The 144,179-nt window shown below is 41.6% G+C and overlaps 1 protein-coding gene across 1 annotated transcript; it reads left to right on the top strand.

Annotated features, from left to right (window-relative positions):
• Positions 1 to 26,108: 26,108 nt before the first annotated feature.
• On the top strand, positions 26,109 to 142,795 carry scube2 (signal peptide, CUB domain, EGF-like 2). Its single transcript, XM_067993514.1, has 23 exons — positions 26,109 to 26,281; positions 27,642 to 27,764; positions 32,335 to 32,460; positions 49,046 to 49,180; positions 81,188 to 81,313; positions 81,899 to 82,015; positions 85,012 to 85,101; positions 94,071 to 94,187; positions 96,124 to 96,246; positions 100,049 to 100,165; positions 101,954 to 102,076; positions 102,630 to 102,746; positions 105,947 to 106,036; positions 108,690 to 108,812; positions 109,924 to 110,091; positions 110,630 to 110,833; positions 122,204 to 122,374; positions 132,518 to 132,685; positions 134,602 to 134,763; positions 137,638 to 137,835; positions 139,076 to 139,228; positions 140,041 to 140,120; positions 142,564 to 142,795. The coding sequence occupies exons 1-23, from the start codon at positions 26,194 to 26,196 to the stop codon at positions 142,714 to 142,716; spliced, it is 3,072 nt and encodes a 1,023-aa protein (XP_067849615.1). The 5' UTR covers positions 26,109 to 26,193; the 3' UTR covers positions 142,717 to 142,795.
• Positions 142,796 to 144,179: the final 1,384 nt, after the last annotated feature.

Here is a 144,179-nt window from a genome sequence, read left to right as displayed (position 1 = left end):
GGGGATTAAGATAATGTACGTGGTCAAAGTGGGAATGCTTTTTAAAATGCATTCAAGATTGCTTCCTAGGTCTGTACTTTTCTAGTACAAGGAAAGAAACACTATTGGAAGTGATGTACTCCCGGAGCCAGTGCTGAGTCCAGTTTTGATCTGGATGTATGAAGATCATTTGGTCATGCATACAGGGAGCAAAATACCAATTTGCTTACAACACACAGGTAGGAGGTTTGCTGAGTGAGAATTGTAAAAGATTTCTGGAGGACATGGACAGATTAGCAGAATGCAAAGAAGTGAGGTGATGCATTTTGGGAGGAAAAGCAAGGAATGGGAGCACACACTCAATGGAAAGATGATGAAGGGTGTGGAGGGAGAGTGACCTTTGGATGCAAATACATAATTCCTTAAGTGTGAATGCAGCTGGATAAAACAGGCCAATATTTTGATTTTTCTAAATAGTGGCTTATAAGTATGAGCAAATGGATTATGGTAAATTTGTATAAGGAAATTCCTAGCCTACAGTTTGTGTGCAGTTTAGGGTGCTCTGTTACAGAAAAGACATAGCCAGAGACAGTATACAGCAAAGATTCACTAGGATAATGCCAGGGATGGGAACATATAGTTATGAGGAGATTTGAGATACTAGAATTTTTTTCATGGAAGCAGATAAGGTGGAGATGTCTCAGATTTTGGAGGGTCTTGATATGGTGAATAGGGAAAGATTATTTTCTCTGGTTGGGGAGTCGCTAACTAAGGTCATCAATTTATAATTGTCACCAAGACTGAAAGAGGTTTGAAAAACATCTTTATGCAAAGAGTTATTGGAGCATGGAATGCTTTGTCACAGGCAGTCGTTGAGGCAGAGATCACCATCTTTTAAGGGAAGAGTAGATTAAATATTTGAAGCAGAAAAAGGTACAGGATTATGGGAAGAGACCAGGCCACTGGGATTAGTTTTGAATTGCTTTAGTAAAGAGCTGACACACAATGGCCTCCTTCTGTGCCTTTCTTGGCATTTTCAGAAGGGCCTATCAAGGCACCCGTCGCCTCCTTAAGAGCAGCAACTCCAACTGCCTCTTCTCCCTCTCTTGTCTAGTGCCCCAGCTAGGGGCTAACCTCACCAATCTTTTTCCAATCCTGGTTACCCCACCCACCACTACCCCTTTGGACTCTGCCATTGGATCAGTCATCACTGCTCTCTGCAAGGAAGTACTTGATTAAGCAATTGCACAGTTGGATTGAGCACTTCATTGACCAGTCCATAGTAGGATTGAGTACTTTATTACTCAACCCTGCCATCGAATTAATGTCATGGGATTGGATAATTTCACTGGATTGAATACTTCGTTGAGTGATTCCATTGCAGGACTGAATATTTCGATGAGCAGTTTAATGGTATGATTAAATAATTCTACTGTAGAATCAATTTTTTTTCTTGTGTAATTTCATGGTAGAATTCAGTAACTCCCATGATTGGACTAATGTTATGGTAGGATGAAATAATTCCAATGTAGGATTGAGTACTTCATTGAATTCTCAATCCTATTATGGAATTATTCAATGAGCAATTTTGCAGTATGATTGAATAATTCCACTGTGGGATTACTAGCTGTAGAAACCACGACGATAATGGTTTCCCAGATACAACTAGAAAACAGGAAAATCATAAGCAAATTTTGCCTTTTAACTTGAAATTTATGAATTCATCCGAGAGACACCGGCCACTCAGATTCACATGCCTTATTTGGATAAGCTACGTCAACTCAAGTCTTTTTTTCGTTCATGGGATGTGGGCGTTGTTGGCAAGGCCAGCATTTATTGCCCATCCCTAATTGCCCTTGAGAGGGTGGTGGTGAGCCACCGCCTTGAACTGCTGCAGTCCGTGTGGTGAAGGTTCTCCCACAGCGCAGTTAGGTAGGGAGTTTCAGGATTTTGACCCAGCAACGATGAAGGAATAGCAATACATTTCCAATGGTGGTGTGTGACTTGGAGGGGAACGTGCAGGTGGTGTTGTTCCCATGTGCCTGATGCCCTTGTCCTTCTAGGTGGTAGAGGTCGTGGGTTTGGGAGGTGCTGTCGAAGAATCCTTGGCGAATTACTGCAGTACATCCTGTAGATGGTACACACTGCAGCCACTGTGCGTTGGTAGTGAAGGGAGTGAATGTTTAGGGTGATGGATGGGGTGCCAATCAAGGGGGCTGCTTTGTCCTGGATGGTGTCGAGCTTCTTGAGTGTTGTTGGAGCTGCACTCATCCAGGCAAGTGGAGAGTATTCCATCACACTCCTGACTTGTGCCTTGTAGATGGTGGAAAGGCTTTGGGGAGTCAGGAGGTGAGTCACTCGCCACAGAATACCCAGCCTCTGACCTGCTCTTGTAGACACAGTATTTATATGGCTGGTCCAGTTAAGTTTCTGGTCAGTGGTGACCCCAGGATGTTGATGGTGGGGGATTCGGCGATGGTACTCATATGAAGTACAGAGCAAAAGAAGAATGACACTGCCCATCGTACTACGCTTGAGACTTGGATCCTTGTAGCCAGTGCATTGACAATGAATGTGAAAATATCGTAACAGCAATAGTTGAAAGTCTTGCCCAGACTATCCTTGCCTTCTAACGGGAAGAGTAAAACAATGTTAAATAACATTTTGTGATATATTAAGTAATTTGACACATAGAAATATCATTTGACTACCGAAACGGTGGTAGGCGAACTAGATGGACCATGGCCTTTTTTCATCCAGCAATTCCTGTTTAAAAGTTTAGTATGGGGGAGGAATGAAATTATAGGTTTAACTCTTCACAAACCTGTCGTTGTTAAACCTGTTGTCAGATACATTTTTGCAGTGACATTAAAAAGATTCTGCTTCTTAATTTTCTGTCTTTTCATGCTGAGGTGCAGGTCCTCATGTTAGTGCCATTCTTTACATGTAAGCATAGACGGTGAGTGTTAGCAGGCCATTTGATAGGGAGGGCATCACAGGCCATCCTGATCTTGTCTTCACTTGAGCTCCTACATGCATTCTTTCAAGCAGGTGGCAGCACAATATCGCAGATGAGGAAGGCCTTTAGTGTAGAAGATTGTTGTCTTTTACATTTATTCTTTTAGGCAATGACAACTGGACATCAGTTCTATATTAAATATAGTGGGCTCCCTGGTGACTCAGTTGGTATTTGGAACCATGGAATAAAAGGACCCAGGTTTAGTTCCTGGTCTGTTGTAGGTCTTCTTTTCCAGTAGATGGTGCTCTTCACTTGCAGTAGACCTGAGGGTGACGAGAGCTTTCCCATGGCAGGGCTCACCAGAGTACTCTGGCTCAGTTTTAAATAAGCACATATATTCTTAATCCTGAGCTGTGATCTAGGGACAGAATAAAATTGCCTTTTTCTACTACAGGAATCTAATGTTTTGGAGCATTACCTTTGGGAACAGGCATGTATTTCTCATGGTCTTTATACTAACTGACCTTGCATCAAGAGCAGGATGTGGAAATGTTTGAACCGTGAAAAAACTTTGGGCCTGAAATTCCTGGAGCCCTACTCTGCTGTTGGAAGTGTGACAGGACTTTTAGCCGCCAGTCTGCTGGGCCCATCCCAAATGCCAGGGTCGCGGTAATTTGTGTTTGGAGGAGGCAGGAGACCATCTCCAGGTCCCACAAAGAAAGTGTTTACTGAGGTTTTTAGATGAATAGCTGAATGATAAAATCAGCTAATTTGCAAAATTCTATCTGGAGCTTATTTAAATTCTGATGCAAGGATAAAACTTCCTAACAAAGTAACATTGCATTTAGCTGCATCTGACCGTTGGAAGTGTTGTGTGATTCCTTGTCGCTGAAGGTTACTGCTGATAGACGGTGGTAGTAATACACATCAAGCTCACCCGACGAAGGAGCAAAGCTCCGAAAGCTTGTGATTTCAAATAAAGCTGTTGGACTATAACCTGGTGTTGTACGACTCCTTACATTTGTCCACCCCAGTCCATCACCGGCATCTCCACATCATATTTATCTAGATTGAGAAGATGGCCAATTGGCACACGTTGGGCTCAAATCTGTCTTCCTCATAATTAGAGTTGCCAACTACTGAATCCAGTTTCTGAGGGATCGGTACAGAATTTTTTAAGACAACTGTTTCCAAATAAGTCATTTTTTTTCTATTTACTTCTGTCTCATGGCGAGCAGGCGTTTATGATTGAGATAGTTAAGATTTATGATGAAATTTCACCATAGGTAAACTAAATCTCAGAGAACTCAAGCCATTATTCTCTATCCATTATTCTGCTTCCCCTGTCTAGTTTTGGATTTGTCAGGTAGCAGCTCTAATCATAATGGCAAACCTTTGTTGTATTTAAATACTCTGTGCTGACTTTCTTGACATGATTTTATAAAAGCCACTCAATTCAAAGTAGAAAAAAATTAGAAAGATATAGTCAAATTTACAGACAATACCAGAATAGTGGAATTGAAGGTGGCAGCCCAGGAATTACAGAATGAGTTAAATAAAACATGAGTAGGCTGAACAATGGCGGATGACATTTAATGCAGACAAATGTAAAGTACTGCACCTACGACGCAATATATACATACACCATGCGTGGTATTGAAATAGCTGAAGATGAAGTTAAAAGATACTTAGTAGATTCAATCTTATATATGTCCAACCATTGCAGAGCAGCAATCAATAAAGCCAACACGATGTTGAACTCCATAGCCAAAACAGTAGAACACCAGTCAGAAAGTTGTGATCAAACTGTACGATGCTCTGATCAGATTGTATCTGCGTCTGGCTCTAGTTACCAAGAAGCAAGGGAGACATTCAAACATTGGAGGCAGTGCAGAGAATAGCCATAAGGCTGATCCCTAATGTCAAAGGTCTTAAGCTATGAGGAAAGATTGGAGAGATGTAGACAAGAGGCATCTGAGAGGTGTATAAGATAGTAAGTGGTATGGACAAAGTTAATCTGGAATACCACTTTAAATTAAATTGTTTGAACAGGACAAGGGGACACAAGTTCACACTAGTAAACGGTGATTTTAGGATTGATATTGGGAAGTTTTTTCATTTTAGAGAGTAATCAATACTTGGAATGGACTTTGTGCAGAATGGTGGAGGTGAAAACACTGGAATCAGTTAGATGCAGTAATGGGGGGAGTGTAGAGTCGTTCTGGATAGATGAATTAAGATGGACCGAATGGCCTTCCTGATTCACAAGTATCTTGTGATGTATAATGCACACAAACACTTTAATGTATAATAGTTGCCAGGGATGGGAAATTATAGTTCTGAGGAGAGACTTGAGATACTGGGACTATTTCCACTGGAGCAGAGAATGTTGAGAAGATTTACTAGAGGTTTTCAAAACTATGAAGAATTCTGATAGAGTAAAGAGCCAACACAGATACAATGTGGGTTTTTGAGCTGTAAACGTCCATGGTTCCTATGTTCCTAGCAAATAAGGACTATTCCCTCTAGCTGGGGAGTCAGTGATGAGGGGTCACAAATTTAAAATTATGACTAAAAGGATGAGGAAAGTGGTTCGAAGAAATTTCTCTACACAGAGGGTTGTTGGAACATCTGATGCTTTGCCACGTGGAGTGGTTGAAGCAGAGAACTTTGTATTTTTAAGGAAAGCTTGGATAATATTTGATGCACAGAAAGATACAAGGATATGGGAAGAGAGCAGAGCAGTGGGATTAGTTTTGCATTGCTCCAGCAAAGAGCCAATACAGACATGATGTGTGGTTTGAGCTGTAAACCTCCATGATTCCAAAAAGCATATACCTACACCTATTGATTTTAAAGATTGGTTTCACCAAGGGGTAAGTTTTCTGAAGCTATGGCAGTGGCAGGCTCACAAAGTTTAGTGATCCCATAAGGAGACACTGGGTTGCCCCAATGTCATCAACCCAAATAAACTTAACAAAAGTGCCCCTTTTTAGAGGTCACAGAAGGCTTCAAGGTACCAGCGGACATCGCGACCTCCTTCTCTAGAGACACCTGAGTGCGGAGGAGAGGCAGGCAGCCAGATTGACCACCCGCGTGGGCGCGTCCAACAAGGACCTGTGGATGGCCACCTTGGCCAGGCCCAGGCGCAGACCCACGAGGAGGACCTCGACCTTCCCGCCTCCCTCCGCACTGGGTGACCAAAGATCAGAAGCATAGGAGTGAAGTGCAGCCAGAAGTTGAGGAGCAACCCCTTCAAATAATGGAACAGGGGCTGCAACCTTTCACACTCCATATACACATGATACACTGACTCATCCAGGCCATCAAAGTTTAGGCTAAAGTGTCAACTTTTTTAAACTTGTTACGCTGTACACCTTGTTGATTTAACTTTTATGACTTTATTCTCTGAATGTTGTAAAAAATAATACTGATGTATTCAGTATTGTATGAATCTGTAAAGAATAAAAAATATTGTGTGAAGATGCAGATTCCCTTTTTAAATAGTCTACTTATTTTGAGATCAGTTTATCGGAACATTATTTAAACCTCCGGTCACTTCTTTTGTGTTTCTAATGCAATGCTTGTTACAACAATAACAACTTACATTCATATATCTTTAATGTAGGAAAAATGTCCCAACGTGCTTCACGTAGGCGTAAACAGAAAATAATGGATGTATAATCAGAATAAATATGGACACTGAGCCAATGAACGAGATATTAGGCAGAGTGACCAAAAACATGGTCAAAGAGGTTGGTTTTAAGGAGGGTTTTAAAGGAGGAGAAGGAGGTGGAGGAGTTTCGGAAGGGGAATTTGAGCGTGGAGCCTATGCAGTTGAAGGCCAGTGGTGGGGCGTTTGGGGTGGGGGTTGTTGCACAGGATGCCACAGTTGGACGAATGGAGAGTCCGGGAAGGAGTTGTAGGGCTGGGAGAGGTTACAGAGATAGGGAGAAGTAAGGCCATGAAGGGAATCAAACACGAGGATGATAACTTTAGATTTAAGGTATTGGGAGACCAGGAACCAGTATTGGACAACAAAGATGGGTGATTGGTGAGCTTGCCTTGATGTGGATAGGATATGGGTGGCAGAGCTTTGGATGAGTGGAAATTTACAGAGGGTGGCTGGCCTGCCAGGTGAGCATTGGAATAGTTGAGTCTGGAGGTGACAAAGGCATGGATGAGGGTTTCAGCAGAGATGGGCTGAGGTAGGGGCAAAAGAGGATGATATTTTGGAAGCGGAAGTATCTTGCTACTTGTTGAACATTGTGAGTAAGTGGAGATTTTTCTCAATTTTAATTGAACCGATAATGCACATGTATCACACAAAAGCTGGATTATAAAACTTTTCGTCTTTTATATTTGGTAGGTGACAATTGAGCTGCTTCAGACTTGTTAAGTGAGAATTATTACAGGTTCATTGCGGCTGGCTGCTATTTGGTAATCCAATAAAATCCTGTTAACAAAATTGTTTGCATTAAATTGCACTCACGCCCCCAATTTCAATTGGAGTTATTAAAATGTACAAAAAAGATTGTTGATTTTTTTGAGAAAGAGGACAATATTGCTTTTTAATAACAGAAATTCCGCACGTAGAAAACTCAGGATAGTTTATCCTGATTCTGTAAATAAGCATGGTTATAGTGGCAAATAGGAGCCATTTTTCACCAATTTAATCTAGTTTAATACTATAAAAAAGGTATTGAATATCTTTACCTCCCAAAATATCTTCAGAAGGGCGTAGGTATGAACATACGAATTAAGAGCAGGAGTAGGCCATTCGGCCCTCAAGCCTGCTTTGCCATTTGATAAGATCATGATTAGGTAGAGGGGAAAGTAGGAATCAGTGTAGGCCAACAAGGATGGTTGATTGGTGAGCTGGACTTGGTACTCAACCCTACTTTCCCATCTACTTACTATAACCTTTGACTCCCTTGTTAATCAGGAATCTATCTAACTCAGCCTTAAAAATATTCAATGACCCTGCCTCCACCGCTCTCTGGGGAAGGGAGTTCCGCAGACTCACGCCCCTCAGAGAAAAAATTTCTCCTCATCTCCGTCTTAAATGGGAGACCCCTTATTTTTAAACTGCGTCCCCTAGTTCTCGTCTCTCCTACAAGGGGAAACATCCTCTCAGCATCTACCTCTTCTAGTCCCCTCAGGATCTTGTATGTTTCAATAAGATGTGTAGAATTGTCAGGCGTACTTTTATTATCATAGCTCTGAAATTAAACTGATGTATTGCAACAATACAAAGATAAATTGAAACAGAACTCAAATGAAGTAGAAAGGAATAAGAAAAGCAAGTGGATGAAATAAAGAAATGGCTAAAAGTAAAAAAAATGTTGCCAAACAGGTGTGAAGGGATTAGAGGATTAGTTTAGTGGTTAGGAGCTGTTCATATGCTAATACATTCATGGCCTAATGGTGGGGTCATTGCACCTAGACTGAGTATGAAAAGGATTAACTGACTTTGCATCTAAAATAGAGATTAGCTGTTCCTAGAAATATTTATAATGCTACGTGGCAACATTATTGCATAAAGCAGAATCTCCTGGTTTACAACAGATGCATATATATTTAATAGCATTTATAAGGTGTTTCTGTGTGAGAGTAGTAACTGTATAGCTTGCCCCTAGGCTAGATGACATTTACACATTTGTTCACGCTCTCATTGTTTTCAATGGCAGAAAGGGACACTGGTGTGAGCTGACCCTGCTCCCTATTTTTCTAGCTAATAAAAGAGTTCTTGTGCTGGCCAAAATTTTTTTAAAAAAACTATTAAAAATTATAAATCACTACAAAGAATATGCCATTTGAAAAGGTATTGAAGTTGGGTGTCTTGACATGAACAGGGCCTAATGTGGTAGTTTTTGTTGCAAAGAAGAAACACCATCAGGAAATCTTTATGCCTCAGTTATAGTCCAGAACTGATTCTTGAAGCAGTTCTTCAGTATCATGCTTGGTTCCAATTGCTGTGGAATTGCCTCACTTTTATTGGGGGGTAACTTGCATTCCATTGGCACTGACATGGAACTGATCATTTATACATATCGTGAGTCTGAGTAAGATAATAAATTAGATAAAATAAAGAAATAATCACCCATAGAGAGAAACAAGTGCACAATGCAATTCAGCTAAAAGCTATGAAATGACGGAGTAGAGTTCAAGTATAGGACAGTGTGCTTATCTGAATTTGATATATGCTGGGCACTTAATTACAGTCTATTTCTTTTGGGGAAAGGATCCTTGAGTCTTTCTTTCCTACTGCCAATCCATTTCCCCTGGAAGTGATTCTTTATATGTAGCTCTGTCTGTTTTTATGTTTAATGTATAGCTCTCCCATTCCCCAACTCACGATCCTGTGTATGGTTCATACTGCAAGAGTTTGCATACTTGTTTCTTGTGCTTTCCTGGATAGTTCAGAAGGGGCAAGTGCAGTTAATCAATCTGCTGTTTGAATACGGAATGGGGATATGTCAGCCTCAAACAATAGGGCACACCAACTGAAATTCATAGACAGACATTTATCCTGTTCTAGCAAACTTGGACATGAATTATTAGGGTAAAATTTAATTTACTAATTAAAATACTGCATAATGTAGATATATGAATTCACTTCCATATTTTCATATTGGGCAAGCTGTTTTTCAAGTGTGTAATATTTGTGGATTTCTTTTCAGACAATGGGAAGGTGATACCTTACAATGCTCTTGTATACATGCCTTTTAGTGAAGCAATATTTTGGGCATTTTTGCCAGCTACAGGAGAAGTACACAATCAGAAAGCCTTTCAGTTCCAGTTTAAAATGAGTCATTCCCTCTTTCCTGTAAAAAAAAATCTTGCTGCCTTTTGGCACCGCAAAGACTGAGCATTCCCCCAATAGCTCGTGATTTTAGCCAGTAAGTAGCTAAACTATACACACCAGGAAAGTCCCAGTTTCAATTCCCAGTCTTTGCTGAGTAAGCTAATCTCAGCGGGGGCAGAGGTAGGGGTGCGATCACTAGCTTAGTTAGAGAGGGGGAAATTAGGGCGGGTAACAGGTCCTGGTCACGTTTCAGTGATTGCTTAGAAGTGTACGTGTGGATGTCAGGTGATAACAGGATCTAGCTCCACTGTGATGCCCCTTGCTGTTGAATAGCTGCCAACCCTTGCTGTCAAGGTACACGTTTGAGTAACAGCTACATGGGTGATATAACAGAGGCTGACCGTACCTAAGAAGCCAAACCCTAGGAAGAACCTTCAGCTGAGAAGAACATTAAAAAAAAAACTAGTATCAGTAAGCACTTATTCCCATTCAACCAAATCTATTATTGTAAGAAAATTTAATCCTATTTCAAAACGAGCTCTTACTTGGATCCTGGAAATCAACAAGAAATTATTTCACACGCACATTTATTTTTGAAAGGGGTGTCTGGAAATATTCTAATCCTCTCAAACGGCAACTTCGCTATTAGCGCACGAGTTCTGTTTGCGGGAAGTGTGCGGTTGTTGTGCACTTGCCCTGGGGTGGGGCGCAGTTCGCAGGGCAGCAGTGGAGGAAGGAGCAGTTTGCTTGTCTATTAGGTGCTCTTCTTACAGCGCGGGTGGAGGAGTGGTGGGTGAGCTGTTTTGACGAAGGTGGGCCGATAGAAATTGAAAACGTTGTTAACAAATAGCTCTAAGCTTCTAACTGTTCAAACTGCGGGATGATGAAAAGATCAAACGCAAGTTTCAAAAAAATATATAGCACTTCAGAGTTGGGAATATTGGGGAATGAGGTTTATAATCAAAAAGAGTGACAGATTGAAAATCCATTTAGATATATGGAAGTGTGTTTTTTTTTGGAATTAGACATTGCGGCCCAGAATTTCTGCTAGATTGAAGTTATTAAAATATTTAAGTAGGGATACGGGAATAGGGCGGGAAAGTAGAGTTGAGGCCAAAGTTTAGCCATGATCTTTTTGAATGGCGGAGCAGGCTCGAGGGGCCATATGGCCTATTCCTGCTCCGATTTCTTATGTTAAACCCAAACCAGGGAGAATTGACAAGTTTAAATATTTCAGCTATATTTCTCTCGAGGATGCTGTTTTAAAAATGGCCATATTGAGTTAACAAAATTGGTTTACTTATAATTTTAAACATAAAGCTACTTACCTCTTAATTCATTGCATATGGCTTTATATGGATTTGTTGGTGGGCAGTGTTTCGTGCTTAGAAATTCTGTCATCTAATTGGTTGAAAGGAATCAACATTAAAGCATGCAATTCCACCCATAAAAGTGTGTAATGTTTAGAGACTGAACAGAGGAATTGTTTATAATTTAGTTTTAAAAAGGTAACTAGGATTGCCACTTTTCCCCAGAGCTCAGATCTGGACGTATGGGGGTAATTTTAACCCCCAAGAACGGGTGGGTTGGGGGCGGGCGGGCAATAAAAAATAGTTGACTTTTGGAGTGGGACCGCTTCCCGGTTCCAACACGCCCACTGCCGGGTTTAACATTTGGATGCACTCGTGTAACAGAAACCCGGAAGTCCCGTCCTCACTTAAAGCAGCGGGCTGATATTTAAAAGGGCAATGTACCTCAGTGCAATAATTGAGGCACTTACTTTTTTGTGTATTAGAAATGCCAAACAAATTTAACCTTACCTGTTCGGGTTTCCCATCGCTTCTGGTTCACATCAGGTGAAAGCAGGCAGGAAGGGCCGGATCCATGAGGTTGAGTGCCTTTATTGAACTGCTTGTGGGCCAGAAGGAGCAGGAGTGCTTCATCCAGGCCCATCAACCCACCTGGCACAATCGGGTCGACTCCCTCCACACCCCTCCCCCACACCCCCCCGGATGGTGGACCTCCCCCAATGGTGAACTCTCCGATCTTCTCCAAGACCCGCCTGATGTCGTTCATGTCCCCCCTATCTCTGTTTTCTTCCATAGCGCATCATCTCTCCCTCCCTCCCCTCTCCGATTCACTGCTCCTTTCCCGACAAGCAGCCAGCCTGTCAATCTGCTGCCTGGTGCGTGAGAAACCCGGAAGCACAAATACTTACTTTCAATTAAGGTGCATGCTCATTTGGCTTCCACGTTCCCCACGTGAATATCTACGGACGCAATGGTTCCTGACTCAGAGCTAAAATCACGCCCATGGAGCCTCTGGAGATAGTTACTTATTTCACCATTTTGCTTCTTGCCATTTCTCTGAGTTGGTTGAGACCTCCAGAGATGTGGTCCCTTGTGAAATAGTTCAGCAGCTGGGGTTGGTCCAACATTGCAGCCTGACTGAAGCAAAGCCTCTCCCCCCATCCATGGAACTGATTCACATACATTGGCAATGTCAGGAAAGTAGCAGCTGTGGGAAAAGCCTGGGTATTTGACATCCAAGCTCAGAGAGCAGCAGAATGTTGGATGCAGGATTTAAGTGCCTGGGTACCGTGCACAGAACAGGATTGATGGGAACCCAAGATTATATTCGTCTTGGCTCCGAAGAGTATTATCTTGAGCAATCACAAATATTGTTCTTTCAGTTGAAGCCTCTGTAAAAGTGAGTGGAAGCTGGGCATTTCTGTATGTGTATATGTATATTATATAATATGATAGATAGATATTCATATATTTTTTTTTATTCGTTCACGGGATGTGGGCGTCGCTGGCGAGGCCAGCATTTATTGCCCATCCCTAATTGCCCTTGAGAAGGTGGTGGTGAGCCGCCTTCTTGAACCGCTGCAGTCCGTGTGGTGACGGTTCTCCCACAGTGCTGTTAGGAAGGGAGTTCCAGGATTTTGACCCAGCGACGATGAAAGAACGGCGATATATTTCCAAGTCTGGATGGTGTGTGACTTGGAGGGGAACGTGCAGGTGGTGTTGTTCCCATGTGCCTGCTGCTCTTGTCCTTCTAGGTGGTAGAGGTCGCGGGTTTGGGAGGTGCTGTCGGAGAAGCCTTGGCGAGTTGCTGCAGTGCATCCTGTGGATAGTGCACACTGCAGCCACGGTGCGCCGGTGGTGAAGGGAGTGAATGTTCAGGGTGGTGGATGGGGTGCCAATCAAGCGGGCTGCTTTATCTTGGATGGTGTCGAGCTTCTTGAGTGTTGTTGGAGCTGCACTCATCCAGGCAAGTGGGGAGTATTCCATCACACTCCTGACTTGTGCCTTGCAGATGGTGGAAAGGCTTTGGGGAGTCAGGAGGTGAGTCACTCTCCACAGAATACCCAGCCTCTGACCTGCTCTTGTAGCCACAGTATTTATATGGCTGGTCCAGTTAAGTTTCTGGTCAGGATGTTGATGGTGGGGGATTCGGCGATGGTAATGCCGTTGAATGTCAAGGGGAGGTGGTTAGACTCTCTCTTGTTGGAGATGGTCATTGCCTGGCACTTATCTGGCGCGAATGTTACTTGCCACTTATGAGCCCAAGCCTGGATGTTGTCCAGGTCTTGCTGCATGCGGGCTCGGACTGCTTCATTATTTGTGGGGTTGCGAATGGAACTGAACACTGTGCAGTCATCAGCGAACATCCCCATTTCTGACCTTATGATGGAGGGAAGGTCATTGATGAAGCAGCTGAAGATAGTTGGGCCTAGGACACTGCCCTGAGGAACTCCTGCAGCAATGTCCTGGGGCTGAGATGATTGGCCTTCAACAACCACTACCATCTTCCTTTGTGCTAGGTATGACTCCAGCCACTGGAGAGTTTTTCCCCTGATTCCCATTGACTTCAATTTTACTAGGGCTCCTTGGTGCCACACTCGGTCAAATGCTGCCTTGATGTCAAGGGCAGTCACTCTCACCTCACCTCTGGAATTCAGCTCTTTTGTCCATGTTTGGACCAAGGCTGTAATGAGGTCTGGAGCCGAGTGGTCCTGGCGGAACCCAAACTGAGCATCGGTGAGCAGGTTATTGGTGAGTAAGTGTCGCTTGATAGCACTGTCGACGACACCTTCCATCACTTTGCTGATGATTGAGAGTAGACTGATGGGGCGGTAATTGGCCGGATTGGATTTGTCCTGCTTTTTGTGGACAGGACATACCTGGGCAATTTTCCACATTGTCGGGTAGATGCCAGTGTTGTAGCTGTACTGGAACAGCTTGGCTAGAGGCGCAGCTAGTTCTGGAGCACAAGACTTCAGCACTACAGCTGGGATGTTGTCGGGGCCCATAGCCTTTGCTGTATCCAGTGCACTCAGCCGTTTCTTGATATCACGTGGAGTGAATCGAATTGGCTGAAGACTGGCTTCTGTGATGGTGGGGATATCGGGAGGAGGCTGAGATGGATCATCCACTCGGCACTTCTGGCTGAAGATGGTTGCAAACGCTTCCGCTGTTTAGCATGCATGTAGTCCTGAGTTGGCACCTCATTTTTAGGTACGCCTGGTGCTGCTCCAGGCATGCTCTTCTACACTCCTCATTGAACCAGGGTTGATCCCCTGGCTTGTTGGTAATGGTAGAGTGAGGAATATGCCGGGCCATGAGGTTAGAGATTGTGCTGGAATACAATTCTGCTGCTGCTGATGGCCCACAGCGCCTCATGGATGCCCAGTTTTGAGCTGCTAGATCCGTTCTGAATCTATCCCATTTAGCACGGTTGTGGTGCCACACAACACGTTGGATGGTGTCCTCAGTGCGAAGACGGGACTTCATCTCCACGAGGACTGTGCGGTGGTCACTCCTACCAATACTGTCATGGACAGATGCATTTGCGACAGGTAGATTGGTGAGGACGAGGTCAAGTAAGTTTTTCCCTCGTGTTGGTTCGCTCACCACCTGCCGCAGGCCCAGTCTAGCAGCTATGTCCTTCAGGACTCGGCCAGCTCGGTCAGTAGTGGTGCTGCCGAGCCACTCTTGGTGATGGACATTGAAGTCCCCCACCCAGAGTACATTTTGTGCCCTTGCTGCCCTCAGTGCTTCCTCCAAGTGGTGTTCAACATGGAGGAGGACTGATTCATCAGCTGAGGGAGGACGGTAGGTGGTAATCAGCAGGAGGTTTCCTTGCCCATGTTTGACCTGATGCCATGAGATTTCATGGGGTCCAGAGTCAATGTTGAGGACTCCCAGGGCCACTCCCTCCTGACTGTATATCACTGTACCGCCACCTCTGGTGGGTCTGTCCTACCGGTGGGACAGGACATACCCAGGGATGGTGATGGAAGAGTCTGGGACGTTTGCTGAAAGGTATGATTCTGTAAGTATGGCTAGGTCAGGCTGTTGCTTGACGAGACTGTGGGACAGCTCTCCCAATTTTGGCACAAGTCCCCAGATGTTAGTAAGGAGGACCTTGCAGGGTCGACTGGGCTTGGTGTTTTGCCGTTGTCGTGTCCGGTGCCTAGTGGTCCGTCCGGTTTTATTCTTATTGTGACTTTTCGTAGCGAGATTTTACAACTGAGTGGCTTGCTAGGCCATTTCAGAGGGCAATTAAGAATCAACCACATTGCTGTGGGTCTGGAATCACATATAGGCCAGACCAGGTAAGGACGGCAGGTTTCCTTCCCTAAAGGACATTAGTGAACCAGATGGGTTTTTACGACAATCCGGTAGTTTCATGGCCATCATTACTGATACTAGTATTTTAATTCCAGATTTTTATTTAATTAATTGAATTTAAATTCGCCAGCTGCCGTGGCGGGATTTGAACTCATGACTCTGGATTTTAGTCCAGGCCTCTGGATTACTAGTCCAGTAACATAACCACTATGCTACCGTACCCGAGAGAGAGAGAGAGAGAGAGAGAGAGAGGAGAAATCAAATGGTCTGCTTCACCTGGCTGATGTTTGCACTCTTCTGGCTTAAGAGTGCCATTAGGAGAGGACAAGGAAGAGGTTTCGTGCTTCGTCTAATGGTTTTTGAATATGCACATCCTGAGGGAAATTAGAGGCTAATCGCTATATTTCTCATTTTTTTCAAGATACTACTTTTTTCAGTTGTGTTTTTTTGCTGTTTTAAAATTAAATTTGGTCCAATCAAGTGCCAGTGTGACACAGATTTTGCGTGTGTGACACAAGTGTGATGGAGATGGTAGGCCAGGTGTGTTCAATCTTTTTGTCCTCATGAGCTAAATAATGCTTGCAATAATTTGCAGATATCTCAAGTTGCTGATACTAATAGATCTTGATGTTCTAATTTAGGATATATCCACCAATGAAGTAACAGCTCTTTCCAAACCTCCAACCTTTTTATTGATTTTCAGGATGTGGGCAATGCTGGCAAGGCCAGCATTTAGTGCCAATCCCTACTTGCCCTGAGAAGGGGGTGGGGGTGGGGGCCGCTTAAGAGTCAACCACATTGACATGGGGGGGCATAATCTTAGAATAAGGGGCTGCTCCTTCAAAACTGAGATGAGGGGAAACTTTTTCACTCAGAGAGTAGTAGGTCTGTGGAATTTGCTGCCCCAGGAAGCTGTAGAAGCTACATCATTAAATAAATTTAAAACAGAAATAGACAGTTTCCTGGAAGTAAAGGGAATTAGGGGTTACGGGGAGCGGGCAGGAAATTGGACATGAATTTAGATTTGAGGTTAGGATCAGATCAGCCATGATCTTATTAAATGGCGGAGCAGGCTCGAAGGGCCGATTGGCCTACTCCTGCTCCTATTTCTTATGTACTTATTGATGTGGAACTGGAGTCACATATAGACCAGACCAGGTAAGGACGGTAGGTTTCCTTCCCTAAAGGGCATGAGTGAACCAGTTGGGATTTTATGACAGTCTAACAGTTTCATGGTCACTTTTACTGATACCAGTTTTTTTTAATTTCCAGATACTTTTTCAAAAAAACTTTTAAAATTTGAATTCACATTCTCAAACTGCCATGGAGGAGTTTCAACTCGTGACCAGGCTTCTGGATTATTAGTCCAATAATGTAGCCACTGCACTACCATTCCCTTCGACTACAAGATTCAAATAGGACAAACTGGCAAATAAAAAATATAAGTGCAAATAATACTGAGTTGCTGGGGCCTGGTGGACTACATTGTCTTGATTTGGCGGTGCATGTGGCCCATACCTTTTGCTAGACTTGACCATTGTATTAGTGATTAGTATATGAGGGAATTTAAAAGGAGGACAAGTAACATATAAATAGAATTGGAACTAAGTTTGAAATAGTTGGAAACAAAACAGATACAAAAATAGTGTTTGAACTAATCCTCCCTTTCACCCATTATCAACTTGTTTATTTAACCTAATCAAAAGTCATTAAGTTGCAGGAGAGTGGTAAAGAGTGCAGATTCAAGAAAATGCCTTGCACTCCATTTACGTTGCCACTTTTGTAGGACTCCAGTCTGGTGTGATGCAAAATGATCCCATGTCAGCACTGTTCAAGATGATCATCCTTTGAGGAACAGCTGCTGAGTGCAGTTTACACAACAGAAATGCAGCACAGAACCTCCTGGTTTTAGTGACTAATATTTGTATATTATTTTCTTATTTCCCCCACCCATTGAAAACTTCCTGCTGTGTTACTTTCTCTGGCTGAGAGAAGACCAGCATGTAGGACTGTACAAATGCTGCTGTATGATTCGGCACTAGGAGAGTCACCTGGGTGACTTTCTCTTTTTTTTTCCTCCTTTTACTGTGGGGTGCAATTGGCTTCTGTTTGGTACCCTTCCAGGTGGCATGATTGAGATTGCAAAGTCATGGGTGCGAACCTGTGAACTACCATTATATCGTGCAGTGCAATGGCATTCCACTAGCTGTGCTGTTTTTTCATCCCCACAGAGTCCAGTTTTCTTCCCTCCTCTCCTGTAGGTGAAGATTCATGCTAATATAATGGCATTAATTGTCCTTCAATACCTCATCCAAGTGGAAAATTCTTTGTGTAAGTTTAGACACTTCTGGACATTGCAAAATAAGAGAGCTGCAATGTTGTTAGTCTCTTAATTGACTTGTGTAGGAACTCAACCAGCGTAACATCTATTAAGCTTTGTAGCTTTAAAATGACACCCCCCCTCACAGTTTACCAGTAGAATAATACATTTTGTTTTCCATCCTCCTGTTTTATAAAATGATGTGTTCTCTCTCTTACAGTGAGCAACACCACAGAAGATTTGCTTATAATATTATAGCAACTTCATGTATGCGTGCACTTCCTGTCAATTACATTTCAGATGTCCGTCACTTCAGATGTCACATGCTGATGCAAATTTCTGTCTCATCCTTAAAAAAATAAACAAATGCAATCATTGGCAAGGCACATGAAATGCTCTCCAGGAACACAGAATACCAGAACCACAATGTCTGCAGGCCTTCAACCGAACTCCTACAAAGCCAGGGTGCTCATTTACAGCTTGAATAGCAATTACCCGTTGAATTCATAGTAAGGTACAGCACAGGGAGAGGCCATCCAGCTCTTTGAAAGAGCTATCCAATTAGTCCCATTCTCCTGCCCTTTCCCCATAGCACTCTAAATTTTTTCCCTTCAAGTATTTATCCAATTCTCTTTTGAAAGTTACTATTGAATATGCTTCCACCACCTTTACAGGCAGTGCATTCCAGATCATTACAACTCGCTGCGTAAAAAAATGTTTCTTCATGTTGCCTCTGGCTCTTTTGCCGATCACCTTAAATCTGTGTCCTCTGGTTACTGACCCTCCTACCACTGGAAACAATTTCTCCTTATTTACTCTGTCAAAACCGTACATGATTTTAAACCTATCAAATCTCCCCTTATCCTTCTCTGTTTTAAGAAGAACAACCCCAGCTTCTCCAGTCTCTCCACATAACTGAAGTCCCTTATCCCTGGTACCATTCTAGTAAATCTCTTCTGCACCCCCTCTAAGGCATTGACAGCCTTCCTAAAGTGTGGTGCCCAGAATTGAAAAAATACTCCAGCTGAGGCCTAACCAGTGTTTTATAAAGGTTTAGCATAACTTCCTTGCTTTTATACTCTATGCCTCTATTAATAAAACCCAGAATCCCATATGCTTTTTTAACAGCCTTCTCTTGTCCTGCCACCTTCAAAGATTTGTCTATGTGCACCCGCAGGTCTCTCTGCTCCTGCACCCCCTTTAGAATTGTACCATTTAGTTTATATTGCCTCTCCTCATTCTACCAAAATGTATCACGTTACATTTCTCAGCGTTAACTTTCTTCTGCCACGTGCCTGCCCATTTCACTCGTCTGTCTATGTCCTCTTGAAGTCTGTTACTATCCTCCACGTTGTTTACTACATTTCTGAGTTTTGTGTCATCTGCAGACTTTGAAATTATACCCTCTTTACCCAAGTCCATGTCATTAATATATATCAAAAAGATTAGTGGTCCTAATACTGACCCCTGGGGAACACCACTGTATACGTCCCTCCAGTCTGAAAAACAACTGTTCACCTCTGCTCTCTGTTTTCTGTCCCTTAGCCAATTTTGTATCCTCGCTGCCACTGTCCCTTTAATCCCATGGTTTTTAACTTTGCTAACAAGTCTATAATGTGGTATTTTATCATATGCCTTTTGAAAGTCCATATACACATCAGCTGCAATATCCTCATCAACTCTCTCCGATACTTCATCAAAGAACTAAAACAAGTTAGTCAAACACAGTTTTCCTTTAACAAATCCGTGCCAACTTTCATTCATTAGCCCATACTTTTCCAAGTGCCAATCAATTTTGTCTCAGATTATTGTGTCTAAAAGTTTCCCTACCACCGAAGCTAGGCTGACTTGCCTCTAATTGTTGGGTTTATCCCTCGCCCCTTTTTTGAACAGGGGTGTAACATTTGCAATCATCCAGTCCTCTAGCACCCTTCTCCATATCTAAGGACGATTGAATTTGTGACCAGAGCCTCCACAATTTCCATCCTTATTTTCCTCGGTAACCTACGATTCATCCATCAGGACCGGGTGACTTTTCTACTTTGAGTACTGCCAATCTTTTAAGTACCTCCTCTTTATCTGTTTTTATCCTATCCAATATTACTACTACCTCCTCCTTTACTGCTACAACGGCAGCATCCTCTTCTCTAATGAAGACGGATGCGAAGTATTCATTTAGCACCTCAATTATGCCCTCTGCCTCCACAAGAAGATCTCCTTTATTGTCCTAATCAGTCCTTTGTACCCGTTTATTATTTATATGTTTATAAATGACTTTTTGGTTCCCCTTTATGTTGGCTGCTAATCTAGTCTCATACTCTCTCTTTGCCCCTTTTATTCCCTTTTTTTAGATCTCCTATGTACTTTCTGTATTCAGCCTGGTTCTCTACTGTATTATGAACCTTACATTCGTCATAAGCCGCCTTTTTCTGTTTCGTTTTAATCTCGATATCTTTAGTCATCCAGCGAGTTCTAGCTTTATATTCCTTTCCTTTCCCCCTCATGGGAATGTGACCACTCTGTACCTGAACCATCTCCTCCTTGAAGGCCTCCCATTGTTCAATTTCTGTTTTGCCTACCGATTTTTGATTCCAATTCTCCTGGGCAAGATCCCTTCTTAACCCACTGAAATTAGCCCTATTCCTGTTGAGTATTTTCACATTTGATTGTTCCTTGTCCTTTTCTATTACTATTCTAAACCTAATTATATTATGATCACTGTTCCCCAAATGCTCCCCCACTGAAACTTGCTCCACCTCCCCCACTTCATTCCCCAGGACTCGACCCAGCACCGTTTCCTTCCTTGGGCTGGAAACACGCTGTTCAGGAAAGTTCCCATGTACACATTTCAGGAATTCCTCCCCCTCCTTGCCCTTTACACTATTACTGTCCCAGTCTATATTGGGCTAAATTGACATCTCCCATTATCACTACTCTATAGTTCTTGCATCTTTCTTTAATTTGCCTGCAAATGTTCTTCGCTATCTACTTCCCACTATTTGGTGGCCTACAGTATACACCCAGTAGTGTCATAGCTCCCATATTATTCCTTAATTCTAAACAAATAGATGCTGTCTTTAACCCCTCAATTACATCATCCTCTTCCAGAGCTATAATAGTTTCTTTGATCAATACTGCCACCCCCCTTTCTTTCCTGAATATCTTGTAGCCAGGAATATTAAGTACCAAAACCTCCCCTTCTTTGAGCCAGGTCTCTGTTATTGCCACTATATCATAGTCCCATGTGGTGACTTGAGCCTGCAGCTCACCAACCTTATTTACCACGCTACGTGCATTTACGCACATGCACTCCAATCTCATCTTAGATTGCCTCGTGTTTTCCCCGGTCTGATCCTTCCTATTTCTGAACTGTTCTTTACTCTATTGCTGTTTGACCCTCCCAGTCCTCTGTGCACCAGGTTTTTCCTCTCTAATGTTTCATCCTGGTGCCCATCTCTCTGCCAAATTAGTTAATTAACTGACCGAGTGTTTATTTAACACCAGTTAGACTTTGTACCACGCTGTTGCTCTAACGTGAGGGAACCTGAGGCGCTTAATGGGCCAAAGTTGAAAGTGTGACAAATGTTACTCTCCAACAGTGAACTGAAGGTGGGAGCGTGCAAAAGTTATGATCTTTATCTCTTTATGTTTCTGGGGCCTTTAGTAGTCCCACAACAGAAGAGGTGGGCTTCTGCTGGGCCTAAGGCATGCATGTTGGGCAGAAATCCCAGAGTAGTGCAGGAATGCCCCTAAAGCTGGCTGTGGACAATAGGGAGGGGCAGCCATGCACTCTATCCCCATCCCCCATATGATTGGAATTTTGGATGAAGTGCAAATGGTGGAAACCTGGCGGACCCAGGTTCTGCCCCACATTCCTCACCTCCCCCCACATTGCGCCTTTTCCGGGAATGGTGTAATATTACTGTCCTTTTTAAAACAATGTAGCCTTTAACTTACTGCGAGCATTGTTATGGGAATTCATTGGTATATATGATAGTGATAACTTGTACCTATGCAAAATGTAATTTGCAATCCCTACTGTCCACTACATTATCATTGTTAAATATTTTTGTTTGACAACCAAAACAATCCAAATCTTCTCGTACCTTTCTGACATCACTTTGTTATAAATGTTTCAGAAAGGTTTCTTGCTATCTCTTTTTGTACTTAAACCGATTTTTTTTTAAGATTCCCTTCAGTTTTCCCTCCAATGCCAGGGTACGCCCCCTGCTACCTCGCCCAAGTGACCACTCTTCATCAATGAGCCTAAACAATGAGTGTCGGCAGGCTATTCAACAGTGGGGGGAGGGGGTGGTGGAATCAGCCAAGCATAATCTTGCCCTCGCCGGGATGTCCACGCACTTTCCAGCAGTGGTGACTAGATAGTGAATAGGATTTTCCCCTCCAATTTAAGGGCCCTGAGGCCAGTTGTGGTGCCTCTACTGCTGTTCCAGCTGAGATCATTTAACTCAGCACAGACTTGGGATCGAACCTGGGATTTTCATGTTGTAACTGATAGGTGATGGTGAGAATGTTGTACTGATAGTAGTACATCACTGGATTTATTTAACTTGTGAGTTTAAAGTTCTTCACCTTCATAAAGTAAACCCAGTGATGCATGGTTCCCAGTTCAGTGTATAATCGATTTGGTTTGTGGGAGTGAACATTATTTTCATTGCCCAGACAAGTGATAATTCACTTGAGTGATAATTAAAAACAATCTACTGGAGTGAATACCAGACATTTAACAATCACCAGCTGTGCACAGTGTTCCCAAATGAATTTAAGTGCCACCTTAAGATTTGATGCTTTCACTACAACAGTTGAATCACACAGATAGTTATAGTATTCTTAGGAGTAAGGAATAATAATACATTCACGTCATTTTTAAAGAACTTTTGGAAGATATACGTCAAGTTTTTGCACTCATTTCTGTTCAAAGAGAAACCATATGTTTCTTAAGGGCAAACACATTTTTGTAGATGAAAATATTTTATTTGTGAATGAGTTGAATGCAGGGCTGTCACTATTAATAACCTTTTTAATTTAGGTTACTGTATGGCTGTCATTCTCAGGAATCCATAATTTTCTAAATAAAGAAATGTTTTTAATCTTCTCTGTGGTGGTGTGAGGAATTCTGTGATGGAACAAGGCCATACCCTGAGCAGCTTTGTCTCTCAGTGGAACACTTACTAAAATCATTGGCAAGAAGGTCTAGGAAAACATTTTGAAACATGCTATATATCTTTCAAATATAGTCTAGTTGATTTATATTATAATAATGTGATATATCCCTTTTTGAAAAACATTTTTTTTCAGCCCCTTTTTTGTGAGTTTGAATTTGGGTTTAATCCATTTCTTCGATTCTGCTTCATAACATCTGTCTTCAGAAATTTTATAAAACAAATTTATATTGTGGAAGAATAGATGTGTGTATGTTGAATGTTGACAGATTCTTTTGTTACTCAGAGTTCAGATGATTTTCCCCCAGTAAAGTTTTGTTCTCATCAGGTGAGTGGAATTAGTGCTGGAGAATGGAAGAATTTTGGCACCAAGTTTCAGCATCCCTGGTCAGGTATGGCATAAACCAGATGCAGATTATTCTTCAATGTCATTATCTCTTTCTCAGCAGTATAGCTGGTGTGACATCTGGAAATGTTACAAGTATGTAACACTGGCATGATGCATTCCTTCCTTTCGGCCAGATGCAGAGTAAAACTATTCTTTGTGACTTAGAGGGGATTAGAACCAATTTTGATTTCCCACAAAAAATGACACCAAACTTACACAGGGCACGAGTGAATTGAAGACAGCCATTTAGGGCTGCTCTTTCTACGAAGTAAGGAAGGGGACAAATCTCTTTAAAGGGAGCAGTGTTCTTGTGATTTTTTTTTTCCTCTGTGGATTTACCTGACACATACAGGGTTTGTGAATGTTAATTAACTTCTATCTCTAAACTGTGCCATAATCTGAATCTGAATTTGGTGGCCAGGGATAGTATCATAGTAGGTACAACACAGGAGGAGGCCATTCGGCCCATCGTGCCTGTGTCAGCTCTTTGAAAGAACTATCCAATTAGTCCCACTCTCCTGCTCTTTCCCCATATCCCTGTAAATTTTTTCTGTTCAAGTATTTATCTATTTCCCTTTTGAAAGTTACTATTGAATCTGCTTCCACCATCCTTTCAGGCAGTGCATTCCAGATCATTACAACTTGCTGTGTAAAAAATGTTTCCTCATGTCGCCTCTGGCTGTTTTGCCGATCACCTTAAATCTGTGCCCTCTGGTTACCTTACCCTTCTGCCACTGGAAACAGTTTCTCCTTATTTACTGTAACAAAACTGTTCATGATCTTGAGCACCTCTATCAAATCTCCCTTAACCTTCTCTGTTCTAAGGAGAACAACTGCAGCTTCTCCGGTGTCTCCACATAACTGAAGTCCGTCATTTCTGGTATCATTCTAGTAAATCTCTTCTGCACCCTTTCTAAGGCCTTGATATCCTTCCTAAAGTGTGGTGCCCAGTCTTGAATACAATACTCCAGCTGAGGTCTAATGAGTATTTTATTAAGGTTTAGCATAACTTAATTGCTTTATTTTATAAAGGTTGAACATAACTTCCTTGCTCAATTCCTCTATTAATAAAGCCCAGGATCCCATATGCTTTTTTTCAGCCTTCTCAACTTGCCTGCCACCTTCAAAGATTTGTGTATGTGTACCCCCAGGTCTCGCTGTTCCTGCACCCCCTTTTAGAATTGTACCATTTAGTTTACATTGCCTCTCCCCATTCTTCCTACCAAAATGCATCACTTCACATTTCTCTGCGTTAAATTTCATCTGCCATGTGTCTGTCCATTTCACCAGTCTGTCTATGTCCTCCTGAAGTCTGTTACTATCCTCCACATTGTTTACAGACCAATATGGACATTGGGCCAGAAATTGTTCCCGAATTAACGGAGGAGCTCAACAGCGCTCTCCATTTTTAGTGGCGAATTGAAGGAGCAAGTTCCCGCATTTGCACATGTGCACTAAAAGGTGGAAATCCGGAACTTGCTCCTATTGGTTTGCCAGCGATTTGACAACTTCGAATTTAAGGGCCATTGCATGCTGCAATCAGAGAAATCATTGAAAAATCGCAAACTTGCTCATCAGCCCAGCTGGAAAGTAACTAATTATGCCACCAAACAGGTACGCTTAAAAATACCAGGTCTAAACTAAGTTTTAAAAACACGGTTTGTCTTAATGACTGCCAAACAACTAAAATTAAATTTAAAAAATGTGGAGTCTCATATTACTCATTTTAATAGTTTTTGGTCATTCTTTTAAAAAAAAAGTAAAAATTAATTTTAAAAAAATTTTTCTTTTATTGTCTCTCTTTAATTTAATTCAATTATTTCTCTGGCTTTTTATAAAAAAAATATTTTTTTTTATTTACAGTGACATCGAGAATGCTAACTTTAAATGAATGAAGTCTGCTTGTCTGCTTGAGCAATGCAGCCTGAATCTGTGGGTGTGACTTCTCTTCCTGACAGATTTTGTGGGCGTGTCTTCTATTCTCACAGACTGTTCCATGCATGTCAACTCATGCTGCTCAGAGGCTGAATTGATAGTACACAATTTTTTTTAAAGTACAAAATGAAGCAATTCAATGCCACAGAGCCCGCAGTAAGTATTTTCGTTAATTTAATTTGCAGGAGTGTTGCCTCGCTGCTCTGCGCGATTTCTGGCCCATTGTGTCTTTGAAGCCATAGTTGTTAATTTCAAATTTCAAAATTCTTTGATCCACGCTTATGGGATGCTGTTTCCAAATTTCTAGACCTGCATAAGATGACAATGTTTGGACTTTACATTTGAAACACCTGCTGTGGTCAGTGGAGCAGGACTCCAAAACTTTAGCAGAGCTGGCTAATTTTATTACAGAGACACTATCGGACTGTTGCAGTAAGTAAAAAATGAAGATAAACATAAGGAAGACAGAAAAAAAGATGATACAGAGGAAAAAAATGAGTGAAAACGGAAGTACGGAAAATAGCAAGACTAAAAAATGGAAAAATGACAGTGAATGAAAATAATATGGACAAAGGGTTACATTTACAGATTGTGAGAGACCAGAAAGAAGACACAGATTAAAATGGAAAGTGCAAGTACTGTTATAAAGATTACTTCATAAAGAGACTGTGCAGCCTGCTTACTTTGAGAAGGCGTTACAGATGAACTGCAACAAGCGCAGGAATTAGATCTGCTATAGGGAGGGCAGTATCAGTACAGTGCTGACAGGTCCGCAGGGCAGGTAATTAAATTAGGCATTCTAATTAGTGGTGAAGTTAGTCAGACCAGTCCCATGGATCAATCCGTTACCCTAATGACGTCACAGGCTAAAGGGCAGGCATAGCAAACAATCCTGCTGAATCCATCAGCCAGTCAGGACAACCCTATTTCTCAGTTCAAACGTGTCTTTGCAAAGAGACACTAAGGATCGGCTCATATCATCATGGGGGCTATTTGTTTTGCATGGCACTTTTGTTTGTTTTTCCTCTTGTTAAACACTCGTGAAAGCTCTGCAAGTGCTGGAATTCTAGGTAAGTTTGCAGTCACTAGTGTGAGATTCCTGCTTCATTTCACTCCTCCTTAACACTGAAAGATCTGCATTTGGTTTAGTCTTTTATGTGGATGAAGACAATTTTTCCTCCAATATCACACGCAGTTAAAATATTATTTATTTTTATTTCTCATTTCATTTACGAACTTTATTTAAAAATGTAAATGTGTTCCTTAATAGGTTGCTTTACAAAGATGTGATAATTTTAAAAGTCTAGTTATCGAGATATTTTGTCAAGTTGCGTGTTTGTTTAAAAATACTTTTGCAATCGCTTTGTAACAGATTAAAGCCGACCAAGAAAATTGTTGTATTAAATGTGGCTGGAATAATATCCTGCAAAGGAAAAATAATGGCTCTTTGTCGTATGAAATGAAACAAAGTATTGCAATACTGCTGATAACAAAATGTCATCACATTCACTAGTTTGTTTCTGTTATTAAAACAGGTACAGTGTTTGAAATTATCAGGAGTACATTGCTTGTGTGTTACATTGAGTAAATGAGTTACATTGAGTAAATTGAGTAAAGTGGAATCTGAACTAGACAATTGAGAACTGTTGTGTTATATGTGAAGTTTTGTTTTTAGATGTGATGTAGATACATGTAATACAGAGGAGTTAATGATGTCCTTATTTAAATCTATAAGTGCAACATTTTAGTTGGATTTGTATCAAACAAGATGGTCATTTGGTAAATTCTAACAACAGATACGTTACGACACATTGCAGATTTGATAACAGGGGCATTAAATTGGTGAGTTTTATGTTTGTTTTTTTGTTGTCCCGACATCATTTTAATTGCAAATTTCACAAAATGCTGTGAGCTCTCCAGAATAATAGCTTGCAGTACTTTTACAGTGCTTCTGCAGTGATGGTGTCCTTTGTATTCAGTTTTTCACTTGTTATTGTAGGCTGCATTTTATTTAGTTCTGTACTTTTTGAATTGTATGTGGCCTTTTGGTGAATTTGATTGTATTTTCTCTAATTGGTTATCAGATTAAAAACTCAAGTCCCTCATTAATTGTTTTTGATGTCTAACATTTTCCAAATGCATTGCTTTTTTGTGGTAAAAATATGTGTATTGTTCGGAAGCAGCTACTTCAGGACATTTTGTCACCTTTTTAAAATTGTTTATCTTGACGGATTTCCAACTCTGTTAACCTTGTTTTATAGTTTTGAAGTTAATCACAAACAGCCAAAAGGGTCGTCTTTCACGTTCGAGTGCAAACCAAAGATATTGCAGTGTTGGATCAAAATGTGGAACTGACGTGTAATTACTGTTTTCCCTGGAGCTTCTCTCAGCTTCTTCTTTGTTATTCTGTACCTCCTGTTTGTTTTGCAGACATTGATGAGTGCACAGAAGGAACTGATGACTGTCACGTCGATGCAATCTGTCAGAATACACAGATGTCGTATAAGTGCATGTGCAAACCGGGCTATAAGGGCGATGGAAAGAAATGTGAAGGTGATCATAACCTGCTTTTACCAGCATTTCATTACTGAAGTAAAATTGGGAATTTTTTTTTCTTGCCTCAAGTCAGGCAAAGTATAATCTACAAAACAAGCTTCTTTAAAAGAGTGTCATTTTTTGTTTGTTTTACAGGATAATGATAATGTGAACTTTTCTAAGGGTCTATCAAGCTTAAAAATTATTTAGTTTGGTGTGTTTACTGTGTGTATGCTCAATAAAACCAATACCTACTTAGTGCATATCCTGTTTCAAACAGTATGTCATTTCACAGAATCTGTCATTCACTTTGAATATTAGAATAATAACACACTTAACTGTTTTCTGTGGGGAATTTCATACTATATTAGCTGCAATTAAAAAAGTAAACTCTTTGAGCACTGAATATGCCTGGTAACTTTTGAAATACACAGGCAGCTTTCACTGTATCTAATACATAACTGATCTGAGATTATGGACAGTTCATGCATTTATCCTGTAAAATGACAGAAAGAAAGTGGCTGACTCATGCTGCAGCACAGCCCCAGGGCACTCCCCCCTCTGCTTCTCACTTAAGTGGGCTCTCTTGATGTGTGAATCTAGATAGTGAGTGTTGGTAAGCTATTTGACTACGAGGGATTGGGGGGAACTGCGTGTGGCATCACAAACAAACCTGATCCTGCCCTTATTCTGTGTATGTGTGTCTCTTCCCAGCAAGGGTCACTGGATAGCAATCAAGAGCAGTAATTCTGATTTCCACCCCCCCCCCCCCAAAAAAAACCCAGAGACAATGAGGGCAGTAGTAGCATTATTGCTATTTTCACTGACATTGACCTTACTTAGCACAGACCAGAATTTGGACTTCGAACCTTTCTGGGGTGTTTAGCTTAGTACCACAGTGTGTAGTGTGTTTACCCCCTAAACCATCGAGGGAGTTCTAATCAATGATGGTTTATTAAGTGATTTTTGTGAAGTTAGTGGATTGCACATAGTTTTGCCTCAAAGATTAGGATTTAGCAGTTGCTTAGAACATATAATATATGTTTGCACAAGTCTTCATAATCATTTAAGCTGAAATATGGCAGATTATAGGTAATGTTGCATTAAAGGAGTTCCTCAAAATAATCTTAATGTTTTCTAATGTGGGTAAGGGATATTATACACCTAGGATGTTCCAAAAGAATTTGGAGAATGCCATAATCGCACCTGTTCTATATCTAAGTGCTTTGGGATATTGCAAAGCCAGACCCTAGCACGAATGTATGTGATTATACTTAATGTCAACTCAACTGGAGAGTCAGCAAAGCTGTTGTTTAAAGTTGATGCAACATTAGTGTTTTAAGAAATTTAGTAAATTTAGGATTCACAAGAGAGTACATTTTTGGTGTTATTTTGCACTTTTGTTATGTGTTAGAAAGCGCTCAGTTGGTAAGTGCACCACACAATGTATAATTGAACTTTCGAGACCAAGAAGATCAAAGGTTTGATTCTCAGTCTGAGTTAGCTGATCTCAGCTGGGATGGTAGTATTGACACTACATCTGACCTAGGGCCTTTGAGCTAGAGAAGGGAAATATCATTTAGGATTCTGACCCCTGATGGGAATCTGGTAACTTCTGCTGAAAGCTGTGCATATGAAAACTTCAGGTGAGTGCATGATTGGGCTCACTATGATTTCCCCCAACCTTCTCCTGTCAAATAGCCTCCTAGCAGTCATTGTCTTGCCTCATGCATGAAGAATCCCTCAGTTGGGTGGGGGACAGGTGGGCTACTCTAGTCCCAGCATGTTACCGTACCCCAGAATAGGTCAGCATGTTCAGGAGAACAGAGGTAAGAGGAGAAAGTTGTACTGAAAATCGAAGGAAAAAAACGCTCATAGAATGCAACCTTCCTGTCCAATGAATTAAGCTGATATTGGCTAAGATATTAGTTACACACAACCTGAAGATCAAAATCCTAAGGATTTGTTTATTAATGCCATTTGAATCTTGAGATGTGGTGCTGGTTTGAAATACATACCAGTATGTGTTTATAAAAAATATATATATTTTACTCTAGTTCCCCGATGGAGAATGTACAAGCACCTTTCAGTCTGCAAACTTGCCTTACCAAGCAACAATTATTCTCTGACCTCAGGCTGTGTTTACTTGTAACAATTACACTCTATGGCTTTAAATGGACAGGGCAGCTTAAACTCAGCTCTACCTCAGCAACAGAATAATACATTGGGTATTACATTGTATAATGCACCAATCAATATAAAGCAACTTACATGGGACAGTTTATGGCAATAGTTCACAGCACAATTCCTTTGGGTTCATTTGGTTTTGAGCCTATTGTTTTTATACTGAGGTAGGATGGACAGCAGGCTCCTAAGATTGTGCCTTGCGACTTGAAGTGATACTTGGTTTTACTTCCCTGAATGTTGTGGGGCTTTATAGACCCTGCATGTTTATATATCTGTCAATACAGACTATATGCATCTGTAGGGCATCACACTTCAAAAGTGATTACCATACCTTAAGCCGTCACACCTTAAAAGTATCTGTCGAGCACAAAGATCATGTTGATAGATCAAGCAATGACGGGCCATAATCTGTTAATTTGGCATCCATGTTGCTTTCTGATCCACTGTTATATACAGCTAACAATTACATTTATATAATATATAAATATTACCAAAATATACTGATTGTAGACTAGAAAACCTTGCACCTACTGTCTTCTACACAGGCAAGCCTGTCTCTGTGAACTTGAGCTTTAGTTCCGTTTTGTCCAGAGCTGGTAGACTTCCGTCCAATTTCCTTGACAATATTTCCCAGGGTCCATACATGTCCAAACTCAGTGCCCCAAAATACTACTTTTGGGGGTCTCTCCAAATGCACGTACCATCAGTGCCACTTTATGCACGCATAACTTGGGCCCTGACCTTTCCCGCCATTGTCAGCCTGACATAACTCAGGCTCCCACCACTACCTCCCTCTTGAGTTTGACCCTGGCTGCTGCCTCCTCAGCGGGCAATGCCAAAGGAGATTCACTAGCACCATATAACAATTTTGACTCCCATACAAAATTGGTGCGCACAAGTACAAGGTCCAAAGCTTCCTCCTGAAACATAAACTAACTTGTTAGAGAAAATCAGAATGCAGTGTTCATTATTGACAATTAAATACCACAAAGGGACAAAAAGTGAATGGAAGATTTAGTGAAAGAAAAGTCATAATTTTAGATATGTAAAAATATGTTTGCATTTATAATTTTATTGAAAAGTTGGGGAGGAGGGATTTTCAACTCCTGGACTGAAAAACTGTTTTGTGCCTGAGAAACGGGCAACCGGCAGCGAGAAATCTGGTGGGGATCTTGGACGTTCATTTGTCCACCTATTTCAATTTTCAGGTGCCCAGCACTCCCACCCAAAACAGGTAAGAGGGTGATTAAATATGCGAATTGAGGTCCTATGCCGGTTGTTCATGGACAAATGGGTACTTTGGTCCCAATTTTTCTGCCCATTGAGAGGACAGTTGCACTCAGAAAAGGTAAGTTTTTTTAAAAAAAAGATTTTTGTGAGGCCAGGACGAGCAATGGTCCCCCTGGCCCCACAAAAATCTCCACCCTGCTGCCACCCCCCACTCCAACAGCAGCCATCTGATTTTCCGCCACACCAAACTGGCGAGCTATTGTGGAGCGTCCATTTGGCATCTGCAGCTCGCTGGTAAAACTTAAATAAGGCACAAACATAATTACAAACCTCAGTTAAAGTGACAATGATAGAATCAATCTTCATCTTCAGGTAATGTGACATACTCTTGGTCACTTCTGGGGCATTTGCTTGCAAAAATACTCAATAGTCGTGCATTATACTATTGAAGGTATAGAACGTGCCAGTATTTCATAGCATGAGGTCTGTTGAGAATACGTGTTTTGGATATAGTTCTCATTAGCCTAGTTACTGAATGTCATCAGTGTTGTAATAATGTTTTGATATAAAAATTAGGCTTCTACTATTTTTGTGTAACAATTTTTATGCAACATCCAATAGTGTCAATTCATTTTGCCATAAAATGTTATGATAACTATTTTCACCAAATGATTTGTGACCAAAATATGAATTGCTTCATGTTGTACTGTTAATGTTTTTCTTTTATGCTCTTACTAGATTGGATGCTTATTTAATGAATAAAGATAAAGAAAATGTTAGCCCTTCAGTTTTAAAAAGGAAATGGTAATTTCCTGGCATTGGAAAGATTCATGGTTATTACATTAGATTATATATATATAATCTTACAGGATAGAAAGGAGCAATTGGATGAGCAGACTAAATGGTCTTCTCTTGCCTGAAATATGTTCCTGTTATGACAGTGTTTAACAGTGTCACATTCCCAGTTTATAGCTACCTCTTATCGTGTTCAGTGCCTGGTTCAATATTAAGTGACTATTTTTTTAAAAATGAGAATAGGTGGGACTGTGGGGTTCTAAGTGAGATTAATATGGCTTTAAATGGCTTTGTAACAATTTGCCATTTTTGGCTGTGTCATTGTCTCTTTTTAACAGAAAACATCCATCATTCTGTTTTGTGTCGTATCTCTTAGACATTGATGAATGTGATAATGAATACAATGGAGGCTGCGTACATGAATGCATTAACATTCCAGGAAACTATCGTTGCACTTGCTATGATGGATTCATGTTGGCACATGATGGACACAATTGTTTGGGTAGGAAGAATTTATTGCTGTACATTTGCACATATAAAGAAAATAAATACTCCAGCATGGCAAATTGATCTGAAAATTGTATAGTCAAAGGTCTTAATGTTCAATATAAATCATATAAACAAATAGCAATATTTGAAATTAGATTTTGCCACTTGCATAATATTTAGATCTAATATGTATGAGTAATTAAAAATAAAATGAACAATTCTCTTAAGCAAAATGTTGGGTTAAATATACTTGCATCACTTTTTAAATTTGTTTATATGAATGAGAATCAAATAATGGTTTTGTTTATTTTTCTAAGTGACTTTTTAAAAATTAAGGTCCCTTTAAATTGTTTGAGAGTGTTGAATTCAATGAAAGGACTACGGGATCAAATAAACACTGATACACTTATTGTGACACCACGTTTAGATCATCCCTTTGGAATTTAGCTGTCAAAAGATAGTTCTAAGACCACAACTGCATTTTGCTTTCAATTGGAATGTGAAATTCTAGAGAGGGTACTGAACTGCCTGGCAACCTGCAAAACACAATGGTCTCTTTTGCTCCATCATCTCTTGTTGTGAAGAATACTTTCAAAAGAGTTTGTTTTGTTCTCCATTTCTGTGAAGTTAGACAGAGCTTCAAAGCTGAAGTCTTGGCTTTTGTTTCAGGGGAAAAAAAGCAAAGATTTTTTTCATTATCATTTCTTAAGATGCACTTTATAAATAGTCTTTCAATGTCCGTGCTTCTACCCGACTGAATGACTATTCAGACTTTAATCTACTGAAAGAAATGGAAATAATTCATCAAAGACCATGCTGTTGTATTTTTAGCAACTTATACTCTTTAAACATGAAACATGAAAAATGAATTCTGTTAAGATAATGTTGCATTGGTCGTGCTTTCTCTTAAGCAGAATTATTGCCAAGTGGCCTGAAAATGTTGCATATGATATCTTTAATAAAATATCATCTGTTTTTCATTACATTAAATGTGGCATGAAGATTGGTATAAAGCAGAAAGGTCTCCCTGGTTCATTTGAGGAGGTTCTGTGTCTTATTTAAGATTAACTCCTGACCCAACAGATATAATGTTAGGAATGAAGTGACAGTTTACTGATGACTGGCTTTGAGCCTATTCCACAGTTACCACATAGCACTGAACTGGGTCAAGTCAGTGTATATAAATGTGCCTGCATCATTTCAAGGGAATAAAAGGAAAATTGGGTTCAGGAAAATGTGTTTCCTATTTGATTCAGAAAGCAAACGCCTAATACATGCCTGACTAAACAGGGGGTTAGACAACCAGACCATTAATTATATGAAGTTAAATTTATTGGTAGGTAAATATTTTTTCAATTCTCTTCCCTTTTACATTGCCATTTCTATCTCCTCCCTATCTCTGTGCTGTTCTTCAGCCAAAAAGGCAGGATGGTCTAGACAGTTGACGTCTCTTTGACCGCATTCAATTAATTCAGGAAGACAGGACTGTCTAGTTTGCAGATTTCTTCCATAGTCACAGACACTCTGTATTGTCTGATGGGAGGTGTACTGGGCATATCCAGATAAATCTGTGCTGACTTGTTTTATAAAATAAAAGCTCACTCCCTATCCTTAAAAGTGCTGTTCAGGAGGCCTTCTTTTGGCAGCCCATTTCAGAACTAGCAAAACTGATCTATTTGCCAAGATAAAATATTAATGTTTTTATGATAAGTTCAAACCTAGATCCATAGCCACTTAATCTTGTGCCCTATGCAAGACAGATGGAGTAGCTGGAAGCTAACTATACGTTTAGTCAATGGCACAGACATCCTAAATTGTATTTGGCAGGCTATTTCTGCATCCTGCTAAGGCAGTTAGGTGCTAGGCTGCATGAACTACAGGCAGAGTTACCTACAACTACAAACCTGCAGGGCCTATGATATAAGGATCCGAGCCTAACATGAGGTAATTGCGCTCCAGAGTCATGCTTGATTGAAAATATTGGTATCTGATATCAGAAATTTGTTGCCAATTTTCCCCTTGATAGCAAGAACCAATTTGGGAGGTGGGAGAGGAAGCACTTGCTAGGAGCCAGTAGAATAAGAAAGCCATAAAGAATATATTTGATCTGTGTTAAGAGTTGAGGTTGCAGGTTCCTGCTTCCCTTAGTGAATTCCTGAACTGTGAGGCTGAGTAGATGATGGAGAGGAAATACAGGAGGCAGGTCAATGTTGGCAGGTTTTCTACCTGCTGTCATGGTTTGGGAATGGTTAGTAGCAACTTTAAAATAACAACCTTCTGGGTGGTACCGGGTGTGATGCAACTGGTGCTTACATGCAAGACTCAAATCAGTAGCCTATAAGGGGTAACTTTACAAATTTACAAATTATTAATTTTAAAGGGTGGCATGTCTTTGGAGGTATGAATGCCTGAATTTCTGATTTGTATTCTTGGCAGATGGAGCTTTGTGCCAAAAGTGAAAATTCGTAAAATTACACCTAGAGTGCTAATAATGTTTAACACTTCACTCGTTCGTACCTGTGTTAAAGATATGCAAATATTGGGTCTGATATTCAGAAAAAAGTTACCAACATGATTTTACTCCTGTAAAAAAGAGTAGGAGTATAAAAATATCTTAACAAAAGTCAAAAAATTGTTGTTACTTTTTGTGTAGCCTCGTCTATTTCTTTAGCTATTGGAGCAATTAAAAAGTGTGATGTTGTTGCAACGTTTAAACCCCTAAACACTTCTCAATACTTTAAAGGTTTACTTACATAGCAGGTTTATTTTTGATATTTCTGCATCTATATAAAAAAAATGGTGTGGTCATTCTTCCACCTTTCATTCATTTTAGCAAAAATGTTGACCTGGTCTGAGGTGGGAACTTTGCACTTGAGTCTTTCTTGTAACTAAAATTAGCAAATGGAGGAAATGATGAGTTGTCTGGAGCATATGGAATCTCAGATTTAGAAGAACCAAGCGGTGTCTGATTTGAGCATTTTCATACATTTCTGGTAATGTTTAAATGTGGGATTTAGTTTTGTTCACAAGCTCTGCTTTGTATGGGAAAAATTCTCGTTTTATCAGGAACTTGAACATATGTAAGTGGGAAGGAAGCACTCACTGGGGGCAGTGTTCCTGCCTGCTGTGGCTAATACTGTTTCACTCAGAATCTAGACATCAGGTCTATTAAATGAAACTCTCCCTGACCTTCCCCTCAAATCTGGCTCTGCCCAAATATGCAAGCTCCCACCACCAAAAAAAAAATCCATCAATTGAAGTCTTTCCTTGTATATATCTATACTAGCACAGCATTAGTAAGTCAGAGGATCTGCTAAATTGTGTTGGCTAAAGTGTGATAGGAAGGACATGTGTGTGCTTACAGGAGGTGTGTGCTGTACACAAGTCTTTTTATATAGTATAGATATATATGTATTTAAATTTTAATATAAATTTTATTATATTTTTGAGTTTAAATTTGCTTAATTTTAATTCTTCAGTACTCATAGCTGTATAAAGTTGTTCAGTTGGCACCTGACTGTGGGCCAGTTTGAATCTGTGATAGGATTTCCATCGGTCCCTGAGTTTCGATTTGGGTCCGCGCTGGGCCCAGACTCATTTCTAAGCCAGTGTCTCTAGTGTGGCAGCACGAGCAACCAACAGACATCTCCTGCATTAATATATTTCCATGACTCATTTAAGCTCCAGAAAGTGAGAAAACAAGTATACTGTGGCCTCCCTCCACTCCTCCTATTTACTGGCTATTTCTTCCTCCTATTTCTCCCTCTACTCCTGAATTTGTTGATTTGTGCAGGGGTGGAGTTTATGGGATGTGTAAAATTATATTATGCTGTGGTACACATCATGCTCTTGACCAGCTCAGTACCTAAGCCTGTGACTTGGACTTTTTAAAATTGAGGACTTTTTTAAAATCATGAATCATCTGTATTTTCCTTTGCCTCTGCTCTCCTGTGGGCTCATTAGAGCTGATTTGAAAAACAACGGCTATCCTTTCATACATGTGCAGAAGATCAGGTTTTCATTTTCAAATTAGCCTCCAACGTGCCTATAGAAAATCAGAGGCAAAGGATAATATAAATGCAGGACAGCGGCACATAGTGGTTGGTTTTGTGTCTTTTGCAACTAAAATTCCAATTGAAAAAGGGCTTTCAAGTAGGGTTCGCTCTGTAGCAGTCAGGAGCAGGAACTTTGGCTTTAGACCTCTGTAGCCCAGGCTCACAAAGCCCAGTTGTGGGGTCTGTCCTGTTGCATCAGCAACTGTCTAACTCAACATAGAATACGAAACAGAACCAGGGATATTCCTGGTCTATACGGCTCTGTGCCATACAACACACTGCAATTACCTATGAAGTCACCCAGGCAGTGTAACCCCAGATAGTCTTGGAGCTGACCAGTGGAACTGATTATAATAGGGCACAGTGCTAAATGAATTAAGGAGGCATTTAAACCTCTTTATTTCCACAAGGGAGAACAGGCCACGGTTCGATGGTAAATATGCAAGTGGTCAACTTTTGACAACTAAGCAAGGGAAGGAAAAGGAGGGTTGTCCTGTGCGGTATCCTCCCCAAAAACGACTAGTCCAACAGACTTGAGAGCGGATTGCTGAGAGAGTAACTGCTGAATCCAGGATCCAGTGGACGTCGTCAATACAGTTCAAGAAGAGGATGGCTGACCTGGATAGCTGTTAAGGTAAGACTAAAATAGAGCTTTCAATGCCGAGTGCTTGCTCAAGTAGGTATTCCACAAGATGTCATCTTATAACCTGTGAAGCATTTTGTCCTGAGCTATCCTCAGCATTGATGGTTTATTCTGTGCAGTCCTCGCATGAGAGAAACGGTCAGTTGAATGATGTAGTATGGTAGAAAATTCAAGCTGCAATACATAACTCAAACTGTAGTCCCACAGAAATATTAAAGGGGTTTGACACAGGAAATTCTTGTAAGGCATCCGAGCTGCATGATGCATGTTCATTTAGTATTGGGCAAGATGGACTGGAGAATCGGCAGCTCAGTGTTATGTCTGTGCTACCTAAGCTGGCAAAGTCTTGAGATTATTTATCTGCATATACGAAGGCACATAATAAAAGGGAGTAGAGTGAATGTGGTGGAGGAGGCAGGCATCAGAAGCCTTTGACACCATTTGAGGATGCTTTTCTAGATGTCATTGGATGTGATACTATTGAAGGAGTAGGGGAGGGTAAAACCAGAGGCCGTCCCCAAGCTCAGGGCTAGTATCATCTAGTCTTGTGTCATGTTCTTTACTCAGTCACTTATGCACAGGCATGCACTGAACCTCAGAAACATCACGCACACAGTATATTGCAGTGCAAAGGCTCTTGAAAGTGCTTCTTTGAGGTAGTATTTTGAAATTTTTCCTTCTGTTTTTGTAGGCCTAGAAGAAGAGACTGCCAGCAAATCCAGAGTCCCCAGGCCAACCAGCACCTCACAGCACCCTGAGTCACTCTCACCAACTTTACCAAGCACGGCACAGCTACAGCACCCCAGAGGATACAAATAGTGAGCTTGTTGACCTAGCAACAGGTGAGTCACAGTTTATTGCTGAGGCGGAGCAAGTGGTCATGGCAGATGAGCAGATGCCTGCTGCTTGGAGAGTTAGCAGAATTTCTGCCTCTGCTGCTGTTCCTAGAGGATCTGACCTCACAACACCTTATATAAAAAAAAAACGATTGCTATCTGGGCAGGATCGTATACAGGAGTCACTCCAAGGTGTGGCTGAGAATGGAGGAGTCCACAAGCTGGATCTGTACAGTAATGGATGAATGGTTGCCCGTATTGCAGTCTACCAAGGAACATGTGACATTTGCAGCAGATCCCTCAGTGGAACAGATTTTGAACACAGTAGAGGTATGAATGATCAAGCTGCTGATTTAGAGGCCTTGGGTTGCAACCTACAAGAGATTTTTTTGTCTTGCTTTAACATGCTGGGTAATCAGATTGAGAGAATTCACAGAATTTGTTGCTGCCCAGAGGTCTGCTCCCACACAAATATGTGGACATGCCCAGCAGCAGTGGCATGGCTGGAGTAGGTATAGATGAAGCTGCAGGAGTCACTTCAGTAAAATACCCTTCAAGGTGTGGCTCAGTGTAAAGGCACATTGGACCCATTCAACATTCCTGTGCAAGTGATAGTAGATGTGCCTGGAGGTGGGCAGAACCAGATAGCCACAACAACAATAAGCATGGCCAAATCAGTTACAGGGCCATCTCACGTATCAGCCCAAGGAGATACTGGGCCACCTGAATCCCAACTGGCTGTCGTTAGAAGCCTGCAACCAACCAGCGCACTTACTTCTTCCACAGGGAAAGCACTTAGAAAGGAAAATCTTCCATTTATATTGCACTTTTCGCATCCTCAGGATGTCTCAAAGTGCTTCGCAGCCAATAAAGTACTTTTGAAGTATAGCGGCTATTGTAATGTAGGGAAATGCAGCAACCAAGTTGCATACAACAAGGTCCCACAAACAGCAATGAAATAAATGACCAGTTAATCTATTTTCTTGATGTTGGTTGAGGGATAAATGCTGGCCAGGGCACCAAGAGAACTCCCTCAGTGCTGCACTGGAGTGTCAGCCTAGATTATGTGCTCAAGTCTCTGGAGTGTGCTTGAACCCATGACCCACTGATTTGGTGGTATGACTGAGCCCAGACTGCCTATAACTTGAGGTTGATGGATGATATGGAGCCCTATCACCACTATCTCTTGCACCATCTTGCCTGCTTGGATTTAATGAAGGGTAGAATAAGTGTTTCAGCCTTCTCCGAGCAGCATTCAGGCAGCACAATAGATCAGAACAAGGTGAATGTGGTAGTGTATTAGAATGTAAACTCCAGGTACTGCCATCTCTGTTTGAATAACTCAGTGACCGGCTCGACAAAACCTCTGTGAATGATGGTGAGTTTAATCAGCAACCATATGGTCTGAATGGAGTTCCCCCTCCATTCTGACTCTTACCCCCTGAAACATTATTAATCTCGCTATTCCCTCTTCTCCAAATATAAAAACTTTGAAAAAAGCAGCGCAGAGTGTTTATTAACAGGCTGATCTCTGTGGCGGTGATACCAATATAATAAAGAAAAAATCTAAAATAAAGCCTCGCAAGCTGTTTTTCATTTTCACGGTTGTGGGGGGGAACAGGGACGAGCAGACCACAGACAATGTAGGGGGAAAAGGAGGGGAATCTCAGTTTGTACATAAATGCAGACAGCTCCAGGGAGAATGAACCAGCAGTAAAAATGGTCTGACATAGCTCTCTGCTCTTTGACAGTTGGGATAAACACACATATTCACCCTCTTTCTCCCTCTCCAATTGGAAACTGTCATTGCATCCCCAGAATGGTAAACTGAGATCAAGAATTGATTGACGTGGACTAGAAACATCATGCAATTGGGCTGGGTCCAGATCTATGGCCATTTGCTTCCTAGGGGATGTAACTATTTTCTCCCGTTTGTGTCAGGCTTATTAAAGGTGAAGGAGCACTGGAATGATGGCTCCTCAGAGACCAAAGCTACCCTCCTCAGCAGTAGCTATGGCATTCTTCCAGCAGCCATGGACAAAAGCAGAGCACAACTACAACATGGCCCTTACAACCACCAGGATCATTATTGAGCACACCACCAACATCTTGAGGCAGCACTTCAGGTGTCCAGACAAATCGATCTCCCAGGGTCTCCAAGATCATAGTCGTCTGCTGCAAATCCATAACTTTGTTATACAATGGGGCCTATCCATGAAGAAGGAAGAAGCCAATCCAGAAACATAGTCAGGAACCAGACAGTGACCATAGGGTGTAGCTCCTGAAACACCGGTGCACCCTGGAAGACTGGTATGGCGAGCAAAAGATACATTTAGCCAAGTGTCTGTGCTGCCCCTTTAAGACAGCAACTCATTATAATTTGCTATGGAACAGAAGATATCTAGGAGAATTTAACCTGGATGATGCACCTAATATCCAAGATTGAACAACTAAGGATACATACAAAAGTAGGGCTAAAGGTAATACCCTGAAATTTCAATTAAAATTCCATATTCAGATTGCATTGGACTTGGAGGCTTTGATCAGGATGTCCACCTTGGTTTATAGTGAGTAATGAAGGTTGCATTTAATGCCTGTAATGGATGCTGCATCAGCACCACCAGTATCTAAGGCACAGTCTACCCTTGAAGAAATGGTGATTGACGTGAGTGAAATGATGATCCAGGGCTTTTGTTAGGAGTACAGGTATCCAGCCTTCGAGTTCGAAGGTAATCAGATAATCAACCCCAAAGACTTGGTTGGAGGGAAGACAATAAAGGTACCCACAAGGAAATCCGGAATGGTGCTACTGTTAATCATTATACCAGGATCTCTTTGCATCTAGGCTGGCATGTGGAGGAATGGATTACTTGTACACATGCCTGACATAACCCAATGGGCTGAATGATCTTTTCTTCTGTGTGTGCTATTAATTGTGGACTATATAAACAATTCCAGGTAGATTCCCTGGAAAATTAGAAGCAGCTGCAGTGAAGACTTAAATACTAGCTTGTGGATCATCCATTCAGATTTTGAATGGAGACATGAATATACCAACTTGTATGTCAGACATTTGGAGGCCGAAAAGCTGCGGCGATTCCAGTGCACTCCAGCTGTAACTATGGTGGAAGGGCCACAAATGAGGTAGGATCTGGATATGCTAGGTCCTGAACTTGTCCTAGTGTTCTCAATTGGCCTGTTGTGGGTGAAGTTGGAGGTGGGGACTCCCAATGCTGGGAATATCTGGCTTCCCAGCCTTAGAGGTCTGGCAATGCAGCGGTGATCAGGTTGCCAAATAGTGGTTGCGGCCCCCACTTAGGGATCCAGTCGAGGATTGTGGCCTGGACCCCTCAAAGATGTGGCAAACCTTTGGGCCATATTTCAGATTTCCTCATGCATGGGCATCCACGAGGGCCGTGCAAATGGAGTGCTCTCTCACTGATCCCGCAAACTTTGCTAGGATCGGTGCTGGAGCATGCAACTCTTACACCGGAATGTTGGCCTCATGGATTTTCAGCTCTCTTATTCATTGTGCATTCTGCATATAAGTTATAGGTTTTGACTTCAGTATTACGTTTTCAAATAAGTGAACACTTTCAGTTTAGAGCTTGTAATGAAATGCCATTCCCGTATTATATCAATGACTTGGATGAAGAACAGAATGTATTGTGGCCAAATTTGCTGATGATGCAAAGACAGGTGGAAAAGCAAGTTGCGAGGAGGACACAAAGTGTCTGCAAAGGGATATTGACAGGTTAAGCGAATGGGCAAAAATTTGGCAGATGGAATATAATGTGGGAAAATGTGAAGTCATCCACTTTGGGAGGAAAAATAAAAAAGCAAATATTATTTGAATGGACAAATGTAAGGAGTCTTACAACACCAGGTTATAGTCCCACAGCTTTATTTGAAATCACAAGCTTTCGGAGCTTTCCTCCTTCGTCACCTGAAACCTGTACATGAAACACAAAAAGTCAACATACAGGTGCAGCAGGTAATCCGGAAAGCAAACGGAATATTGGCCTTTATTTCTAGGGGGATAGAGTATAAAAGCAGGGAAGTCATGCTACAACTGTACAGTGTGCTGGTGAGACCACACCTGGAGTACTGTGTACAGTTCTGGTGCCCTTATTTAAGGAAGGACATACTTGCATTGGAGGCAGTTCAGAGAAGGTTCACTAAGTTGATTCTGGGTATGGAAGGGTTGTCTTATGAGGAAAGATTGAACAGATTGGGTCTATACTCATTGGAGTTTAGAAGAATGTGAGGAGATCTTATTGAAACATACAAGATTCTGAGGGGACTCGATAGGGTAGATGCTGAGAGGATGTTACCCCTCATGGGGAATCTAAAACGAGGGGGCATAGTCTCAGAATAAGGGGTCGCCCGTTTAAGACGGAAATGAGGAGGAATTTCTTGTCCCAAAGGGTCGTAAATCTTTGGAATTCTTTACCCCAAAAAGCTGTGGAGGCTGAGTCATTGAATGCATTCAAGGCTGAATTAGACAAATTTTTGATCAGCAAGGGAGTCAAAGGATATGGGGAAAAGGCGGGAAAGTGGAGTTGAGATAAAAATCAGATCAGCCATGATCTCATTAAATGGCGGAGCAGGCTCGAAGGGCCAAACGGCCTACTCCTGCTCCTATCTCTTACGGTCTTATGGACCAGATCATGTTCTTCTTGATTTTGGAGAGTGCAAAATAATTTGGTAGTAATAGTGATGTGGAAATTGCTTTGGATCCTAATTTTGGTTTTATCTTTTTGGCAACTCAGGGGGTTGATCAATCATATCCAGTCGTTCAATGATGGTTTCTCTAGATCTGTGACTTGCACCATACAGTTAGCTTTAGAAATTGTACTCGCAGCGTGGACATGATGGGCTGAATGGCCGCCTCCTGTGCCGTAAATTTTCTAGTATTCTATGTACTCTAATAAGACTTGGCTGTAAGCAGGTTAAAGGTTTCATGGCAGACAGGGATGTTTTAGGAGACTGATGTGGAACTCAAAGCAACGAATCCTGGAACTTGAAGGCAGGTTAGATGAGACCATGTTCTCCTGTTAGTTGCGCAGCTTCACAATTATTTAGGTGAAATTAAAAGTACATCTATATTCAATTTTGTGCTTGTGGATCCTCTGACTGGTTTCTGGACAACAGGCTTTGAAGTGTGTAATGTTCCTTTTTGACAGAAGAATAATATTTTCTCATAGTGCATAGCTACTCTGAGCAGTTTGCAGTTAAGGATGCTACTAGAGCACATTACAAGACGAAACCTCATTGAATGTTTTAAGTTTATATGAAAGACATTCTGTGAGGGGATTTGATTAGTAGGGTTGATCTCATGATTATACAGTTGCATCCTTATCAGTCCTCCTGTGTGGTCTGCTGCTCACTGAGTTCTGATGGCATTTTGGGCTGAGGAGAAGCATTCTGTTGATCCCATGTTGGCTAATCAGGCGATAGAACCTTTAATTACATTTCTCTCTATTCATTCTCGGGATATGGGTGTTGCTGGCAAGACCAACATTTTATTGCCCATCCATAGTTGCCCGTGAGAAGGCGGTGGTGGGCCGCCTTCTTGAACCACTGCAGTCCATGTGGTGAAGATACTCCTACAATGCTGTTAGGTAGGGTGTTCCAGTATTTTGACCCAAAGACTTGGGTTTCCAAATTAATTATGGTTTAGGAGGAGGATGGGTCCTTGAGTTAAATAATGTTTCTTTGTCCAAAATGACTTATGTCAGTGAACAGGATCTTTGAAATAAATGTTACACAAGAGATCTGGCACATTCCAGAAATTCCAAAAATTAATGGTATTGGTTTAGGTCACATGTTTGATCTGTTTAGATAACTAACGGGCCTGAAATTACTCTTTTATTGGAAAATGGGTAGCTGCCTGATTATTTCATAATTAAATACCCGCTAATGAAACTGTAGGAATGTGAAGCTTTGGGATCAGTATTTCTGAGAATGCAATTTCATTACCAGGTCATTAATTGAGAAAGATAGGCATTATCTTGTTTTCGATTTGGAGGAATTACACCCACATTATGTTTAGTATTTCATCTGCTAGTCGCTTGACATGGATGCTCCAGGTATCTAGAGAACTTAAACTAAAGTGCAACCCCCACCCATCACTTTCCCCCTACATTATTACCTGCATTCGCCTTTTTTTGGTTCATATTATCTTTCCTAGTTTCCAGGGGATCAGTTCCAAATTCTGGGCGAGTTGGACAATCCGGGAGAGTTGGCTACAGTCGGTCATGCTGTGTGCAGGGGTGGTGGTGGGGTGGGGGGGGGAGGGGAGGGGAGGAGGGGGGGTGTCGTTGACAGCCCACTGTTCATGTGTTTCCCAGAACAGAACAGAAAATTAACCCCATATCATCCAGGAACTGATATCATTTTATTACCTTTTGTAGAACTGTTTGATAAAATATTTGTTACTTTTCTGTAGAGATAGAAGTCCAGCACTACACATGTGACATAAGTGCTTCATTTGCTCATTCTTCCTACCGTCAGGTTATCAAATGACTTCTAAACATGCTGACATACTGTTTAGATATTCATTCAATGCTTCTTGCGTACAAATAGAAAATCAGTTTTGAATTATTTGAATATATTCAACTAAGGCATACATTATCAGATCTAGCTTGATCTACTACTGTACCTTTTCCTCCACTGGCAATCCACCTTGTGTTTGTAAATGTTAGAAAAATTTAAAAGTGTCAAAAATCATGGTTTCAAACATTTATCCATCATTACAGACTGTTAGTGCTAATACCCTGTTATTATTGAGAGGAACCTGGGAAACGGTTCTAAATAATAACCTTAACAATGATAAGCAACAGTGTATTTGGTGGAAGGCCAGCATGGATGGAGAAGTTAGAACTAAAAGTGTTCAATTTGATCTTGTGCCACAGATGAAGGGAATTCCCATCAGATTACATTAGACAAGGTTATTTTCTATTTCTATGTGTTGATAGTACGGAATGAAACGGACATGTTGGAATATGCTTAATTTGATTCCTGCAGATTGAATCACCTTTAAATTCGTATTATGTTGGCTTTTGAGTTAGAAGTCTTAAACTTGGCTTCTGCATTACACAGAATTTTGGATTCCCTTGCTGACTCTGATGGATAAACAGATTATTCTTGGGGACTGGAAGTCTCACAATGCACTTGGGGTAAAGAAATTCGTGACATTTTTCTGGTTCTATGTTGGAAGTATAAAGGGTTTCTCCATTTTCTATTTTTATTAAATAATATTTTATCTTAAAAAAAAATCTTGGATCCTCTCATGGTTCAATAGATAAGTGCAATATGCAGCACAAAGCTGAACAACCAGCAAAGTTCCAAATCTGATCTTAGTCAGGGTGGTGGTTGGGTGCTACACTTGGCCTCAGTGTACCTGGCTTTCAGAAGAGTAAAATTGCCCTGGGTTCCTGCTCCTGATAGTTACCCAGTGACCCTGGCTGAAAGTTTATTTATACGGATGTTGGGTGAGCATTGGATTGGGTTCAACTGTGATGATCCTTTCACTCAAATTGCCTGTTGGCGTTATTGAAGCTCACACATGAAGACTGACCACTTCGGCGAGGCACCAAGAGGGCTACCAGTACCCATCGGACTGTCCCAACCTAATCTCTGTCCGGCAGAAGAATCAGGATGTGAATTTGCCTCATATCATTCCATGACACAAATGGTGCAATACTTGACTCATTGTGCCTCCTCCCTCCCACCCCAAAAAAAAGATAATGCAATTTTTAATACAGTTAAAAGGTTCTTCATTTGTTATCCTGTATATACAATAGGATTCGTTTTTGATATCTAAGGAAGAAATCAGAGGGATACGATTATGTTGGAATCATTATCCTTGAGGTATCAGCAGTAAAAAGCAAGACGTTTTGTATGAACTGCAAAGACTTCCATTCCCTAAATCTGCAACCCTTTTATGATGATAGGGACAGCATCTTGCACGTGAATTCACAATATGCTGGGACCTGTCATTATGTTTTTGTACTTTGTCAGTCCAGTGTCTCAGCTCTATTTCAGCAGCAGAGGCAAGGTTCACAATGGCTGCTGGGAAACAAGGACTACCAACTAATCCCATGGCTCATGATGCCTCTTCAGAGGACCATCAAAGCTGCAAAGGAGCAGCTGCAATGAAGCACACATGAAGACAAGGATGAGAATTGAGCAAATCAATTCATTCAAAACTGAGATGAGGAGAAACTTCTTCACTCAGAGGGTAATAGGTCTGTGGAATTTGCTGCCCCAGGAAGCTGTGGAAGCTACATCATTGAATAAATTTAAAACAGAAATAGACAGTTTCCTAGAAGTAAAGGGAATTAGGGGTTACGGGGAGCGGGCAGGAAGTTGGACATGAATTTAGATTTGAGGTTAGGATCAGATCAGCCATGATCTTATTGAATGGCGGAGCAGGCTCGAGGGGCCGATTGGCCTACTCCTGCTCCTATTTCTTATGTTCTTATGTTCATCGGGATGCTCAAAGGAAGGTTCTGGTGTCTGAATAGAATTCTGTTTACCAGCGATCAGGAGGACAGAATCAGAAAGTTCCTTAAATCCCTGGGAAAGATTCAACCAAGTATCACTTAGTCCTTCTAAGGTGCTTTGCAATCTGATTGAAGTTGACCTCCAGATAATCCCCCAAGACCGGCAGTGTTTCATTCAGTGCCTCCATATTGAGTTGAGTGACTTGCCTGGATCTCTCATGAAGCAGGGGAAAGTTTGCAGATGTTCCTGCATCTTCCCTGTAATGAGTTGAATTCCTCTCTGATGTTGGCGCACAGCAGGGCAGTGGACTTCACTATTATCCCAGCCATTTGCCACACACCTTGGGATGTGTACCTAATACACAACTGGCTTAGGCATCCATCACCAGATCTGGTTTAACCCCGTCAAACTCTGCTGGGCCTTGCTCTCCTCTGCCAAAACCACTCAATACTCAGGGCTCATACTGGGGTGGGGGGGGGGGGGGGGCAAAGTTATCACCAGGGTTCCTATCTTGACCACCAACCGTCTCTCCACCCTCACCTCTAACAACAAGTGTGGGGAGCTTATTGATTTCTTCATCACCAGGATAGAGATCGTCCATTCAACTGCCTCAGGTACTTCCATCCTTTCTTCTTGCCCACTAAGCCAAGCCTCTGCCCCCCCACGTTGATGCCTCACGCTCTAATCTTCATGTAGTCACCTCACGTATTCATGATTATCTCTCTCGCAACTCCCAGTTTGAATCCAACCAAAGAGGTTTCCACCCCTCTCACAGCATTGAAACTACCCAAGTCAAAGTCACGATCAGCAGTCTCTGTGACTGTGACCATGTTGCATTATCACTGTCGATCCTCCTAAGCCCCTTTGCAGCATTTGACATGGCCGACTACACTATCCTCCTTCAATGCCGCTCCTTTGTTGCCCAGCCCAGCTCCATGGGACTGTCCTTGCTTACCTTACCTATCCGATTATAGCCAGAACATCTCTAGCAATTGAGTGCTCCTTCAGCTCCACAGTCAAACCACATGAGCCACTGACGCCCACTGCTCCCCCACCCTCGACATCGCAATCACCTCTGCTCCCCTCCTTGATCACCGCCGACCCCTATCCACCTGGCTAGCTGCTTGAGGTCGCCAATTAGGTGTCTTCAGCTTGCCGGTTTGATGATAATGAGGCCCAATATTAGATGGGCCTTGTGCCTATCCATTCAGGTGCAGCAGTCATTCCATGCGAGTCTGGAAACGGACGTAAATGAATTTCTAGGCCATGTTCTCTAGCTTGGTAACAAAGAAATCTATAAGGTCCTTATGTTGTTAGAGTTGAGGGTGGTGGGGGCAAGGGAAAGGGATTTAAGGAAGCAGTTGGTAATGGGAAAAAAAGAAGTCTGGGGTTATCTTTGCCCCTCAGAATGATCCTGGAGTAGTGGGCAGTTTTGGCAAAGAGATGCCTGATAGATGCAGTCGAGCCAGATCTGACGATGGATGGACAAGCCAGTTGTGTACCAAGTATGCTCAAATTTGTGCCCCTTGGACATGAAAGAGCGAAGATGGGGCTGAACCGGAGATATGACCAGGAGGGGAGACAGTGAAGATTTTGTTGGAGCCATGGGCTTTGAAGATGGAGGCAAGGGAGGGAAGTTGATTTTCCAGTGCAATTGACCAGCATTTATAGCATTGGGAAATCTGACTTTAGGAAAACAAAAACATATGTTGGGCCTCAGACTTTTCTAAGTCTACTATATATACAGCAGCAAATGGGAACTGAGTGAGCCAAAGTTTTTCATGACTTAGATCATTTTCTGTTTAATAAATGCCAGCCTTCTTCCCTGAATTAGCAATTCTAAGTGTAACTTAGTTATTTAATTTGAGAATTCTTCATCGCTGTCCTGCTTTATTAAAATCAAATCTCACAGGATCATTCCTGTTAATAGTAAGCACATAATAAAGATTATTTCTACTAATTATTTCTGGAAAAAAAGGTATCATGAAATATTAAATTTTATGTTCTGGTATTATCAACGTTGCATTAAGTACATCAAGAGTTTCTGGTAGTATGAATGATGTTGTCTAGTTTCATACAGTTTCATTTTAAATTTAATTAATTGAGCTATGGTTGTAGATTTTCCTTCAGTTTTGAAGATGACTGGAAATACAGGCATTGGCCTTAGTTTCCTGATTGAGCTGTTCCAAAACAAAGAATACTTACCGATTTACAGTTTTCAATCTAGCTGTTCATGAAATAGATTACATAATTATTGGTTCTCTTATTACTGTATGTAACGTTTACAAATTCAAGCTCTGCAGAAGACATTAATTATGAATCACTTGTATATGTTATATGGACTTGTATGCAACTTATTGTAAAATGAGTAATGTATGTGTGTATTTGAAGTGTGAGAATATGGTTCAAAATTAAATGTTGTCATTTTTTGCTTGCTAACAAATTAAGGTAGAGATAATTTTTCACTTATGTCTATTTACAACCTCTGGATGAATAATAAATCACAAACTGGTACTAAAATAACATAATATATATTTTTTTCCTCCCTTTTAGATGTGGATGAGTGTATATTTAACAATGGTGGTTGCCAACACACGTGTGTAAACACGATGGGCAGTTATGAGTGTCAGTGTAAAGAAGGATTCTTTTTGAGTGACAACCAGCACACCTGTATTCATCGTTCAGAAGGTACGTTCACTACAGAACTAGAATTCTCCTTGTGCATCGAGTTACTACTCCTGCATTTGGTGTTTTTCCTTTTGACATCTAAATGGTGACTTACATTGTCTCATGGTTTCATTTTCTTTGCAGGAAAATAAAAGGTGTTTTTCATAAATTGTTTTTGTAGTAATACTCGTTCTTTGTCAGTGTAATTGAATACTGTACATAGAATGTACTGCACAGAAACAGGCCATTCAGCTCAACAGGTTCATGCCAGTGTTTATGCTCCACATGAGCCTCTTCCCACCCTTCTTCATCTAACCCCATCAACATATCCTTCTATTCCTTTCTCCCTTGTGTGTTTATCTAGCTTCCCCTTAAATGCATCTATGCTAGTCGCCTCAACTACTCCTTATGGTAGCGAGTTCCACATTCTAACCACACTTTGGTAAAAGAAGTTTCTCCTGAATTCCCTATTGGATTTATTAGCGACTATCTTATATAGATGGCCCCTAGTTCTGGTCTCCCCCGCAATTGGAAACATCTTCTCTACATCTACCCTATCAAACCCTTTCATTACCTTAAAGACCTCTATCAGGTCACCCCTCAGTTTTCTCTTTTCTAGAGAAAAGAGCCCCAGCATATTCAATCTTTCCTGATAGGTATAACCTCTCAGTTCTGGTATCATCCTAGTAAATCTTTTTTTGCACCTTCTCCAGGGCCTCTGTATCCTTTTTATAGTGTGGAGACCAGAAATGTTCACAGTACTCCAAGTGTGGTCTCACCAAGGTTCTGTACAAGCTTAACATAATCTCCCTCTAGAAATAGGACCTTTTTTTAATGGCCTTATTAACCTGCGTCGCTATTTTTAGTGATTTGTGTATCTGTACCCTCGGGTCCCTCTGCTCCTCTATCCCATTTAGACTTTTATTTTCCAGGGAGTATGTGGCCTCCTTATTCTTCCTACCAAAATGTACCACATCACACTTATCTATATTGAAATTCATTTGCCAATTACACGCCCATTCTGCAAGTTTATTAATGTCTTCCTGTATTTTGTCACTGTTCTCCTCAGTATTAACTATATCCCCCCAATTTGGTGTCATCCGCAAATTTTGAAATTGAACTTCGATTCCCGAGTCCAAATCGTTTATGTAAATGGTGAACAACAGTGGTCCCAGCACCGATCCTTGTGGAACACCACTTCCCACCTTTTGCCAGTCTGAGTAACTACCTTTAACTCCTACTCTCTGGTTTCTGTTTTCTGTTTTGTAGCCAGCTTGCTATCCATTCTGCTACTTGTCCCCTGATTCCATATGCTCTGACCTTAGTCATGAGTCTACTATGCGGTACCTTATCGAAGGCATTTTGATGCCAAATCCAAATATATACTGCATTACCCTTGTCTACCCTTTCTGTTACTTCAAAGAATTCAATAAGGTTGGCCAAGCCTGACCTTCCCTTTCGAAATCCATGCTGATTTCTTTATTATATTTTTGGTTTCTAGGTTTTTTTTCTATTACATCTTTGGGTAATAATTCCATTAACTTTCCTACCAGCGACGTTAAGCTAATTGATCTATAGTTCCCTGGACTGGTTCTATCTCCCTTTTTAAATATAGGAATCACATTAGCTGTCCACCAGTCCTTTAGCACTATTCCCTTTTCTAATTAATTTTTATATGTATGTAATAGTGCCTCTGCTATCTCTTCCCTAACTTCTTTTAATATGCATGGATGCAATCCATCCAGACCAGGGGTTATATCCTTTCTAAGTTTGATTAGTTTATCAATTATCTTTCCCCTTTCTATCTTAAATGTCTTTATATTTTTTTTGATCTCTTTGTCTAATGTCATGCCCATCATGTTAGTCTCCCTGGTAAATACTGAGGCAAAGTAATTATTTCTGCCATTTCGCTGTCACTACCTGTGAGTTTATCGTATGTTTCCCTTAGTGACCCTATCCCAATCCTGATTTTTCTTTTGTTATTTGTGTATTTAGAATACTATTTCTTTTTATATTCCTTGATGATTTAATTTTGTAGTTTCTCTTTGCCTTCCTAATCATTTTTTTGATTTCTTTCATAACCTTTTTGTATTCCCTTTTATCATGTACTCATGTAACTTCATTTTACTGCATTTACTTCATAAAATGTATTATTATTTATTATAAAATGAATATTATTTAAGGGAGGATAACAGTGGGAGCTCCTTTGCTTAGTTGTTTTATGGTTGAGTTCAGTAAAAATCGTGTATAATTACTATAGTATTGTAAATCGATTACTTTCAATTAAATACATGTATGCACAAACTTTATATGAAACTTATGAACTTCTGTATGCCTCTTCCAAACTTTTCTTTCATACCCTAAATTGATCTGTGTTTCATTTGAAAAGTTTTCAGCAACTTTGAAAGAAATGATTATTTTCTTTCTCTGTAGTTATACATTTCAAACTCAAAGATATTTTTATGGGTGTAAAAGCACAGCTTGCAGTTTTAAACATGAGAGCTCAAAATATAGAAAGGGATCGTGTTTAGTGGAGCACTAAACTGGGGTACTCGTTCGCACTAGATCAAGTGGTGAGAAAACTTAAAGCAAAGTTAGGTGAACAATTTTGTTCTTGCTAATTATCACTTTGTTTTGGTGCAAATGTTTACACTGCTATGATATTTGATTATGTTACGCTTTCACCTTATAATTATATAGTCTGGAATGCCTTTTGGTACTTACTGCTCTGAAAAAAGGCCAAGGCATATCAACAATTCAGGAAAACGGATAAGGGTCAGGTAAAAACAAGTACCTTATGGGAGCTTAAGCTGAATGAGGGGAAGAGCTGTCGGAACAGTATTGGCTCTGTTTGTTTGCTACCTGCTGGTTCAAGAAATCACCCTGCAGTTTAAATAGGATGGTTTCATCGCCAGCATGAAAACGGATGTTAAATCCGTCCGGATTTGTACAAGAATCCAATGCTCTTTCTTGTATATTGAATAAGCTATGAGAATGGAGTGCAGAACCTGAATCTTTTGCTTGTCTGTGGTACAAAGTATTTTTCGAAGTGTCAGCTTACTGATTCACTCCTACTGATTCACTGCACTCAGTCCCAGCTGAATGGTGTGCATGGCAGACGTGAGGTGAAGTGAATTGATAAACTAAACATAATTTACCATGCCCCTATATCAGTGTTTGCTTAATCAATGTGACAGGTCTGTCATGGTGTAAAATATCCTTCAAGCTGATTAGTACTTGTAAAAATTTGCTTCGAGAGTCTTTGAAGTGACAGGTTTGATTGGTGGGGTCAGTAGAACATCTGGGTAGGAAGCAGCATTTTGTGGTTTGGGATCCTGGTGGTGATCAATGGAAACAGGCAGAAGTGTTAACTTGCTGACATGAGGGAAATGTGTTGAAAGAAAAGAAATGAAGCCCATTCAAGTGCTGGTTCTGTGTCCATGAAGCTACATCAGAATAACTGAATGTTATTCTGTTTATCAGTCCTGCTGGTTCAGATATTTTATACACCCAACAGAGAAATAACCTTTTCTTATTTGTAAGCAATCTCATTCCTAATTCACTAGGCTTTAGTGCTGCTGGTTTAGTACTGAATATTAAAGCAGAAACTGGGATGATTCAAAGTGTTTCTCTCTGTTAAAGTTGCCTCTGCTAAAAATATTGTGTGATGGAAGATGATGTGCAGACTTTTGATCATTGATCAAAGCAGCAGAATTTTTTTTGCTTATGAATTCTACTCACAAGAATGCTTTAGTTTTATGCTTTCTTCCAACTGTCTTAACAAATTCCTAAGAGCAACAACCTATGATTCAAACAGTTACAAAGCTCTACCTTATACTTTTTTCATTAAGCTTGAGATTTGCATTTTATACTTTAAACAGTATGTTTTCCCCAAAAGAGCTGTTCTCCCATGTTCAACATGCAGCAAGGTAGTTAGGAATAACTAATTCATTAGTGTGGATAAATTATACATTTTTATATGTTTGACTAAATATCTAATCACTAGGGTATTACAAACAAGAAACGGAACTGCTAACCCTAGTTGAATCCGACTGTGGTGGGGGTACCTTCAGATGCAAATAGCACTTATGAAATGTAATCGATGGAGATGAAAGCAAAACATTTCATATAGGCACACTCCATCTGTATCAACCCTTCCACCAACCTTCTGCTGCATTAGAAGCTAGGCTTTTATCCATTTATGATTACCTGAACTTAGCATCATAAAAAAAATATTAAAAGCAGAACAGACATTTCAGAGGCTGTGTTTGCAGAATGGACTGAGTTTTAAAATCTTCGAAGGTGATTGTTTTAAAAATCCAGCAGTCTACTATTATCAGGTAAATGAACTTCCCTTCTGTAAACTCGTAAGCTGCTGATATTGTTTTCCCCCCTTTTCAACTCGGGGGAAGGCCGATTGTAACATCCATCACTGGCCCATTAGAGCAAAGCTAACAGTATAGTGCAGGGATTGATAGTGGCACTTTTGGTCTGTACCATACTGTGCAGTGCATTTAAAAATATCTGTTTGGAGAGCTCATTAGAAATCATTAGGGTTGTGTTTTCTTTAGAAAGTGTTCGTTAATATTTTATAATCAAAACCTTGCCATTACCAACTTGTGGGGACCAATAAAGTGGCTGTTCATTTGAAAGGTTCATATTGAGGTTCTGCTGATTACACTGGAACTTTAGCTGATACAGTATTAGCAAAACGCTGGTTACAATGGGTAGTTTATAGAAATAGTGTGTTATAATAAGGTTCAGCATTAAATTATATGGTCATGTTTGACTACACATTTGCTTTAGAATTTATTTTGCGTAAGTACAGACCTTTTTCAGGCAGCAATAACAAAATTAGTACATTGTAAAACGTGTCTGCATAATAAACATAAATGCAGTGGATTTTGGCAGCTTATTGGATGATATCGTCAGACAGTAGTAGAAAAACGTTGTTAAAATGTCTTACTACTTACTAACCAAGATTCTTTTTGAACTTGGAAAATTAACTTTTCACTAGAACTTTACACCAAAGGAAATGAGTTATTGAGATGTACAAATGAGGGGTAGGGAGGAACTCCAGAGGGTCTCGATGGATGGGAGAGACCCAGTCTGATATGGGGAAACAAATCCATGAAATATGGAGGGATAAAGCCAATGATACTTGCAAGTTGATAACTAGCATTTCTCAACTCTTGAAACCTGGAAGTTAACTGACTTCTGATGAGGTGGTAGAGTGGAATTTTCTGGTCATGTAACCTGCAGTCCTAGAAGCAAAATGACTGATAAGCGATATAACACAATAATGGGTCTAATAAACTACAGTTGTACATGAAGTGGAGGGTTAATCCAGAAGAGACAATACTGTGAGAGAAATATAAACATAAACAGTGACAGAAAGAGGACAAACGATGTAGCACATCATAAGATTTTTTTAAAAGTTTTTAAAAAAAGCCCACTAGGTAAATGTACCGTCTGATGTGGCATGAAGTCAGATAGATGAGGAAGGTCCCAGGTGCGATCCCTGATCTATGCCGAGCTAGCTGACCTCAGCTGCGGTAGCAGAGTAAATGTGCTGCAGCTGGTCTCAATGTCCTTAGGCTAGGGAGGAGAAAAATCAGACAGCGTTTCCACTTCTGATTGTGATCCACTGATCCGTGCTGGAAGGAGTACATGGGAAGTCCGTTGAGGATAGAGGGCTGTGCTGCCCCTACAATGTTGATAGTGAGTACCAGCAGCAGTTGTTTTTTTTTCTCTGAAACAGGTAAGAAAGCCTTTACAGGAGTTAACTGCCTAACTTGAGAGTTCATATGACATGCTTGATATGAGAGTTTATTAGATGATATAAATCATAAGTATAGACGGGTCAGTTTTGTGTACCAACAGGAAACTGGGGATTGGATTCATAAGCAAATTAGAATGAATTTGACATCTATTTTCTATGCTAAGAGTGGTACACAGAATATAAATGAGTGGGGGAAGAGAAAGATTGTAAAAGCAGTCTAGATTTCATTGATTTACAAGATTCTGAAGTTTTCTTCAGCAACATGTTCTAAATTCCTGAATTCTACTAAAAGGAGTCTTGGTATACAAAAGGAGCACACACTTAGTCACTTATTGTAATCTGCTGCCTTCTTGGCTCCTTTTCTCATAACACAAACTGCACACTGGTCTAAACACACAATGATGCTTTAAATCCTAGAGAAAAAAGAAGCCGACTTGAAAGCTATAATCTGCTATTATGCCATATGTTACTTAACTGCCCATCATACAATCCCTCAAATTAGGCTATTAGCACCCATGTTCTTTCAACAGCACGGGTTCAAATCTATTTAACAAGTGCAGTCAACTCTTTCAATTACCTAAGAGGTGTTAGCACTGCATTATCGGCATTAAATCATTCACTCCTGTTGAACCAAGTGCAAAACTTACTTTGTAACACAGGCAACTCTGTACAACAACCAAAATTGAATACTGAATCCTTCCAAATGATTGTGATTTCAGGTATAACCAGAGGCACTAACTTCACAGTTTTTAAGTACTTAGAATGCTCACTCCTCCTTGGCCCTCTGATTTCACTGGACAACCTCCACCAGTGCCTCAGCTGCTTCTCTGACCCTGGAACGACTCCTAGATTCACCCCCTCTCAACAGTTGACTCTGGGTCCCTCTCCTCTGTCCCCTTCACTCTTACCTCTAATGAGTGTGAGGAGCTCATGGACTTCTTTGTCACCAAGACAGAAACTATCCATTCAGCTGCCTCTGCTGCTTCCCCCCTTCCCCCTGTGGACCAAGCAAACCATCCCCCCTCCCAGCCCCTTCCACTCTAGCCCTGAATTCCCATCACTTTTTTTTTCTCCTACCTCCTCCCATGCCCTCTTAGAACTCGCCTCGTCTATGAAACCCACCTCCTACTCCTGCGATGCCATTTCCACTAAACTGCTGACTACTGAACTTCTCTTCCTGGACCCCATGTTAACTGACATTGTAAATGGCTCCTTCCCCTCAGGTACTGTCCAAAACTGCCAACATTACCCCACTCCTCAAAAAACCCACTCTCGACTCCACTGTAATTGCAAACTACCATCCTGTCTCTAAACTTCTTTTCCACTGCCTTTCAGCCATTAGGCTCCATGCTCTGGAATTCCTTTGCTAAAACTCTCCACCTCCCTCTACTTCTTTAAGACCCTCCTCTTTGACCATGTTTTTTGATTACCTCTCCTAAAATCTCCTCCTTCAGCTCAGCTGTCAATTTTTTTTCCTTCTGCATCATCCCAGATGGCAGTGAATCATCTTGGGAAGCATCAAAACAAAGAGAAAGGGGATGATACATGTCTGTATGGGGTAGGTGGCAAATGGATGTGTATCAGTACCAAGGTCAGTCTGGTGCCTGTTTGAGACTCAAAAGTGAGTTTGAAGGCTCAGTTGTTGAAGAGCACACTTGTCCTGTTTTAATTGTGTGATTTACATCAATTAGTGTTAACTGTATTCAGGTGGTGGGTATCAATTGGGGACTCTCTTGTATCCTTTTGATAGGAGAGCTTATCTAGAGTGTGGTGTGTGTGTAAGGGAGAATCTCTGTGAATGAAGGCTTGGAAGTAACTAAAGACCCGGCTGTGTAGTATTCTATCCTTCACTACCTGGCTATCCAATTTTAACATGTTGGGCTGCCAAGAAGCCACCAAATTCTCTCTCACCAATAACTTGGATGACAGCGCAGGTTGGCTGGACTGCCGCCAGTGTGGGTTCTCTCCCGGTGATTATAGGCCAAACAGACACTTCAAGTATTTGCATGTAACATATTGCCTTGGAAGGAGTGCAGTGCAGATTCACCAGAATTTATCAGGTCTCCAAGGGTTGGATTATGAGGAGAGATTACATAAACTAGGCTTGTATTCCCTGGAATATAGAAAGTTAAGGGGTGATTTGATTAAGGTTTTATGGATTTTGAAAGGAATTGATAGGATGGATAGAGAGAAAATTTTTCCACTGATGAGGGAGTCTAGGACAAGGGGACATAGCTTTAAATACAGAGCCAGGCCATTCAGGAGAGAAGTTAGGAAACACTTCTTCACACAAAGGGTGGTCGAAGTGTGGAACTCTCTCCCAAAAAAAGCAGTAGATGTTAGCTCAATTAATAATTTTAATTCTAAGATTGATAGATTTTTGCTAACCAAGGGTATTAAGGGATGTGGAGCCAAGGCGGGAAAATGGAGTTAGGATACAGATCAGCCATGATCTCATTGAATGGCAGAACAGGCTTGAGGGGCTGAATGGCCTACTCCTATTCCTGTGTTCTAATGCATACCTTATTCCCCAGCCATCCGGTGAATATAGAGCTCCTTGTTCACAAGGACAATATGCAGGGAGTGTGATTAAATTAAGTGACCCCACTGCATGAGGTGTGATTGGCAGGCCACTTCATCAGTGTGAGATTTACCCAAATGCTGTAATTATGGCTGCTTTTCCCCCTACAATCGGAGAAATTGCCCTAATATCTTAATGCAGAAGATAATTAGAATTTGGAATTCGTTGCCACAAACTGTTGTTGAAGCAGGGTCCGGAAACTCTTAAAACAGAGAATTAGTAATTGCTTGAAAAAGAGGAAAATTGACTGGTATGGTGAGCGAGCAGGAGTGTAGCATTGAGAATGTGGAGAAAAAGCCAGCACAGACTTGATGGGCCAAATAGCCGGTTTCTTTTTTGTTTATTAATTCATGGGATGTGGATGTCGCTGGCGAGGCCGGCATTTATTGCCCGTCCCTAATTGCCCTTGAGAAGGTGGCGGTGAGCCACCTTCTTGAACCGCTGCAGTCCGTGTGGTGATGGTACTCTCACAGTGCTGTTAGGAAGGGAGTTCTGTGATGTGATATTCTGTGCATCGAAGATGCTGATCCACTTAAAGGGGACATTGCCAGCATTTGTAAATCACTGAAAAAACAGATTGTTTTAATATTTGTTTGATTCAGAAACTTGCTTTTAGAACTAAAGACAACGCACTCAGCTTCATTGACTGAGTTTTTAGAGATTTATTTGAATGGGAGATGGAACTGAGGCAGCTAATAGCATTAAGAAAGTCATTACTCAATGTTCATTAGCTTTACGACTAGCTCAACATCTGCCTTGGTAAACTGCTCATAAGCTAGGAGATCAGAGGTTGCCTCCAGATATGAACTGCAAAGATGATTTTTGGAGACAGAAGCTGTCCTCACCAGTCCAGGAGCAATGACTGTGTAGAAAATAAAATCTTCACACAGATCTTATCCTGTTACAAAGTATAAGTGAAGCTGTATATCTTTGACGTGTGAAAATGAAACATATTGACGTATCTTTGAAGTCCAAAATGGAATGATTTTAGAAATTGAATACCAGTACAACTGGTATGATAGTATTATTCACGAAATTATCCAGTCCTCAATATGGTACTTGTTCCTTTCACTTGCAACACTATAGTATATAAACTAATTTATTTTCACAAAAGGTCTTGTTTGTTTATTATTACTAAGATGACTTTTTCCCTCCACTGTTGCCCTTTTAATTTAAGGGAGACAATCTATAGCAAAATAAACCTGGTGAGAGCAGAGTTGTTCTGGTGTATGCACTTACGTGCTTGAACTATACGTTCATCAAATAATGGAACGTGTATTGTGAAATGCTCATTGTGGCAGAAGGAGCAGTGGTGGAGTAGAGCATGCAAATATGAGACAAAATCAGTCCAAAGTGTGATGAATTCCCACAGGCCAAAGTGCCGTTTCTCACTATCACTGAAAAATGTTGTGTGCAAATGCTTGCTCAGATAGCTGAGGGATCATATGCTTTTGGTTAAAGTGCTGGGGAAGGTCACCAGAAATGAACCTATGACTCAGGTTCAGTGGTTATTGGATCCTCGGTGCTACTGTATGGGGCTGAAACAAATCATGATGACTATAAATATTAGACTGTGCAGCTCGAAGAGAGCTTTCCTGCTTGGTTAAAAAGTGCAGTTAAATTGATTCTGTAGAAAGACTTCTATATTTTTTATCTACCCACTTTTCATCTATCCATTACTATTAACAATGGAGCCAATTTGAACTTGCTGAAATTGGCGTTAACGGAGCTATAACGGCCTCACAATGAGGTCAGTAGACTTACCGCCCCATTAATGCCGAGGCACTGCCCATTGGCATTTTTACAGGAGCCTACTGCTGGGCAGTAGAAGCACCGGCCTGTTTCAGGAGATAAGCCCCTTTTAATATGCAAAGTCACCATAAGAATAAAACCGGACGGACCACTAGGCACCAGACCACGAGGCACCGGACACGACAAAGGCAAACCAAGCCCAGTCGACCCTGCAAAGTCCTCCTCACTAACATCTGGGGACTTGTGCCAAAATTGGGAGAGATGCCCAACAGACTACTCAAGCAACAGCCTGACATGGCCATACTCACAGAATCATACCTTTCAGCCAACGTCCCAGACGCTTCCATCACCATTCCTGGGTATGTCCTGTCCCACCAGCAAGACAGACCCACCAGAGGTGGCGGTACAGTGGTATACAGTCAGGAGGGAGTGGCCCTGGGAGTCCTCAACTTTGACTCCGGACCCCATGAAATCTCATGGCATCAGGTCAAACGTGGGCAAGGAAACCTCCTGCTGATTACCACCTACCGTCCTCCCTCAGCTGATGAATCCGTCCTCCTCCATGTTGAGCACAACTTGGATGAAGCACTGAGGGTAGCGAGGACACAGAATGTACTCTGGGTGGGGGACTTCAATGTCCATCACCAAGAGTGGCTCGGTAGCACCACCACTGACCGAGCTGGCCGAGTCCTGAAGGACATAGCTGCCAGAATGGGCCTGCGGCAGGTGGCGAGCGAACCAACATGAGGGAAAAACCTACTTGACCTCGTCCTCACCAATCTACCTGTTGCAGATGCATCTGTCCATGACAGTATTGGTAGGAGTGACCACCGCACAGTCCTCGTGGAGATGAAGTCCCGTCTTCACACTGAGGACACCATCTAACGTGTTGTGTGGCACTACCACCATACTAAATGGAATAGGTTCAGAACAGATCTAGCAGCTCAAAACTGGGCATCCATGAGGCGCTGTGGGCCATCATCAGCAGCAGAATTGTATTCCAGCACAATCTGTAACCTCATGGCCTGGCATATTCCTCACTCTACCATTACCAACAAGCCAGGGGATCAACCCTGGTTCAATGAGGAGTGTAGAAGAGCATGCCAGGAGCAGCACCAGGCGTACCGAAAAATGAGGTGCCAACCTGGTGAAGCTACAACACAGGACTACATGCATGCTAAACAGCAGAAGCAACATGCTATAGACAGAGCTAAGCGATTCCACAACCAACGCATCAGATCCTCAATTAGGGATGGGCAATAAATGCTGGCCTCGCCAGCGATGCCCACATCCCATGAACAAATAAAAAAAATCAAAGCTCTGCAGTCCTGCCACATCCAGTCGTGAATGATGGTGGACAATTAAACAACTAACGGGAGGGGGAGGCTCCTTGAATATCCCCATCCTCAATGATGGCAGAGTCCAGTGTGCGAGTGCAAAAGACAAGGCTGAAGCATCTGCAACCATCTTCAGCCAGAAGTGCCAAGTGGATGATCCAACTCGGCCTCCTCCCGATATCCCCACCATCACAGAAGCCAGTCTTCAGCCAATTCGATTCACTCCACGTGATATCAAGAAAGGGCTGAGTGCACTGGATACAGAAAAGTCTATGGGCCCCGACAGCATCCTGGCTGTGGTGCTGAAGACTTGTACTCCAGAACTATCCGTACTTTAAGCCAAGCTGTTCCAGTACAGCTACATCACTGGCATCCACCCAACAATGTGGAAAATTGCCCAGGTACGTCCTGTCCACAAAAAGCAGGACAAATCCAATCCGGCCAATTTCCGCCCCATCAGTCTACTCTCCATCATCAGCAAAGTGATGGAAGGTGTCGTCGACAGTGCTATCAAGCGGCACTTACTCACCAATAACCTGCTTACCGATGCTCAGTTTGGGTTCCGCCAGGACCACTCGGCTCCAGACCTCATTACAGCCTTGGTCCAAACATGGACAAAAGAGCTGAATTCCAGAGTGAGGTGAGAGTGACTGCCCTTGACATCAAGGCAGCATTTGACCGAGTGTGGCACCAAGGAGCTCTTGTATAATTGAAGTCAATGGGAGTTGGGGGAAAACTCTCCAGTGGCTGGAGTCATACCTAGCACAAAGGAAGATGGTAGTGTTTGTTGGAGCCAATCATCTCAGCCCCAGGACATTGCTGCAGGAGTTCCTCAGGGCAGTGTCCTAGGCCCAACCATCTTCAGCTGCTTCACCAATGACCTTCCCTCCATCATAAGGTCAGAAATGGGAATGTTCGCTGATGATTGCACAGTGTTCAGTTCCATTTGCAACCCCTCAGATAATGAAGCAGTCCGTGCCCGCATGTAGCAAGACCTGGACAACAACCAGGCTTGGGCTCATAAGTGGCAAGTAACATTCGCGCCAGCTAAGTGCCAGGCAATGACCATCTTCAACAAGAGAGAGTCTAACCACCTCCCCTTGACATTCAACGGCATTACCATTGCCGAATCCCCCACCATCAACATCCTGGGGGTCACCATTGACCAGAAACTTAACTGGACCAGCCACATAAATACTGTGGCTACAAGAGCAGGTCAGAGGCTGGGTATTCTGCGGCGAGTGACTCACCTCCTGACTCCCCAGAACCTTTCCACCATCTACAAGGCACAAGTCAGGAGTGTGATGGAATACTCTCCACTTGCCTGGATGAGTGCAGCTCCAACAACACTCAAGAAGCTCAACACCATCCAGGACAAAGCAGCCCGCTTGATTGGCACCCCATCCACCACCCTAAACATTCACTCCCTTCACCACAGGCGCACTGTGGCTGCAGAGTGTACCATCCATAGGATGCACTGCAGCAACTCGCCACGGCTTCTTCGACAGCACCTCCCAAACCCACGACTTCTACCACCTAGAAGGACAAGGACAGCAGACACATGGGAACACCACCACCTGCACGTTCCCCTCCAAGTCACACACCATCCCGACTTGGAAATATATCGTCATTCATCGTCGCTGGGTCAAAATCTTGGAACTCCCTTCCTAACAGCACTGTTGGAGAACCTTCACCACACAGACTGCAGCGGTTCAAGAAGGCGGCTCACCACCACCTTCTCAAGGGCAATTAGGGATGGGCAATAAATGCTGGCCTTGCCAGCGACGCCCACATCTCATGAACGAATAAAAAAAAATTGGGTCCTATGATGTACGTAGGACCCCAATTGACATTTTAGGACAGAACTGGTCAGAGCGTTCACTGTGCACACTCCAAGCAGTTTCAATGGCGATGCTGGAAAAGAGGCCCCAGAATTTTTAAATTTAATAAAAAATATTGTACAAGAAGGGTAATTATGGTATAGATTTGGATCTGCTACCTGACCAAAGAATGAACGTTACACATTCTGAATTAAAAATTGTTGCAGGAAATAGGGCATTGTGTGTACAAGCAGATTCTTGAAGTATAAGTTCATGAACGTAATATTGATGCTCCATAATAAACCACTTAGTGTGACAAGACCTAGTTTTGATTACTGTATGTACAAAAGGACAAAAACTGTTTCTACACTGATGCTTATTTAGCTTGGATTCTGGAAGAAAAATTTTGTCTACAATTCTGGCACCAGTATAAAAGAGCTGGAATTAGTAATGTAAACACAGGAAGGGTAATTTTAACACCCAAGAACAGGTGGGCAGTAAAAGTGTTTTGTTTTTGGAGCGGGATGGCATTCCAGCTCCAACGAGCCCACTTCCGAGTTTAACCCGTGCGTGTTTGGGTACACGGGCAACAGAAACCCGGAAGTCCTGTCCCCACTTAAAGCTGGTGGGCTGATATTCAAAGGGGCAAAGTAACTTATTGCAATAGTTGGGGCACTTAACTTTTTGTGTATTAGAAATGTCAAACAAATTTAACCTTACCTGTTCGGGTTTCCCATTGCTCTGATTCACGTCAGGTGAAAGCAGGCGAGAAGGACCGGATCCTTGAGGTGAGTGCCTTTATTGAACTGTTTATGGGCCAGGAGGAGCAGGAGTGCTTCATCCAGGCCCAACAAGCAAACCTGGCATGATTGGACCCCCGCGATCAGGCGACCCCCACCCCCCCGGCCCACGATCTCTCTCTCTCTCTCTCTCACCCTCCCCCCCCCCCCACCCCTATTCACGGCTCCTTTTCCTTCCGACAGGCAGGCAGGCAGCCTGTCAATCTGGCTGCCTGTTGCGTGCGAAACCCGGAAGCACGAATACTTACCTTCAATTGAGTTGCGATCGCAGATTGCGATGCACTCACTTAACTTCTGGGTTCCCACGCGAATATTTAGGGATGGGTTGCCAGCTCCGAGCAAAAATCATGCCCAAGTCAACTCGTGGATGTTAATCTTCATAAATCTGAACTAAATCAGTACCAGTGTAAAACTGGTATAATGGCAATGAATTTGAAAGGAGGAAAAACAAGGTTGGATTTTGTGTCATTGAGCCACGAAGTAAGCTAGAGGAGGTAAATCTGCTATTTTTGAGCGTGAGCAGAAGGAAGAGATGAAAAATAATCCAATTTTTGAATTATTGAAGGTAATTAATGGAGTGGACATAAAGAAGTTATTTATGTGGAAAGGACACGGGGAGATAATGAGCTAAAGAAATTAGAAACTAAATTACAGCGGTCAGCATCAGGGAGATATTCAGAATGCGAATTACGTTGAAAAACATTGAGAAAGGACAATCACATATTTATGATCCAACAGGGTGTACAAAGAAAAGGCTTGTTTTCAAGGTGGGTGAGAAATTAAAATTGTTTGCACGTATCCTAAGTATGAGGACACAAATAAACTCCCAGAAATGTTAGGGAATTAAGGGTCTAGTGAGAGGGAGGAACTGAAGGAAACCAATATTAGTAAAAAAATAGTGCTAGGGAAATTAATGGGGCTAAAGGCTGACAAATCCCCAGGGGTTGATAATCTATATCCCAGAGTACTAAAGGAAGTGGCCCTGGAAATAGTGGATGCATTGGTGATCATCTTCCAAAATTCTATAGACTCTGGAACAGTTACTACAGATTGGAGGGTGGCAAATGTAACCCCACTATTTAAAAAAGGAGGGAGAGAAAAAACAGGGAATTACAGACCAGTTAGCCTAACATGGGGAAAATGCTAGAGTCTATTATAAAAGATGTGATAACAGAATGCTTGGAAGGCATTAACAGGATTGGACAAAGTCAGCATGGGTTTATGAAAGGGAAATCACGCTTAACAAATCTACTGGAGTTTTTTGAGGATGTAACTAGTAGGATAGATAGGGGAGAACCAGTGGATGTGGTGTATTTAGATTTTCAGAAGGCTTTTGATAAGGCCCCACACAAGGGGTTAGTGAGCAAAATTAAAGCACGTGGGGTTGGGGGGAATATGCTGGCATGGATTGAGAATTGGTTGACAAGACAGGAAACACAGAGTAGGAATAAACTGATCTTTTTCCGGGTGGCAGGCAGTGACTAGTGGGGTACCGCAGGGATCAGTGCTTGGGCCCCAGCTATTCACAATATATATCAATGATTTGGATGAGGGAACTAGATGTAACATTTCCAAGTTTGCAGACGACACAAAGCTGGGGTGGAATGTGAGCTGTGAGGAGGATGCAAAGAGACTCCAATGTGATTTAGACAAGTTGGGTGAGTGGACAAGAACATGGCAGATGCAGTATAACGTGGATAAATGTGAGGTTATCCACTTTGGTTGTAAAAACAGAAAGGCAGGTTATTATCTGAATGGTGATAGTTTGGGAAAAGGGGAGGTGCAACGAGACCTGGGTGTCCTTGTACAGCAGTCGCTGAAAGCGAGCATTCAGGTGCAGCAAGCAGTTAGGAGTTGGCCTTCATTGCGAGAGGATTTGAGTACAGGAGCAGGGATGTCTTACTGCAGTTATACAGGGCCTTGGTGAGACCACATCTGGAGTATTGTGTGCAGTTTTGGTCTCCTTGTCTGAGGAAGGATGTCCTTGCCATGAAGGGAGTGCAACGAAGGTTTACCAGGCTGATTCCTGGGATGGCAGGACTGACGTATGAGGAGAGATTGGGTCAACTAGGCCTATATTCACTAGAGTTTAGAAGAATGAGAGGTGATCTCATCGAAACATATAAAATTCTAAGAGGACTAGACAGACAAGATGCAGGGTGAATGTTCCTGATGGCTGGGGAGTCCAGAACCAGGGGTCACAGTTTCAGGATACGAGGTATGCCATTTAGAACCTAGATGAGGAGAAATTTCTTCACTCAGAGGGTGGTGAACCTGTGGAATTCTATACCACAGAAGGCAGTGGAGGCCAAGTCATTAGATGTATTCAAGAAGGAGATAGATATATTTCTTAATGCTAAAGGGATCAAGGGATATGGGGAAAAAGCGGGAACAGGGTACTGAGTTAAACGATCAGCCATGATTATTTTGAATGGCGGAGCAGGCCCGAAGGGCTGAATGGCCTACTCTTGCTCCTATTTTCTATGTTTCTATGAACTCACTGGTGTGATGAATGGATTTCTTTCATTCCTGATTTCTTATATTTTTATGTTAATATTTGATCTGACATTGCGAGGCTCTGCTGCCGATGTGAAGCCTTGCTAGATGTGAGTGCAGGTTGGAGACAGGACTGCAACACTGTAGCCTCGACTCTGCACTTAAAATCCAGCAAAGCTGTATGGAGCCAGCGTTGGAGACTCACTTTCTGTTGTTAAATATTTTGTTATATTTGTGCTCAGATATTGTTTCTGGTTGATAGGGTTGCCAACTCTGGTTGGACGTATTCCTGAAGGTTGGATCAAGTGACATTTGATCATGTGATATTTGATCACATGACATTTGCCCACAGTTTGCAGATGTTTTTGCATTTACCTTAAAAACATGGGGTTCCCGTTGTTGAGTGTCTTTGCTTGCGCTTAATAGCATTTTTCAAAAAAATATAACAATAGTTAAAGGACACCCATTTTGTGTAAAAGTAAACTGCGAACATTGTCATGTACTCTAATTTTTTTGGTAATCATCTTATCTTATTGCAAAATCAAGATATGTAAGGTGCGCCCACATTTTTAGGCTTGTTCTTCTGTAAAACTTAGTAATTGCATCAGTCCATGTCATTTTCCTAAATTTAGAAGATATGAATTATGTACTAGATTTTATAGCAATTTATTCATCAATTTATTTAGCAAAAAAAATAATTTGGGGGTAAAATGGGTGATATCGATTCAGACATCCGTTTTACATCTTTCCCGATTAACAGGAGGTTGAATTGATCGCGTCCATTTTACAATATCACCCAAAGCCAAAATTGCCCTCAATCTGTTCAGTTTTATCTCCCATGTAATTTGATTCATTTTTGTACATGTTGATATTTATGCTGTTATGACACACAAAGGTGTTATGTGGACTGACTTTTATTTCAAATGAATCTTGTTTAAGCTAAACAAATACTTGAAGCTAAACAAATACTTCTTGAAGATTCCTCGTTTTATTAAGTGCTTTAAATAGAAAATAGAAACAAAATAGTGTAGTGCAGTCCAGTGGTTGTGCATGTGTTTTTTGTATTCTATTTGTACAACACATCTTTGTTAAGAAATGTAGTTTGAAGTTAATTGAGTTTCTTAAAATTTTGTTTAAACCAGTTCTTTATTTGTGGCTTAACATATTTTGTGAATCCATCTGACCTCTTGTCTGGTTTTGGACTTGATCCAAACATGGCGACCCCACTCGTGCCACCTATTCTGTTTCCGCATCGCTGACTGCAGCCTTTCCTGAGTTCTCCTTCAGGGTTCTGAAGGCAGGAAGGGATTAGCACCAGAACTTGAAGCTGTTGCACGAGAAGTCCCGCATGTGCAAACTGCGAACTCTACTTCTGCATTTTCTCCCAGGTTGCCAGCTGGTGTTGCCAACTCTGGTTCAAGGCATTCCTGGAGGTTTGATCACTTGATGTTCTGATCATATGACCACGTGACATGACGCCTGATCGAGCTCCCATTCCCCAGTCCACCCCATACTCCCCGAGCCCTTATTCCCTAGTCTCCATCTCTCTTCCCTGAGCCCCCATTCCCCAATCTCCATCTTTCTCTCCCCAAGCCCCCATTCCCCAGTCTCCATCTCTCTTCTTGCGTCCCTATTCCCCAGTCTCCATCTCTCTCCCCGAGCCCCCATTTCGCAGTCTCCCTCCAGCCCCCATTCCCTAACCTCTATCTCACACTCGAGCCCCCATTCCCCAGACTCCATCTCTTTCCCCGTGCCCCCATTCCCCAGTCGCCATTCTTTCTCCCCGTGTCTCCATTCTGCAGTCTCCATCCCTCCCTCCGAGCTCCCATTCCCTTGTCTCTATCCCTCCCTCCGAGCCCCCAGTCTCCATTTCTCCCCCGAACCCTCATTTTCCAGTCTCCCCCCAGCCCCATTCCCCATTGTTCATGTCTGCTTCCAGCCCCCATTTCCCATTCTCCCCCTAGCTCCAGTCTCCATGTCTCCCTCTAGCCCCATTCCCCAGTCTCCATCTTTTCCCTGGAGAGGGGGTGGGATGGGTGGGTGGAGGTGGGGAGGGGGGGATTTGGGGGAGACTGCAGCCCAATCTATTCTGTGCTTGGCCAAATACCACAGAGACAGATATACTTCCAGCAGGGATGGGAGCCCCTGGTTGATTTTGGGGGAACGGCTTCATGTGCACTGCCAGTCCAAGTATCTGCCTTCATGTTATTAGCCCGGACAGAGTGATGGTAGGCTGTTTGACTATAGGGACACTGCAACCTAAGGCAATCCTGCTCTCACCTGGGAGCTTTCTGCTATTGTGGCTTCACATAATGCGTTTATCTGCTGACTTGTTAGGGGAGCATCTTTAAAGCTGCATTAAAGTGTTATTATTTTCCCAGTTTGAAGCCGTTCGTCACTAGCAGCAGTAATCCTCCTAAAATGGCTTCAGTTATGGTGCAGAAAGGCTTCTGTTGGACTTTTATCTTCAATTTTCTCCCTCCTTTCTCCACTAATTTTCTCCCCTCCCCTTTTCCTTTCATGGAGCTGTTGACTGCTTTTAATTATGGTTATCGAGGGGGAGGGAGGAAATCACAGCCAAATCCACCCTGTCCTCAGCCAGTGCCCAAGCACACGTATTTCCAGCAGGGGTCACCAGCTAGCAATCATCATGAGCAGGGACCATGGCTGATTTCTCTTTCACTTACCCCCCCCCCCCCCACCACTCCACGCAAGGAAGCTGAAGTGAATTGTAACACACCAACTGTTAACCCGGCTGGGATCAGCTACTCTGCACAAATCAGGGATCAAGCCAGAGACCTTCCTATCTTATAAAGGCAGGGATAGAAAGGGATAGGTGGTGGTTTCAGGGAGAAAGTTCCAGGGAAGAGGCTGAGGGAATTGTCGTCTTTATTTTCCTGTGAAAATGGGAAAACCGGTGGCCCTGTCTATAACATACTGAGGGAATACTATTCTCTGTGATCAGGACCACTGGCTCATTATGGTAACTGAGGAACAAAAACAACAGTAACTTACAATTATATAGTACTTTTAATGTCGAAAACTGTTCCTTTCCTAGGAAGAGGCGCTGAGCCGTTGTAGGGAAGCTCAGAGAGGTGCCTGGCGGCTCAGTTGAAGAAGCTTTTAAAGGCAGGGAGAGAAGGAGATCGAAGGAGGTTTCAGTGAGGAAGTTCCAGTCAAAAGGCTGAGAAAACTGAAGGCTCTACCACTGATGGTGGTGGGGGTGGGGGGGTTGCAGTGACAGAAAGTTAGAGGGAATGGGAGGGGCATAAACTTGGAGCAGGTTGGAGAGGTAGGCCACGGCGGGATTTATAGATTAGTCCGAGGATTTCAAATTCAATGCACTGAGGGACAAGGAGCCAGTGTAAGTCAATAAGGATAGGCAAGCAGGACTTAGTGAGGGTCAGAATGCAGGCAAAAGCGTTATGGACAAATTGGTGTTTATGGAGGATGGAAGCCGCCTAGGAGAGCATTGAAGAAGTCAAGTCTAGAGGTAAAGAAAGCATAAGTAGGGGTTTTGGTAGTGGTGGAGTGAGGTACATGTGAAAGCAGGCAATAATACAAAGGTGGGAGTGAGGTTTGAGGCTCAGCTCTGAGTTGAATAGGTCACAGAGGTTCTACATAGTCTGGTTCAACCAGCTTGAGAAACCAGAATTAGTGGCAAAAGAACTCAGTTTCTGGGTGGGGGCCAAAAAAAATGGCTTCAATTCTCCCCATGTTCAATTGAAAGAAATTCTGGTTCATCCACGACTTAATAAGCTAATTCCTGTTTTTATTACATGGGATTATGGTATTTTTATTTGTGTTTTGGACATTCATTATGTTGTTCTGTCTATTTTTCCATGAAAACCAGTGGCTTTGCTCATTGTATGTATAAACAAGAATCTTTTGCCAACAGGGCAAAGCTGTGAATGTACAGAAAATATTTTTGAACAGCAGTTATAAATGTAGGATCATTTGCCACTTTAATTGCACATTTTGAAAATATATCTAGCCTTTACTCTATGCCACACAAATTGTTCCATTTGAACTGCCACAATAAATGCAAAAACCATAGATTATATTGTAATATTTGTTGTGATAGTAGCAGTACTGGCATTTATTTATGTGTCTGTGTTTATATTTGTGTGTGTGTAAAATTTGGGGGAAAAGAGATTTTGTGTTGCTCAATAAATGTTATTTATTGAAGCAGTAGAATTTCTGACTAAAAAGAGGTTCCTCCCCTCCCTCACTATTCATCTTGGCATTGCTGTCGAACTCATATACTGTCAACTGAGACAGAACAAAAGACCCTTGCTGGAGCACCCTGGAGCACTTATCACTTTGAATGATGGACCTGGCTCTTGGAGCTTAACATGGCTTTTTTATTATCTCTAGGTTGTGCATTTGAAATTCTGTAGACCCACTAATGAAGCATGTTGCTATGGCGATTTGAACTTTTTTTCAGGCTGTGTCAGGTATGAATAATGTGTGAACCTGTAGGAAACTGGTGGTAATATTGCCACTATGCTGATGTGCATTGTGCTATTCAAACAGAACTCAGAAGTAAACTGAAACCTGGCAAACAGTAGAGATAGTTAACATTTTCTTCTGCCTTAACCATTAAAATGACTGATGTTGTTAAAAAGTAATTAACAGAGCTAAATATTCACAAAGTCTTTCCTGATTTTTTTTTATGAACAATTATATTTCATGTTGCTATATTGCAAACTTATTATATTGGCATCAGCTTATGTCATTGAGATCAGCTGTAGTACAACAAAAATTATTCCCTTCCACCCCATGTTTGCACTTCAGGAAGATTTATAGGACCAGTAAAGTACACATTTACCTTGAGTGCTGATAACAATGTTCTGTTAATTGTTTGGTGCTATATGGACCATGGCCCAGCCATACTCGGGAATAGCACCATAACGGCATAGTGTAAGCACTCATTTGTTAAAACTAGCTCCTTTACCTTCTGGCAGGCTGTGTGCTCAGTCAACCCCTTTTCCCCATTACAAAAATGACAGCAGCACTGCTCTCATTATATTTTAAATACTTAATGGAGTTACAACTATGTTGCATCACCAAACAGAACATATTACCAAACAGAACACATTGTTTGTCAGTGTTCACTGCCAATCACCATTTTGTTGGTACTTCTGATTAATAGTAGAATTCTATCTTGCATGTATTTGTAAAATTGCCTCAAATTTAACATTTATTATGATATGCAAAGAAAGCAATGCCTTTTGCTAATCCACAGTGTTGCACTTATTGTAAGTGAGCACAGTTAGTGCAATGCTTAACTCTAATGTTAACTAAAAGACTGAGAAACAATACATTTCAGATTCTGAATTTGGAAAAAATGGTTCTTTTACATTTAAAAACATTCATTTTATGTTTGATTACCATGATATATTATTATTTTCTTTGCACTGTTAAACTTGTTGGAATTTTATTGCAGGTGGGTATGATAGTGTTAGTAAATGTTCCATTCTTCACCACTTCAAATCTTCATTTTAGATTGCAAAGAATGCACATATTTAACAGCCCATGAATGTGCACTGTGTAAAAAGGGGATTCTGTTTGTTTTGTTAGTTAATCGTCTCCATTAGCTCTCTTTCTCACAGTCTATCCTGCTGTGCCATTCAATAAAGTTTTATGGTGTCACAGTTTCGTTTTGATGCCATTCGTGCTGTTATTTTTCTTAAGAAAGGAAAGTGCTAAGCATAGTACTCTACTTCTGTGTTTTAAAAATAAGACAATAACTAAGAAAGCGGTTACGTCTTCGTCATCACTTGGTGTAAAATCATTTGCTAATTGAGGTTGGACTGTATTTGCTTAGACCAGCCCAATATTTCTGCATCTTACTCACAGTACCTCCAGGCTCTGCTGGCAAAAAAAAGGGGTAAAATTGGTTTTTGGTGGTAGCACAAAATGGGCAATAATGCAATGGCAGCCGTTTTATACCCCACTGCATTGGAAATTAAAATCGGGTGCGGTGTAATATCGGCTGCCGGCTCGCTATCAACTTTTTAACACAATCTCCCAAGACCAATTTCACTCTCACTGCCTTGTAAGGAGAAAGCCCACACTCCACTGAAGGGCTAGGCTGTAAAATTGCTCAACCCTTCACTAAGATTGGTACCAAAGATTTTTTTTATAAAAAGATGAGGTCATATGATAGAAATTAAATGAACTGTTATAAATAGATTCAGTGTCATTTATTTTCGTCACCTGGTGTCAATGGGAACTTTAATTAGTGAAGATTGATCTTGATTTTTTTTCTGGTATTAGAGTCATCAGATGATAGATCCTGTTTTGAAGAAGCAGTAAAACAAAATGTATGGAGTTAATGGCTTTAGTTATACGTCTATCCCCTAACAGCTGCCCTACTGCAGCTTTAATGCAAACTATGCCAGTGAAATTTAAGTTCAACTAGAATTTTGGTGAAGTCACTTTGCTGCCAAATCTCATTATATTAATACAATATTTTAGAATTCCTAGAGACGATTATTGTGTCTAATGACTCCTGAAGGGCACTGATGCATATTAATGATAAAAATGTGAGTGGTTTAGAAATATATATGATGTGGAGATGCCGGTGATGGACTATAACTTGGTGTTGTAAAATTGTTTAGAAATATATATAATACCTGGGACAATAGTCTCTGGATTTTTTTTTGTAAATTTCACATTGACCTTTCTATTTTTTCACTACACTGGAAGATTGCAATGACACATAAGCTTGGGTTCCCAAGGGCTCTGTTCTCTCTCACATTCTCCTTCTTCTCCATATCGATGAGCTCCACTGTTATTGCTATTAATTTTGGAGTGGGTGGGGCGGTAGGGGATGGCAACGTCATTGTTCTTGATTATGATGCCGTTTTAAGTAACAAAAACCACAGTACATTTTGTTTTTATGTGATGTATGAGATAACAAAGGATTTCCCATTCATATGACACTTTCTCTTATTTAATAGATTATTCTAAAGTGGCAGTCCTACATTTGATCCTCAATTTTGTGATATCAGGGCTATGTTTGCCCAAGGTGTGAGCACTCACACTGGCAGCAGGGGGGGGGGGGGGGGCTGACCTCACCAAATTTGTGAAGCAAAACCCTCCTTTTCATAGAATGATATGGCACAGAAGGAGGCCATTCGGACCATTGTGCCTGACAATATGCCCCCTGTACATGGAAAATGTGCACAAGAGCCAGACCTACACTGAGACATGCAAAATTCAGGAAGCCAGCAGCTGTTAAAGGATGGCTGCTCACCCTTAGAAGGTAGTTATTTTTCTGCATTATCCTGATGGAATGTACTTGCTGGAAGGAGGAGGTATACCATTATGTGTGCAATGAGAACATTGGGAAAACTTACGATTTCTTGATGTTGCAAATGATGCAGCAAAGGAGGGTGGCCCTGTTTGGAGCTGAAGGACATCCTTCTGTTAAAGCAGAGGTCCAAGCTGCACGGATGGAGGGAGGTTGCCAAGCCAGTAAATGCAGTCTTCCAGGTCCACTGCATCTGGTAGAAATTGCATAAGAAGTTCAGTGGCATCAAGATAAGTGCAAATGTAAGTGTACTTTTTTTATATGAGCTGATTTTTTTTCTTGAACATAAGAAATAGGAGCAGGAGTAGACCATACGGTCCCTCGAGCCTGCTCCGCCATTCATTAAGGTCACGGTTGATCTTCGACCTCAACTCCACTTTCCCGCCCAATCCCCATAACCCTTGATTGCCCTGGAGCCCAAAAATCTATCTATCTCTGCCTTGAATATACTCAACGACTGAGCATCCACAGCCCTCTGGGGTAGAGAATTCCAAAGAGTCACAGCCCTCTGAGTGAAGAAATTCCTCCTCATCTCAGTCCTTAAATGGCCGACCCCTTATCCTGAGACTATGGGCTCGATTTTAGCGTCGGGTTTCCAGCGGGGGGGCCCCGAAAATCACGATATCCAGTCACGTGACCGGATCGCGCCGAGATCCCGGCCACTTCCGGGTGCCGCGCTGACGTGCGGGGCTGCGTGCGCAGGTCCCGCTGGTGGGAATCCCGCAGGCAATTAAAGCCAGCGGGGTTCCACTTGAGTGTTGAGGTCATTAAATGAGCTGAAGCAGCTGTCAAAACAGGAAGTGTGGGATTTTAGCTTCAAGGCAGTGAGTTTCACATACTGGGGGAAACAGTCTCCCTTCAACCGGTCGTGTTCCAGCCAGCAGCCTGTGGCAGCTGCCAAGGTGCACTCCACAGCGGGTGGGAGAGCCCTCACCCACGCAGGAGGCCACCACATCACGTAGGGCAACCCCTGCCCTCCACCACCCCCCGCCAAGCCAGAGGACAGACCGACATGAAACCGCAGCCCTAGTGCAAGGAACCACCTACCTACCCTGCACAACCCCTCAGACCAACACCTGCCAGATGGGTGGTGCGTGGACACCCTTGGAGGACGAACAGCATGACCAGCCCCAGCAGCCTCGCAGTCCACGCCGTCCACCGCAGAGACGTGGATCCCCCCAACACGGTGTTGTTGCACGCCCACCTGCACAGCAGGAGGGAGGGCAACCGCAGAGAGAGATGCGTCGCAGAGGGCACTACCCTCGCCACAGGGTCCACCGACCGAGGCGCAGCTCTCCAGACCTCTCCGAGCAGCAGTGCACACGGAGGCGCAGATTCACTCGACATGTAGTCGTGGAGATCTGCAGGCTCTTTAATGCCGAGCTGCTCCTGGCTGGCCCCAGCACCATCTGCTTACCTGTCGCTGCCAAAGTCACCACTGCCCCCCACAACTTCTCCTCCGCATCCTTCCAGGGTGCAGCCGGGTACACCGCCGATGTCTCTCAGTCGTCTGCGCGGAAGAGACCTGCACCTACTCTGCAGTGACACAATGGGTGGCATCAGTGGTGGGTCCTCATAGTAATACCCAGGAGCGGGCATTATTGGACACAACAGACAGGATTCGCGGAGACATGGCAGTGGTGGTGCCAATATAATGTGTGATGTTTGTTGCTCTGAGATTCAATATAGGTAACACCCATGGCAAACCCTCAGACACCCTTGTGCATCCCCTTCATGCTCACGACACGTTTGCCTTACGCTGCCTACTGCACATATGTGATGCATGCCCTGTGGCTGCAGCACAGGTGGTGGCAGGTTGAGTGAGGCTGGCCGTGAGGGAGATGCACGAGAGGGTGAGTATGGGATAGAGCCATGAGATTGTATGAGGATTGGGTTGCGTGTTAGTGGCGGGGTGAGTACTGGCGAGGTGAGTAGGTGCAGGTAAGATGAGGATGGGGTTTGAGTGGGTATGAGGGGTGATGTGACAGAGTAGTGTTGGCGGTGCCGAAGGAGATGTGGGGTGGGGGCAGTGTTGTGGCAGACGGAGTGTAGGGGAAAGACTACGTGTTCTCACTGTGGCTGACCTACTGCGGTCATTGGAGCGCCTCCTGCACTGTATGCAGGTGGGCGATATGTTGGTGGCGCAGGTGACCCCCTCTGCCACCTCGAGCCAGGCCTTCTTGGTGGCAGAGGCAGGCCGCTTCCTCCCGCCCGCCGGGTGGAAGATCTCTGTCCTCCCCCTCCTCCTCACCCCATCTGATGATACCTGGGGTGAGGCATCATTAAACTGGGAGCAGCCTTCCCCCTGGGCTGCTCCATGCTGTAATGTGTTCTATTGGTTGCAGCATCTGTCAGTGGAGGACTGCCCCTTTAACTAGAGAGCCTCCAGCTGACAGATCGTACTGCGCATGCGCAGCCTGCCTGATGCGCAGATCAGCAGTGGGGAACCCGGAGGAGCAGGTAAGTGGCTCCAATTAGTGGGTTGCCTGCTACGATCGCGCGGGCAACCCACTAATTTCACCGGGCGCGGAGGCCACGCACCCGAAACCCAACCCGCCGGAAACCCGCAGGCCTGGTAAAATCAGGCCCTATGTCCCTAGTTGTAGACTCTCCAGCCAGGGGGAAAAAACCTCTCAGCAACTAACCTGTCAAGTCCCCTCAGAATCTCATACGTTTCAATGAGATCACCTCTCATTCTTCTAAACTCCAGAGAATACAGGCCTAATTTACTCAATCTCTCCTCATAGGACAGCCCTCTCACCTCAGGAATCAATCTAGAAGGCAAGGACAAAATCTAAATGTTCATTTACTGCACCGTCAGGATGATAGCATGCAAGGAATACTCTTTCACACAGTACAAGCTGCAGGGTACAGCTGTAGTGGGGACAATAAGACCTTGTGCAGGTGTTTCAAAGTTCAACATGAGAGCACTTGTACCAAAAATAACATGCAAGCTACTTTGCAACGGCTTGACACAGGGAAGGAGATGGACTCGGCACAGGGATGGTGTTTGTGATGCTGAGGCAGTTGCTAACATCGTCATAAACGTGTTCTGTCCACAGGTGAAGGCAGCACACAATCACAGAGTGAGGACAAGACAGGTGGTAGACCAGCTTGCTGAAGCAACTGTCCCAATATGAGGGGATGGCCATGCTCTTTTGTGGCCATGAATCTGTGGAGGAGTTTGTCGGCATGGTGCCACTACTTAGCAAGTATCCTCCATTTATTTTTGTCCATCCACTGACTCACTTTCTTAATCCCAACATCAGAGGCTAACTTTGCTCAGCAGGTGCCTGACACACAAAATGCCTTATGATCGTACCTCTCTTTGAAGGCGTTGTATTGGGGATGCATTGTAATTCATCTTCCTTTTCTCTTCCTGTAGGTCATCTCAAGATGACGAGAGCAGAGCGACTGGCACCACTGACCCTGGCACATCACAGAAATTTATATCAAACACCATCTGCCCCAAGCACTAGCACAAATCCTGGCACCCCAGATAATGTAGGTAGTGAGTCTGAGGAAGGTGCACCAGGTGATTCACTCCTCACATGTGGAGAGGAGCGAGTGGAGGTGGCAGGAAGGAACAGCAAGGAGTAGGCAACGTTGAGATCCTATGTCATATATCTGCTTTATGAGCAAGGAATTGGTGTCCTGCTAGACCCACCATCAGATAGGAGTTAATGTACGAACCATAGACTTTTAGTTGATGCTTCAAGTCTCCCACAAGCCTTGTGACTAACAGCATTGTGTATCCACTTCCACAAGTCTGTCACTTTCTGGATTTGACCGACTGAGAGATTGTAAAGAGCAGTACTGGTGGGCTTAATACACATGTGGGACTGGTCTTAGCTGGGGTGTCCAGCATCTGAGACGTGGCAGAAGAAATATTTAAATGACTTTGCTTCCTCATAAGGTCTCCACACATCCTCCCACTGCAGCCATGCTCCTCAGAGACTTAATGAAGTTTCAGAGAGGGTAGGCATTGGCAGCCACTGCATTGTTGGATATGGCTTCAGCTGTTGGTAAGGCTCTGCATCTTGGAGGTTCAAGACTGTTACCATCCTTACAGATCTGCAATACCCAACTGCAACCTGCCATCACTTCCTCCCACCCAGGAAGCACTCAGGAATTAGCCTTAGTTTATTTGGTGAGACAAGCACACCATAGGGTACCAGAGGAAGCATGTTTGTCGGGATTCGAGGACATAATTGATGCAAATCTAGGTGTATAAATATTGATCTTTTCATCCCTCCTTCGTATGGACAGTGTTTGTGTGTATGGTTGTGGAAATGTACTAAGTGCTGGAAAAGGGGCTGAACATGGAAATTCAACTTCAGTGGAGACAAATGTGTGGCATATTCTAGGGGGGAATCGATGTGTGGATTTTTGTAAATAAACAGTATTGGTCGAAAGCGTAATACGTCTATTATGAGAATAAGTTCTCGATCACAGAATACCTCGCCAATCTTCTTGTCTGTAATTCAGCCCCTTCCATGTCGATCTCCTTCTGTTCGCCATCCTCTTCCTGTGGGCCTTAGCCCCTTGGACTTCCTTATTGTCCTACACATGCTCACTTCTCGTTGAATGGCAAAATTATGTAGTGTACAGCAGACGGTGATGATTTTGGCTTGGCCTCATTGTATTTGTGCTTTTCTGTTGTGTTGGATGTCTAATTAGGATCATAAGCCATGGCTGCAAAGGGTCTCCCAGCATGCGTCCATTAATACTCTTGGTAACCTTCGAATAAGACAGGCACCGTGGACTGCTGCATAACAAATGCATCGTGGGTGCTCCTTAGATAATGTGCATTAATGTGCAGGATCACACTTCTCTGGTCAGAAACCATCTGAACATTTATGAGTTGGTAACCCTTCCTGTTCATTTCTGCATTATGGTTGATGTGGATCCTACCTGAGGTATCATTGATCCTGTAGATTTTCTCCTTTCATGAAATCATCATCATTATCAAATTCATGTAGCGCAATTGGAACACACAAAGGGGTTCCCATCGTTCCAACTTTGTTTGCTGTAACTTGTAATGCAGCAGTAATTGCTAAGACTCCAGGAAAGTCTTACCTAACAACTAAAGGCTTAAGCAGAAATGCACAGGGCAAAAAAGTTATGCAAAATGTTAAACACAGTAGTTGATAAATGCTTATTGGCAAAAAACTACAGTTCAACAAGAGCTCATAGAAACAGCAGCTTTGCATTAAGAATTAGGCTAATGGAAGCCAGGCCTGTTGAGTTCTCAGATGTCCATTTTATTTGGGTGGAATTTCACCCAAAATCACGAAATTCACCATGGGACCTTATTTCAACAATTTTACTTTTAAAATTTCAGTTCCATTTGCCTGCAATGCTGCCTACATAGTTAACAAAAATGAGCGTGCATGGAATTGGAGGCAAACTATTGGCTAGGTTAGGGAATAAGTTAGTGAGTAGGAGACAGAGCGTAGGGATAATGGGTATGTACTCAAATTGGCAGGGTGTGACTAATGGTGTCCCCCAAGGATCTATACTGGGGCCACAGCTTTTCACTATATTTATAAATGATTTGGATGAAGGAATAGAGAGCCTTATATCTAAGTTTGCTGATGGCACTGTTAGGTGGCAGAGTAAAAAGTGTAGATGGGAGCAAAAAGTTGCAAAGGGACATTGGTAGATTAAGTGAATGGGCAAAACTGTAGCAGATGGCTTTCAATGTGGGGAAGTGTGAGGTCATTCACTTTGGACCTAAGAAAGATAAAGCAGAGTATTTTCTAAATGACGAAAAGCTAGGAACTGTGGAGGAGCAGAGAGATTTAGGGGTCCAAGTACAGAAATCACTAAAAGCTAGTGGACAGATACAGAAAATAATTTAAAAGGCTAATGGAATGTTAGCCTTTATCTCGAGGGCTGGAATACAAAGGGGTGGAAGTTATTTTATACATGTACAGAGTTCTGGTTAGACCCCACCTGGGCACCACACCTCAGGAAGGATATATTGGCCTTGGAGAGGGTGCAGCACAGATTCACCAGAATGATACCGGGGCTAAAAGGGTTAAATTATGAGGACAGGTTGCATAGACTAGGTTTGTATTCCCTTGAATATAAAAGATTAAGGGGTGATCTAATTGAAGTGTTTAAGATGATTAAAAGATTCGATTGAATAGAGAGAAACTATTTCCTCTGGTGGGAGAGTCCAGAACAAGGGGTGCATAACCTTAAAATTAAAGATAGGCTGTTCAGGGGTTTTGTCAGAAAGCGCTTCTTCACACAAAGGGTAGTGGAAATCTGGAACTCTGTCCCCCAAAAAGCTGTTGAGGTTAGATCAATTGAAAATTTAACTGAGATGGATAGATTTTTATTAGGCACAGTTATTAAGGCGGTAGATGGTGTTAAGATACAGATCAGCCATGATCTAATTGTATGGCAAAGCGGGCTGAATGGCCTACTCCTGTTCCTATGTTCCTTCCTATGTACTTTGGTTCCTCGAAAATCGTGCTCTGAAAAATTTGGCGCATGACGTGAGGTGACCAATTTTGTGACCTGTGCCCACCAGCAGAAAGGCTCTGTGCCATCAGTACAGCTTTGTACAATTGGGGCTTCAACGCCAAATTCTGTGTAATATAGTTGTCTGACAATTAAGAATTACGTGTTACATGGTTGAGAGAATGTTAAAGCTAGGGTTTAGTGAATACTTGTGGCATATTCATTTATAGCTTAATTGGTCACAGCCTTTAGTCAAAACCTGCTGAGTCAGGTTTTCTGTATCCTTTTAATCCCAGCAGCGTGCAGATTAATAGCTCTGGTGTGAACAGCTTGCAACTGTCAGAGAGACAAATTACATCGAGAATAATGGATATGTGAGAGTGATCTACTCCACTAAGAAGTTCAGATGACATCATAAATCTTGAGACTGAAGTATAGAATGCTTGTCCTCTGATCTCCAAGATTATGTTACAGCCTTAAACTCAGTTCTTGGGTCATTTTTATAATATACAGATCTTTCGAGTGTCACGCATTAGTAGTAATCATCACTTACGATGATTTAAAGATGTCATGTAAGCTCCCTAGATGACTCAGCTGCTTGACAGTGAGTAGCTGAGCTATACAGACCAGGAAGGTCCAGGCTTAACCCGCTGCTCTGTGCTGTTAGCTGTTCTTAACAGGAGCAGTGGAATGGATGTTACAATGGCCTTAGCACCTCCAGGTTAGGGGAAAACTGGTCAGGGTTTCTGCTGATTGCTTGAAGAATGGCCACCTAAGCAAGGAACAGGAGGGTGACCGGTGCCTGTGGAACTATTTCTCAGTACAAGGTCAGCGCCTCATAAAAAGGAGGGGAGAGAAATTGTAAAAAAAAGATGGAGAAGGTAAAAGCAAGAAAAACAAGCTTACGTATAGTAACTTATCATATCTCTCCGAAAGACCTCAAAGTGCTTAACATACAATGTATTAAGTTTCAGAATGCAGTGACTGTTGAAATTTAGGCAACCACAACAGCACACAAGATCTCTCAAAAAGCTGTTAGACAAATGACTGGTTAGTCAACAGCAACTTGTATTTATATAGCGCCTTTAACTTAGAAAAACATTCCAAGGCACTTCACAGAGGAATAATCAAACAAATGGATGCCAAGCCAAAGAAGATGTTAGCAGGGGTTGGTCAAAGAAGTCGGTTTCAAGGAGGATCTTAGTCCTTTGGTGTTTGAGGGAGAATGATTCACCAGAATAATTGTCTGCTCTTCTTTGAATAGTTCCATGGGCTCTTTAATGTCCACTTTGACAGGCAAATGAGTTCCTAATTTACTGTCTCATCCCAATTGATGGCATCCATGGACAATCAGCACTCCCTCAGTACTGCATGTCAGTCATGATTATGTGCTCAAGGCCTGAAGTGGGACTTTGGAACCCACAACCTTCTGACTCAGAGGTGAGAGTTCTACCACTGAACCAACGCTGACACTTACCCAAAGTAACTCACTTTTAAAAAGGGAAATATTTTAACTTTACAGAATACAGTGAGAGTTGACGCACCGTCTGGTTCTGTTCATTTGAGGTTTTTTTTAGATTGGCCCATTTTCCCTCTGTAAACAATTGCTTTGAACAAGGTTTCTTAATGAATTGTATTTTTGGTTGTTCTATTATCCTGCTTCAGAAGGAATGAGCTGCATGAACAAAGACCACGGATGTGCCCACATCTGTAGAGAAACACCAAAAGGAGGAGTAGCATGTGAATGTAGGCCTGGTTTTGAACTAGCCAGGAATCGGAGGGGATGCATATGTAAGTAAATTCCTTTCATTTTTCTGTTTCATTATATATTATTTGAAAACACTACAAAGAAATTCAGCCATCCCAGTTGTCCTTAAGTTGTCTTCTCCCCTTAAGTGTTCCGATTTGACCCCTGATTTAAGTAGACTGTGGTATAAAATGCATCACTTATACAAAATTTGATTTTTAAACCTGGGTTATCCCAGTATTGATGTAAAATGCTGGATTGCTGCTTACCAATGTACCTTGAGAATGTGCCTGAATAGAAGATTTTGGATAACAATAGGTGCACCAGTCACTCTGACTGCATATCCTTGAAATAAATATTTAAAAGTTGGACTGTCCGCACAAGAAGATGTGCATAACAGCCTCACCAATGCAAATCTAAGTTTGAGAGTCTCACAAAATATCTGCCATGCCAAGAACGTTGGCATTAATTTGTTTGGCTGGTGAATGAGCCTAACATTTCAATAAAAATCTGAATTTATTGCCTGTCCTTTTCTCTTTTATAAATTTAAAGGTATCTAAAATAGTTCAATATGATTGTGATATTTAATGATCAGCTGTTTCTTTTAGATGTGTTTAATTTTTTTTTAGTAACATGTAATCATGGTAATGGTGGGTGCCATCATACTTGTGATGATACAGATGATGGACCTGTTTGTGGCTGCCACCAAAAATATGCCTTGCTGTCTGATGGGAAAATCTGTATTGGTAAGTGAAAACATGGTGCTCTTCCTGGCATATTTCCTACATACTCTGAACTGTTTGCACAAGTCTTGAAGCAAGTCAAAAGCAAATTAAATTCTGAAGTAAGATCCTATAATACAGTCCTTGGCTGTTTGGTCTGACAGAAGATTTGGAACCCTCTTATTCCTGTCTGAACAGTAAATGTTTGTACTTTTATAAATTCATCCAACTTTTTAGTGTTAACTTCAGCCAAGCAAATTCAACTACATCAAAATCTTGAAAATGTAAAAGGAAATATAACTCTTCCTATTGTGGGACTAGATTAAAGTATTCTGTGTCTGGTTTTTTTTGATTGAGACGTTAATTTAGGTCACAAGTGGTTACTGTTCAGACATAGGTCATAGCAGCTTCTATTTTATGTAATTGTAGCTCCATCTGTGGTGACAACCTAAAGCCCATTATCTTAATACAGCAGTGTTATTTGAAATGAATAGAAATTAATCAGTTTTTCTTCAATCATAAATAAGCTGACTAAAAGAAGTAAAACGACCTATTGTGAGAAGCATTGTGTTTGTTGTCGCTTGCATGTAAAATAATACAATGTATTTACTTGCTCTGTATTCTGGTAAATATTATCTGGTATACTTGATGTCACATTAAGCAGCTGTACCCTCTAATAAACCTCAGTGCTGCTTTCAGCTGTCACATTAGTTCTTTTCACAGTGCTTGATATCAGCATCCATATCTTGGTAATGTGCTGCTGATTTTATTGGTTTTATGAAAAAATGATTTACTTGAAAATGTTAGTGATTGGAATTTATAAGACAAAACACCCCCCCCCCACCACCAAAAAAGCTTTTTCTTATAGAATAGAGCTGTAAGCCAGTCAAAAAAACAGTTCTCGAGTGAAAGCTAATCTAGTGCTGACGTGGCTACCAATTGATGCACTACAGCTTGTTCTGAGGAAAGTTCAATCGTTCTCCACCCTCCCTTCCCCCCCCCCCCCCCCCCACACACACACACACACACACACACACACACACACACACAATTTTACCTGACTGTCATGTTGGAGGACAGAAATCTGAGCATGCTGGAAAATTGCAAAGCTGGCAGGAGTGTAGTTTTATCCAATTTAACTTTATGCTCGTACAGCTTAGGATTTAATGTCTGCAAAAATATGTAGATTTATTTGGATTTGGCATGATCTTACTTTGCAGTAATGAATTTAAAAGTTTTCAATTGTTAATTCAAACAATTCTAATTGAAAAGGAAAAACTGAAAATGTTGGAAATCTGAAAAAAAACCCAGAAAATGCTAGAAATGCACAGCAGGTCAGTCAGCATTTGTAAAGAGAAAAGACTGATTATGATGTTTTGGATGTGTATCCATGATCAGAATTGGTGAGTTCTGAAATTTCACAACCTGTCTTTTCTCTTTAGCGATGCTGACTGGCTGGCTGTGTATTTCCAGCATTTTCTGCCTTTATTTCATAAGTCCTAATGACCTGTAAATTATTCAAAAAGATATAACAATATTTTAAACATTACATCATTATATTTCAAAGATTAAGATCATTTAGCATTTACTTACAAAGGTTGATGATACAAATGCAACAGAAAGTATGCGAGTTTATTTGCTTAACTCACATTGATATTGTTCAGTCCTGTTCAAGAAGCTTACTAATTCTTTTCCTCTGTGATTTCCTTTTCTCCTTTCTAAGCTGTTGTTCTCTGGTGATGACTCTGATTGCCTGTCTTATCTGCAACCAAACTGAACTTAAAAATAATCAAAACATTCACAACGTAATGATCTCTATTGCAGCCGTGCTCCATCATTTTATACACTCCTAATTTGTACATGTAGAGTACAAGAAGCTGAGACTTCTCTTAGCTGACTGGGGAATTGGAGAGAGGCACAAACTCCATCACACGGAACACAGAGGAGTTTGTCCGTTTTCATCTAATAATGTAATTTGTTCCTGCTTGGACTAATTAATCAAATGCATGATAAGGAAATATTTTTAAGAGATCTGTTAATTTTTTCAACTAACTCCTTAAAAGCTAACAGAAACATGCTTCTGTCAGAAAAAAGATACATTAACAGTTTATCCTTTCCCTATATATTGATGCTAACTTTCTTGACCTAGAAATCGGGAACTTGCATGATTTGTATTAGAAATTGGCTATTTTTTAACCACATCGAATGATTAAAGAATAGTGTTAAGAATTTTGAAAGCATGTTAAAAAGTTACCATTTCATTTTGTCTGTTGGTTAATGTTTTTTTCTGCAATGCTATTTAACAAAACACTGGCTTTTATATTTGTCTTGATCAATTCTGGACAAACAGGCAACCAGCACTGCAGTAAACACCACTGCAGTAAACAGTTACTTTATTGCATGCATTTTGTTTTGCTTTTTTCCTTCATTGAGATGTTTCCAGTTGGTTACCAGCTGCCCAACTTTATCCAGTACTGAATTGCTTCTCAGCTTGCAGAGACTGCTTCTTTAAAAATAAATCTCAATCGCACTTTCTGTTGCTTTTGAATGCTTTTTCTGTTTGTTTCTAAATTAAGATTTTTTTTTTGCATAGTTGTGTGTTTTTGACAACACTCATTTACAGCCTTTCTTATTCTGCCATGAAAAGGGAAGCCTAGCTTCTACATGTACTCGGGAAAACAGAATTAATAACATAAGAAAATGTACTGCTGTAAATCACAGATAAAACAGAAAAACCAGGAAAGCTGGAATAAAAATAGGAAATGCTGGAAATGCACAGTAGGTTGGTTAGTGTCTGAAAGAGAGTGGTCCCAACTGCAATATCTTTACTGTATATTTCCAGTATTTTCTGTTTTTAATGCTGTGGAAGACTAGGTGTTGATAAAGTGTGGAAGACAAAGCAATAAAGAGAAAAGCATTGTTTAGATGCCTTTCTGCAACATATAAAGAGGAAAAAAAAGCAATTTTTTCTGCTTTGGTCTGACCAATTGCAATATATTTTGTGCTTACTTGTATTATAGAAAAGGCTGAGGCTGCAATTGAGAACTCTGAATACAATGCCACGTCAGTAACTGATGTGGACAAGCGGGTGAAACGCCGACTGCTAATGGGTAAAAAAAAATAAAAAGCTTCTAGTGCACTGATTGTTTCTTTTTGCTTTCTTTATCTTTTCATTGCAAGCCTAGCTCTCTCTGCTGGATCTAAATGTCATCACACTGTCACTTGGGTTGGTGTGCATGGGTTTCTTTTCAATGTTTAACCATTATTGTATTAACTTCCTTGCACACTAAATACTCATGTGATTGTCTTTGCAGTGTTTGGCAATGGATACTAACAAGTAAATGTTGCTGTTTCCGTAAGATGTTACTTGCAATCTCAATCTCTTACTAAATATGCTGAAAACACATTGAAAGAATAGAAACACGTCAAGACGTACTTTGCTTTTCTGTGTGAAAGCACTCATTTTACTGACAGGTATTGTACTGAGCATTACAGACCAGGAAGGTCCCAGGTTTTATCCCCAGTCTCCTGAATTTAATTGTATCAGCTCATATAGCAATTGACATTGATGCCCTTGGGCTAGGGAGGGGAAAGAATAGCCAGTGTTCCTGTTGCTGAATGGTATCAGTTGGAAAGAGTGCGTGTGGATTTGGGTACGGACAAAATCTGGCTGAACTGGGGTGCCCTCTATGATTGAATAGTCTGTCAGCACGCAATGCCTAAACTAAGTCTTGAGGAATGGCCACTAGGATAAAGTACTGGAGGCCTGCAGGTACCTGTGGAACTGTACCCCAGCAAGAGTGAATGCCATCAGGAGAGATGGGGAGAAAATTGGGGGAAAATGCAATATTTTAAATGTAGAAGATGGATTGCACTGTGTTTGGTAAGAGGATAATACTTAATATATGTAAAGTTTATGAGCAAACTGCTGAAAGGTAAACAGCTTATATTTCTTTACATAAAATCTGTGTAACATCTATCAAATATAATATGTGGAGAATTTTGTACATATACCTAATCAAGCGAAAGTGTGATGGTGTTCCATTGTAACCCGTCTGCTATTGGTGAGCCTGCTGTGTAACTTAATATTTTATGCCCTGTATCTTGTCACTGGAATAACCTGCTTACAAAGATTATTGGAAATCTTTTCAACACTTTGTCCTTTTATGTTTTTTGAGGATATGAAATCCCACTATTTTTTCCTCTTTTCAATCCTGTGCAGGTCTCACTGGCCTATGCATGCCTGTGGTTAAGAAGTTATTATGCTCCCGTGCTTTAGCCAGTAATGCTCTTCAGCCAGTCACTTGGAGATGTAGCTTGGCTAACTCCCCACCCCCGCTCCCTCACCTTCCCACAACAGTGTGACTGAGATCAAGAACTTAGCAGAATGGGTGAATCAAACGTGTGCCTTTCCACTTTCATTTCTTTGTGTTTTGGTGCTCCACCAATGCCGTCCTATACTTTGTTGTGCTAAACTATGAAGTAGTGTATGTTCCTAGATGAAGCATATTGTTTCCTGGATTAATTATATTGCAGATATGAGTTTTTAGTAAACAGCAACACAGATCAGTGACCATTATTAATAAATTGTGTCTTTAAAATACAACGTTAACATAAACTAACTTACAATCTGCTTTATATTTTTACTTCACACAATACTGTCATCAATTGCTACTGAATTAAACAAAAGCTTAGTTCAGGTGACAAATTCTAGAGCCAGTGCTTCATAAAGTGAATCATAGAATCATAGAAAACAGGAGCAAGAGTTGGCCATTCGGCCCTTTGGGCCTGCACCGCCATTCAAAATGATCATCGCTGATTGTCTAACTCAGTACCCTGTTCCTGCTTTTTCCCCATATCCCTTTAGCATTAAGAAATATATCTATCTCCTTCTTGACATGGCCTCCACTGCCTTCTGTGGTAGAGAATTCCACAGGTTCACCACCCTCTGAGTGAAGAAATTTCTCCTCATCTCTGTCCTAAATGGCATACCTCCTTTCCTGAGACTGTGACCCCTGGTTCTGGACTCCCCAGCCATCGGGAACATCCTCCCTGCATCTAGTCTGTCTAGTCCTGTTAGAATTTTATATGTTTCGATGAGATCACCTCTCATTCTTCTAAACTCCAGTGAATATAGGCCTAGTCGACCCAATCTCTCCTCATACGTCAGTCCTGCCGTCCCAGGAATTAGTCTGGTAAAACTTCGTTGCAGTTCCTCCATGGCAAGGACATCCTTCCTCAGATAAGGAGACCAAAACTGTACGCAATACTCCAGATGTGGTCTCACCAAGGCCCTGTACAACTGCAATAAGACATCCCTGCTCCTGTACTCAAATCCTCTTACAATGAACGCCAACATACTGCTTGCTGCACCTGAATGCTCGCTTTCAGCGACTGCTGTACAAGGACACCCAGGTCTCGTTGCACCTCCCCTTTTCCAAACTATCACCATTCAGATAATCTGTCTTTCTGTTTTTACAACCAAAGTGGATAACCTCACATTTATCCACGTTATACTGCATCTGCCATGTTCTTGCCCACTCACCCAACTTGACTAAATCACATTGGAGCCTCTTTGCATCCTCCTCACAGCTCACATTCCACCCCAGCTTTGTGTCATCTGCAAACTTGGAAATGTTACATTCAGTTCCCTCATCCAAATCATTGATATATATTGTGAATAGCTGAGGCCCAAGCACTGGTCCCTGCGGTAGCCCACTAGTCACTGCCTGCCACCTGGAAAAAGACCCATTTATTCCTACTCTGTTTCCTTTCTGTCAACCACTTCTCAATCCATGCCAGTATATTCCCCCCAATCCCATGTGCTTTAATTTTGCACACTAACCTCTTGTGTGGGACCTTATCAAAAGCCTTCTGAACATCCAAGTACACCACATCCACTGGTTCTCCCCTATCTATTCTACTAGTTACATCCTCAAAAAACTCCAGTAGATTTGTTAAGCATGATTTCCCTTTCATAAACCCATGCTGACTTTGTCCAATCACGTTAATGCCTTCCAAGTGTTCTGTTATCACATCCTTTATAATAGACTCTAGCATTTTCCCCACTACTGATGTTAGGCTAACTGGTCTGTAATTACCTGTTTTTTCTCTCCCTCCTTTTTTAAAAAATGGGGTTACATTTGTCACCCTCCAATCTGTAGGAACTGTTCCAGAAACTATAGAATTTTGGAAGATGACCACCAATGCATCCACTATTTCCAGGGCCACTTCCTTTAGTACTCTGTAGATTATCAGGCCCTGGGGATTTGTCAGCCTTTAGCCCCATTAATTTCCCTAGCACTTTTTTTTTACTAATACTGGTTTCCTTCAGTTCCTCCCTCTCACTAGACCCTTGGTTCCCTAACATTTCCGGGAGGTTATTTGTGTCCTCCTTTGTGAAGACAGAACCAAAGTATGTGTTTAATTGTTCTGCCATTTCTTTGTTCCCCATTATAATTTCCCCCATTTCTGACTGTAAGGGACCTACATTTGTCTTCACTAATCTTTTTCTCATGACATATTCATAGAAGCTTTTACAGTCAGTTTTTATGTTCCCTGCTAGTTTACTCTCATACTCTATTTTCCCCCTTAATCAATCTCTTTGTCCTCCTTTGCTGAATTCTAAACTGCTCCCAATCCTCAGGCTTGCCGCTTTTTCTGGCAATTTTATATGTCTCCTCTTTGGATCTAATACTACCTGTAATTTCTTTTGTAATCCATGTTTGAGCCACCTTTCCTGTTTTCTTTTTGCGCCAGACAGGAATTAATAATTGTTGTAATTCCGGCACACGTTCTTTAAATGTTAGCCATTGTCTATCCATCGTCATCCCTTTTAGTAAAGTTCCCCAATCTATCCTAGCCAACTCACACCTCATACTTTTGTAATTTCCTTTATTTAGATTCAGGACCCTAGTTTTGGATTCAACTACTTCACTCTCCATCTTAATGAGGAATTCTATCATGTTATGGTCGCTCTTCCCTAAGGGACCCTGCACAACAAGATTGTTAATTAATCCTTTCTCATTGCACAATATCCAGTCTAAGATCGCCTATTCTCTAGTTGGTTCCTCAAAGTATTGGTCTAGAAATCCATCACATACACACTCCAGGAATTCCTCCCCCACAGTATTATTGCTAATATGGTTTGACCAACCTATATGTAAATTAAAGCCACCCATGATTATAGTTGTACCCTTCTTGCATGCGTCTCTAATTTCCTGTTTAATGCCCTCCCCTACATCACTACTGTTTGGGGGCCTATAGACAACGTTTTCTGCCCCATGGTGTTTCTTAGCTCCACCCATACAGACTCCACATCGTGATTTTCCGAGCCAATATCCTTCCTCACTATTGCATTGATTTCCTCCTTTACTAACAAACCTACCCCACCTCCTTTCCCTTTTTGCCTGTCCTTCCTAAATATTGAATACCCCTGGATGTTCAAGTCCCATCCTTGGTCACCCTACAGCCATGTCTCCGTAATCGCAACTAAATCATACCCGTTAATATCTATCTGCGCTGTTAATTCATCTACCTTATTGCGAAAGCTCTGTGCATTAAGACACAATGCCTTTAGACTTGTCTTTTTAAGATTGCTAGTCGTTTTAGTATTATTTTGCACTATGGCTCTATTTGTTTTTCGCCCTCGTTTTCTGTGCCTTCCACTATTGCTTCTTCCCTTTCTAACCTAGTTTCCCCCTCCTCTGTCTCCCTGTTCAGGTTCCCAGCCGATGGAGTAGACAATTATGATTAACAGAATGGTAAATTCAATATAGCCAGCAGGGAGCGTGGGTCGTAGAATCGCGAGCTACAGTGTTGCCCCATGTCCGACCTGCACTCCTTTAAAGCATGGCTTCCAGTTGGGAATCCTGTAATCTCTGCGTAATTCCTTTCTAGTGCTTTTGTTAGTAGTTAGTTTTAACTCTTAAAATAAATCAAGAAATACTACATTAGGTGTTTTATATTTTCCAGGCATCCAGTAATTATATAATCGCTATAGCAATATTACTTTTAAAAATATCTGTACAGTTAAATAAAACATGACAATTTAATTATTGCATTTTAATGTACTTAGTTTATTTAATTCAAGGAATTAAATTCTTGCTGCTTTATATTAATTATTAAACCATTCAAACATAAATGACTTAATTTCACTATTCTAACTTTTTTGATGGTGTAGACACATTTCTTTTGATTTTGGATTTATTAATTCTTATTTCATGCACTTAATTTACCATGGGTAAGGGAAGTTATGCAACTGATAAAATCATGGGGGCTGCTTGTTCCTTTAAGGCACTATTAAGCGAGAACTCATGTGAGCTCTTACCATGTTCTAGGAGTGCTTTCCAGGGGCATCGTTTATAGTTTTTTTTTCCCCACCATCAGGTGCAATCTTGGGTTGTGGTAGAATGGCAGCAAAACAAGCCCTGCAAAAGATAACATCGTTGTTTTATTATTTGTGTAAATACAAAATTCTCCTTCGGTTTTCGAGATTGTTCTGATCATTTTATATAACCTCCTCTGGCCACAAAATGTTCAAGACAAGTCAGAGTTTAGAGACTATTCATCCTCTCGTGAGAACAAATTCAACAGAGGAACAAGAACATGAAATACTCATTATTGGGTTCAGTACCAAAATTTAAATAAGAGCTTGGAGGTTAGCAGACCTTAAAAACCAGTGGTGCCATAGCAGCAGCAGCTCCCAAGGAAGTTTTGGAAGGTAAGAGCCAATTTACTAAATTCCTTTACTCAAAAGGTGAAGATGAGAAATGAGATGTGGAATTTGATGCAACGATTACTGCTAAATATGTAGTTCTGTTGGTCCAGACCCAGATGTTGGCTGATAAGTTTAAAGCCAACATAGGCCATTCCCTCAAGACTGACCTGCCAAACCCTCTAAGGATCAGGAAGGGCCAATGATGAGACTTCTCCGTAACACTCTGAGACATAAATTTGCAGAAGCAAATATCACTCATTTTGGGCAAACACAAATTGCCTGAGTGTCTCAGTCAGCCTTTAAGCTATATAGAGTTCCAAGTGACTTAATTGTCATCATTTTGCCAGCCAATCCAGAGTCCATGGCTTCATACCCATTTCGAATGCAGTTTGTAAAAACTCTATGAATGCTGCTGCAGGGTGAAAGGTGTAACTCCAGAGTACAGCAACAGATATGTGCATTTTAAATTTTCAGATAGTTTAGGGACATTTTAGCCATCTGTAGTACAGCTTTACGATATGATGGGGGCACTTCAGATGCAAGTGCTGCTGTCCGTCTCCTTGTGAATATGCTCCATGTGCTAAGGGAAGTTCACTTGAGTTTTGAAAGGTTTTTTTTCCCTTCATGTTATTACTCACATTGCCCATGGTATATGGCATATACCTTCATTCAAAAAAGATTGGCTGTTGCACCAAAAGTTGGGTAGTCTATTTGCTTTGTGTCCATAACAGACTGTTGCTCAGTATACCTAATTCTCTTTGATAGTTATGGTAGAAAATGTAATCACATCACTAACTTGATTGAGTTTTTGATGAGGGCAATGCGGTTGATATGTATATGAACTTTCAAAAGGCGTTTGATAAAGTGGCACATAATAGGCTTGTCAGCAAAATTGAAACCCATGGAATAAAAGGGGCAGTGGCAGCATGGATACGAAATTGATTGAGTGACAGGAAACAGTTGTGGCGAACGGTTGTTTTTCGGGCTGGAGGAAGGTATATAGTGGTGTTCTCCAGGGGTCGGTACTAGGACCACTTTTTTTTATATATATATTAATGACTTGGACTTGGGTGTACAGGGCATAATTTCAAAATTTGCAGATGACACAAAACTTTGGAGTGTAGTAAATGGTGAGGAGGATAGTGATAGACTTCAAGAGGACGTAGACAGGCTGGTGGAATGGGCGGACACATGGCAGATATAATTTAATGCAGAGAAGTATGAAGTGATACATTTTGGCAGGAAGAATGAGGAGAGGCAATATAAACTAAATGGTATAATTCTAAAGGGGGTGCAGGAACAGAGAGGTGGGGGTATATGTGCACAAATCTTTGAAGGTGGCAGGACAGGCTGAGAAAGCGGTTAAGAAAGCATTTGGGATCCTAGGCTTTATAAATAGAGGCATAGAGCACAAAAGCAAGGAAGTTATGATGAACTTTTATAAAACAATGCTTTGGCCACAACTGGAGTATTGTATCCAATTCTGGGCACCGCACTTTGGAAATGATTTGAAGGCCTTAGAGAGGGTGCAGAAAAGATTTACTGGAATGGTTCCCGGGATGAGGGACTTCAGTTACATGGATTGACTGGAAATGCTGGGGTTGTTCTCCTTAGAGCAGAGAAGGTTGACAGGAGATTTGATAGAGGTGTTCAAAATCATGAAGGGTTTCGATAAAGTAAATATAGAGAAACTGTTCCCATTGACGGAAAGGTCAAAAACCAGAGGACACAGATTTAAGGTGATTGGCAAAAGAACCGAAGGCGACGTGAGGAAAGACTTTTTTACGCGGCGAGTAGTTACGATCTGGAATGCACTGTCTGAAAGGGTGGTGGAAGCAGATTCAGTCATGGCTTTCAAAAGGGAATTGGATAAATATATGAACGGAAAAAATTTGCAGGGCTACAGGGAAAGAGCGGGGGAATGGGACTAACTGGATTGCTTTTACAAAGAGCTGGCATGGGCTGAATGGCCTCCTTCTGTGCTGTAACGATTCTATGATTCTACATGCAGAACATTTAAAGATGTTATAACAGCTACCTTACAGCAAAACAAACAAAACATGGTTTTTAAGGGGAGATTTTCCCAGGTCTGATTTGCCTGGGTGCAACGGATGTCAGAAATTGGGTGGGTTGGAGCGTACACTTGGAAAGGAACTCACCTGATTTTCCTTCCATTTAATTTAATGGAAGGAAAATTGGATGTGTTTCGTTAAAGAAGTGTGCTCCAAACCACCTGATTTTCTGATATTTCTTGTGCCCAGGCAATCCAAGCACCTGAACGCTGACCTAAATGCTGCTTTATGATTGGTTGTTCTAACAGTTTTGTTTCCCCTACCCCTAAAATAGGACCTTTTAAAATAATAAGGGCACATCACCTTGTGGCTTGGCCAAGAACTAGTGTAACTCCCTCCTAACATCAATACCAAGTGCTAAATACTATTTCATTTTGCAAATAAATTATTCACAGGGGACAGCTGATCTTGTACCTAACCATTGGATAAGGAAGCAAGCACTCTGAACTTTTGGCCTGTATATTAAACAATTCATTGTGTACAGATGGGATCACTTGGTGTGTTAGCGATCCTTTCATCTCTCTGACCCAAGTGTGAATCCAACCAAGACTAATGGGATAAAGGTCTCCACTTTCTGATGGCTATTAAGGTACTAAATGAAATGAGTTTGGACAGTCTAATTCCAGAGTAGCCATGAATCAACAGCTTAAAACTGTCCATGATCCGGTACAAATCACTATTAAATTGGTAAGCTTGCACAGAGAGTCCACACAGATAGATGCTGCTGTCTGTCAGTGTGGGAAATTGAAGAATTCACATTGATATAATAGGGATGCTCTTCTGGAATATGGTGTTGGGCACAGTAGGGGTAACTTTAATTCGCCTCTAACCCATTCTGCACTTGATCTGCGAATGCTGTATGTTGATAGTTGTTGGAAAAATATTCTGCTCTTCAGATACCACTCACTTTGGTGAGCAAAAACATTCACCAAAAAGAGAAAAGAATTGTTCTTAAAAGGATTTTGATGATGTTACAGATGTTGAAATAATGGACAGAAAAATGTATATAATGTCATATTAACTGATAATTGACCTTATTTAACTCCAGTGTGATAATATTTGAATGTCTTTGGATTGTTTTTTTCATTAAGGTGAGGAATATTTAAAAGTATCACACGGTGCTTCTTCCTTTCATAAATTAACAACTGTGGGCTATTTTGGGTCAAATTTACTATGATTGGCTGTAAAATCTAGCCCATTAAGCTCATTATGATTTTTTTTGAAGAATTCAAATAGTAAAAATACAGGAATAGAAATTGATAGCAAGTAATTTTCCCGCTATCTACAGAAACATGTGCAGTTAACAATGGGGGCTGTGATCGTACCTGCAAAGACACCTCTACTGGTGTCCGGTGCAGCTGTCCTGTAGGATTCACACTGCAACCAGATGGAAAGACTTGTAAAGGTCAGATATCAACTTTCAATCACTTCTATATGTACTAAATTATTTGACATATTTAAAATACTACAGTTTTTAATATTTTTACTTTATTTAATCTGTTAGATTCTTATTTTTTTAATTTAACTTTTTGTGGTGATATATGCCCTATTTATTCAGTTACGTTTTCATATTTCTGTTAAAATAAGTTTGTTTATTAAATAGAGTGCGTTAGTTTTGTGATACGTAATTATAGTCATCTGTGACAGTACTACATAAGAATGTGGAGCCCCTTAAATATTAAAGTGTGGTAGTTTGGGTAAAATACACATATCACAGTTTTGGTGATGCATGTATTTAGGCAGGCAAATTGTATCTACTTTGTGCATAGATTGTAACTCCTACTTCATAGAATCATAGAATGGGCCACTCAGCCCATTGTATCTGTGCTGGCTTTCTTAAAGAGCTGTGCACTTCGTCCCATTTTCCTGCCCTTTTGCCATACCCTATAAAAAAATTTTGGGAATATTTATCTACTTCCCTTTTAAAAGCTATTACGGATTCTGGGATGTTCCAAATCCTAATAACCCCCCGTGTGTGTATATATATACATTAAAAAAATCTTCTAACCTTGACCATTGTTTAATATAAGGAGAAAATAACGGGCCTTAAGATACACAAATATCCACCCCAGTATATTCCTAGGAATAGGTGAGGAAATTGCAGATGTGTTAGTCATAATTTTCCAAAGCGAGATGTAGAAATTGTGCCTTTGAACTGGAAAATTGCAATTGTCACTCCATTATTTAAGGAAGGAGGGAAAAACCAGGTAACCACAGACCTTTCAATTTAACATCAAGGGGGGGGAAGTTACTGGAATATATCATCACAGAGACCGAGCACTTGGACAGGTAACAGTTGATCAAAGCGAATCAGCATAGATTTATGAAGGGTAGGTCATATTTGACTAATCTAGTTGATTTTTTGAGGAGGTCACTAGCATGGTGGTTAGGAGTGCATATTGATGTTGTCCATATGGACTTCCAGAAGGCATTTGATAAGGTTCCACACAAGAGATTATTAGCAAAAATGAGAGCGCATGGAATTGAGAGATAACCCTGTGACATGGGTTAGTAATTGGTTGGGAGGTAGGAGACAGAGAGTAGGGATAAAAGGTTTGTTCTTTGATTGGCAGGATGTTACAAGTGGTGTTCCCCAGGGATCTGTACTTGGGCCTCAGCTTTTCACCATATATATTGATGACTTGGATGGAGGAAAAGATAGTTCTATATTCAAGTTTGTAGGTGGCACAGTAAGTTGTGTAGAGGGGAGTAGAAAGTTACAAGGGACATAGACAGTCTAAGTGAGTGGGTAAATCCATGGCAGATGGAGTTCAATGTGGGGAACTTGGCCTACTCCTGTTCCTATGCACTTTTGATAATCATATATTCAGGCCCTCTAGTTGTTGACTTACCGATTTACCTTAGGAAATCTCATAATTTTAAACATCTCTATCAGATCTCCTCTTAACCTTCTCTGTTCTAATATAAAGAGCCCTAATTTTTCCAGTCTGTTCTCATAACTAAAGCCTTATCGCTGGTACCATCTTACTTAAATCTCCTCTGTACCCTTTCCTTGTTCTAAAGTAAGGCAACCAAAACTGGACTCAATATTCTTACTGTTGTGTAGGTTTGGCATTACCCCATTGCTATTGTACTCTATACCCTTATAAAACCAATGATCCCAAATGCTTTTTAAAAAAAAACAGCTTTATCAACTTGTCCTCACAATTTTTAATATTTGCGTATCTGAATCTCTAAGTTTCTCTCTTCTTCTACTCCATTTCGTGTATTTCTTCACTCTTATTCATCTTCCAAAATGTATCACTTCAAATGGCTTTTCTCAAATGGCTTAACAAAGACATTAGATGTAAAAGTACTTATGGTCTTCAATTGTCTTGCAGACATTGATGAATGCCTGATTAATAATGGTGATTGTGATCACTTCTGTAAGAATACAATTGGCAGTTTTGACTGCAGCTGCAAGAAAGGCTACAAACTTTTAACAGATGAAAGAACCTGCCAAGGTTGGTTTAAAAAATGTTTAGGATTATTCAAATAATCTGCTTCCTAGGTTTTCCAGACCAACGGTATGTATCTCGAGATAACTATCAAAGGTTAAGGTCTTTATGCAGTTTATGTGCATACAATGATTATCCCTTAAGAATTGATATATATAATGCTTTAAAACCCAAGCTTGGCTTCAGTTGAGTTATCCTACATTTTTCAATCATGAAAAATAATTACAGAGCACTTCAGCTTTGCTTACTACCGACAAGCATAGGGGTTGTCTACGAAAAAATAAATTCAAAGCTATGTAAAGTCAGTTGAAGAAATACTAATTTTGTGAAACTAAAAATAATGGCAACATTAAATGCTGGCATCATACAGTCATCTATGAATAGGCTGAAAATATAATTTAAGCTGAACTGTATGTACAGTAAAATAGGTGGGTTGTATTTTGGGCTTATATATTGCTCAGGGTTTGGTCCAGAAGACTATAGATATCATAAGGTTTTGTTTATTTTTAAGAATACTGCGGAATGAATGGGGAGCTGCAATTTGTAAAATTAGGGTAAAAGTTTGTTTTTGAAGTCTTGCCAATGGCTTAGTCAGTCAGTGGACTCTTGGGGGGTGAAACTGGTCTTTGTTGGTAGTGCAAAATGGGCAATAGCGAATTGGCAGCTCCTTTTACATGATGCCCAATTTTCTTTTCCATTCAAATCAGTGGAAATGAAAATTAGGCGGGCTGTAAAACGGGCTGCCAATTCTCAATCATCCCTTCTGCGCTACCGCCCAAGACCAATTTCACCTCTTGGTGTTCTGCTGAGCTGTGCAGACCAGCAAGATCCTGGTTTGAATATGTCCAGGGTCACTAATGAAGACACTGAGACCTGTACCCCAGCATGAGTTATCGCATTCAGGAGAAATGGGGAGAAAAGAACCTGACCGAATCAGTGCAGGGTTTTTAAGCCCTTGGTGGTAACTTATGTGACCTCGTAATATGTCATCATATTGTTGTTCATGATGAAGTGGAATGCTGAGATCCAAGTTCTTGTTTGGCAAGAAACTTATGCTGTTTCCTAGGAAATCATCCTCATTTATTGACTTTGTGAAATTACATTTCAAGTAACAAAAATTATTGGATAGAAATGTTGGTAAAAACATTTTGTTGTTTATCATATTCAAACTTATTGATTAGGCTGATTTTGACAAATATTTGCTGATAGCTTTTTCTTTGTAATTTCCTCTAATATTTGATGGGTTATTCACCCATGTAGGTCTTCACAGCCAAGCTAAATCTCATCCTCATCCTCAGGTTTAATTTCCTCTCTGTTTTTAGTGTTAATGGGCTCGATTTTGGCGTCGGGTTTCCGGCGGGTTTCCAGCGGGGGGGCCCGGAAAATCCCGATATCCGGTCACGTGACCGGATCGCGACGAAATCCCGGCCATTTCCGGGTACCGCGCTGACGTGCGGGGCTGCGCGCGCAAGCCCCGCTGGTGGGAATCCCGCAGGCAATTAAAGCCAGCAGGGTTCCACTTGAGAGTACTTACCTTGCTTGTTGAGGTCAGTTAATGAGCTGAATCAGCTGTCAAAAGAGGAAGTGTGGGATTTTAGGTTCAAGGCAGTGAGTTTCCCACACTGGGGGAAACCGTCTCTCTCCAACCAGGCGTGTTGCAGCCAGCAGCCTGTGGCAGCTGCCAAGGTGCACTCCACGGGGGACAGCCCTCACCCACGCAGGAGGCCACCGCGTCACATAGGGCAACCCCTGCCCCCCACCACCCCCCGCCAAGCCAGAGGACAGACCGACACGAAACCGTAGCCCCAGTCCGAGGAACCACCCACCTACCCTGCACAACCCCTCAGACCAACACCTGCCAGATGGGTGGTGTGTGGACACCCTCGGAGGACGAAGAGCATGACCAGCCCCAGCAGCCTCGCAGTCCACGCCATCCGCCGCAGAGACGTGGATCCCCCCAACACGGTGTTGTTGCACGCCCACCTGCACAGCAGGAGGGAGGGCTACCGCAGAGAGAGACGCATCGCAGAGGGCACTACCCTCGCCACAGGGTCCACAGACCGAGGCGCAGCTCCCCGGACCTCTCCGAGCAGCAGTGCACAGGGAGGCGCAGATTCGCTCGACATGTAGTCGTGGAGATCTGCAGCCTCCTTCATGCTGAGCTGCTCCTGGCTGGCCCCAGCACCAACTGCTTACCTGTCGCTGTCAAAGTCACCACTGCCCTCCACACCTTCTCCTCCGCATCCTTCCAGGGTGCAGCCGGCTACACCGCCGATGTCTCTCAGTCGTCTGCGCGGACGAGCCCTGCAAATACACCTGCACCTACTCTGCAGTAACACGATGGGTGGCATCAGTGGTGGGTCCTCATAGTGATACCCAGGAGCGGGCATTATTGGACACAACGGACAGGATTCGCGGAGACATGGCAGTGGTGGTGTCAATATAATGTGTGCTGTTTGTTGCTCTGAAATTCAATATAGGTAACACCCATGACAAACCCTCAGACACCCTTGTGCACCCCCTTCATGCTCACGACACGTTTGCCTTACGCTGCCTACTGCACATATGTGATGCATGCCCTGTGGCTGCAGCACAGGCGGTGGCAGGTTGAGTGAGGTTGGCCGTGAGGGAGATGCACGAGAGGGTGAGTATGGGATGGAGCAATGAGATTGTATGAGGATTGGGTTGCGTGTTAGTGGCAGGATGAGTACTGGCGAGGTGAGTAGGTGGAGGTAAGATGAGGATGGGGTTTGAGTGGGTATGAAGGGTGATGTGACAGAATAGTGTTGGCGGTGCCGAAGGAGATGTGGGGTGGGGGTAGTGTTGTGGCAGACGGAGTGTAGGGGAAAGACTTCGTGTTCTCACTGCGGCTGACCTACTGCGGTCATTGCAGCGCCTCCTGCACTGTAAGCAGGTGGGCCATATGTTGGTGGCGCAGGTGACCCCCTCTGCCACCTCGAGCCAGGCCTTCTTGGTGGCAGAGGCAGGCCGCTTCCTCCCGCCCGCCGGGTGGAAGATCTGTGTCCTCCCCCTCCTCCTCACCCCATCTGATGATACCTGGGGTGAGGCATCATTAAACTGGGAGCAGCCTTCCCCCTGGGCTGCTCCATGCTGCAATTTGTTCCATTGGTTGCAGCATCTGTCAGTGGAGGATTGCCCCTTTAACTAGAGAGCCTCCAGCTGACAGATCGTACTGCGCATGCGCAGCCTGACCGACGCGCAGGCCAGCGCCGTGGAACCCGGAGGAGCAGGTAATTGATTCCTATTAGTGTGTTGCCTGCTACGATCACGCGGGCAACCCACTAATTTCGCCGAGCGTGTTGACCACGCTCCCGGAGGACCACCCGCTGGGAACCCGCAGGCCTGCTAAATTCGAGCCCAATGTGTTCACACAATTTCCTGCCACAACTGTTAACAAGGTGTTAACTTATTTAAACCAAATGGTTAACAACTATATTAAAATAGTAAACAGAGGAAATTTAACCCACCCATGTCCAAACACAGGCCCATTGCAGCAGGAGTCACTGTATAGTGATCTGAAATTTGATTTTTTTTTTCCTTTTCCTAGCCCAGAGGTGTTGGGACCAATTTTAGCAATCTCCTGCCAGCTTAGATTGTGATCAGCACATACTGGGGATCAGTACGGGGACCCCCTTGGTTGGCATTTGTACATACATGATACTGTACAAATGATGCATATAATGGGGAGCTGGAGTTTCTGTTCTAATATTCAGTAGTTTCTGTTTGGTAGTTTAGATTGTAACTGATTGCTCCTTTATCGTCAAAATGTGTATGTTTTCCCTTGTAGATATTGATGAATGCTTCTTCGAAAGAGCATGTGATCACATTTGTATCAACTACCCAGGATATTTTGAGTGTGTTTGTAAGAAAGGATATACCCTGTATGGGCTGACGCATTGTGGAGGTACGCCAGGATAAGTGTTTCACACAATATTCCTCAGAGTACATGTTTTCATTTCAATGTTTTACACCATGTTGTTAAGAGGAAAAATTAGGAAAAAAGGGTTACAGTAAAGACATGATATGGTTTGTGAGTGATTGTTTACATTTATTAAAGTTGTTATCTTGCCCCCTTTTCACCCCTGAAGTCTTCTGCGCCGTGTATTTTCCCTGGCTGAGAACTGACTGTAAAGTTGTTGCACCAATTCTGCTCTATAACGTGACATTAGGTGTACAAAAGTTACTAGGAGTAATTATCACTCAGATTTCCCCTTCATGTTGGGGGGGCTTCCAACATGAAGCCCCACAGCTTGTTACCTCCTCTCTCAGTTGAGATCAATTATTCTTTGTGAGGGGAGTTGCGGGTATGAACTGGTGACTTATCACTCCAAGACTCTGTTTGTTGGATCACCACCTTAGAGTCATAGAGAGTCATAGAGTTATACAGCACGGATAGAGGCCCTTCGGCCCATCGTGTCCGCGCCAGCCATCAAGCCCTGTCTAATCTAATCCCATATTCCAGCATTTGGTCCGTAGCCTTGTATGCTATGGCATTTCAAGTGCTCATCCAAATGCTTCTTGAATGTTGTGAGGGTTCCTGCCTCCACAACACTTTCAGGCAGTGAGTTCCAGACTCCAACCACCCTCTGGGTGAAAAAGTTCTTTCTCAAATCCCCTCTAAACCTCCCGCCTTTTACCTTGAATCTATGCCCCCTTGTTATAGAACCCTCAACGAAGGGAAAAAGCTCCTTAGTATCCATCCTATCTGTGCCCCTCATAATTTTGTACACCTCAATCATGTCCCCCCTCAGCCTCCTCTGCTCCAAGGAAAACAAACCCAATCTTCCCAGTCTCTCTTCATAGCTGAAGCGCTCCAGCCCTGGTAACATCCTGGTGAATCTCCTCTGCACCCTCTCCAAAGCGATCACATCCTTCCTGTAGTGTGGCGACCAGAACTGCACACAGTACTCCAGCTGTGGCCTAACCAGTGTTTTATACAGCTCCATCATAACCTCCTTGCTCTTATATTCTATGCCTCGGCTAATAAAGGCAAGTATCCCATATGCCTTCTTTACCACCTTATCTACCTGTTCCGCCGCCTTCAGGGATCTGTGAACTTGCACACCAAGATCCCTCTGACCCTCTGTCTTGCCGAGGGTCCTCCCATTCATTGTGTATTCCCTTGCCTTGTTAGTCCCTCCAAAGTGCATCACCTCGCACTTTTCCGGGTTAAATTCCATTTGCCACTGTTCCGCCCATCTGACCAACCCATCTATATTGTCCTGCAGACTGAGGCTATCCTCCTCGCTATTTACGTGGCCTTGCTGTGCCACTTTTAATATGAGTAACTGTACTTTTTCCTTCCCAGTTTCTCTTCTCGTCTTCTGATTTTGGTAGCTCATACTCAGCCATGGGCACAGGTGGACCTCTGGTCCCTCACCCAAGTGGTCCTCTTCATGTGCAGTAGTGGAGGACATTTCAACGTTACAACACACACAGCTCCTGTCATCATCTAATGTTCACACATCAGCACTTTGTAGCAAAAGATATTGGATAGAAATGAATTGCAGGACCATGGGCTGATCATTAGTCCCTCCCTATCCCGGCAAAACTGAGGCCAATTATAGCATCTCCACTCCAGCTGAGATCTCTCCAAGGATATAACCTGTTCTATATGCCTCACTATGGTGATTTTCACCCACAGCCACTAAGAGAACCAGAGTAAAGCTGAAAATACAATCTTGTTTTTTAGACATTGACGAGTGCAGCATTAACAATGGAGGTTGTGAACACAGATGTGTAAACACAGTGGGAAGTTACGAGTGCCATTGTCATCCAGGCTACAAGCTACATTGGAACAAGAAAGACTGTGTTGGTAAGAAACTGTATGGAGCTGATTAGTGCTGTGCTCTTTCGTTTGCCAAATCTTTAAATGTCATTGGAAGCCACTGATGGGGTCCTAACTGGGTGAACAGTCAGACCAGTTCCTCCAGTTCATGGATTCTCAGTTTTACCTATGTGAACATGTTTACTTTTAATGTAATTTTTATTAGCTATTTAGTATTTGTAGCAAGAGGAGAACAGGAGATACTTTTCACTCATTTCTTTGTGATTTTTCATTTCTCAGCAATCATCCTAATTGAATTTTCTCTTTCTTTAGCATTGATATTTTCCCTCTGAAATATGTGTTGGACCATTTGCTTGTGTTCATCATACTTTTATGATTCTTACAGTATATTTTTGCTTTTTGTTGACTTACCTTTACTGGGCAGCAGAAGATGATTGACGTGAGATGAATTTTGCCACCATACTGGCTTTCGTGATGATGGGATTTGAATGTAATTTGGCCAAAGTTGTCTTAAAAGCTAATCGTCTTAACCATGCAATTAATTTTTCCCATGAGTGTGTCATGTTTTTATCCTCTTTAGAAGCAGAGAAGCTCCTGCCAACTAAAGTGTCAGCCAAAGCCCTGCTTAACTGCAGTAAAAGAGGTGGAGCTGATATGTGTTCTTTGAGCTGCCAATCAAATGTGTACTTTGCTGCTGGTGAGTTTATTAGGTAGATGTTACAAAGGTTCCCATTACTATTCAGTGTAGTTTTAGTACAACATATTTAGTACAAAATATTTTTAAAATGAATAGTCTACTGGCTACTGAGGACAGATAGGTACTGACTGTCATATTGTAATACAGAAAGCAATTTCTAAGATTTCACACCTCTAGAATAATAGTCATGTAGGAAGGAGTTGTAAGGCAGTAACCAGAGTTAAAGATGAGAGATTCAGATGCCAGTGTAATCAACACATGTGAAACCTGAGTCATACAACCCTGCAATGATGTGGAGATGCCGGTGATGGACTGGGGTTGACAATTGTAAACAATTTTACAACACCAAGTTATAGTCCAGCAATTTTATTTTAAATTCACAAGCTTTCGGAGGCTTCCCCCTTCCCCCTTCCCCCTTTCACATCGTTCACCTGAGGAAGGGGGAAGCCTCCGAAAGCTTGTGAATTTAAAATAAAATTGCTGGACTATAACTTGGTGTTGTAAAATTGTTTACAATTGTCAACCCTGCAATAGTCATTCCTACTCAAATTTTGTGAGTCTGTGTGCTGTGGAAAATATGACGTAGTCAGTGTAGATTCTGAGCATTTTGACATCATCAAATGGAAGCTTATTTATCACATGCATGTTAAGTTAGTGAATGACATAGTGTCTGAGTGTATGAAAGATTAGAGACAGATAGAATAAACATCAATGATGGGTACTAGCCTGCAGCTGCACAATACCCTCCTGCATGGACTTGCCTGATTACCTCCACACATTCTGCCCCACTCTTTCCAGGGTCATTCCAGGTCTGAGAGCTTCAAGTTGAGTGGACCACCTCCAGTTGCTTGCACCGCTCACCTGTTATGGGCTTTTTTTCCTGCAATCAACAACAGTATGGTCAAGTGCTGTAAGGCTGAAGAACCCTGACCTAGCAATGCCTGTGGTCATGTTGCCTCTGAGACCATGAGTATGCAGTATGAACGTTGCTCCTGTTCTGATAAGTGAGCTACCACAATATAAGATTCCCTTGAAAGATTCAAGGCATGGCATACAATAACAGCAACTTGCATTTAAGTAGCACATTTAACATTAGGAAACATCCCAAGGTGCTTTACAAGTGGGCATTACAAAATGGATGCCAAGCCATGAAGGGAGAGATTGTGTGGGGTGACTAAAAGCTTGATCAAAGAGATGGTTTGGGCCATCAGCGGGAGCCCTGAGCCATTTTCACGGTTAGGTCTAATATGAGCGAGCTGACATTACTCGACGAGTGCTGACAGACAGCTCGCCAATCGGGGGAGGGAACGGGAAATCTGAAATCTGGTGGCTCTTCTGTGGAGCCGAGTGGAAGTGCTTTAGTAAAGGAGGCAAGGTAACCGCGGTGGGGCGAGGGAGGGAGGGGCGGGTACGGAAGAACTGGTAACTGGCCGGAGGATTGTTATGGGACCAGGTGGAGCATTCGTCAGTATTATAGGCTTTTCCCCCGCATTTTTGAAGCAGCCTGCAGCAATCCTTTTAACGATCGCAGGTTAGGCTGTGCTACGTCCAATACCTGAAAATAGTGTTGGGCCCTACAACCAACGTCAGAGCACGATTTACATATTCTGATCAGGCTCCTGCCTGTTTTGGGCGGGAGCGCTGGCTGCCCATTTTGAGACCCGCCCGATAATTGAGTTGGGCGTGCCTCGGGCAGCTAGTGAGCAGTAGGTTTTAAATGAAAATTTGTCTGCCAGCTGCCCAGTTTTTCAGCATGAACGTAGTGGTACGTAGATGCAAATTGCCCCATATAGAAAGAGTGGAAGATAGGGAAGGAGGGAAAAGGAATTGGAGAAAACAGAGAGACATTTATATTAAGAGAATCACAATTTTTATTTTGAATTTTTGATTGTGAACAATGTCACAGGACATCAGATGGTATGATATATTAATGCTCTCTGTGATAGAGTTGCAACACTCGTGAACTCCCCTGCATGTGATGTACTGAATAAATTTTCCATTTGGATGTCCCAGGATGCTTATAATCTGCACCCACCAGTGTCACATCGACTCGGGAAAATCTGGGTAGGAGGGAATATCTAAGCGTTGTATGATTCTGGACATATCTTTATACTGATCACTGTATTCTGCTGATGTCAGTATAAATATCCTGCTGCCCTAGCTCTAGCAATGTGCAATCAAACATATAACCTGGTATAGACTCGTGAAGGAGAACTCACAATATCCAATTTGTAGAAATATCTTGACTTCCCAAAGTTGGCGATTCAAATTTGTTTAGAGGCCTACAACGAAGACCCAAATTTGGTTTCTCTGCCGCCCCATTTTTCAGCAGGAACAAAGCAATATTGAGACCAATGATGAAAATAAACTTCCCGCCAACTTCCCGCTTGCTGCCATCTTTGAGCAGGGCTCCATTTAGATGGCCGGGAACAGGTGGGAGCTTCATTATTCAATGCAAATCATATTCAATGATGTCGTTCGGACACCAATGCCACTTTTGGGCAGTTAAGTGTGGTGCCTGCTGAGCTGGAACCACCCACTACAGCTTTGGGAAAAACAAAAAATAATTTATTTGCCATTTTTTGGGCAGCAGAATGAGCATAATTGATAATTGCTCCATGCACCTTACTGCTGACCCCCTCCCTTCAATAATGCTCTCCATAGCCCCACACCCCTTGATTGGCCCAGCGCTCCTCTTTAATTCCTTGCCGCAAGCCTGTGATCTGTGGATGGCCCGCTGAATTTCCCAGCCCCACCACAAGCTGCCACGCACTGCCACCTTGCCAGTTGAATGCAAATGAGGCCCGACCATCAAAATGGTTCGAGCCTCAAGCTGGCGAACATCAGGCAGGTGTTGAGATCGTTCCGCCCATTGCCAGCCTGACGTATGCCAAAGATGATAATCGAGTCCCATATTTCTTCAATGTGTCTGTAGTTCTTTTCAATTTGGGATTTTTACTGCCACTGAACAGATGTTGAAATTTCTCTATGATTAGAGACAGATTTTCATTGTATCCAAGTTAACATGGTCTGATTATTATTTTTAGATATTAAATAGCTAATAGTTAAGTGTTTTGAAATATGTGTGAATATAAATGTCAGTGATCTCCTACTGGTCTTACGTTATGAACTTAAAACTCTCTTCAAGCAAGAGTAACATCAGTTGAACTAATTTTTCTTTAATGTGCTGTATTTGCCAGATTCTGAAGATTCTTACACAATTAGATGTGGCGTGTCTTCTCAATGTCAACACTTTGGTCAGAACATAAAAAATGTTACACATTGTACAGGTAAGTAAAAGGAAGATTTTCATGTGGTTGCTGTTCATTCCTTTGAAGACATATTTTGGCATTGCTTTTTATAAGATTGACTGTGATAATTGCCGAGAATTCCCTTGGGAATTATCCTGATCAGCTGCCCTAACTTTGATGGAAGATCATCGGAATCCCCAGATACACCTTATGAACAGGGTTTCCTCAGCCGATCAGGAGATCTGCTCGTCTAATGATCTGTTCCTACTTTTTGACATTTTTGAAGCGACATACAATTAGTAAAATATTTATTAACATTCTAATATTCAATCACTCGACAGCCACAGCATAATGATTATGAATTCATCAAATGAAATTGACAGTTTTTTTCTTTAATATTGACAATACTATTGCCAATTATATTTTTATCTGAAAATTTTTTAGATGCTGGGTTTATAATGACGGACGACCTTTTAACAATGGATTTTTTTAATCGGAGAGGTAGATTTGTAGTAGAGCAGTGTTATCCAATAGAAATCGCTGACTAACCACAGGTGTGGCTACAGAGAGACCATTTTAGCCACATGCACTAGTTTTAGTACAAAATGCCTTACGCACAATAAGGTAAAAGTACTTTACGTGCATATTTATTTTTAAAATCTACTACAATTTAGCATGAAACTATTCAGTCTTTCTCTTTCACCAACATTTGTAATTCTGGCATGAGTTTATCAGATACACAAATCTTAGTGCAGCTTCTAGGTTTTGTGTCCAACAATTACGAGCGATACTTCGACTTCAGAGTGATTGCTGAGAATCGCACAATGAGACGCAGAAGACCCGCGCCACCTACTCTCCATCTGCAACTCGGTTGGATGCTTCTCACCCTTTGCCATGACATGCTCTGTTGGAGCTGCTGGTTATTGGTCGGGATTGCGTTCTTCTGCTGTCCTGGAGCGGTTATTCCAATTGGTCAAGTTGACCACAGTGACAGGTCCCCTCTCCATACAACGTTGCTGGTGTTTCCATAGTGCACAAGTCTGACGTTTTCACCCATGTTACACACCATTTTAGCAGATAGCCAACAAGCAGTAACCAAGGAAGTGAAGCACGCACGACGAACAAAAAACACTTGCACCATCTGCTTTTCATCTTAACATTTTACCAACAAACACACATAAAGGTTAAAGTACACAGACATATGCTGTGTGAATGAGTACTGAGATCACATGCCCAACGGCAGTGCCTACTACTTATTTTTTATTTACTAATCAAAAACGCAATTAGCCACATCTGGATTTCCAATTAGCCACATGTGGCTGGTTGCTAATGGTTAATGTATTGGACAACACCATTGCAGAGTATTTATGTCATGGAAAGTAAGCTAAAATATCCAGCATTTGCAGCAGAGCCATGCTATGATCAGCGGTTTAAATATCGGTAAGACCTGTAAAATTGCAGAATTTGGGAATTGTGACTTGTTAACCAGCTGTTTTGTAGAACAACCAACTGACAGTATTGGTATTGCAGCCCTAACCAAATATATGTCTCATTCTACAAACACTTGTCTGTATGAGCATTGCTCGATGTACAGCACAGGCACAATTCATGTCTTAAATCTTCATTTCTGACTTGCGATAGTTGCAGCTCAGATGTGAGACTGACTAATAAAAAGGCTGAACAGCTAACATCTTAAGTCACTTGCATTTTAATAATGTATCTAAAGTGTGTCCAACATGACCCCACCTGTCATGTGCTAATGATTAATTTGCCCTTGAGATTACCAAGAGAAAACTGACCTCTTTGCAATTCAGAAAAGTATACAAACCAGAGGAAATGTCTTCAGATAGCAAAGTTAAATAATGTCAAATTGTCTCAAAAAACAGACACTTTTAATTTGCACATTAGAGGCTGTCACTTAGCTATAATCCTATATGTATGTTCAGTATAAATTCAAAGCTTTATATACATAACATTGCTTAAGTCCTGACATTAGGTTTTTCATAACCAATGCAAATTGTTCCTAATTTTCAAACTTTAATTGCAAAATTTAATCTTCAATTTTTTTGCAACCCCAGAGAATGTTGCATTTAGAAATCTTTGTTTGTGCTTTGCTTGACTCTTCCATTTGTTTCCTTTCTCCTTTTATCTACAAACACAGATCTTTGATATAAAATACTGCCAAAGGATAATTTGCACAGAAGTGCTTCAGTCAATTGCTGGCTGCCCCTAGTACCTCACTCAAATACACATGTGAGCCTAGGCAATGAGTGTTGGCAGGTTATTTGACCAGGCGGTCATCACAGCAAAGTCTGATCCTGCCCTGTCCTTAACCAGCATCCAAATATGCACACTTTCCAGCAGGGGTCACTGATTTGTTTTCCCTCGTTCCTAGCCTAGGGTGACTGATGACAATTGTAGCACCCTGTGGAAGCCCTGTCTGAAATGAGATACAGGACACAACACATTAACTGTCTCAATGGGTTACTTCATTATTTGAATGTTCTCAAACAATGAAGTGGTGCAAATAAGCCTCACCTGCTGTCTTCCAATGCGAGCAGACACTTCATAAAATTACCTCTTTAAGCATGAAGCTTTTCATTCAGTGGGTCAGTAGTCTTTTGTATAGTAACACTTCTGTCAGTACTTGCCTGAACAGCTGTTGAAGGAACGTTGTTCTTTTTCTTTCCAGGGTTGAATGCTACAAATCTGCTAACAGTAAAGACAACAGCAACTTTTAAAATCAACGCGGGAAGATGTGAGTTAAGAGGAATCAAAGAGAAGCTTAAAAGTAGTCTAAAGCAGGTCTCTTCAGGTATGCAGCTGCATTTCTAAGGAATTTGAGTCATTTTAGGCACAGCCTTTTGTTAAGGATCAAACCAGAAAATAATTGCTCAGAGTATTACTGTTCCATCTGCACAATTTCTGCTTTTGTCCCAAGCACAAAGAACCAAAAGATGAAATCAAAATAAGTTTTTCTTGACAAAGTGAGCTAAGAAAGTAGTTAAAGCTGGAGTATTTGCGGTGTTCTTATTCTGCTCTGTGCAGCTGCTTACTTACAAAGTTAAATTAACTATGTCATGTCTTTCATCATTGCCCTCAGTAATCGTCCATCAAATTAAAACTCACTTTACTCAAAACCAAATACATTGATTTTTGACACATTTTGTTGTACAGATTACTCAGATAACAGCAGAACAGGAAGTTAATTAACATTTCACTTGAGTTCCTTAATGGCTCAGTTGGCAGTCGTAGTACAGGAGAGCAGGTTCCAGGTTAGTGCTTAGTTAGATGATCTCAGCTGGGGTAAACTGGGGTGCAACAATTGGCTTCAGCCTCGCACAATTAGGGAGGGAAAAAACTAGCTGGTTGTTTTGCTCTTGGTCATCGCCCAGTGATCTCTTCTGGATAGTACGTACGTAGACATTAAGCGAGGACAGGATTAGGCTTGGCTATTTTGCCCTGAAGGCAAATAGCTTGTCATCACTGACTGTCTAGGCTCATACATGAAGAAAGGCAGCTTTGGCAAGAGACTGGAAGGTGACTGGCACCTTTGAGGGGAACCAAACCCCAGCAGTTGTCAGCACCATTTTGCATTATAGTCCATAACCCAGTTAAATTAATTTATACAATTTCATAATCTCTCCGGCTCCACTGTCCATGACTAAATGTTCCATGCTAAAGCAAATAATATCAAAACTCACCTGTAAGCTGACATTGATTTATGAGACATCTATGTACCCAAAAAATATAATGTTTGCATTTCTAAATATCTACCTAAACGAACTGACAGCATAAATCAATCGCAGACAATTCTTTTACACTTCCTCCAAACCAATCCACCTTGCTTTAGAATGGATCAGATGATAAATTAAAATCCTTTTCTCTTACTAATCATGCACTTTTGCCTTTATGTCAATACACAGAAAAACCTAATTTTCCTAGTACAAAGAACTGTCAGCTGAACTTTGTAAATGTGAAGTGCAGCTCATCCAAGAAAAGTCATGACCATTGGAATCACAAGGCAATGAGAAAGGAGGAATCAATCATTTCTGCTGTATTTGAGGTTGAAATGAAACCAGAGGAGGTGACAGGTTGGTTTGAAGGGGTCAGAGGTGCATTTACATATTTCTTTTTGTGAGCGTTATGTATTTTCTCACTTATCTCTCTTCCCTTTTGTGTTTTCTTCTTAACAAAAGTATCTCCTGTTTTTAGAAATCAATGTTTTTTTGGTTGGGAGAGATGTGGCCTTCAACTTGCAACCCAGAAAACTAAAATTAATTTAACAATTGATCTTATATTCTACCAGGCTAAATAAAGATTTCATATGAGCAATATTTATTTAGATGCAATGTTTAAAAAAATTAATTAAATGAAGACCACTAATTTGCCTTTACACATCTGAAGGAAACATCTCCATTCCCGTGTTGTGTACAACTGATTTCTATGGTGCTGGTTGACCTGTACTTACGTCTTGTATTTTAAATGAATTGGTGATGTCAGTCAAGCATGTTTATACTGTCCCCTGTCAGTGGTATAGTGGTGAATTGGTGCTTTCCTTTTGAGGTTCTGGGAGATTTTGTGGAGTAGACTGTTCTTAATTGTATGATTGGCTCTGTTGTTTTCTTGTAGAAGCCTGTGATTTTGGGTGCATACGAAGGAAGACCGAGAAAAGGCTTCGAAAAACAACAAGAACACTGAGGAAATCAATCAACAGGGAACAGTTCTACCTGCGTGTAGCTGGAACTGACTATGAGGTGGCTAAGAAAACAGCAAAAACAGTGGATTTACAGGAACCATGTGGAACAGGCCAAGTTCTTCAGAACAACAGATGTGGTGGGTACAAGACTCTTAAGGCCCGGCTTTTCTGCTCCTGCCCTTGCCACTACAACTTTTGTTCACTTACTAAAAAGGCTGGAAAATCGTGGCCTGGTCAGCACAGAAGCGGAAAACCTTGGTCTAAGATTCTCAAAAGGACTGAAATGGCTTTTTGAAATACTGAAATATTATCACTATCACTACACCAAGCAATGCTCAGAATAATACTTTATGCATATTTACTGATTTAATCAACTTTAACTCATGTATGGAATAATTATGCAATCGTTTAATGCTGCTCATATGGACCTTTTACCCAACTCTGCTCATATTTATTAATTGCGTACACAAGTTCCTCTTTGTGTTACAGGCCAGATTTAATGTTTTTACAATTGGTGAAAAGTGAATTTGTTTTAATTTTTGCCGAGATGTTATTCTGGCTTAAAAGGAACAGATTTAAACAAAGGTCTCTGTAAGCACGAGCATCCTGTGCACAGGCAGAGGTTGCAATATGTTTTGAAAATGTAGATTGTAGTAATTTCAGAAAATAATTTTGAATGTTTGAATTAAATCCCACATTCTCTTTGTGTTAAAGGTTTCTTCTTAGATTGAGGATCTTACAGTATTCTTAAAGAACAGTTCTATCTCATTCATACGAATAAGTAGAAAATCTGTTTAGCATTAAGGCTAGCTGAGGAAATGACTAATGCGTCAGGTTTTCTGGACACTATGGTGATGCTATTTCACCATTCTTCTTTTGAGTTTTGTCCTGAGCTTTCTTGTGTGTCAAATGCATGAAAAGTAGATAATTTGGATGCAATTCCAATTTGGCTTTTATTTGTTTTAGTGATTGTCTGTGTTGAATTCTGCTGAGTGCTTCATACCTCTTTGATGGCAGATTTTCACTTGGAGTGGGTTTTGGACGGGTTGTTGGGGAGGGGGGGATGCGGGGTTGCAGGGTGAGTGCCAAACGTGCCCAACATCATCAATTTGAGGCCTGCGCTATTTTAACTCTTGGGCCTCATTTATACTTGATTGGTGAGCCGTCCACGCGATCATGTCAGGAAGAGGCAGGCCACCCACTTCCCAGGCGGGATTTCCGATGGGCCTCTAATGGCCTATTTAAAGTAAGTGCACCTCTTAAACGGCTGCCAGATTGATCTGTAATACTGCTAGTGAGCGAAGATTTGCACAATGAGCCACAAGGCTGCCGCCAGGTTCCCTGATGCCTCCCTGAAGGTCTTAGTGGAAGAGGTGAGGGTAAGGAGGGATGTCTGTTTCCCAGTATTGGGAAGAAGAGTCACAAGATCTACATACGCCAGGCCTGGAGAGAGGTGGCAGAGGTGGTCAGTTCCAGGACCATCACTTCAATGTAGGAAACACTTCAATGACCCAACAAGAGCAGCAAGGGTGAGTACAGCTCTCAGTTTCTCCATCTCTTGCAATAACACTTGGAAACAGTCCTACTCCCCCACCCCCACTGCTCTCACACCAACACTCTAAACAATTCCCTCCCCCTGCATCACATCCTTCACCACCAATCACAAGGACACATTATAGCACCTCCTAATGCTCATCCCAAACACTCACCTCTTGCTTGTTACCTTCACAACAGCCTCTAACAGCATTCTGTTCTCACGTGGTAGCAATTGGAGAACCAGTAACTTCTCTCATAACTCCTTTCTTACTTCAAACTCCAGCTGCTTGCTTTCCATTCAACATCTCCTCATCCTGCTTCCATCTTGCCTCTTCTCCCTCTCAGCATATGCAGAAGCCTCATACATGTGTACTTTCTTCTTCAATAGCCACTCACTAACTCTCGTGGTCTCTTTCTGCAGGACAGAACAATGCACAACACAAAGGTGAGGACTAAGACTGGGGGAAGGACCATCATGACCCTCACCCAGATGGAACAGAAAGCTGTGGAAATCAGTGGCCCTTTAAAAGCGGTGCACATTGGAGATGGCAAAGGATGTCTGCCTATTGTACGCTTTCATTTACCTCAAAAAATTGCTCATTTAGACACCGTGACAACTTCAAGCGGCATTATGCAACTGTCCATCCTATCAGTGCCATGCTAATGCCTGTCCCTTTTCTTTTTCCTCTAGGCCCTTCTCAGCAGCAAGACCCTAAAGAAAATACCTTGGAGGAGGAGAATCTTCCTGAGGATTTCATGTGCCCATTCCTCTCAAGCACCAGCCCAGAGATTGGCATTTTTCTTGAGTTAGATGGTGAGTTAGAGAGGTCTGCACTTAATGAAGCACCCAGCACAAGTGAGCAGGAGCAGGTAGTGACGGCAGAGACAGCCCAGGAGACAGCTCACCCGAAGGGTGAGTTTGCCTCCTAGGTCTGCTGAGCAGGACAGAGATGTGTACTTCAGGAGCCCACCAATGAGAAGAAAACTACTTCCGTCACACAAACAATTATACAAGGTATTGGAAGACCTGCCAAGGAGTTTCTGCAGCCTGGCTGAAAGCATGGAGGAGTCCACATCCAGCTTCTGCGGTGTCCTGTCGCAAGGCATCAGCACTCTGCAGTCTACCTTGGAGCATATGGCAACCTCCAAGAATGCTGAAGCTGGGCCCTCACACCAAGAGTGAAGCTGAAGCTGGGCCCTCACACCTTGGTTCCACCGCCTCTAAAGCACATATATCCTTCCTTAGATAAGGAGACCAAAACTGTACACTGTACTCCAGGTGAGGCCTTTATACTTTGGAAACTCGGACAGCTGCCATCCATTTTCGACCTTGGAGCGATTGGTTGATCACGTGGATGGGGGCTTTCAAGGTGTTACTCATCTCTTACACTCTGCTCTCCCGCTGATCAGTGGAAATGATGAGCCGCTGCCCCATGGGAGCAGCATGTGTTGCCCTTCCTCAGGATGTCAGCACGTCCGCTTCCTCACCATTGGTTGTCCCTGGCAAATAAAGCATTGATGACCTGCTTGATGCGGTTGTGCAGTTCAGACTGGGGGATTCAGGGATGTCCCCAGAAACACCCTGGAGGGAGCCTGGAGCAAAAGAAGTTTGTTGTTGACTTTCACAGCCACTGGCAAAAACTTGGCCACCTAGTCCAGCAGGCAGCAGGTCTTGTTGCAGGAAGCTGGGGAGATCAGTGGCATCCTGCCTGGAAGAAGCGCAGCCTTCTCGTGCACTGTTCCTTAGAGGTATCCAGAAAACTTATTCTTGGCCTATAGACCCTGTGGGCTGGGTACGGTCTTCTACGAGCAGCACCCCTCACCTGTCTTCTAGCGGCCTCTCCGGCTGCTCCACCTGGTTGTTGAGGCTGCTGCTGTTGCTGATCCTCTTCTTCCATCCAAAACAAAGAAGCAAGACTGGCACCCATGATAAGCTGTGAGTGCATCAGACAGGGTGAGGCCTGAGGACCCTGAGGTATCTCCACAGTGCTCCATCAGAGATCAGCTAACTCAGCACAGATCAGGGATCACATTTGGGACCCCTCTGATCTGTGTGGCTCAGTAAGCACCACGCTGGGTGGTACTTTTACACACTGAGTCATCATCGGGAGTGGGGGGGTTGGGGAGACGGTGGATGCAGCTTTCAAGATATGTAGAGATTTTGATCACATTCTTTTGAAATACAAATGGAAGGGAGTGGTCTCTACAGTCTTTTCTCGATTCATACCTTTTGTTCTTGTGAAGGCCTGGTGAAATAAGAAAATGTTTTCTGCTATGGTGCTGAAAACTGCATGGTCGTTTAATCTTATATACTCATTATCATTCATATTCACATTGAAACTAATATTTTCATGGCCTCCAGGACTTTTAATAAAAAATTGCAATGCTTTGAGCACCAAATTATATGGGTGTTGTAGTAATTTGTAAAGTTTTACAGGATATGCCAAGTCAGTTGCCCTACTTACAAAACTGAAGTTGCACAATAAATTCACAAATCAGAATTTGATCGCAAACTCCAGCTATGCGCCAATAGCACTCTGCCAACAGGGGAAAAGGCAGAAAAAAGAAGAAATTACTACATAAGAACATAAGAAATAGGAGCAGGAGTGGATCATATGGCCCCTCGAGCCTGCTCCACCATTCAATAAGATCATGGCTGATCTTCGACCTCAACTCCACTTTCCCGCCCTATCCCCATATCCCTTGATTCTCTTTGTGTTCAAAAATCTATCGATCTCAGTCTTGAATATAGTCAATGACTGAGCATCCACAGCCCTCTGGGATAGAGAATTCCAAATATTCGCAACCCTCTAAGTGAAGAAATTTTTCCTCATCTCTATCCTAAATGGCCGACTCCTTATCTTGAGACTATGACCCCCAGTTCTAGACTGTCCGGCCAGGGGAAACAACCTGTCAGCATCTACCCGGTCAAGCCCTCTAAGAGTTTTATATGTTTCAGTGAGATCACCTCTCATTCTCCTAAACTCCAGAGAATATAGGCCCATTCTACTCAATCTCTCCTCATAGGACAACCCTCTCATCCCAGGAATCAATACAGTGAACCTTCGTTGCACCCCCTCTAAGGCAAGTATATCCTTCCTGAGGTAAGGAGACAAAAACTGTACACAGTACTCCAGGTGAGGTCTCACCAGAGCCCTGTATAATTGCAGCCCTTACCCTTATACTCCAAGCCTCTTGCAGCAAAGGCTAACATACCATTTGCCTTCCTAATTGCTTGCTGTACCTGCATGTTAACCTTCTGTGATTCGTGTACAAGGACACCCAAATCCCTCTGACTACCAACATTTCTTACTCTCTCATCTTTTAAAAAATATCCTGCTTTTCTTTTTTTCCTACCAAAGTGGATAATTTCACACTTCCCCACATTATACTCCATCTGCCACCTTCTCGCCCACTCACTTAACCTGTCTATATCCCTTTGCAGTCTTTTTGCATCTTCCTCACAGCTAACTTTCCCACCTAACTTTGTATCATCAGCAAATCTGGATACATTACACTCAGTCCCATTATCTAAGTCATTGATATATATTGTAAACAGCTGCGGTCCAAGCACTGATCCTTGCCGCACCCCACTTGTTACAACCTGCCAACCTGAAAATGACCCATTTATTCCTACTCTCTGCTTTCTGTCCGTTACCCAATCCTCAATCCATGCTAATATATTACCCCCAATTCCATAAGCCCTAATCTTGTGTAACAACCTCTTATATGGCACCTTATCGAATGCCTTTTGAAAATCCAAATATACTACAACCACTGGTTCCTCCTTATCTACCCTGCTAGTTACACCCTCAAAAAAAATTCTAATAGATTTGTCAAACACGACTTCCCTTTCATAAAACCATGTTGACTCTGCCTAATCATATTACGATTTTCTAAGTGCCCTGTTACTACGTCCTTAATAATAGATTTTAGCATTTTCCCTACCACTGATGTCAGGCTAACTGACCTATAGTTCCCTGTTTTCTCTCTCCCTCCTTTCTTGAATAGTGGTGTTACATTTGCTACCTTACAATCCACTGGGACCGTTCTAGAATCTAGGGAATTCTGGAAGAACAAAACCAATGCATTCATTATCTCTGCAGCCGACTCTTTTAAAACCCTCGGATGTCGGCCATTAGGTGCAGGGGATTTGTCGGCTTTTAGTCCCATTTATTTCTCCAGGGCTTTTTCTTTACTAATCTTAATTCCTTTAAGCTCCTCACTCTCATTAGACCCTTGGTTCCCCACTATTTCCGGTATTTTTTTGTGTCTTTTACTGTGAAGACATACAAAATATTTGTTTAACGTCTCTGCCATTTCCTTATTCCCCATTATAATTTCTCCTGTCTCTGCCTCTAAGGGACCCACGTTTACTTTTGCTAATCTCTTCCTTTTCATATACTTGTAGAAGCTCTTACAATCTGTTTTATATTTCTTGCTAGTTCACTCCCATATTCAATTTTTTCTATCAATTTCTTGGTCATTCTTTGGTGATTTCTAAAACCTTCCCAATCCTCAGGCTTACCACTCTTTTTCACAACATTGTAAGCCTCTTCTTTTAATCTAATACTATCCTTAACTTCTCTAGTTAGCCACGGTTGGATCACTTTTCCCGTGGAGTTTTTATTCCTCAATTGAATGTATATTCGTTGAGAATTATGAATTATTTCTTTGTTTATATATACAGTTATGCACTTTGGCATATGTTGCAAAACAGTAACACATTGCTAGGTTGAGATAATGTTAATAGAACCCATTCTGTGTTTTAACCTATAATTATCAAGTGGTTTGCATTTATTATGGTTTAAATTATTGACAGATAATGGACATCAGCGCTGATAATACTTCCAGAGAGAATCACAAGATACAACAATGCAGCTTTAAGATATTTATTTCCCTAAGCTGACCTTTTTTTATTGGGATATTATGTTGCAAGTAACTAATTTAACAGTGTGCCAATGAAGGAGATTTTTGTTATTTTAATTTGAAACAATTTAAAACCCATCAGGAACTGAATTTAAAACAACTTTACTTAGGGTATGTTTTCAATAAGGTTGATTGACATTTATCTTTACAACATCACAGAACTTAGGATTGTTTTACAAGCCTTGGGAGTGGTAGCAGCTTTTTCCCAAGGTACTAATGATGTGCAAGGAATCGTCTCCAGTAGCCTTTGGTGTGCTTGTTTTTCATCCATGTTTGTTTATCTATGAATGAATAACTGTGGCTAATAGACTGCAGAGGCCTTCTAATTTTGGTTCAATCAAATACAGATTTGTGCATACATTTTAGTATATAAACCGACACGACAGCTCATGCCTTCAAAAGATCGTGGTTTAATACGAAGACAATGTTATATTTTAAGTACATAATCTCGCAATCATTAAACATAATGATCATGTATAACAATGAATGGCACATTATGAATTTTATGTCTGGATTTTGTAATTGGATCAAATAGCGACCATGCCGGCCTTTATTCTAAGTATAATAGTGTCTGTTCTTTGAGAGTTCCTGCGCTCTCAAAAACCTTCCAGTCCTGTAATTGGCTGGGAATAAAAGTTAAATGTGATATATATTCTTTTTATTGACCATGTTAAATCTTAAATGGTTCTGCATTCATACTAGTTTGTGATTGATGCATTGTACACATGGTTACACAGCATGCCCCCAGCGTGTGAACTGTTCAAATGGGGTGACTCTGATGACACTGTGTGCATTAATCTGCATCAGCTGTTTGTGATTTTCCTTGACACGTCTAGGTGTGATTCCTATTAAGAAAGTGGTAAAATGTGGGACCGCGACCTCTTTGATTTGGTTCATCTCCTAACCAGTGTGCTGCCATAGTGTATGTCTATATCATCAGATGGACAGGCTGAAGTGCTGGAAAAAGGGAGCAGTGGTTCTTTTTAAATCATTTTTGTAATCCTTAATCGTGCCATCGAGTGAATTCTGTTTTTGCATAATATGGATTTAGATTTTAACAAATAGCTGTTTGAGGATCTAGAATGGGGACAGAAATTCTTATTAGTCATCTGGAATGAACAATAAGAAAGTAAACTCCCTATAATTTTAAAAAGGTCTGTTCTGGTTAGGAATGAGAAGTTCATTTTCATTGCAGTTCAGATAGTCTGAAGCCAGATTATAATGTCCCATTTACTTTACAGGTTGTCTCCAATGACTGGAGCACAATTGAAGGCAACCCTGTAAAGTAAGCAAAGTGATGGCCATACTGTCAGAGGCATCAAAACTCTCTATGGAAGGAGTTTCTCCTGGTGCTTTCGATCTCTGAATGCTGGCGGTGTGAAATATAAACATCTGCAGATGGCGGTATGTACATCACATCCACCATTTTGGGTCTGGCCATGGGCCTCTCAGTCCACTCATACAGGCCAGCAGTGTTTTCAGGCATCATGTTTCCCCAGTTCATTTTGCTATCTGAAGCATGTGCTTGTGGCAGTAGAGGACCAGGGACATAGTGGTCAGAAAGCCAATCCGCATCCTTCCTCAACTGCAAAGCACAGGGTTTTGGACCTCTTGGGGCCAGCATTTAAAAGAAGGATGCTATCTGAGCAGTATAATTAGAGAGTGTTCCAAACATTCTGGAAGGTGTGGCAATGTGCTATGGAGGAATCCACTGTCTGCAAATGTGCATTATTGCTTAGTTCAGAAAGAGTCTACCATGAACTCCAGTGACATTTAAATCAGAGCTTCGAATGATGCAGGTCCTTCACATAATGGAAGAATCTCTTGTGAATGCTCACATTGCTGATATGGAGGCCTTCGTCCTGTTCAGCTTCAATATGCTGAAGGATTGGACAGAGAGGTTGGTGTGCCAGGGTCTGTATGGATAGCTGACCGAGTGCGTAAGAATGGATAAGTGTCAACCGTGGCTCAGTGGTCGTACTGTGACCTCTGAGTCAGAAGGTTCATGGGTTCAAGCCCCACTCCAGAGACTTGAGCACATAATCTAGGATGCACTTCAGTGCAGTACTAAGGAAGTGCTGCACTGTCGGAGGTGCCATCTTTCAGATGAGATGTTAAACTGAAGCCCGGTCTACCCTCTCAGACGGACATAAACGATCTCATGGCACTATTTGAAGAAGAGCAGCGGAGTTTTCCCTGCTTCCTGGCCAACAATTATCCCTCAACCAACACCCTTACAACAGATTAACTGGTCATTGCTGTTCGTGAGAACTTGTGTTCAAATTGGATGCTGCATTTGCCTACATTATAACAGCGACTACACTTTAAAAGTAATTAATTGACTGTGAAGCACTTTGTGGCATCCAGAGGATGAAAACTTTGCCATATAAATGCAAGTTCTTTCTTTTTAAGGGCAGCCTGCCTCTGGTGTAGTTGAGCTTAATACACATCTCTCCTTTCATCCTTTTCTTCCTTCTCCAAATAACACAAAAATAAAGTAACACCCCTTGGGATTATAATATCTAGATTCTTCGTTGTAGCAATGAAAAATCTGGTTGCTAAAAATCTGGGACAAAAGTTTCTAAAAAAAATAATGTGCCAAAATAATACTGAAAAGTGTAACTCTTACAAACCAAAAGTTAAAGTCTCTACACTCATATATGTTCCAAATAAAATTACAGCTGGTCTCTCTTTAAACATTAACTTCCTATCAGTCCAGTCAGTTCTTTGTGGACAAACTGAACGCACAGCATATTTCTGTGCAAAAATTGAGGAATCACGCTTTGATTTCCATGCACTGATTTCCATGTCATTACCATGTATTAATATATTAAAAAGAAACTCTCAGATGTTTCACTGGCCTAAAAGGCAGGTTGACTAGCCTGCCATTTGAAGTTTGACCACTTGAGTGGGATACTGGAGGGCACCTGTTTCTCCTATAACCATAGTCCATTAAGGAGTGATGACATCAGGAGAGGAAAAGTGGGAAGGGAAGAACATTTTCAGAAAACAATTGAAGAAGAAGAAAAGAATATGGTACTGAATTTATACCAATACTGATGTCAACTTTGCACCAAACTCATATCAGCAGCAAAAGCTAATGATTTCAGTTGTCCCTTTTACACAGTAACCACATGGCCTGGGAGGAGCAGGAAATTATATCAAATGGTAGCATGAAAGGCTGATGACATGCCAAATTGATTGATGCAGTTTGTTACTCTGGTAGAACTATTTAATAAACTATTTTCTTTAGAATACAATTAATAAAACAAAATTCCATACGGTGCATTTGCAATATTGATATTACAGGGCATAGAAGACAAACAATGATGGAAAGTGCCACTTGTAAAAATAGAAACATAAATTATAGATGTACTTTTTCGACCCATTTTATAGATGTTTTTCACATAGATAACCTCCTCCTTGGCTTTTATCAATGTCACTTGAGTCAGCAACTATGAATTGCATGAGAATGATCCAGTGTTTCGCACCCTCTAGTTTTCCTTCCTTTCCTCCACCGTTGTGAGGAAATGCTGAGCATGTTTGGTGTCTCCTGCTTGACAATTTGTCAAAGATCACAAGAACTTGGTGCATGGGTATTTGTGGGTGTGATTTCACATCCTGTTACTTCGTAGCACAGCTTAGTGCATAAACATGAATGTACTGTGCCTGCTCAATTGTACTTACTAATTATGAGGTATCGGACTGAAGTGCAGTAACTTTAATGATGTCAGAGTGTTTTTGATATCAGAAGTGCTACAAGGGAGTTAAAATCAAATCCGATTCAACTATAGTGTTCAACACACTGATTCAGGTCATTGCGAGATGGCCCATAGGGCTGCATTCCTTTGCAAACTAATCTGAATGATTAGAGTGCCTCTCTTCCATTAGTTGTATGGATTTTTTTAGATTAATTTCCCACTGCTTTATATTCAGTACTTAGTACAGGCTGCTCCTTTAGGCTTAATTTGCGGATGGACATTTATCTTCCCTGCTTGGTGGATTTTGGCTGTAACCTGGTTCTAGACCCCCTTCTGCATCCACCTGCATATCCGCACTTGCTTTAAGGTTTCCATATTACGCCATTTTACTTGCTCAATACTTCTTGAAGTACAGTCAGACATATTTATGGGAGCATGTGTTATCTTAGGAATGCATTTGTTTATAATAAATATTTGCAAGATGTAAAAAAAAAATTTCAATAAAAAGGCCTATAGTGGTATACAACATATAAAGTAAAATTTTTAAACTCTGCCTTTGCGAGCCATGCAAAAAGCTGGTTATAGTGAAGGACACTCTTACTAAATGTGTTTTTCTCTCTGCCGAGGAGTGACACACAAATATAGTAGTATGTCTTAGATCAAAGTTATAATACATCAAAAATATGTTATAGGAAAAGACTACTGTATGTATTGCATTTGATATCTTCATATTAAAGTTTGTAGGATTCCTTGGGAATGTACTGCCACATGTTTTCACTGTATAGTTTTTGGAATACTAAAAATATTACCAGTTCAGGCTACTTCAAAAGAAATTTATAGAAATAAATAAATTTATAGAAATCAAAAAGAACCTGGGTTCCACAAAGAGCAGTCAAGCAATTCATATAGCTGGGATAATTAATTGGTTGGTTATTTAAAATAAAATATCTGCTATTATCCAAACCATTGCCAAATGTTAATAGTTCATGCACAACTAATACAAATTAAATTAAACCATAGAAGCGTATCACTGTAGTACAAACATGCAGCATGTTATAACTTAAGTGTTAATGTTATATTGAGATAAAAGCACATTCAAAATCAGCATGAAAGTTCAGCCGTGCTTTTGACATTCTATATGAAGCAGATTTAAATCTGTTTGCAATTACGTTTACTGGTGTCTCGCAGTCTGCTGTAGTTATCTTTCAGCATTTTTTACATAGCTCCATAAAAGCAATTTTTACGCTTTTCAACAAGTCAGTAGGAGGTGTGCAGATTATCATGAAAAACGTGTTCTCTTCCATCCATATAGTGACTGTTCCTTCTGATTTCTGTTGTTAGTTAGTTGTAGTGTTGGCACGTACTATGATGGCGAACAGGAGAAGTGTATGTTCTGTCCTGCTGGCACATATCAGGATGAAGAAGGACAGCTTTCGTGTGAGCCCTGCCCAAACCCTGAGAGCCAAGGGAACCAAAGGTCAAGCGGTGCACGTAATGTTTCAGAATGTGGAGGTGAGGCACTTAGACAAGTTAATACAAATGGAATAGTGATAAAATAAGATAAAATTAAAATGTTGGAAATGCATCTTTCCATTTCTGAAAGATAAAGATAGATTGTCATCTCGGGTATAATGTTCATTAGAGCTCAAAAGCCATTCTTTCAAATGCCATGAGAGTGAAGCTCAAGCTTTGTGAGTCAGAAAGTTGTGGGTTCAAGCTCTGCTTTAGGAACTGAGTACATAATCTAGGATAACACTTCAATGCAGTACTGAGGAAGTTTCACATTGGCGGAGGTGTTATATTTGCAGTTGAGACATTAAACCTAGATCCCATTTCAGGTAATGTTAAAAATCCCATGGTAATATTCGAAGAAGAACAGGGGACTTCTCCTGGTCAGCATTAACCCCTCAAGCAACACCGCCAAAAACAGATTACAGAATCATAGTCGTTTCAGCACAGAAGGAGGCCATTCGGCCCATCGCACCCGTGCCAGCAATCCAGTTAGTCCCATTCCCTCGCTCTTTCCCCGTAGCCCTGCAAATTTTTACCCTTCGAGTATTTATCCAATTCATTTTTGAAAGCCATGATTGAATCTGCTTCCACCACCCTTTCAGGCACCGCATTCTAGATCATAACTACTCGCTGCGTAAAAAAATGTTTTTCCTCATGTCATCTTTGATTCTTTTGCCATTCACCTTAAATCTGTGTCCTCTGGATCTCGACCCTTCCGTCAATGAGAACAGTTTCTCTTTATTTACTTTATCTAAACCCTTCATGATTTTGAACACTTCTATTAAATCTCCTCTCAACCTTCTCTGCTCTAAGGAGAGCAACCCCAGCTTCTCCAGTCTATCAACGCAATTGAAGTCCCTTATCCCTGGAACCATTCTAGTAAATCTTTTCTGCACCCTTTTTAAGGCCTTCACATCCTTCCTAAAGTGCAGTGCCCAGAACTGGACACAATACTCCAGCTTTGGCCTAACCAGTGCTTTATAAAGGTTCAACATAACTTCCTTACTCTTGTATTCTATGCCTCTATTTATAAAGCCCAGGATCACACGTGCTTTTTTAACCGCTTTCTCAGCCTGTCCGGCCTCTCCTCATTCTTCTTGCCAAAATGAATCACTTCGCATCTCGCTGCGTTAAGTTTCTTCTGCCATGCGTCCGCCCATTCCACCATCCTGTCTATGTCCTCTTGAAGTCTATTACTATCCTCCTGACTGTTTACTACACTTCCAACTTTTGTGTCATCTGCAAATTTTGAAATTGTGCCCTGTACAGCCAAGTCCAAGTCATTAATCTATATCACAACATCAACCGCATTGCCCTTATCAACCCTCTCCAATACCTCATCAAAAAACTCAATCAAGTTAGTTAAACATGATTTGCCTATGACAAATCCTTGCTGGCTTTCCTTTATTAATCCACACTTGTCCAAGTGACTATTAATTTTGTCCCGGATTATTGTTTTTAAAAGCTTCCCCACCATCGAAGTTAAACTAACTGGCCTGTAGTTGCTGGGTTTATCCTTACACCCTTTTTTGAACAAGGGTGTAACATTTGCAATTCTCCAGTCCTCTGGCACCAGCCTCATATCTTAGGAGGATTGGAACATTATGGCCAGTATCTCTGCAATTTCCACCCTTATTTCCCTCAGCAACCTAGGATGTATCCCATCCAGACTCCGAATTATCTGGTTATTTATCTCATTGCTGTTTGTGGAACCTTGCTGTGCACAAAATGGCTGCTGCATTGTTTACATTACAACAGTAACTACACTTCAAAAGTACTTCATTGGCTGTGAAGCACTTTGGATGTCCCAATGGTGCTTATATAAATGCAAGTTGTTTCTTTAATTTACAGTTTTAATGTACCTTCATTGATGCTGGTTTCAACTGGTAGCTCTGCGAGGTATCATTGAGGGAAAAAGAACAACTTATGCTAAATAGTTTATAAATGACCACAGGTGATAGAGATAATGTGTAGTGCATATTATAAAGGTAGGACCTGAAATTCCATTAAAGTGTACCATTAGTGCAGGCACACACCAGGCATGGGGTGCAGACTGAAACTGGGACAGGTGCCTTGAACATAATTTGAATTCAAAGCATGGTGCCCAGGGTTTTACACTCGGGCAGCACTGAGGAAGCAGTTTTCCTGAGATAGGCAGCAGTCCCCTCTGAATAGCATGGGCACGCCTTTTGAAATTCCTTTTATCCTTAGAGAGCTAGAAAACAACAAGAATTTCCAGAGGATCCATCAGAGGTGGGGGTGGGGGGGGTCTACCATTACCTGAGGTGGGCACCCATGTAGATGGGTCCACTGACTCTGTCAGAGTTCCTTGGATATGTCAACAGAGACGTGCCTTTGCCAGTTACGTTTGACTGCTGAGGCCTTTCTGCAGACTGGAAATGTGCCCTTAAGGTAGATGTGGTTACACCAGCAGAAAAGTCGTGGTTGGATGTTGAAGCAGCACATGCGCGGTGATAGACGTGTGCACAGCCTGCAGGTAACGGGGTTGTCAGTAAGTGACTGTGTATCATGCAACTAGGTTGTTCAAAAAGAACTTGAGGTATTAAGGCCTTGAAAGATGTGAGTGTAAGGTTTTTGATTCTACTTTGCATGTCTTGAGGCATGGGTATGCAGGAAATGCAAAGAATAAGCTGCAAGACTCTGTGGGATCTTTGTGTGGGTGAGGAGCACTTGTGAAACAGGCAACACTTTGCAGAAAGCAGCCTTTGAGTCAACCACGAGATGCACGGCATTGTTGGGTTGTGTTTCCTTTCCTTTAAGTCTGCTGTCTCCTTCTGCATCTGTTCCCAGGTTCTGCAGGTAATATACATGGTGCTGAGCTTGCTAACTACCTGCTCCAGGAATGTTGCACAGTTTTTCCTCTGGGCAGAGTGTGCCCTGAAGTGCCGAACTGGGCAACCCTCCTCAGTTGAAGTACAACTGCATGTCTAATTAGCATCATCAAATGGGGTCGGGTGCTATACCACTCCTTCACTTCTGTTTTATGCCTCCAAATTGGGTTTTCTTCCACTTCGTTTACACCTGCCCCTTCTCCCCCATGCTCCTCCCCCCCCATGCCCCTCCCCCAGCCTTGGCCAATGCTGACAAATATCTGAATTATTTTTGAAGTTTGATAAAGGATGAAATAAGCATTTCTCCCTGTTTGCAGGGAGAAGTACTTTCAGTGTACACGTCCTTTTGATTTGGGCCAGCCGGCCAGAATTTCTAGTTCCTCTGTTAAGCTTAGTCCCTCCAGAAGGACAAAGCTGCATGGGCAGCTATGAATATTCAAATGAGCTGAAGCAGAAAATTCAAGGCAGTCAGTTTATTGCTGCACTGGCTTCTAAAATAATTTTCGGATATTTGTCAGCATTGGCCAAGGCTGGTGCAGGGGCAGGGGGGAGAAGGGGCAGGCGTAAACGAAGTGGAAGAAAACACAATGTGGAGGCATAAAACAGAAGTGAAGGAGTAGTATAGCACCCATTTGATGATGGCTAATTAGACATGCAGTTGTACTTCAAGTGAGGAGGGGTCCCCAGTTCGGCACTCTTCCCAGCTTAATAGTGGACCTATTTTATGTCCACCTTCCTCATGCAACACTCAGACCATTATAATGCATCTGAACTGTCAACATAGTGAAACTGTTTTGAATCATATTTGTGACTGACATGGATATAAATCCATTTAGCCATGTGGAGCTGGACTTTTTCTTCAGAATGGCATAATTGTCAGGTCTGTCATACACATGGCACAACAAATGTGAAAGATAAAACAGAAAAATAATGGTAGAAATAATTTTTTGTGGTTCAGTTTGTAAATGCACTATGTAGTGTCAAATTGAGTCATGGGGAACAGGAAGGTCGCAATCGATTTCATTTCCACACCGTTCACCTGAGGAAGGAGGAAGCCTCCGAAAGCTTGTGGATTTTAAAATAAAATTGTTGGACTATAACTTGGTGTTGTAAAATTGTTTACAATTGTCAACCCCAGTCCATCACCGGCATCTCCACATCATCACATTTTTATTGGGTTTTTCATTTTCCACATACAATAATATGATTTGATCTCTTGTTGTTTTAGAAACCGTTTATGTCTTTACTGTGACTTTCCTTATTGAATCACCTTGGGATAGCCTCTGGAAATCCTTACATTCTGCTGGTGTTACTTCTATTTTATGTTTTCTCATTCTGATTGTGAAACTGACCCAGAAGTCTAACTAATTCATTTGAAATCTAGTGGGTATCAGACCCTGCTTCATTGTCTTCCATACTAAACCACATGTACAAGAGTATTTATCCAGCACACCCTTCACTGAAACCATTCCCTCAACATATGTACCAATGTGGCTTATCACCAGGATTTATCAGGGGGCATTAGTATTGTTTTATGAAGGAAAAATACTTGGTGGACTATTTTAGATTGGGTCAGACCTTTAACCTCACACCATAACATATATATGGCTCTCCTCTTTCTATTGGACATGTGCTGTGTTGGTAATCCAACTCCTTTTCCAAAGCCTCCTTAAAAACCATTTTGTTCAGGATGCTTTTTGCTAATGAGGAATGCAAAAGTTCAGGAGACTTGCTTCTTCCTGTCCTTTGTGGTTTGAATCCATTTCTTGAAATCTGATCTGTCAGGTTTAATCTTCTTAGGGCTCAAACGCTCTTAAGTGCTGTCCTATTTGCAGGTACTGGAAAAATTGTGATTTAGGAATTCCAAATTTCCCTTTTATCTGTTCAAATGAGGAAAGAACATTATTGATGAATGAGTGACCAAGCTTCCTTCTCTGCTGCTCATGGAGACTCATGATTGTCCAGTACTGATTTTGAGGGTTTATTACGTGGGGATGGGCAGCTTCCAAGGAATTTTTTTACAAGAAGTAAATGTTTAGTCCAGCTGGTGTTAATAATTGAGTTAGTTTTTCTTTCAAGAAACACCTTGAGAAATATTATTTCCTCTAAAACTTGTGGCCCCTGCTATTCTTTCTCCCATTGATTTCTATAATTGGTGACAGGTGGCTTTACACAGCCACTCTGCTCAGGTGCCGTCTTTAGATGCCTTGTATTACAGCTAGAGATGGTTACTCCCTGTAGAAAGCTTCTTTCATGCTTCCTGAGGTTTGCTTCCTGTCCTAACTAAACCCCTTGCTTGTTCCCTTTGCATTTTTAAATATTTCCCTCGGCTGGGAAAAGTGACATCCTGTTAATTAAATTTTGGGATTCAGTTCATTTTTTAAAAAATATGTAGGGGGTGAAATTGGGCTGTTTAGTGCCCATTTTTCAGGCGCTATGTGGCTAACTAAGCCTCAAAAATGGGGTCCAAGATGCCTGTACATACTTCTGATGGGAAGTGCGCAGGACGCCATCTTGGTAAAGGGGTTTGCGCCCGTGCGCCTAACGACCACTGGCAGCATGCAGAGTAGGGAGATTATGACGCGAATCAGTGTGCAATGCTGATTTAAAGGAACCACTGCTACTTTGGAACTGCACACTCCATCCAACGCACTGCCTTAACCTCGCACGGCTGAATGTGACTTAAAGGGCATGAAGGACCCCCCCTCCCCCCCCCCCCAACCCATTAGTGCTATTTAAAGGGATTATGCAGGAATTACAGGTTATTTACTGGATTATTTCTTCTGGCTGCTTGTGCATTTGTACATGTTTTTGGAGGTTCCTATACTTGGATAAAGTTTCAATACTCTACAGGGAGTGGGCTGGCTGGCTGACAGACAACAGCAAGGGCACTGGTGGAGTGGCAAGGATGGGAGCAGGAATGCTGTCTTCCTGAGAGAGGACAGAGGTTTGGGTTCCATGGAGCCACTGCCACTTGCTGCCTCCTGTTGTGCGCCACCTTCTCCAGCAAGAAAGAGAGAAGCGTGTCAGTGAGTGTCCTGCAAAATGTTTGGGTGATGTGGCTGTCATGGTTGAATAGCTATCTGTGTGTGTGAACTGCGAGTTGTGGGTGTGAAGCTTGCAACAGTGCTAAGTGTGTGAGGGTGAGATAAAGCTTATGATTTGAACGGTTGAGTACTGACTGAAAGAGATTGTTGGTAGGTGGGTGATGGGGGTGTAGAGAGTTGAGCAGTGGATGAGGCTAGTGGTGCAGTTGGTACGATATGCCAATTGAAGCTTGAACTCACTCACCTTGACAACTCATGTTAAATCATTGAACTTCTTCCTGCACTGCATTCATGTTCTTAGAGCTATGCTCCTGGCATTTAGCTCCTCCCCTACTTCCTCCCACTGCCTCTTCAGCATATATGTGGAGGGCCTCCTGCCCCCCTGCAGATAAAAGATGTCCTTCCTTCTCTCCACCTCTTGCACCAAGGCCTCCAGTGCATCATCAGAGAACCTTGGTGCACGCTCTCTCCTAGGTGCAGCCATTCTTCAAAGTATCACAGCACCGATTCAGTTTGAAATGACTCCCACCACTTCTTGCAGCTGCAATGCACCTTCCCTTTAAGAGGTGCAGGCTGCCTTTAAGAAGCGCGAGCCACTCGCGATATCGGGGCCTCCTGCTGATTCGTGCAGCCAATCAACAGCTCAGGTAGCGCTGGCTGCACGCAGCAATCACTTAAAACAGCAGGCAGCACAAATATAACGGTGCGGCCTGCATCGCAATGACTGGGCACAGGTTAATCGAGTACAGCAATCCCTATGCCCTTTTTCAGGGGTTATCCAATTTTACCCCCCTATTCTTCCATTATAAAAAAGACAGTTTTTGGCTTCTCTCAAAGTCCTGTATAATTCTTTCATAGCTTATTTTGGTTTTCTGGTCGAGGGATTGTCTGCATCTAGAAAGGATAATCCTATTTGATCGCTTAAAGCTTCTAAATATGGGAATTAAGCAGAGTGGGTGTGTAAAAACATATGCTGAGAGGTAGAAGAAGCAATATGCAAGCAGGATGAGGAGGTGTTGAATGGGCATCCAGTGACTGGAGTGTGAAGTAAGGAAGGAGTCCTGAGAGAGGTTGGTGATTGTGCAAAGGCTACTAAGTGAGAGGAGAATGATGCTTGTGGCTGATATGAAGGGAGCAAGAAAGAGGTAAGTGTGTGTTGGTAAGGAGAATGAGAGGTGGTGTAATGTGGCCTTGAGCTGGGTGGTGAGGCCCTTGACAGATTATCCCACACGTACACGATGGATGTGCTCGCCAAAATGTGTTTTGGGGAAGGAATCCGCGATTGGATCCGACTGCTCTACGTGGACATCCGTAGCGCAGTCCTAATCAATGGGTGGGAGTCAGAGAGCTGTCCAATCAAAGAACTGGGAGGAGTGGATCACCAAGGTCAATCAGAAGCTTGGTATGTGGGTGGGGCGATCCCTCTCCATAACCGGCAGGAACCTGGTGATAAGGTGTGAGGTACTCGCGGTGTTGGTCTACGTGGCCAGGTCTGGCCCATTCCACAACTCCACCGTCACAGTCACCCAAGCTATCTTCCACTTTGTCTGGGGGTCCACGGTAGAACATGTCCGCAGGGTCACTACGTACAAGGCCCCAGACAAAGGGGGAGAAGAGTGTCCCCAACGCCGTTCTGATCCTGATGGCCACCTTTGTGTGTGGCTGCCTCAGGATATGTGTAGAACCCCAGTACGCAAACACCAAGTGTCACTACGTGCAGGGTTTCTACCTGTCCAACACACTGAGAAGGCTGGCTCTGGTCACGCTGGCCAAGAGGCACAGGACGTCATATCCAGCTGGACCGTTCACCCCCTCACCTGTCCCAGGTGGAGAAGTTTCTGAGGAGGAACCCCTTCAACCACAAGGCTGTCAGACAGTGGTCGACATGAAACGTTCTCAGAGTCCTGCAAGGAACTGGGAGGGTGGACTCGATCAGTTTCTTCCCTGACCAGACGGTCGATGCCATTTGGCAGAATGTCTCGTCGCCGGATCTGACCAACATGCACCAGGATGTAGCCTGGATGGTGGTGAGAAAGGCCCTCCCAGTGCGGTCCTTCCAACACGCACAGAACCTCAGCACCATCGCGAGCTGCCCTCGAGGCAGCGGCGGGGAGGAGACCGTCGTCCACCTCCTGATGGGCTGCCCCTTCACGCAGAGGGTGTGGAGAGAGATGTGTTGGTATCTGTCCCAGTTCATCCGAAGCAGTTCAGTAACACAGGACTCTGTGCTCTACAGACTGTTCACTGGGACGCACACCGAGACAGATATCACCTGCGGCTGGAAGACCATCAACTTGGTGAAGGAGGCCCTTTGGTCCGCCCGAAACATACTGGTCTTCCAGCTGAAGGAGCTGTCCACGACCGAGTGTTGCCGACTGGCACGTTCTAAGGTTCAGGAGTACGTGCTGCGGGACACACTGAAGCGAGGTGCGACCTACGCAAAGGCTGAATGGGGAAAGGCCACAGTGTAAGGCCACCCCTCCTTGTATTGTACACCATGAGTCATAAGAAATACTGTATTTGAATTGTAATAATGAGATCGCTTTGTGTATGATCTGTAGTGTTTTGGTTTTAATTGTACTGGTTTTGAATTGTGATATTTACATTGAACTGTGTATATCCTTAAATTCTATGAAATGAAGTATATTTTGAAATTTAAAAAAAGCCTTGTGCTTCCCTTCACATTCACCCCTTCGTGAACTGGAGGACTGGAAATGGGCTCTTGGATTCTACCATTGCTTCTAAAATTTTGATTGTGACCGTCGTAAGAGTTTGCGAGGGAAGGTGCTTGACCACAGGGCCAGGCTGCATGTGTCAGCTCCTCTGCACGGTGAAGTGCTCCATCTAGCAGTCTGGCTGAGAACTGCCAAAGCTCATTGCCATAGGGTAATGAGGAATTGCAACCAGAAATAATTGCAGCTTGACAGAAAATTATATTAGCTGTTAACACAACCGTGAAATGTTTCTGTCACAATTGTAATTAAGTAATATATCATGGATATTAGATCAGTTTTTAATTTTCACTCGAGTGAGAATTAAACTAGAAACAATGGGGTCCTGCTCCCCCCACAAAAATAATTTAAAACTTAACTTTTCCTGGGGTGTTTTCGGCAGCATCGTTAGTACAACTGGTTGGAGAATGCACAGCGCAAGCTTCAATCAATTCTGTCCTAAAATGACAACTGGAATCCTATGTTCGTCATATTAAAAGGGGGTTACTGTTTGAAACATGCAGGTGCTTTGGCCATCTAGCGGTAGGCCCCTTTAAAAAAAATGGCAGTAAGTCTGTCATTTCGAGGCCGTTACCTCACCTTAAATGCCAATTTCGGCACGTTAAAATTGACACCAATATCCTTCCTATCCAAAATTAAATCTAGTTTCAGAATTGTTATAGGCTTGAAATTTGAAAAAGGAATAATTATTTTTACAGCCATTGAAGTTGTTTTTTGTGCATAAAACATAGATAAAATATTACTTATGACCCTGTGTCAATTAATTGTGCAATTACCACCTGTAATAAATATCCCTGTTTACTTATTTACTATCAGTATGAGCAAAATTATTACTCAGGTTTGGAAAGTTTATTTTTAAAGCAGTGTAAACTGCTGCTGTTCTCTCTCTCTCTCATACATTAACTCATTTTATTATTTGTATGTTGTAGGCTTTGTTAAACTGTACATTTTTGCTTATTCTTCAGGAACTAGTTTCACTCTATTAATCTGGCGTATGTGCTTCTTGAATAATATCCATCAGATCCTTTATTTTTCCTAGATCTTTTATATAAATAGTAAATATGTTTTCATGTTAATTTTTGATATAACTTGTGCACCTCGTAACATTAAGCAATGCAGTTTCATCACTCGTCTTTTCTGGTCAGGTCCACTATTGTAAAAATCACATCCAGCGGGGATTTTCCATCTTTACGTTATTAATCGAAGAAAATATCCATGTGGAGCACAATCTCACTCATTCCTTTGGGGATAGTTTTTACTCTTTTTTTAAAAAAAGAACAGAACTAGGGCTGTATTTACAAAAGTATTGCAATTTCAGTTTGTTCTCACCAGATTTTCATTTCTTTACATAAGGGCAATCGACACTCTTGCATAAAGAAATGAAAAATAAGAATGTACCTTAGAAGCCAAGCCTCTGAGACAATATTGTGTAACTTAACTCACTAAGTGAAATGTTCTGTGATGCATGCACATTTTAGGTTGAAATAGCTAATTCTTGTTTTTTGTTTTCAGGGCAGTGTCTTGTTGGAGAGTTTTCTTCTGATGGGTTCAGGCCATGCCAACCATGTCCTTTTGGAACATACCAGCCAGAAGTCGGGCGGACTTCGTGCTTTTCTTGTGGTGGAGGTTTAACCACAAAACGCAAAGGAGCGGCGACGTTTCAGGATTGTGAAACTAAAGGTAAGATCATTTTGTAAGTGATGTCCTCTAATCCTGATAAGACTTGCTGAATGTTTTAGTTAAAAGCTTGAGGCTTGGCATGTCTTTGTTTTTGGATGTTGAGAAATAGAATTTTAGAGAGAAAAATGATGCTCCCCTTGTAGTATAATGGTTATCAGAGCAGAGCCGTTGGCTAGGGTTTTGCAGCACATCTCGTCTTGTTTATACCCACAGTGAAGCACAATGATGTGAATACAGCTGCATTAATATCTTTGTGTTTGTTGCAACTCATGTTTTTATTTTTACCTCTTGAATTATAGAATCGTACAGCACCGAGGAGGCCATTCGGCCCATTGTGCCTGTGCCGGCTCTTTGAAAGAGCTATCCAATTAACCCCACTCCCTTGCTCTTTCGCCATAGCCATGCAGTTTTCTCCCCTTCAAGTATTTATCCAATTCCCTTTTGAAAGTTACTATTGAATCTGCTTCCACCACCCTTTCAGGCAGTGCATTCCAGATCATAACCACTCGCTGCATACAAATATTTTTCCTCATGTCACCTCTGGTTCTTTTGCCAATTACCTTAAATCTGTGTCCTCTGGTTACTGACCCTTCTGCCAGTGGAAACAGTTTCTCCTTATTTACTCTATCAAAACCCTTCATGATTTTGAATGCTTGTATTAAATCTCCCCTTAACCTTCTCTGCTCTGAGGAGCATTTTTGGATGGATTGAAGTGGATTAGTGTAGCATTTTTTCTGTGTTTAATCCCTGGGGAAATTGGAAGCCAAATCATTCTGCACTGTTCTCACTGACAACCAATGGGGTTGAAATATTAAAATTTGGTTTTGCATTTAGCTTTTTGTTCAGTGAATTTCAGGTGGTCTGAAGCCGTATAAAAAGCCTAAAGCTAACGAAAATCTATTCATCTCCGTCTTGAAAGCTCCAATTGCCCTGGCATCCACGCTCTTTTGGGGGAGAGAATTCCAGATTTCTACCACCTCTTGTGTGAAAATTTATGTACAGCTCCATTCCCCGTTTCATTTTCAGACCAGCGAAATGATGGGTGATGGAGATGGACCATGATTTCTTTTAAATTACTTTTTTTTCAAACATGTTTCAGATCATGTTCTGTACTGTTGGGAATGTTTTCTCATCTTAAACGATTATTATATTTTTATTATTGAACAATCTAGAACAGAAGATATAGGCCCCGAAACGCCACAGGCCGTGATCCTGACCCTTGTTAAATCTCCCCTTACACCTACGGTCCACCTACGGCCCTTCAGTGCTGACCCTGCTATAGTTTGCAGGGTCAGTGGGAAGGCACCACATTTGCATGGGGCTGGCAGGTACTTGTACCACTGTGGGCGCAACTCCAGCAGTTAGGATGACCGGAGACTATCTACCATTGGGGTGGGGGAGGGGTGGCAGGGGGAATGCCCTGCTCAGCCCAGCCCCTTGTTCCCTCTGAGAGCCCACCCAACTCCTCCTTGGCCTTCTGTGTAAAAGGGATGATCCCAATTTTGAAAATAAACCCTAACCTCTTTTTGGGGGTTCACACCGCTTCCCTTGCCTGGGCCCGTGTGGTGGGGCCGACTTGCACCTATATGGAAGTCGCTAAGCAGCATCGCTCAATGTAGTGGCCTCCCCCCTGAGCCAAAGAGGCAGGAATACCCTGCATAGGGAGTCCCCATCCCTAACTCTGTCCCATTAGTGCCATTAGCTGGGGGAAGGGAGGAAGATGGAGATTTCATCCCTTACAAAGCTGACTGGGAACTCCTGGGGTAACCAGGTAGGTTTCCCATTGGGTTCTGACAGACTCCTGCCAGAGTTGTGGTGTGGGTCTGGTGAAACCCCCACTGAAATTCAGGGTCATGGAATTTTGAATTTTGTAAATGTTCAAGATTTTGTTTGGATCTTCCTTTCTATTTCCACAGTTCAGTGTTCGCCTGGTCACTTTTATGATACAAACACGCACAGGTGCATACGATGTCCAGTGAGCTTGTATCAGCCAGAGTTTGGGCAGAATCACTGCGTTGCTTGTCCTGGAAATACTACAACAGATTTTGATGGATCAACTAATATTACTCAATGTAAAAGTAGGTGTTTAATATCTGTATCATACACAGATTACATATCTGTAGGCATCTGCTTTGGTGCAACTTCTGGATGAGTTATTTATTGTCCCAGTTATATTAGACCTGGATGGTGTGGTACATGTAGATTTTCTGAATTAGGGCAAGCAAATAATATATATCTATAAGCAAACGCTTAGAGATCTTTTCAGCAGCCTTTGACTGCTGTTAAGAATTCTAATAATAAGAAAAAAATACGGTGGAACTGTCAATGATTTCCTACCTTTCAAAGCCTAAAGACAATTCTCTGGACCACCTAAATTATATTTAAATTTTAGTTTGGCCCCATGCCGATTGCAGCACTGTTGTGAAATAAACCCTGACATTATGACCAGTTTTTCATATTCATTGTGTCCTCTTCAAGGTGATCTCACAGCTGAACTAAACTGCCAATGTCTGCTGAAATCAACAGCATTGTACTTGCTCACTTGGTACAGGCATTATGCAAAAGATCGCAGCAATGCTGGAATATGAGGTATCCCTGAGACAAGCTTTTTGTATTTAACTACTCCGTTATATATTCTATTTGCAATTTTTCTCACAGGGCCGTTTGTATAATGAATACATAAATGGCATTATGTAAAGTACCATCTCTCTTACAAGATCGATAAATACCGTCTCCTGTTCAGTGGCATCAGTCACTCCCTTAAGTTGTCTAAATGTCTTCGTTTTCTTGGAGCCTCAGACTGCCCTATTTCTACTTGTATGATCGCATACTTAGGAATGTAATGATAGCATCCCCTTGCGAGCTGGACCAGGTACTTGTCCTGTGCCCGATACCCCACAGAAGTGCTGCTAAAATCCGTGTGCTCGTCCCTCCTGCCTGAAATAGGCTGTAGGTCGCTTGAATAGACTAATCAGCAGCCTAATGCCTGTTTCAGGATCCCGATGCCAAATTCAGCAAATACTACACGGAGCAGGCACTGCAGATGCTCCGCTCAGTTTTTCCAGTTCCACAACGGCCTAACCAGCGGTTTTTAAAAGGACCGCTGGAGATCGTCCAAGAATAGATTGCACCCGGAAATTGGTCCCCCCAACTCCAATTTTTCACCCAGAAATCAGGTGCAACGGAAACCAATTTCTCCCCCTGTGAAAAACTGGCTGTGGTGTCAGGTTTTTTATGGAAATTCAGATCACACAGTGCAATAGCATTTCAGTTCTAATTGTCGAGTATAATAGCAACTCCTTTCAAATTACATGATTTGATAGTGGGAGCCTGACATCCGTGACTGCTGGGAAGTAAAATCTTGCCAGAAAAGGAAGCAAATTGGTTTCAACAGCTGCATGTATTATAACAAACAACATAGCACAGATTAGATTGTGTTTCAAAGACATAACACATACTGTGGTTGAAATGATATTGGTAAATCACTTGGATTTAGGACTTGTTATCCATGATATCATTTCAACCATGTGTTACTGCCTACAAGCATACTGCAATCTATGTGCTATTCGATACATTTGAATTTGCATTAATCTAAGAACTAGTACTGTGAACATTTTCATCAATGGGTTAGTACAGTAGTTAATCAATGTAAAGGAGCTTGTCTTCTTACAATGATAATTCTGTGGCGGTCAACTCTACTTCATACCTTTGCAGAACATTGCATCAATCAGTGAAACCCATTATACCACAGTGATTACAATAGAGACATATAATATGTACTGCATTGTGTAATTTTTTTCAGCATTTGCTGTGGTGTATAATTTTTATTATATATTCTATCTTCATCACTTTGAAGCAATCTTTAAACCATTTTTTAAAGAGTTCCTGTAGTGCACCTTTAACCAAACTGTCCTCCCCCAGAACAGTGAACTGATACACAGGATGTCACATCTGTTCCATGGGCAGCCTGTGAAGTGATGGTCTGGCTGTAAACTTAAAATATTTTTATTTTACGAGTGTTTTTAAACTTAATTCCATGTGTTAATGTAAATTGACCATGAATAATGACTAAATACTTATGAAACCCTTAACAAACGGTATTTATTATTTACTAACTGCATCATAATTGTGGTGGTTCTATATATATTTTGAGCTTTTGACATTTCACAAGAAAAGTGTACGGGAGAGTGATTAAAGATAAACAAACACGTGGGACATTTTGAATAATCAGGAGTCTTGGGGCGGATATGCATTTGTTTCCTAGCAATCCAGCTGAGGGAAGGGAGGAAAGGTTTCATGTTCTTAGTTGCCCAAACATAGAAACACAGAAAATAGGAGCAAGAGTAGGCCATTCGGCCCTTCGGGCCTGCTCCACCATTCAAAATAATCATGGCTGATCTTCTAACTCAGTACCCTGTTCCCGCTTTTCCCCATATCCCTTGATCCCTTTAGCATTAAGAAATATATCTATCTCCTTTTTGACTACATCTAATGACTTGACCTCCACTGCCTTCTGTGGTAGAGAATTCCACAGGTTCACCAACCTCTGAGTGAAGAAATTTCTCCTCATCTCAGTCCTAAATGTCCTACCCCGTATCCTGAGTCTGTCACCCCTGGTTCTGGACTCCCCAGCCATTGGGAACATCCTCCCTGCATCTAGCCTGTCTAGTCCTGTTAGAATTTTATGTTTCGATGAGATCACCTCTCATTCTTCTAAACTCTAGTGAATATAGGCCTAGTCAACCCGATCTCTCCTCATACGTCGGTCCTGCCATCCCAGGAATCAGTCGATCATCAAAGAGCTTGTGTATCAGCCTGGTATATTGGGATCAGTGCTCATGTATTTGAATGCCTGTGTTTTAGAACTCCTGTTAACTCTCAAGCTTGAGATGGCTTATTAGTAAAGCACTTAGCAGTTCTTGATTAATCTCGTTGTGGTTATTGTGATTCAGACAGACAATGTGGAGGAGAACTTGGAGACTATACTGGATATATTGAGTCTCCAAATTACCCTGGGGACTACCCTGCAAATGTTGAATGTACCTGGAACTTAAGTCCCCCTCCAAAACGCCGCATTCTCATCGTTGTCCCAGAAATATTCCTACCGATTGATGATGAGTGTGGTGACTACTTAGTCATGAGAAAGAGCTGTAAGTCGGAACAGAGATAAAATTCATTATTTCATAATGTTTAGAAATTAGATTTTTAAACAAATATGCACCTATCTGCTAACCATAAGAGTCATTGCCTTTGAGTGATTTCAAGACTGTGGTCCCAACTCCCAATTTACTTCCCCTCTCTGCTGAAAGTAATGATAGATTCATGATGGGAATATGGTTCCATAGGTGATTATAGCCCTACAAATCATTACCCAAGTGACCATCTTCAGATGTGGGCTTAGACAGTGAGCCAGTGGGTGGACATTACAGTCAGGCTTAATCTGGGCTCATGCAGTGTGATGTGTGCACATATACACAGACAGCAGAGGTTATTGGTTAGTCAGAGAAGCAGAAACCCTGATTAGTTTTCTCGCGCCTACTGAGACCGATTATAGTCCCCCACTTCCCTCCACTCATTGCCACCTCAGCTGAGATCAGATAACTCAGCAGAGATCAGGGATCAAACTTGAAACCTTCCTGGTCTGTATAATTCAGTACTAAATCACAAGGTGCATTTCACCATTGAGGTCTCTGGGGAATGTTGGCTGACCTATTGGAGTGCAGTTTGAGCAGATTCTAACTGTACTATGAATTTCTCCTTGAAATCACTGCCTGATATCCCTCCCCATGCAGTCCATGTGCATGTTACCTCTCAGTGCACTCCATCTCCTTGAGATGTAACGTCCACACAAATGCAGTATTGATTATGATCTCATTACTGCAGGATTATTGAAAATTAATCCACATTTGATTACTGGGAAACTCCATATTTTGTACCTAAGTATCTGATCAGTAGTAATTTACTTGACATTGTAATTTCATAGAGGGGTTGAATTTCTTTTGTGTGATACTTCTAATGGGTTAACAACTTTGTTAAAATAGAGTGATGTCACATGAATGCATTAACCAATGTGTTATAAATATAGCACAATGGAATTTCAACCCCATGGAATTTTCAGTCGAACAAATGTTAGATTTGGCGGCCTACAGTTGATTGAGAGCATTGAATTAAACAGAACAACAATATTAGATGTGATGTTTAAAATGTTGCATACCTAGCCTTTCTTTAATGATAGTTGCTTCAATTAATCTACTGACACTAGCTATAGTGATATTAATAGTACGGAGCTGCTTAGTAGTAGAATTTGATCTGAGTTTTGAATGAATTGATTTATGCTCAAATTTGATCTATATCAATAACTAAGCCTGTTCTTGTTGTGTAATTGACCAGCATTATCTAATTCAGTGACAACCTATGAAACCTGTCAGACCTATGAACGACCCATAGCATTCACCTCAAGATCAAGAAAATTATGGATTCAATTCAAGTCCAATGAAGGGAATAGTGGCAAAGGATTTCAGGTTCCATACGTAACGTATGATGGTAAATGCAGATACCTCCTTTATAAAACTTTGTTTTAATGTGTCCTGTTTGTCTTCCTGCTCCACATTATCCTCCTCAATCAGGAAGGTTGGACAGCCCACCCAGCAGATAGCTCCTTAGATGCTGTCAATTTGACTGCTTGGTTAGATGGGTACTTGAATGGTGTAGCCAATTTTACTTGCTGATTCCCAGCTAAATTTTTTTTCATCCGTTTTGTGAAATTGGTAGCTCACATTGGGGTACAGTTCCAGGGCACAGGCTGCTTTCTGACACCATTCCCAAATGTCCATAGTTTATACATCACGCTAGATATAAGTGTTCTCATACAGCATGAGAGGCACAACTTCATCCTTTCATTACCTGACATCTCACATTTGCACTTCCACCAGGGGCCACTGGATAGAAGTCAGGAGCAAGAACCCTGGCTGATACTTTTCCCCTTCCTCCCTCCCAATCTCATGGTTCCTGATGCCAGTTGTAGTTATGTTGAGGAGACATGTATGACTTGGCATATCATACAAGGTCTGAATGATGAAGTGGGCTTTCTAACATTTTAATATATCACTAGTTAGATCAAGTGTAAAAGGAATATTAATAGTTTGAAGAGAACAGTAGAATCTAGAAAAGTAGAAAATAGAAAGAAAATAAGCTGGTTTAGGGAAAAAGGTAAATTCTTTACCAAAGCAGGAAAATTTTCAGTAAACGAAAGGAGAGAAAAAAAGAGTAAATGTTCTGTCCCATAAGAAGACTTTCTGCAATTGTACTCATCAACACCATCAAAATAAATCTTGAATTTTTTTTTTCTGTTACAGAGGATTACCAAGAGCTGATTGAGGATATAGTTCGAGATGGTCGGTTGTATGCATCTGAGAATCATCAAGAAATACTAAAGGTAGATTACAAAGAATGGATATTGGAGCAAAATGTATTTCATTGTATTGTTTTCACAATTCATTTTACAATTTATTGATACACAGAATTCATATTTAATAGTATTCTTTATTAAGTGGAATCATGATAAATAATGAACATTTATATTTTCTGTGATTATTTTTATTTTCACCCTCTGAATACTGTCCATTTTCTCAGTTTTGTGCACTAGAAAATATTTTCTAGGCTAGGAATAGCACACAATTCTTATTTTCTGAAATAAGATGCTTCACATGTGACAATGAGTTATGGCATTCTCCATGAATTGTTAAAATGTTTATTTTAACATTAAAACATCAGAACCATCAAGGGACCTTTGGTTATTGATGAGAGATGTTTAGCCCTCATTATACCACAGTCATTGGGAACTGAATATTCTGCATGGTACAATGAATCACATTGCTATGGTGAATAACAGACCATAAAATATGACTTGTAAAGCTGAGACCTGAATTCCTAGAACATTATAATGTGTGTATGGGGGAAGAGGGTGTTCTTTACTGTGCTTTTGCACAGATCCTGGTAGAACTTTTGTTGACTTTTTTAATAGTGCATTCCTAATTCACTTCTGCTGATTCAGCATTAAGTCTAATTTCACACAGGTGAATTATCAGTCAATCATCATAAGTGTGCAATAATGGCCCAGATTTTGCACTGAGTGGCAAACGAACAGCATGCGCTGCTCGTTAGATTTAAACTTACCCACAAACTATCCACGAGCTTTTGGGCACCAACTTGCTGCAATGGGGATCCAAAAAAAGTGCAGCGTCTTCTCCCGGGTATGTGTGAGCGGGGGCAAGGAACTGTCTGTCCCCTCAACCAGTCAGATTGAAGCACCTTAACAAGAGTGAGAACCAGGAAGTCTAAGCTAGAACAGTAAATTCAATGTAAAGTTTGTTACAGAAAGCGAAATAAAGGGAGAGTAAGAAATATAGAATTAAAAGACAGAAATAAAAGAGACAGAAAGAAGAAGTAAAAAAAAATTTAAATGTCCAACAACAATTAAAATCGGAAGGAATGAGACTCCACATTTTTTAAAGTTAATTTTCAGTGCCAGAGGTTGTTTGGCAGTCATTAACCATGCCGTTAAAAACTTGCTTAGACCTAAAAAGCTGAACATACCTTTATCTGGGGACATTAGTTCGTTTCCAGCTGGGCAGGAAAGCAACTTCACGCTAGTCCAATCATTCCAACGGTAAGTCAGCTGGCGAGCTGTCCTTCCTGCGCAGCTTTCAGAGGAGCAGGGCATCTCGAGAGCAACTTCCAGATTTCCGCATTTGACGGCACATGTGCACTTGCCGGAAGTTGCTCTTCCATTTGCCCTGAAATAACAGTGAGCCCTGTTAGCCACGCTGTTATTTTAAGAGCAAATTCTGAGCCATTCGTCCTATTGGCAATTAAATTATTTCTTACAATCATAGAATACTCTAACATAAAATGCAGTGAGTTCCATTTGTTGTCCTCAATTTCATCTTCGCTTCTTGCTTATTGCCCATTTTCCCTAAAGTCTGAAATAGTTTTAAGTATTTCCCCCCATTATTTTTAAATCTAATAACATTGCTAATTTATTGTCACTTCTGTGTATTGTCATCTTTGTACACATATTTTGTGCAGATATAAACTATTATAATTCATATACCATCAATCAGATGTAGGTGTATTTCTTATTCAAAGCTCTACCTGATGCCAGTGGTGGTCACTGCAGAAAGTGACTTGTTTTATACTGACCTTATCACAAAATTGTTTATCCTGAATGTTTCCCTGAAAAGAACAGTATATCAAATCAGTAGTGCTTTTCATCACTTTAGTTTGTGACCCCCATACAGTTAATTTCATTGGGGTGTTTTATTCGTTGTCACAATTAGGGATTATTGACTATTTGATCGTGGAGGGAGTGTTGGTTTGAACTATATGTTTTTGATTCATTACATTTGAGGTTCAGGATTTTTAAGGGTTAATTCATGGAGGTTCAATGTCCTTCCTATTATTTTGGCTGAGGAAAGCTGGCCGGGGCCATTTGAACAATAGGGAACCAGGCATCCCAATAGGTTCTTCTTTTAATGGGCCAGCCATTGAAACTCCAATCTTCATCAGATTGAGTCAAATAGATAAGCTGTTATCACATTCAAACACTTCTAGTCGGCATTCACACATGAGATGTTGGGAGTAACTGCATTCATGTGTACACAGTGTAAGCTTGTGTGGCTGGGCCCCACATTATTTTGATTGGCAGCCCTACTGGCAAACCCCTGGACATGGAGGGAATCAAAGGGAGATAACTAAGAACTGGGCAGAATTACATATTGGAAGCCACATTGCCCCATGTTTTTAGTTTTATCTGTTAACAATTACAAAACTTTGATTTTGATTGACACTTATACAAATCTTGAAATCTTTTTTTTCAGGACAAGAAACTCATCAAGGCTCTGTTTGACGTGTTAGCACATCCACAAAATTACTTTAAATATACAGCACAAGAGTCCAGGGAAATGTTTCCAAGGTCATTTATTCGACTATTGCGCTCAAAAGTTTCCAGATTTTTACGGCCATACAAATAGTTGAGAATTTCTGACACCCTTGAACACTTTGGTAATTAATTAGAAAAACTTAAAATGTTTCATTTAATCTGTTCACCTGCAGCTCGTGTGAACTCCTTTACATAAGAACGTAAAGTTTGGATGTCCCACATAACTGCATTCTGTTAAATACCCAAAACATTGAACACTGTAAATCATTCATGGTGGAATAGGAGTAATATGGTGAATTGGAAAAAAAAGACAATATTCCTTTTCTTTTTTAATTTATATTAAGCAACAAAAATATCCTATCTACACATCACTCTTGTTATATGCCTTTTCACAAAGTTGCTACAGTTTAGCATAACGGTGACAGCAATTAATTGCCATTTTTTTGACAAAGTAACACTGTTGCAGAGCTGAAAATTAATGCTGTAGGACCACTCAAATAATCGGACCAATGTCTGGCAAAAATCATTGACTCACAATAAGAAAAATGCACTGTTTATTGAAAGTGAGATGTAAAACACATCTAGGAAGCTTACATTATGTGTCAGCCATCTGCAGAGAGCTTGCATGCCATCAAAATGCACTGTCTGATCCAGCAGTTCAGTCACACTGTCACAGTCACTTGTCCTTTGCTAAATTTAGTGGTCTTATTCTAGTGGACTATTGTTAATTTTAACCTCTGCTGTTAAAACAATAAAATGAGAGTGTGGTAGGTCTTAATCAGTGTTGTGCAGCTTTTTGTAAGTTACAAATACCTTATTTCTGCATTTCGGTGTTTATCGAACATGATATATCAATTAAGCCACTTGGATATCACAATGGTCTCTTATGTAGTTATGCTTACATGTGGCAATGAATATGTTTGCACTTGTACTTTCATTGTTTATATTTCATAATGTTTCTAAGAAAAGTTCTTTTCTACTTAGTATTGTAGCATCTGGTATATAGTTATTTTCTAAGTTCAGTATTGGTTGTCTTGAACATAGTTGTTAAAACTTGAAATGTTCTCTGGGTGGTTCTCTTACACCACCCCGCCCCTCCAAAAAATGGTGATCTTGGCAGTTACAAGTTAGATTGAACCAATAAAACTGAATTCACATCCCAGTGTACATTCCCACTATAAAACTATGGAGGTGTGAGAATGGCAGGAAAATGAATCTGCTCCAGGCAGGTTGACATTTACATGCCTACTAGAGTTCCCATTTTCAGGCTGAAGAATTTCTGTCTTAAGTTGCCTTTGTAACACAGTCACCTGGAAAAATAAGAGTTCCTGGTCAAAGCACATTTAAAAAAAAGTCTTTCACCTTCACAAATAGTTTATCTGCAAAACCTCCAAAAGGAAGCATAATAAAAACATTACTGATCTACATGTTTTGGTACCTGAGGCAGATCATGGAAAGCACCATGCTGCGCTTGTTTCTCTATTTTTGCAATCCAACTCCTGCCTTAAAACTACATCAAAGTGAAAATTTATTATTTTACAACCTATAAATTCT

Source organism: Heptranchias perlo, chromosome 12 (genome assembly GCF_035084215.1).
Source record: "Heptranchias perlo isolate sHepPer1 chromosome 12, sHepPer1.hap1, whole genome shotgun sequence".
NCBI lineage: Eukaryota > Metazoa > Chordata > Chondrichthyes > Hexanchiformes > Hexanchidae > Heptranchias > Heptranchias perlo.
The sequence above is the reverse complement of the archived record's forward strand: the minus strand, read 5'-3'. Positions and strand labels throughout refer to the sequence as shown.

Bases quoted from the DNA above. Each gene is read 5' to 3' on its own strand.
- scube2 (XM_067993514.1), top strand. From the start codon at position 26,194: ATGGGGGCTATTTGTTTTGCATGGCACTTTTGTTTGTTTTTCCTCTTG. The intron at 102,077-102,629 runs GTAAGAAACTGT...TATCCTCTTTAG, and splicing joins GAACAAGAAAGACTGTGTTG to AAGCAGAGAAGCTCCTGCCA. The intron at 102,747-105,946 runs GTGAGTTTATTA...TGTATTTGCCAG, and splicing joins AAATGTGTACTTTGCTGCTG to ATTCTGAAGATTCTTACACA.